The sequence below is a fragment of the Aythya ferina genome (genome assembly GCF_964211825.1).
Source record: "Aythya ferina genome assembly, chromosome: 15".
NCBI lineage: Eukaryota > Metazoa > Chordata > Aves > Anseriformes > Anatidae > Aythya > Aythya ferina.
This window is the reverse complement of record NC_140314.1, coordinates 605,155-742,484: the sequence shown is the minus strand read 5'-3', so window position 1 is coordinate 742,484 and position 137,330 is coordinate 605,155. Positions and strand designations below refer to the sequence as shown.

The 137,330-nt window shown below is 52.1% G+C and overlaps 5 protein-coding genes and 2 long non-coding RNA genes across 9 annotated transcripts in view; 5 read left to right on the top strand and 2 right to left on the bottom strand.

Moving 5' to 3' along the window:
- The window catches only part of GGA2 (golgi associated, gamma adaptin ear containing, ARF binding protein 2), a 13,156-nt gene extending 1,468 nt beyond the window's left edge, over window positions 1-11,688 (top strand). The window contains exons 4-17 of the mRNA XM_084537320.1: window positions 128-226; window positions 1,950-2,073; window positions 2,924-3,027; window positions 4,114-4,194; window positions 4,860-4,997; window positions 5,831-5,912; window positions 6,695-6,814; window positions 7,122-7,283; window positions 7,533-7,588; window positions 7,898-8,049; window positions 8,852-9,021; window positions 9,946-10,115; window positions 10,554-10,664; window positions 11,264-11,688. Coding sequence (XP_084393446.1) covers window positions 128-226; window positions 1,950-2,073; window positions 2,924-3,027; window positions 4,114-4,194; window positions 4,860-4,997; window positions 5,831-5,912; window positions 6,695-6,814; window positions 7,122-7,283; window positions 7,533-7,588; window positions 7,898-8,049; window positions 8,852-9,021; window positions 9,946-10,115; window positions 10,554-10,664; window positions 11,264-11,374 — 1,680 coding nt within the window. The 3' untranslated portion in view covers window positions 11,375-11,688. The remainder of the gene's footprint in view (window positions 1-127; window positions 227-1,949; window positions 2,074-2,923; window positions 3,028-4,113; window positions 4,195-4,859; window positions 4,998-5,830; window positions 5,913-6,694; window positions 6,815-7,121; window positions 7,284-7,532; window positions 7,589-7,897; window positions 8,050-8,851; window positions 9,022-9,945; window positions 10,116-10,553; window positions 10,665-11,263) is intronic.
- Window positions 11,689-11,979: 291 nt separating this feature from the next.
- Window positions 11,980-33,742, top strand: COG7 (component of oligomeric golgi complex 7). Of its 2 annotated transcripts, none has more exons than XM_084537244.1 (17): window positions 11,980-12,220; window positions 12,443-12,591; window positions 13,127-13,243; window positions 13,407-13,575; window positions 15,261-15,343; window positions 16,121-16,243; window positions 17,993-18,191; window positions 20,267-20,394; window positions 20,746-20,900; window positions 22,071-22,187; window positions 22,697-22,762; window positions 24,502-24,688; window positions 25,918-26,058; window positions 26,538-26,621; window positions 28,181-28,295; window positions 31,429-31,519; window positions 33,032-33,742. In XM_084537244.1, exons 1-17 carry the CDS (start codon window positions 12,058-12,060, stop codon window positions 33,222-33,224), a joined length of 2,280 nt encoding a protein of 759 aa, XP_084393370.1. In that variant the 5' UTR covers window positions 11,980-12,057; the 3' UTR covers window positions 33,225-33,742. The 2 variants fall into 2 exon arrangements, with proteins under 2 accessions (XP_084393370.1, XP_084393369.1); XM_084537243.1 differs by having other exon boundaries at window positions 11,982-12,220; window positions 31,429-31,572; window positions 32,930-33,742.
- A 3,317-nt stretch (window positions 33,743-37,059) lies between these two features.
- LOC311445124 lies at window positions 37,060-42,795 on the top strand. Its single transcript, XR_014698218.1, has 3 exons — window positions 37,060-37,356; window positions 41,803-41,974; window positions 42,665-42,795. It is a non-coding gene; the product is annotated as an uncharacterized lncRNA (long non-coding RNA).
- On the bottom strand, window positions 39,010-54,840 carry SCNN1B (sodium channel epithelial 1 subunit beta). The gene is made up of 13 exons (XM_084536869.1): window positions 54,773-54,840; window positions 50,050-50,368; window positions 48,681-49,164; window positions 47,807-48,000; window positions 46,887-46,990; window positions 46,248-46,411; window positions 45,643-45,750; window positions 42,747-42,864; window positions 42,490-42,565; window positions 42,260-42,317; window positions 40,910-40,971; window positions 39,710-39,785; window positions 39,010-39,592 (listed from the first exon to the last, which is right to left on the bottom strand). The coding sequence occupies exons 2-13, from the start codon at window positions 50,358-50,360 to the stop codon at window positions 39,221-39,223; spliced, it is 2,127 nt and encodes a 708-aa protein (XP_084392995.1). The 5' UTR covers window positions 50,361-50,368; window positions 54,773-54,840; the 3' UTR covers window positions 39,010-39,220.
- An 8,402-nt stretch (window positions 54,841-63,242) lies between these two features.
- Window positions 63,243-71,918, top strand: LOC311444920. Of its 2 annotated transcripts, XR_014698129.1 has the most exons (4): window positions 63,243-63,369; window positions 69,781-69,937; window positions 70,088-70,254; window positions 71,369-71,918. It is a non-coding gene; the product is annotated as an uncharacterized lncRNA (long non-coding RNA). The 2 variants fall into 2 exon arrangements; XR_014698130.1 differs by having other exon boundaries at window positions 70,088-71,918.
- A 4,693-nt stretch (window positions 71,919-76,611) lies between these two features.
- USP31 (ubiquitin specific peptidase 31) lies at window positions 76,612-103,449 on the top strand. The gene is made up of 16 exons (XM_084536403.1): window positions 76,612-77,298; window positions 85,426-85,563; window positions 86,021-86,109; window positions 87,222-87,314; window positions 88,464-88,599; window positions 89,129-89,273; window positions 90,056-90,239; window positions 90,394-90,505; window positions 90,962-91,056; window positions 91,348-91,425; window positions 91,860-91,989; window positions 93,295-93,414; window positions 93,566-93,791; window positions 94,641-94,799; window positions 95,528-95,680; window positions 96,244-103,449. The coding sequence occupies exons 1-16, from the start codon at window positions 76,693-76,695 to the stop codon at window positions 97,785-97,787; spliced, it is 4,008 nt and encodes a 1,335-aa protein (XP_084392529.1). The 5' UTR covers window positions 76,612-76,692; the 3' UTR covers window positions 97,788-103,449.
- A 25,730-nt stretch (window positions 103,450-129,179) lies between these two features.
- The window catches only part of HS3ST2 (heparan sulfate-glucosamine 3-sulfotransferase 2), a gene marked incomplete at its 5' end in the record, with an annotated part of 12,798 nt that continues 4,647 nt past the window's right edge, over window positions 129,180-137,330 (bottom strand). The window contains one exon of the mRNA XM_084537241.1: window positions 129,180-130,457. Coding sequence (XP_084393367.1) covers window positions 129,839-130,457 — 619 coding nt within the window. The 3' untranslated portion in view covers window positions 129,180-129,838. The remainder of the gene's footprint in view (window positions 130,458-137,330) is intronic.

Sequence of the window (137,330 nt, the reverse complement as noted above, 5' to 3'; positions counted from 1 at the left end):
AGTATCTTGTGTGTGTGCATGCAGTGCCAGAAAGTTCTTGGATATTGTATCTTAACAGCAAGTTTTTTAAAAATCCCACAAAGCTTTCGTGTTCAGTTTCTGTTTGGTACCAATTTGTTTTCTGCAGGTGCTGGAGATGTGTGTGAATAACTGCGGTGAGAAATTTCACAATGAAATAGCAAAATTCAGGTTTCTGAATGAGCTGATTAAAGTGCTTTCCCCAAAGGTAGGTGGTTGTGGTTACACTGCACGTAGCAAATGGGACACGTTTATTTCACCATGGATACAAAAACTTAATCTCTCATAGAAGCAGAACAGTTTCTGTTCTGTGCTTTAAAGCACAAGGATTAGAAGTGAATTTCCCTGTAAAAGATGTAATAATTTTAACTCTTCTTAGGGTTAGCAGGAGAAGGACATGGAATACAAAGGAAATGTAGAAAGCATCTTGCGCTCTCTGCGAAGCTGAATGGCAGAGGACAGATACCAGGAGCCTGTCCCGTGTTTTCTTATGTTCTGTCCTCAAACTCTTGTGCTCAGCCTGCTGTCCTTGTTGCTTTCTCATGTCAAAGCTTACGTTGAGTTTGGGTCCTGTTCATGAGGCAGGTTCAGCCTAAAAAGAGGACAAGGGGGGACTGGAGTTGAGCAGCACTTGTGCCGTGCTTGCTCCACCACCGTGTGGAGGTTGTGCATTTGTGCAGCCCCCTTTGGGGTCCTGCTGGCAGTGTCCTGAAAGCTGGGCAGGGGGCTCTGAGCCCCGGCTGTGCATGCCTGGCAGTTGAGGACGGAGCTGAGAGTGAGATTGGAAGGGATCATCTGTAGCTAACGTGCAGGCAAAGTCCCTTCCAGTTGCTCTGCTTCTCTGGCTTGGAGTGTGTTCATTGCTGCTCCCTGCTGTGGTGCACTTCTCTTCCGAGTGTCATCTCTGCCCCCTGAGAAGAGAAGCAACGATCAAAAATGGGAACTTCAGTTTTAAAAGCCAAGTAAGGAAGGTTCAGAGGGAATGCACTGTGGTGCACTGCCCGTGGCTCGCATGATGAAAATTAGAGATCTGTTTTATCAGAGACGGCGTGATCGTCACACGTTGGTCTTTGCATCAGATAGCAGGCCTGAGACATTCTTAAATACCCTTCTCAGCAGCCCAGTACTCGGTTCCCTCTGTTAGTGGGTACAGCACACATTTACCACTTGCAAGGGCTTCATTTTCCATTACATCAGCTTGACGGCAGGGATGCATCACCAGTTTCAGTGAAATGTTTAACAGAACAACAAAAACTCTTCTCTCAGTCACAGGTTTGGTAAAGGTATTTCAGTGAAACAACAGTTCAAAGAATAGATTACTTTGGAGAGGGAGTTTGCTGTTTTGACAAAAGAATTATTACATGAGTTTAAAACACCTTGTGCTTCAGAAGTTTGTATGTGGTTTTTATCATTCTTCCTGATGGTTTTCGTAGTACTTTAAAGTGAATGCTCATGGCAATAATAAGAGAAATCAGAGAAAATATCTAAGTGCTGAAAAAAGATAACTTCCCTTTCTAGTTTTGTTCAGTTTTCGTTTCTCCAGGTCTATTTGTATTGCAAACAGCTAAGGAAAGTATTTAAAGTTGAGTACAGAACTGTTTTCGCTGAAATTCAAAAAAGAAAAAAAATACTTTCGGTTTCAGATTCAGTAACTGATCAGAGAAGCTTTGAAATGGTTTCATTTCAGTTGTCATATAATATTTATGCAATTACCATACACATTCCTTTTATTCACACCCACAGCCGTGCACGCTGTTCCGTGTACTGCAGAATGCAGTTGACAGCACCGTGGATGTGTCACAGGAATCCATTTGCTCCTCGATCTTTGCATCCAAACAACTTGGGGCTAGACCCACGTGTCCTGGATGGCACAAACTCTGTGGTTTTGATTTCTTTTTCTTATTTTACTTTTTTCTTTTTCTTTTTCCAAGTACTATGGAACCTGGTCTTCAGAAAAAGTCAAGTCAAGAGTCACAGAAATAATATTCAGTTGGACAGTCTGGTTTCCTCAGGAAGTTAAAATCCGGGATGCTTATCAGATGCTGAAGAAACAAGGTTTATTTCTGTTATTGCAGCTTCCTTTTTAACTTCTGAAGTCCCGTGGCTTTAGATCACACGTATCTGTCCCCTCGGCTTTTGTGACTCAGCTTTTTTGTAAAATGTGTGCAAGGGAAAAGGGGACAAGGGCCACACTTACAAGGCTATTGGGGTACTCAAGGGTGCATGTGACTGTTTAAAGAGATTTACCAAAGAACAGCTTTGTTGAGTCAAAGATCAGCCTAACCTTGTGGCCTCCGTTCACACAGTGCTCATGCCTATTGTGTGTGGAAGAGGCTCAGGACAAATTCAGAGCGATCTTTGCCCTGGAATACTCTGCTGGGATTATGAAGTGATGGGTTCAGAGAGCTTTGAAGTCGGGGCTTGGATCCGTTCCTTACTTACAGTGCTGTGTGCCGAAGGGCCGGCTGCTGCCGGTGCTGCCCAGGAAGCCACAGGCCTGTGGGGCAGGGGCAGAACGGGGAGGGGGCTGTGGGGGGCTGCAGGGCTGCCCAGGGGCAGCACAGCATGGGCTCTGTGCGGCCGTAACCTGCCTGCGGAGTCGTGGCAGCCGGGTGCCTCAGCCGGTGGTGCCGGTGGCAGCAGAGCAGGGGCTGGGCGCTCGCTGATGCACCCGTGTCGTATTTCCCACCCGGGAAGTGTTGTGTGCCCTCTGGTTTGTTTAATGCAAGGGAGAGAGGGAAGTCTTTCTCTCTGAGGTGTGTGCGAAGGCAGCTCCTTGCTTCTGTCTCATTCTGCAAACTCGTGGGGATGGATGAAGGAGCCAGGCACAAAATCCAGCGTGCTATTGAGCACTGCTGTTGCAGCAGCTCAGGCATCACTGAACAAATATTGCTACCTGTTCCAGGCATTGTAAAAGAAGACCCCAAATTGCCAGAGGACAAAATTTTACCTCCTCCTTCTCCAAGACTGCAGAATTCTATTTTTGACACAGATGAAGAGAAATCCAAGGTAAGCCTGAAGGCTTTCCTCCCCATTCCCCCTCTGAGTTTCAGTGCTGAGCAGACATGCTGGGTCGTGTTTTGGCGGCTCCTGCTGTGTCTCAGAACATCAGGATACTGCTGATACTGCTGATACTTCTTGCTGTGCCAGGGCTAGAAGTAGAGAGTGAAAATTCTTTGAGACTTTGTCAGAAAACATTGCGTGGTCAAAAGTGAAACATTTTTACAGAAATAACTCAGTTGCTATTCACCTCTCCTGAGGGAAGGCTTCTGCAGGCCCTGCAGAGCCAGTTCCTATTCCCAAGCACCCTGTGAAGGAGAGCTCTCCTTTGCAGTGCCCAGGGCTTGGGTCATTTTCTCCCTTTTCCCATGCCCCTGGTAACAATAATCAGCCTTCGGGCTGTTCCAGAAAGTGTTTGTTCTAATCTGTCTGTGCTGAGCTGCTTTCTGTTGCATAAATAAACCCATGTTTGCTACAGGGGCTTGAGCTTGTATCTCCTGTATCCCGAGTGAGTGCCTGAACCACGGGGCTGTTGAGGGCTTCTGCCCCAGCCCAGTACAAGGGTTTTTGGTGGTGGAGGATGGGCTGGCAGAGATGGAGCAAAGCTGCAGCGTGAGCCTGTGTTCAGGGCACCCTTGGAAGTCCCCATGGTTCAAGCACTTCCTCAGTCTCCTACTGCTCAGCTGTTACTTTCAGTGTGGAACTTCAGATCTGTTCCATGTTTCAGTGGTAGGTGTTTGAAGTGTTACAAACTAATAATCAGCGTGAGCAAATGCCGGGGAAGCGGAGGGCTGTCATTAATCTGCTCTTAGACATGGAGAGAAGCAGGGGGCTAAGGAGCCCTGCCACAAAGACAGATGTGTCGGAGCCAGCTCTGTTTTTTTCTCAGCCTGACCTGTAGTTATTACCAGCTTTGCTCGTGCACTTTTGACTGCTGTTCCTCTGCCAGATTACAAGACGTAACCCCACGTATTTCCAGGGTTATGGAGACAATTATGTCAGTGGGTGTCTGTGATTCTGCTCTGTTGTGAGGTGTACCTGCAGCACAGTGCCCAGGGATGTTACTGACTGCTGTCCCATGGTCTCGCTCCACAGCTGCTAGCCAGGCTTTTGAAGAGCAGCCACTCTGAAGACTTGCAGGCTGCCAACCGTCTGATCAAGAGCATGATTAAAGAGGTAGGCATTCGCAGGAACTGGCAGTTCCTCTGGTCAGAAGCTGTTTGTGGCAGGAGAGGATGAGAAGTGACTCGACAGTTGGGTTTGTGGCAGAGGGCCCTCTGTACGTGACCTCCGGAATGCCTGCTGCCGTCCTGGTGTTAGAGGCAGGACCAGCAGGTGCTAGTGGGGACCCAGAGTTCAGCTTCAGGTGAACTGTTTCCGCTGCCCCAGAGGAGGGATGAGTTTTCAGTATTTGCTATTCTGAAGTTACAGTGCGAGATGTCTTACTTTGTTTCCCTAATGTATGCCAATTGCTATGAAGAGGGAATATTTATTCCCAGGAGCACGCGTGGCAGGATGCTCGCTCTTTAGTGGCATCCTGGCAGTAGTTCTGCATTAGTGATGGGAGGTTTCCAAAAATAAACTCATTTCCCAATGGGTGAAAAGCTACATCTGTACAGAACTGTCTCTTTCCTGCAGGCATTGTGTGTGTGTGTGCACGTGCACTGGAGCTCTTCGTGGAGTTGTTACACACACGGCTTTGTGCTGCCGTCTACCTTCAGTAACGTGTCAATAGGAAGCAGTCCTGCAACAAGAGTTATCTGGAGTGACCCTGACAAAAGCATGTGCACTGTGTTTATTAGTTAAATCATTGTCTATTTTTGTTTCATTTTTCATCAAAGGAACAAGAAAAGACAGCCAAGGTGTCCAAAAGAGTGAATACAATCAGTGAGGTTTCTGAGAACGTTAAACAAATGGATGAATTGCTGGAAAATTACAAGAGACAAGAATTAGCCAAATCTGACCATGAGACGCTCCAGGTAGATTCTATTTACTGCATGGGAGGTTCTTTTCGCTGGCTATGCCTGGGAGGGCTCAGGACAACAGGATTCAAAGGGCAGCAGGCTGCACCCAGTTTTTGCAAGGGAAAGTGCGTTACCACAGCAGGAATAGCTTCCAGCATACCTGATGAGCGATGTCCCTCTTGTCTGAGAATGGAAATTGGAATGGAATTGGCTTTGATGTGCCACTTTGAGTTTCTGTGCAGATTATCTGCTCTTCTTGTGGTATCTTATAGGGAAATGGTTCTTCCTCTAATAGTGGAGTAACACATGGGAATTCCCTTTAGTCCAGCCGTGGTTAGGTGGGTGTGTGGAGATCTGATCTGGGCAGCTTAAAGCTTTGGGTTCTTCAGCTTCCATTATGGTTCTGTGATTCCCCTTTTTTCTACCCAGAGTTCAGTAGTCTGCCTCACAAATCATTCATGTAATACTTCCTAAAACACTGTGAAGAGAGCCATAAAGGTATTTGCAGCTGATGGTCATAACACTTCCCTCTCACTCGTCTTACATCCATGGATGCTTTTTTATTTTAAATTGAAAGTTTTAACACTGCCTTACCTTACACCTGTATGCATAGATGAGATGTGACTGAGGAGGAGATGCTAGTAACACTTGTTCCAGTGGCTGTACTTCCAGGTCGCTGTGAATTTTAGGAGTGCAGCAACATGCAGCACTGATGTCCTTTGTCTGGACCTGGGCAGAATGCATCTTGCTGTTCTAGAGTAGCATTGCTTACAGATGGTTGGATGGAGAGAAGTGCTGAGAGTGCCCAGGATGTCCCAAGCAATGACACAAAACCTTTCCTTTCTTAGAACCTGTTTCAACGCTGTGAGAAGCTCAGGCCGCTGCTCTTCCGCCTTGCCAGTGAGACAGTTGATGATGATGATGCTCTCGGTAAGAGCCAATGCTGTCTTTGGAACTCATTGCATTTAAATTCCTCTAACATCCTTTCATAAGTGGGGTATTCCTTTCCTCAGAGGAGAAATGCTCAGGTACTTGTGAGCCGAGTTTTCTACTTGGACTTTTAAACCGTGTCCATGAGAAGTGGCATAAGGATTCTCTTATTTCTCTCGAAGGAAGCTATTAATTTTCCCTCAAAGTTAAATGATGAATCCAGTTTCTTCCATCCAAGGAGGTTTTCAGAATGTGTTGAGTTTTACTGTTCCGAGAATTGAAAGCTTTTGAGACTTTTCTCTAGAGAGATGGTAGCTTTCCCTGTCTATATCAGAGGGGAGAATGCTTTTTGAATTTTGTAAATAATAGAAAGGGGAGGGTTATATGAGCAGAATTCTTTGAATTCCACAGTTGTGAAATTTAGCCCTTCCCAGAGTATTGCATTTCACAGTCTTATCTATTTGTCTCGAAAACATGACTGAAATGATGCCTCGCTGAAAATGCAGACAACTTAAACAGCAAAGAGCTAATCTGTGCCTCAGACATTTTATGTGCATAAGAGATGCAGGGACTGTGAGTACTTTGGAGATCAGTGGTCTTGATAAGTTATAGATAAGACTGAAATCAATGAATGTGTGTGCAAAATGCTGTGCTTCAGAAAACAGAATGAAAAACTTGCAAAATGGGGATGCTGGGTGGAGAGCAGTGCAGAAGAAAAGGATCTGAAGGTGATAGTTCATCATGTTGGGTGCAAGTCTTCCTCTGCTTCTCTTCTTTCCCAGCCGAGATACTGCAGGCCAACGACAAGCTCACACAGGCGCTGGGACGGTGCAGGCAGGTTGTAGCCAGCCTTGAAGATGATGGTGGAGGAGGTTCAGTCACCGGCCTCTCTGATGCACCAGGTAAAGAGCATCCTGCAGTGTTCCACGACAGCTCGGCTTCCTGCTTCTTGTGTATGAATGGAGTTTGGAAGGGGAAACGCTTCTTGGAGAACAGATGTGGAGAAAATCCTCTAACATGGGAAAACTATGATGTAGTGATCATTGTGTTGTGTATTTTTTTGTTTGTTTGTTTGTTTGTTTTTTACATTTGGTTGACTGAAAATGTTCCTGGAGGTTTTCAACTGAGTCCTTTAGTACCTGCTTGTAGCCAGGCATACACTGCTCCTTTTAGGAGGCTTCTCTTTAATTCTTTCTGCTCTTTCCAAAGCATGTCGGCCAGCCCCAAGACGAATGAAGAGCTATACATTGATTGACTTCTCTGAGCTGGAGGCAACCTCCCAGTCTCCTACGGACCAATTTTCAGACGTAACCACTGCCTCCCGACACAGCAGCACCACCTCCAGTTGTCTGCTGGAGGAGGAGTTAATAGGTTTGTACGCACAGTTCAGTCCTGTGTCCTTGTTACCAGAGTTCCTGGTACTTAACAGGTGTAGAAGAACTTTGACTTCAGTGTTGGTCCTAACCAAGCGTAGACCCTTTTAGCTAGAGAGAGTTTTCAGGAATGTAGTTTCGTTAATGGTGTTAAACTGTAGTCAAACTGCTGTTAGACAACAAAGGAAGAACGTATGGAAAACAATTGCTTCCTGTAATTGATCTGTGCTCTTGGCATCTTTCTTAGGACTCAGCAACTCTCCTGGTTTACAGAAACCACCACCTGACTTTGGAGTGGCAGAGGTTAGTGATCCTCAGGTACTTTAGTCAGTAAAATACAAAGGACAAAACTCAGATAGCATTTTTGATCTCCTAGCCTTCTCTGGCAACCTTTATTTTTTTTTAAAGTCCCTCTATTCTGAATGGAAACTGGAATCTTCCTGCTCTGTAATGAGTTTATAAATTGCAGTTTGCAACAAGATTTCTCACATCTATTTCTACCTTAAGTAGTAGTATTAAAAAAAATAAAAAATAAAAAGAGTTATTTTCAATGTAACAGGTTTGATTTTTGCTACCAGTATATGGCGTGAACCAGAAGTACCTTTTTTTCAGACTGGTGTAAACAATGGATATAGTGAAATTGTAAGTGCCTTTGAAACGCTGGAACTGAAGGAGAGCTGGGAAGACAGGACTTCGTTGAAGAATGAATTTCAGGGCCTGGCTGATCAGTTCTCTCCATCTCCCAGGACCAAGACATTATCCTTGTAAGCAAGCCCTATGCAGCTCAGTCTGACTTTGGAGATGAGGAATATTGTATTACAGCAGTGAGGTTTGGGAAAACCTTTTAACTGCATCTGGTTAATGATGGCAGGCTATCCATCCACGCATCAGCTCTTAAGCAGCAATTGTGCACCTGTTTATTGTAATTCCACGCTCTGACTTTCAAAGGGTCAGAAATGTGGTAAAACAAATCCTATGGCTTAGTAACAAGGTATTCTTGAGCTAAAGGAACAAAACCTTGCAGACAGGTCTCTTTTAATAATCTGTGACTAAGAAAATACTTTCCCCAGCTTTTTTCAGGCTCTGAGAAGATTGTTTCCTGGCATTCATTAGAAACCTAATAGTTTATGAACCAAATTAATCTCCACAGATCTTCAGAGTAGGTGACCATTATGGTGAGCTTATCCAGTCTGTCAGAACATAGGCCGAGAAATTTTACTGGAAATTCCTCGCCATTTGCATTGTCTTTGAGCTAGAACTTACTTTAATCTCACAGACTAGAGCCCCAGAGAGCCTGCACAGCCCTCCAGAGCCCTGGACAAAGTTTCATGACAGTAACAGAAACCAAAGTATGCCTTAATGAATGCTGAAACAGCAGCTTCTTCTACACAAAATAGAGGCAATTTTCAAGCTTTTCTAGAACTCAGAGAGCGTAAGCTTGTACTTTATTTTATATACATAAAAGGGATGAGGGATTGGGAACACGAAAATGGACACAGCAGAAAATGGTATATACCATGTAGTCTTCCCAGTTAATAAAAGCTTTCTACATGCTTTTCTTTCCAGGGATTTGTCACCAATGAAATTGCCCTTTCCAGATCTTCCAAATAGCCCAGTGGCAGATCCTTCATTTTCCAGCCTAGGCTACGAGCAGAAGCCTGCTGCCTCTTTGAATCCAGCTTCCAATGATGTTTCTCTAGCAAACATTTTTGTCCCTTTAATTTCAATTACACCGAGTAAGTGCAATAATTTCTGTGCCCCGGCTCTGCTTAATAGAGCTCTCATTGTGATTTTTGCACAGGAACAAGAAAGCCGAAGTATCTTCATGTTGTGAGGGTCAGCTGGAGAAAAATAGAGTATTCTATGAAGGACTTAGTGTATCTGAGAATTTGAGAAAGTTCTAGCAGTTATTCCATGGAAATGTCCTTGTCCTCCCTGGTCAGTAGTCAGGAGTTTCCTGTCCTGGCTAATCTTAGTGTGCTTCTAAACTTTTTGGCCCTAGCATCTTTAATCAGACTTCAAGCAGTTCTTTTCCAGAGGCTTAAGAGATATCTACACATGGGAGTTATCCCATTTCCTAAGGCAGAGCTGTTCTTTCCACCTGTACTTTTTGATTTAACGCTGTCTGAAAGCGCTTCATGGAATGAGCGTTACCCAGGGTACGTGGCACCCCAGTGTCTCATTGTAGGGCACGTCCTGTTAGAGGAGGACTGCAGCGTCTGGGCTGTTGTTATTTTTGAAGAGTATGGGTGCAAAGACATACTGACTAGGTTGTCTTCTGACTTCAGTCTCAAGCTCAGGATTTGTCAGGTTTGGGAAAGGCTGGATGGTAATAGGTGTGGATGTACCCCAGCGATAAGTTATATTTTTACTCCCAACTTCCCTCTTGGATTCATACCTGATCTCTCTGACTGGTAACAACTGAGCTACTAGTTGTCCTGTACCTAATTCAGGCGTTCAGATTCCTTTCTGTGTCCTAGAGGTGAAATGTAAATCGTGGCCAAATGCTGTATGCTGCTTGGCCTGTGAGTTTGCTAGAGGAAGTACAAGTTTGTACGAGTGTCTCCTGCTGCTGTTCCTTATCCTGTTTTCACCGTTCTGCCCTCAGAAGGGAGGGGCAATCTATGCTTCTTTTCTTATTTTGCTTTTATCTCTGGCAGGCGATATCTGTCCCCTTACGGTGTATGACAGGAACGGTTTCAAGGCTATGCTCCACTTCTCCAGAGACCCAGCTCCCGGCCGACCAGATGTGCTGGTGATGGTTCTCTCCATGCTGAGCACATCGGCTCAGCCAATTAAGGACATAGTGTTCCAGGCTGCAGTCCCAAAGGTAAGGAGCCAATGATGAATAAAAGGGAGCGTGACTACTCAGAAATGTCCTGAGAAGGAGGTTTGGCATTTTGTGCTTAGAATTAGTCTTGTATATTGGAAATTGCACAGCTCGTTTTCTCTGAACTGTGAACCAGTTGTATGGTGGTGCCTGTGGCCCAGGTGCCGGTTTCAGTGTGGATCCTTAGCCTTGAGAGAAAGAAACGGGGCTCCAGACATGCTGCTTTAGCCTTCTGGTAAGGCACATATTCTGCCCGTATGCGCAGCAAAGAATTGTCTGTTTAAGAATATCTGCCTTTAGAGGTAGGCTGTGGATAGGCATGCGTTTCATTAAATGACAAAATCTGCCTGACATCTTTAACTAGCTCTGTGGCTTGGTAGTACTCCCAGCTCTTTTTCAGCATGGCCCCAAAGGCTTTAATTTTGTTTTGTCTTTCAGACCATGAAAATAAAGTTGCAACCAGCATCCGGATCTGAGCTTCCAGCCTTCAGCCCTCTTCTTCCCCCAGCAGTGGTGTCCCAGGTCCTGCTGCTGGCCAACCCACACAAAGTACGTGGCAGTGATCGTCTTGGCAGGTCACTCTGAATGTGACTGTAATGGGTAGGGTGTTAGCGTGAAAGGCAGGAACGATGTTATTAGATGGGAGATGGGTGGAAGAGACAAGCCTGGGTTGTGCTGGGAAGACATTTTTCCCATTGCCACAGCTTTTCAGATCAATAATCTGAAGGACTGAAGGGGTAGTTGCTGCAATGGCCTGCACAGTTCTGCCTGCTGCGATGGCACCTGGAGGACATCGTGCAGCTGTCTGCAACTAATGGAACGTGAGGCCACCCAGGGCACAAGTGAGAGGTGGCAGTTCTGTTGCTTTGATGAATAATTATGGGACAGAAGATGGGTGTAAGGGAGTCCTCTGCCTCTGAGAAGGTTGGCCTGGATCTCCAAGCATGCCCTTGCAGGGTGTGCGCAGGTCTCCTTCCCGGGAGCTCCTTACATATGGTATGAAGCTCTAGATGTTGCTCCATGCAGGGCTGAAGCATTAGTCTCCTCTTTGAGGGGGCAATTCACTGCAGCAAGGCTGTGAGGGCTGAGGGAAGGAGAACAGGAGCCTGCAGCCACGACTCCCCTCTCTCTGCCCCTTTCTCCCCTAGGTTCCCACCCGCCTGCGGTACAAGCTGAGCTTCACGCAGGGTGCGCAGCCCCTCAGCGAGGTGGGAGAGGTGACCGGCTTCCCAGAAGCAGAGCTGTGGGGCAAAAGCTGAACTTCGCCTGCCTCGGACATTGCCACGTTGCCTTGGGGGTGTGATGGCGAGGGTGGGAGCGGGGGGCGGTGTGCCAGGAGTGCCCCCTGGCCTGGGCAACGTTTCCTTTCCTCGGGATCTGTCGTCCCTTTCCTCCTGGTGTGTGGCAGGAGGGGTGCACCCGCCTGCTGCTGCCCTGCCCTCTGCGTCCTGCCCCGCGTGTGGGGCCCTGTGTGCTCTCAGGCTTCCTCCGTGCCGCCTTCCCTGCTCTTTTTTGGGCCCCTTTTCCCGTTATGTGCTTTTATTGGTTTAAAAAATACACGTTCCAGCCACCAGCCCGCGTGGGGTCGTGAATGCAGAGCCCCCCAGCCCGGTTTCGGTGGAGGGGCGGGTACGGGGCTGGGGGGGGCTCGGGGCGGCGGCAGGCGGGGGGAGCACAACCGGGGGGAGTCGGGGGGCGGCCACCGGCCCTGCGGGGACGATCGGCGCTGTGGGGGCACCGGGGGGCGGTGGGGGCAACGGCGGGGCTCCCCGTTATCCAGCCCCGGGCAGGCTCCGCCCGGCGGGGGCGGTGCGGGGCGGGCGGTGTCCGCCCGCTGCCCGCCCGGTGCCGTACGGCGGCCGGGAGGAGCCGGGGAGCGGTTCCGGGTCCGTGTCCGTGTCGGTCGGCGGGGCCGCGCGGCCCGGTGCCGGTGACCGTGACCATGGACATCTCGCGGTTCGCGGCTGCCGACTTCGATGTGAAGAGCTGGGTGAACGCCGCCTTCCGCGCCCAGCAGGACGGCCCCGCGCAGGCGGACGCTCACGCGGCCACGCTGGTGCTGAAGCTGCAGGTCCTGATCCAGGAGGTCAACAACGTGCTGCAGGGTACGGCACGGCACGGCCACCGGCACGGCACGGCCGGGGGTCTCAAGCCCTGAGGAAGCGCAGGCCTTGGTCTGCTAAACGAGCATCTTAAAGTTCACGTTTAAGTGTCACCTGTACTGAGTTCTGTTATTTGCTTTTTAAGTGTCGCGGCTACTGACATGCGCCCTCTGCCACACAGGGGCTGCTGTGGTCCCCTCACTGTCCCGCTCTGTGCCCCTGCAGAAACGAGCCACCAGGCCCTCCAGAACATGCCGCGGGTCCTCCGGGAGCTGGAGGTCCTGAAGCAGGAGGCAACCTTCCTGAAGGAGCAGATGGTCCTCGTTAAAGAAGATATCAAGAAATTCGAAGAAGACACGGCTCAGTCCATGCAGGCAGGTTCTCGCCTTCCTTAGCACTCATCGGTATCACGAAATGCTGACGTTGGTGGGCTTGGTCACGTTCAGCAGCCTGGTGAAGTAAGGATGCACAGCGACACTGTTAGCGTTAGGGCAGAAAGGGGCAGGACGTGGGCTGGTGCAGGCTGCACTCCCGCACAAAAGCTGGTCATGTTTAAGTAGCTGTGAGCGAAGGAACGAGCTCTGCAGTCAGAGGAGCTGTCACCTGGCTGGCAGTGCCGATTGTCAAGGTTTCTGCCTGTTGGTAACTGGGGTACGTAGTGTTATCCAGGCCAAGTGGATACCAAAAGTACAGCTCAAGTATTCAAACTAACCTTTTGTTGTTTGATTTTCAAAGTTGTTTTAACACCTCTAGCTCTTTCAGTCAGCTCCTTTCTCTTTGTAACAGACATACTCTTTTTACCCAGTTTTTAAAATCTAAACTAAAAATAACACCCATAATGTAAGTAACTATGGCAGTCCCTTTTTCGATGGGTAATGTTTTTTGTTTTGTTTGTTTGTTTTCCTTCAGGTCCTGGTAGAGATTGACCGAGTGAAATCTAGAATGCAGCTGGCTGCCGAGTCACTTCAGGAAGCAGACAAATGGAGCACGTTAAGTGCAGACATTGAAGAGACTCTTAAAACGCAAGTAGGTACCACGTTGTTCTGTTTGGTCTTTGGGCCTTCAGCTTCCCAGACAAACTGCATTTAAAAGCAGGTTCTGGAAGTGCCTTTGAAATGTCATTTTGAAACAGTTATTAATGCTTTCTAATGTCACAGTAAGTAAGCTCGTTACCTTTTCCTGGTGGCAGGATGTGTCTGCAATTTCGGCCAAGCTAACAAGTATGCAGAGCAGCCTGGCTATGCTTGTGGATACGCCGGATTACTCTGAGAAGTGCGTGCATCTTGAGGCTCTGAAGAACCGACTGGAGGCCATGGCCAGCCCTCAGATTGTTGCTGCTTTTAACTCTCAGTCTGTAGGTCAGTAAGGCTTGGTGTCATTTACTGTCGGTGCAGACTTTATCTGTTTTCAAAAAGCCCAATGTTATTTGGGTGTGCAACATGTGTCCTGAAGGCTTCTGTCTCTGTGTTACGTGCTTTCTCTGGTGGAGTTGGGTGCAATGAAATGGTACGTGCTCTGTACTTGCCTGTGTGTCCAGTGCACCTTTGCAGTCTGGATTAGTTTATCTGCTTATAAAGGTCATGCAGATGTGTGAAATGGAGGTGCTGAGGCAGGGCTACCCTGCTGACATAATTTAGTTATGCTGTGGATGCCCTCTAAATGGGAAATGCTGCTCAAATTGGCAGAAGGCCTCTGGTTTTGTGTCATCACAGTACTACTGGGCTTATTTGGGAGAATTGAGCGTTATAACCAAGATGGACACTTGTTTGGGAACATTCTGACTCCTTGCTGCCTCTTAAAAGTTGTTTTATAATATTTCTCCTTTATGTAGAGAATGATTTTATATTTTTTCTGAGAACAAAGACCGTTCTTTGTTCTCCTTTCCTCTCCTACTGTCACAGCACTTCTGAAAAATACTTGTTCTGGTTGCTGCCTCTCCTCTACGTCCACATGGAGGTGCTGCTGCAGGTCTGGGGCTGTGGTGTTCCACTGCACAGCACTGCCTGGCGTCCTCACCTGAGTAAAGGCAGGGTGCTGCAGTGTGTGGCTGCAGACAGCCAGAGGAAGAGGAGGAGGGAAAAGCAGTTAGTGTTCATAGCTCCACGTGCCACACTTCTAATGAATGAGACTTAATCCTTTGCAGAGATCTCCTCTCTCCCGTGCTGCTTCTGGCTTTTCCACCAAAGAAAGCGTTGGTGCAAGAAAGTGGCTGGCAGCAGGTGCACTGGTACAAGGGCCTTTTCTGGGGCATGCTATTCAGAACAATTCAGTTTCAGTGCTGTTTGTATTGTCTTTGTAAAGTCTCTTTGGGACATTTGGGGACATGCTTTTTTCACGTTGAAGAGAATTTCTCTCTTTTTTGTGAAGTCATGTTTGTTCCTGGAGTCCTGCTGCAATGAAGATAACACAGACACAGCCCCAGAGTTTGTAACCTGTGACTTCCGTAGCTGTAGAGCACTAAAGTAACAGCGTTCTAGTTGGTCTGCCCTCTGGGTCCTGTCTCATTACTAATTTCTCTAAGCCCAGATGTATTTTGTGGACAGAACTGAAGTCATTACCTGTATGGTACAAAGCAGGCTTCTGAGGAACATGAACTGAGAGGCTGTGTGTAAGAGCTAACCGCGTCATGAGTTGGTCTTGAGGCAGCTAATTTAGGGATCAGTTTGAGGAGTGGTGAAAGCAAAGCTGAAGACTTTGTAAGGTATTTTCTTGTTTTGTATATAGCAGCTTGTTTCTGGAAAATAATGTTTTCCTTCTAGAATGTGTTCTGGCTTTGTCTGTCTTAATCCTAGAAGCGTTAGCTGATTCAGAAGTTAAATCCGTTCATCATGTCTGCTGTGTGTTCTTGTCTGCGTATGGGTTTTAGACAATTCTGCTTCTATTTGAGAAGATGAGCAAATGGAAGATGAGAGTGTGTCTTTCAGCCATTGTGCATCTTCCCTTAGGAATTCCGTTGCTCAGTTGGGGATATATTCTTTAGTGTAACATCCCTCTCTCTGCTTTGAGACTGATTGTTAACTGACTATTATTTTGTTTTAATTAGATCAGGCAAAAATGTTTGTGAAAGTCTTCACTGAAATTGATCGGATGCCTCAGCTTCTTGCTTATTATTATAAATGTCACAAAGTAAGTATTTTGATAATATTTTAATGTGGAGGAGTGAACATTTGAATTCTTGCTTGGTTTAGGCCATAGGTGGCGCTACTACACCGCAGATGTGCTTCTGTTCCAAGAAGAACGGAACCTCTTCTTTGCCCGTCTCTGACTTTTCTTCCTGGCTCCTAACAGCTTTGGTTACTCCTCATGTTTTGAGAGTAATTCTCCATTGAGGGCTTTGTGTTCCTTTTCAAAATAGACATAGGATATGTGTGTTCTGCTTGAGTTATCTCTGTGCCTTGTAGTTGTTCTTGTTTTGCTTTTCTTGGATGTGGCTATGTCAGCAATAACTTTATTGCTGCAGTTTGCCAGCTGCTGACTTCTGTAAACTCTTTTCAGGTAAGATTAAAAGTTGGAATTCCAGACAGTTCTGTAGCCATAACCTGATCCTCAACAGTTCTCTCATGACTGTGACTTTTGAGGATTAAGTTCAAGGCTAGGGCTTGCCAAGTATTTCAACTATTATGTGGGGATATCAGTTACAGTCTCATTTTATGAGTCAAATACCAACGTTAATTAAAACTTTGAATCAACTAAGAATCCTCTAGCTTCATGCTGAAAGTTGTTTCCTTTTGGTGGTGCTGAATTATCGAAAAGTGTTACGTTGAAATCAGGAGAGGAGAGTCGGGGTGGGCATTGTATTTTAGCACAAGTGCATTGCGTGCGAAGTTCTTGGTTCAAAATAACAAGATGGAGCTGTGTGAGCTGTCAGTTCTCCTCTCAGGACGGTTCTCCTTACCCCTGCAGGTGCAGCTGGTGGCCGTGTGGCAGGATCTTTGCCAAAGTGACTTAAGCTTAAATCGCCAATTGACTGAACTGTATGACACACTCCTGGGGACCTGGCACGCGCAACTTCAGTGGGCAACACAGGTGCAGTCACTGCTTAGTATCGGTGCAGCGTGCGGGAGAGGACAAGAGTGAGCACGCTCCCAATTCTCATAAAGCTCAGAGCGGTTTCCTGGGGCTCGATCTGAGTTAACGCTCTGTGTCCTGTCAGTGCAAGGCAGGGCTTGCAGCTTTCAGTTTCTCGTCTAACTTGCAGACAAGATTTGATTTCTGGTGTTACACCGAGAGCAAGGTTGCCGTGTTATTGACGTTAAAGCTGTTCTATCACTTTCATCTATATCTTAAGTTAAATTGAATTTGCTGGTGTTGCAAATGTGTTCTGTTGCAAGACATTTGAAATGCCTGCATTGATTTATCGCTTGGCGTGGAGGAGGCCCTCAAGGTCATATTGGACTGACTCATGTCACTCAGCGTGGGGTATCTGGGGGCTTTCTGCTGTCACCCCTTGAAGTCTGTGTGCTTGTTTTTCCTGCGAAGAATGATGTGGGATCCAAAAAGTTACTGTCCTCCTTTAGTGAAATGAAGTAAGTTGGTATTGTTACGCCTGTAAGAGTTTTTCATCCATGAAGGGTATGAGATTGTTATCTTCGTGTAATGAAGCCTGGTCCAGGTGCTAGGCCTTGTCCTGCAAAGGAGCTCAGTGTTACTTTGAAGTGTATTTTTTCTGCCTAATGATTTGATGTGAATTACAGGTCAGATGTCACCTTGCATTTTAGCAGATATTTTTTAAACTAGGGATCGAAAGAGAGAAATGGCACATGGGAGAAAGTTGGTGTCCCTTACTCTGTGTTCGTTTCTGCTTTCTGAAGAACTGTTGGGCCTTTTTCACACTTCTCAGTACCTCCGGCAACCTTGCTGCAGCAGACTAGTGGTGATCCCAGCTTTCAGAGCAACTGAGAGAGAATAGCTGATGAGAGTCAAGATAAAAGGCTGTAATGCATGTTACACTTGTAGAGTTGAGGTTGGTGGATGTAAATAAATAAAGTTCCCAGCCGATTACAGTCTTTCTAGCCTTTCCAGTGCTGACTTCTTATCTGACCACTAAATTGGCTCATGATATAGTACTATTGCTTCATAGCTTACCCATGTGTGTATTTTTTTCCCCAAACACCTGTGTAAACCGAGTGCACTGTTTTCAAATACCATTTTCTGCCAGCTGGATATTCCAGTGACTGCAGTGCCTGTGTTCTGCTCAATTCAGTTTTTGACCTATCTTTAGTTTTTTCGGCTTCTGCATTCGAAGTGCGGTTTCAGTGCAGTATCTGTAGACCTAGGCTTTGGTAACAGGGCTGACCTACGTGCTAGATCAGCAAGGTTCTTGTAGCCTTGGCAGACCTTTTTTTTGTGCAGGGCATGGAGAAGTCCAGCTCGGCTGCTCCTGGCTTCTCTTTCGGCTCTTTACTCCCTGGTCGTGGCTGCCTCTCTGCTGACAGCATGTGCAAACCCATCTGTTCTGCCTCTTCTGTCCCTGTTTCAGGAGCCCAGGTCTTTGTGGCAAGGGCATAAATAAAGGAGACTACCTTGGCCGTGACTGCCATGGGAAGCAGAGTGCTGCTTGTGCAAAGGCTGCTTCTGCTGGGCGGGCAGCAGCACGTGTTGGGGGGGAAGGTGCCAGCCGCTCAGCTGTCAGAACCCACGCGGTTTGTCGGTGTCTGCTGAGACAGTGACGTGTGGTTTGTCCATCGTGGGGCTCTGTCTCGAAGCTATCTGCTGCTTCCTGCTGTGTTCCTGTGAGATAACGTGCTTTTGCTAATAGCTTTTCTGTTACCACAGGTTTTCAAGAAACCCCATGAAATTGTGACTGTGTTGTTGATTCAGACTCTGGGAGCATTGGTGCCTTCCATCCCTGTCTGCCTCGGCACTGCCATGGAAAGAACAGGCCAAGAAACCAAGCTCAATAAGCTGCTGGAGCTCTATGATGCCACCATCCACTTTGCAAAAGGGCTGGAAGTAGCCATGCTGCCAAACCTGAGTAGGTTCTTGCACCAAGTTAACGCCTGTTGACACCTCTGTACAGTTCCATTCTGAGATTTTGTTTAGTTTTATGTGGAAGGAGGCATTACCTCTTCTACAGCATTTACCCCTGAGGTGGCATTTGTATCTTTGTGTGTGTGTGTGTACACATCTGACACTGAACGTATTGACATGATACTGAATGAGTCTACTGTAGTAGACCTATTCTGAGCATGCTTGCTGCCTTGAATAAATAATTTAATGCTTTTCCTTTTACAAGCATCAGTATTTCATCTACCTAACAGATGAGGAAATGTCTGTAGGGAAGCTATCTGTGAAACATATTGTGAAAGATCACAAAGAATAAAAGTTGAGGAGTTTCCTGGAATTAAGTAACACCTTAATAAACAAGAGAGAACCTGTTAGAAAGCTACTTCCATTGGATTTTTAAATTTAATTTGCAGTTTTTATGTTGATACTGGATTATGGTTTAATTAATTGATAGTGGCGGACCAAATATTATTCTGAATGGTTTGTAGCTTATTCCTTAGCAGCATCCTTGGCATTTGATTCAAAATCTGACCTATGTTTTCCTTATCCTGTGATGTTTGTCATCTCGTTTTGGTCATGATTTGGTGAATAATTCCAATGAACCGCAAAGTGGTGAGGTGCTGTGTTTACATAGGTTTATACCTGACCTGAAGTGTAGGCTATTTATAGTCTTATATTAATCTGGTGGGGCTCCTTCAAAAACTAGGTATGGGAAAATCCTAAATTAAAGCTAATGGAGCATTTCTAATACTGTGTTTCCTGTTTTGCTTCATCGTAACATTGTCTTGAGCTACTTAAACCCAGATTCTTACTTGATCACGTAAATTACGATTACTGGGCAATTTCAGGGGACACGACTGTCATTCTGTCTGTTTTTATTGCTTTCATGATTGTGTACTCTTGTCAGTCATTTTCTATTTTTGGCTTGGCTTAATTTGTGGGTCATATTAGAAAAGATTAAAAAAATTGAAATAATGATGTCAGGGTCTAAAAGATGATGGAATGGGGAGACAACCGCCTAACTGTTTCACCTGAGTATTTACAAAAGAAAAAAAAAAAAAGGTTGTGTTCTGTATTTCCATCTCTTGTGCCGCAGGATGAGGTGTTTAGGACAGAAGTATCTCAAGAATGGAGAGGCCAGGTGACTCAGCAGAACAGGGTCAAACCAGTTCCTACTCGATGTGTGTGTGACGGGAGGGTTCAGTTATGAGTCATAGCACAATTCAGGTCGGAAGGGACCTCTGGAGAGGATCTAGTCCAATCTCCTGCTCAAATCAAGGTCCGCTAGCAGCTCAAACCATGTAACTCAGGTTACTGTCCAGACTGATCCTGAGAGTGGAGCGTGGATACTACTTTGGACAACCTGCTCCATGGATCGCCTGTCTGTAGGGTGTAACAGTTTTTGGTTATAACCAGGATTTAAAGTAGTTCTGGTTTGGTACTAGTTCGTGTTTGTTAAAGCTTCCAGTTAACACCTAGTGTCCTGATTTGAGAAACAATCTTTTTTGACCTGTTTTTTGTTGGAACAGGTAGCTGCACCAAACCCAACAGAATGTCACTGGGATGCTAAGTTCAGGGTTCCCATTCAGCTCTGGTTGGTGAACACCATGAAGTGGTAGTCTTAAGTGAATCAAGTTACTGTCAAATTATTTCAAGTATGAAACAGGCTTTCTGGTAAATGAGAATTGCCCCTGGTTTGAATTGTGGCAGCAATGTGTTTCACTTCTCAAACGGTTTCAATACTTAGCTTCTACTGCAAATTGAAATGTTTAATAGATTGTTGTCACACAGCCTGTTTTGGAGCAGTTAGTTATTTTCTTGAGGTACCCGTTGAGGTAGAATATCTTGGTTTTAAGAAGCAGGTAGAGATATTAACCTTTTTAAAAATAAATAAATCTATGTAGTTGAGACTTAGAGCTGTTGTGCAACATCGCAAGCCTACATAGAGCGTGCTCTAATTGAAGAACTCATGCATGTTGCTTGGAATAAAGTTTATAGTATCACATGCATTTACTTGTAGACTAAACATCTGATTCTTTGTAGAGGAGCAGAACCTGGTAAAAGTGATGGAACTAGCAGAAGCCGTGTATGATCCGTACAAACCCTATCAGCTCAAGTATGGAGACCTGGAAGAAGAGAATCTCCTCATTCAGATCAGTGCAGTGCCCTTGGTAATTCAGCAGCCTTTGTTCATCTATGCGGGGAGAGGCTTAAAACTTCTACTAAATACGAGGGTCTTTGTGAGGGTTACTGCTCTCTTTCCTCCTGTACAGTTTTGGTACTATTTTCTGTTTGCTGTATGTTTAGATACGGTTGAGTAAATTTTGCTCAAGAAATAAAGTTCAACATCCCTCTCAGGTCATAGATAACTCCTTTCTTCTGCTCTTTCACCCAGTAGCAGGCACTGTGTAGATCTGTGAAGAAAAACTTTACTAAATATTGTCAGCCAAGAGACAGCCGCAGGTTCCATAGAATTTATAGAGTTAGTTTCAACCTTTTTTTTTATTGTTATTGTTATTTAGGAGCATTGGGAAGTAATTGACTGTGTCCAGGAACTGAACCATTCAGTCAACAAACTCTTCATTCTGGCTTCTGGAGCCATCGACAACTGCGTTAAGCTCACCGATGGACTGGGAGTATGTGGGCTCCTTAAGGCCCTGAAAGCTCTCTTCACAAAGTAAGGTGCTTTTATTTGCACTACTGTGTATAACCTAAGGGAGTAGGAAGTATTCAGCTTGTGGCCAAGGACTTTGTAGTTTATGAAAAATGATTGAGCGCTGAAAGTATCTATAAACTTAATGTGAATCACCTGGCATCCCCTTCTACCACTTCTGTGATTCAGGCAGTCACTGTTTCTTAGTGGAAAAATGGAAGATTTTATAGCTAACGGGAAGACTTCCCTCAACCATTTCCCATTCTGGTTGGGCTGAATTTTCATTTTATTAAATACTTTTGGAAGGAGAAATGCTTCCACAAACAAAATATGACAAAAGCAGATCAGGCTGATGAAAGTAGAACTAGTGGGGAAATACATACTTACTGAGACAAGCAACCTCATATTCAGAATCTGCTTGTAAGTGCAAGATACCCTAATGAGTGAGGTCCGCTCTAAGTTCTTGCTTTAAAATGTCATTGACAGACTTAAATGGTATTCCAGTACTGTTAACTTCCTTATTCTTTCCTGATATTGAAAGCACTGTTCATGAGCTCTTACCTCACTGTCCTGTGAGGAAGAGGAAAGAGAAAAGCACCCTTCCCTGATCTCATCTTCTTTATGGGCAATTACATAGTGTGCGTGCCTCCAGCTTATGGGCATCGTTTAGAAAAGAAAATAAGACTGGGGGGGGACAAAACAAAATGTTCTCCTCTTAAACTCATTCTCATCTGGGGAGTAGCTGAGAAAACAAATTCATGAGATTGTTGTCACTGTGTTCCTGGAATAAGGGCCAAGTGATGGTGGAGTAGCAGTAGCTTTATAAGCTTTGTCTGGTCTCTCCTAGGAGACGTGATCAGTGCAATGCTAACAAAAATATCTTACTCATACCTTATCATAAGAGTGAAAAGTTCCTAGTAACCCATATGCAGCAAATTGAAGGAGCAAACACATGAGCTGAGTTTCTCCCTGACTTCTAGTGTAGGCCTGGGAGGACAGTGCCTGATCAGTTCTTCACATGCATGCGCTTGGGCTGGAACAACAGCGTCTCTTGTGAACTCTTCTTCTAATATTTTTAGTTCTTACTTGGCCATTGCAGAAGGCTTAATGAGCAGATCAGAGGACATGCAGTAAGTTGCTCTCCAGTCTGTTGTCTTACACTAGTGCTTGTCTTTTCTCCATTTGCCATTGCAGGTATACTTCTGACTTTACAAACACATTGCAGTCTATACGAAAGAAATGTAAACTGGATGATATCCCATCAGATTCCCTTTTCCAGGAAGACTGGACGGCATTCCAAAACTCTGTTCGGTAAAGGGCATTTTTTGCTTGGCCCAGCACTGATTTTTGTAACAAAGTTGGAAGGGAATTACTTGGGGTCATTTTACACCAGTTCTTAGCGCAGAACGCGGGGCTATGTCCTCTTTGCTGTAGTGTTGCTGGGAGTGTTAGTATTAGTGACAGGGTTTCAGATTGCTGCTGGCACAATAAGTGCAATGTGGCCCCCCACCCTGTCTGGAGCAAGACTACGTGTCATATCACTTGAAATAGCAGCAGCTCTTAGAATGGTTCCCAGTGACAATGAACCGGCATTAGCCATGGTGACAGCAAATATCATGCTGATGAGGGTGTTGGACAGGATGGTGTTAACAAATGGATGTAGAGTTAATAGCCATAGTACAAGATGTATGCGCTGTGGGCTGTGGTTTGGTTATTGCATTTTTTAACTTATTGACACCTGGCTGAGATGGGTTATCTGGGGATCTGGCATTATCTGCCTAAAATTTTGCAAAAATTGTTTTTATCCTGTTCTTTCCCAGAATAATTGCTACTTGTGGTGAGCTCCTTCGTCAGTGTGGAGACTTTGAGCAGCAGCTAGCCAACAGGTAAGCATTACTGGACTGAATACATAAGCTGTCAAGATAGGTACCCAGTCAAAAAAAAAACAAAAACAACTTTCCAAGGTGCTTTAACTTTGTAGACCACAGATGGAAGAGCAGGGCCACTGCAATTTTTTATCCCATCTTTTGAAACATCAGAGATGGATTGCACACTGTCTCACTCAGTCCTGTGCTCTCAGACAGCCATAAGAATCATTTTTTTTCTTGGACAGCTGGCTGGTGTGTCTTGTTCACCTGGCTGGGCATCAAATGGACTGCTACATTGTGGTAAGGAAGGAATTTTCCACCAGATCAAATTGGCAAGATTCTTACCCCCCTTGTGACATGGGACATGAATCATTTGCTGACATGCATTTAGGTGTGCCTTAACTGATCAATTTCTCGTAACTTGAGGAGCCCAAAGCATGGGCAGCATGTAGGTCTTTTGTTGCTTGTGAGCAGTGTAGTGTTCAGTATGTTGAAATTCTTTATTCTGACTCAAGTGGCTGTATTTGGTGTAAGACATAGTGGCCTGCAGTGCCCACGAGTCTGGGATTGTTCCACATTTTCCAGACTTACTGAGAGCCCAGTCAGCGTAGTATTTATGCAGTCTTCTACTTGCACAGTAGAAGTGAGAGCTGGCTGTAATTAGCATCTTCCACCAATGATACTCTATCCCAGCGTTGACACTCAAAAGCCGTTAGAAGTTATTGAACTGTTCAAAACTTGCATCTGGTTTTCAATTTCTTCTCTCTTCTGTGTCCCAGAAGAATTAGCCTTGTATTGAAAAATACATGTATAAAATATATATTACGCGTGTGTGTGAATATCTATTCATCCGTGTATATATATGTGTGTGTGTGTGTGAACAGAATGTGTGAATATATGCATGCGTACCTAACTGCCACAGGTAAGCCACGAGGCAGTCGGCAGTACCCCGGGTACAGTTTTACAGGTGCAGTAAGCTGATCTACAAGGTGAATTGGACCAGTTGCATGATACGACCAACAAGTAACCTTGTTCAAAGAGGAATGCTTTTCAGTTAGGCTGGCAGACAAGTGTGAGTCTGTTCTGTCAAACACCACAGTGCAAAGGGTAAAGGAACTTGGGGAAGAGTAGCATGGCCTCTGCTCTTCAGCTGTTCACAAACACACCCTAAACTACCTAGTGATCAGACCAGACAAAGATTTATGCCCCATATTTACTGTTTCTGAGACCCCAAGGGCAATGGTAACTAATTTGTAGCAGGTTTAATTGCTGTGACAAAGGGAGGGAGTGCACTCTTATAGCTCTACTCTTCCCTTCTGGAAACTGTGAGAACCTCATCTCAAAGCATTTCTACCAGTATCTAGAACTGTATGGTCTCTTTGCAGTGTTTTTGCTACCAGTTGGTTCTTAGAATTTGATGTGACTGCTTTGTCATAAAGATTTTTTTCTCTCTGGAGGGCTCGCTGGGCATTGTGGTTCCAGGTTGCTCAGTAGGAAGCTGCAGAGCGATCTGTGATGCTGCCCTCCAGCTCTGGGAGGGAAGGTGTGCAGCTGAACCAGCCATCGCCTCGCAGGGCAGAACAATAATCACAGGCTGTGCCAGCAGGGTGATGGAGCCAGAGGCCCCAGTAGCTCTGAGTGCTATTTTTTCTCTCACTTACCTTGAGATGCTGCCATGGGTTGTCTTTGGAGCAACAGGAGGACAACAGTACTGATTTTGGAGAATTTTGTTGGTGACTTTTTACACTTGTTTTCAGGATTTTGTCAACTGCTGGGAAGTATCTCTCGGACTCCTACAGCCCTTGTAGTTTTTCTGGCTTTCAGGATGCCAGTTCTACAGAAAAGAAGAGCTCTGTAAAGAATCCCTGGCAGGAATACAATTACCTTTTGAAGGAGAATCCATCCGAGTATGCCAGCCTTATGGAAACACTTTACACCCTAAAGGTAGCTTTGGAGCGTTGGAGAACCTGCCTTTATATCAGGCTGCTGTTAGGCCTGTATTTGGTAGATGAGGCCTGGATTCCCCCTGCAGTGCAATTACATTTCACCCCTTTTGAGGGGCTATGCTCTGACACCAGTCTGCTGAGAGAGAAAATGTCCAAACGTGAAGCCTGGGCTCATTTCATCTCTTTGCCAGGTCATGTCTGTTCTGTGAACATGCCCCTGTAAATTCACTTGGGGGAGATTCTGTCACAGAAAGCATTGGGGTGATAGTGCTGAAGCCATCTCAAATTTTGGGCTTCACATACTGGCTTCTCAAGACTTTATTTGCTAGTTATACTTCACTGCTATATCCATTTTGAAATGTAATTCTGCAAGATCATTCAAGCATGCATCTGTGAACAGGGTAGAATGACTCTAGTTATCTTCTTGTGGATCTAAGTTATGTTTGCCGTCATCAGTCACTTATAATAGTGAAGTCGAGGTTATGAATTCTGTCTCTTATTTCCTCAAAATGTTTTGATTTCTTTTGTACTTGATTTACCTGCAATGTATGCAGCTCTGCCATAAGTATGTTGACTTTAAATCTTTGCTAAACAGTCAAGTTTCATATGTACTCTTCATGTAAAACTCTTAGCTCAATTCCATGCAGGAAATTACTTGCACCGTTTGAGTAAATGGTCATACTCATAATTCTTTTATTGCAGACAATTAAATTATATTTTCTAAAGTTTCTTTTAGAGTTTACCTGGCAGAATATAATACACTTTCTGTGTTTCTGCCCTCTCTGCCCAAATAAGGTAGGAAAATTCAAGGGAACTGGATTGTAGTTTAGTTATTTTCATCTCTACTAGGGAAGGTGTAGAACAGACGTAGTGCAACGTGAAGCTTTGCACCTGTTCCAGAGGCATTCTGATCAGGTGCATATTATAATGACAGTTTTGCCATTTTCTCTGCAAATTTCTCACTATTTGGCCTCAACTAGTACCTCACATGGCCAGAACATGATGCTGATTCTTTGTTAAACATTTCAGGCAGCAGTGCTCAGTTTCTGTCTCAAAAAACTAGCTGGAATAGGGCGTCCCAAAGGAAGCAGGCTGTGCTATGGCAGAGGAAAGCTATTTTGTATTAGGATGGCCTAATAAAGACCTCTTTAAGAATGTTAACATAGCTTTTCTGTGGTCAGTTTAATGTCATCTGTATGTAAACATTTTCCTTTGTGTGTGCGTTAGGAAAAAGGTACAAGTAACCACAACCTGTTGTCCTCATCTCGATCTGCCCTGAGCCGCCTCAACCAGCTGGCACACCACCTGGCTTTTGATTCTGTTTTTCTTCGCATCAAACAACAACTCTTACTTGTTTCAAAGATGGAGGTGAGTAATGGGTACATTCATCTGATCTGAACCTGCAAGGTTTACCCGTGGGATACCTTAGGGTGGAGTACAGCTCAGTGTTGCTTACCTTTCTCCTTTTCGGAAAATTTCCCTATGGTATCACCTTTCTTCCTTGAATTGTGCTCAGTGGAAAAGTTTGCTTCCCTTCCTCCACAGCATTTGCAGCAGACAGCTATGTTTGGAAGCTGTGATGTTTGTTTGAGATGATGCTTTTCTAACCTGTGAGAGCAAGTATTTCCCATAGGGATCTATGTAAAAAGGATGTGTATATTTTGGGGATGAAAGAGGACAAGGGAAGCGGTTTTCTCACCATCTGTCCTCTGTATTCTAGAGAAGCCTTTGGTATTCTTAGCTTGTGTTGTCGGGTGACCCCTTCTCAGAATACTAATGGATGTCATGCTCCAGAAAGTCATAAATAAGATTTGCCTTTCTTTTTTTTTTTTTTTCCCCCCTTACAGGGTTGGAACTCTGGTGGCATTGGTGAGACCCTGACAGAGGACTTGCCAAACTTTAGCCTGACTCCTCTGGAATACATCAGCAATGTAAGAGCGTGCAAAGATAGTCACTAGAAGCTCAGTGCTGGAAACAGCCTGAGCTGTTATCCTTCTAATCCCCATTTGACTTGCTGTTTTCTCTTTCTAATGCAATAACAACGAAACCTTTCTGATATTGAGGTGTCCTGAATGGAAAGGCAGAGTGAGCTGTTCATTCCTCCTGACTGGGTACTCCTCAGTTCTGTGCTGCTGAACATCATTTAAATTCCTCTTCCATTCTCCTTGTTGGTGTTTCAAGTTGCTTTCTTAATACAAAATATAATTTAAGAAGCAATTTTTTTTAATGTTACTGTCATTCTGTACATCACACGGGGAACAGATTTTTCAAGGACAGGCTGCAACCGAAAGCTTTTAATATTTTGTTTTCACTGGTTTATGGCCTATAGAAGTGGGTAGTCAGACAACTTGTGGTATAATTTAATCGTGAGTAGTTCTGAATTTAGCTACCTGAGGTCTTTTATGAGGTTTAGAAAGTTCATGGGTAGTGTATCAGGTAAAATTTCAAGGGAAGGTTGCTTTTGAATTTCTAAATAGCTTTCTTATTAACACAGTTCAGCAAGAGGGACCTGCACATTGGTGAGAGGCTGCATATGCTCACATCACTTTAACTGAAAGTTAAAACTGAGGTGTTCATGGCTGTTACTTGATTCTGTGGGGAATCAAAGGACATTTCTGCCTGTCCAAGGCAAAGAGGAACTTCAGAAAGTTTCAGATAGATAGCATTTGTTTTCAGGTCTTTTCGGACATCTTTTGAGATCCACCCATTATCCAAGTGCTGAGCAATAGGTGGGTCAAGACTGAGTCAAGACTTAGTTTTGGTTAGTCTTGGAATTACTCTACGACATTATGCAGTAAAACTGAAAACTAAGAAGCTAAAATTACAGTTCAGAAACAAATTGATGTGGCATTTATGACGTGTAGAATAGGATGCAAAGTGCTGTGAGCTTGGGAAAATATCTATTAATGACTATGCTCCATAATGGGGATGCACAGTACTCTGAACTGTGCTTGCATCTAAGAATATTCTGTGTGGCTCAAGATCATCACTTTATATACAGTGCAGTATTTGTTGCATGTCTAAAGTTATGTAGCTCATGTGTGTGAGTTTGTGGGCATGCAGCCTGCCTGGGAGTGAGATGTTTCTGTAACTCATTGTTACGTTGTCACTTGAATCCATGTTTCCTCTTCTGTGCTTCTGTTTGGTTCAGTCTCTTAGATTCTGATCAAGAAAAAAAAAATTGCCAGGAACACTGCGGATTATCAAAAATGTGCATAGAGCAACAGTTCTCTGTGCAGTTTTTTCTTAATGTGGTTGTTTTAATGACTGGCTCAATTACTTCCTCAGAAAGTATGTCTTGTACAAAGCGTAACAATAAGCAGGAGACTTATCATAACAGAGATTTGTTTCTGAGCTACTGTGGGTTAGTGAGCCGTTGTCCAGCTCAGCTTTCTGCTTTCAGGTGTGGATAGCTGCGGTTGATAGTTCTTTAGCAAAGCACTTGCTTCGCATTTGTTCAGTGACTCAGCTTTTTGTGCTTTTATTCTAGATTGGGCAATATATTATGTCGCTTCCTCTCCACCTTGAACCATTTGTCACTCAAGAGGATTCTTCTTTGGAACTGGCGTTGCATGCTGGAAAACTGCCTTATCCCCCAGAACAAGGTAAGGTGAAAACAAAGACCTCATGTGTCTGGAGGAAAGCTTTTACATTTTGACATTACAAGGGCACGATGCATTATGGTAGCAGAGCTGTTTGAGATGCATTTCCTACTGCCTGTTCGTGCTCTTTCTTCCAAGAGTCTCTTGGTATTACCCAGAAGGAGACTCTAAATAATCAATAAAGCTACTTTTTAGTTTTGTTCAAACAAGAAGCTTTAGCAAAGTCTATTTAAATTCATTGTTCATTAGAACTGTGGATTGGATGCCAGGTGTGAATTTTTACTGTTTCATAGCTGGAGCAGTATCTAATTTCCTAGGTGCTTTCTCACAATCAGCATGAGTATCTGATATGCTTGCTCTTGTTCCTTGAGGATGTTGAGCTACCATTGTCATCGTTTTTGGGGTGCTCGTTCACAGCACAGTTCTGTGATAATGATACTGGATGTTCTACTATCTCTCATTAAGCTCAAAACTAGCGTTTAGAGTAGTTTATTGCATTTCATTTAGTCCTTAGGGGACCACCTTTGCTCTGAAAGTGGAGAGGACGAGGCACAGGTGTACCAAGTCCTTACATGCTACACACAGACCCAGTTATTTTCTGGAGTTACCTGTGTTTAGGCTCATATGAAAACAAGCCATTTTAAACCCACTTGGAGATTAAAAATAAATAAATAACAATTGAGCTCTTTGAGCCTCACATTAAGACCTGCTTTTTAGTGCCTGGTTATTTTTGTTGCCTGTTCTCTGTTTTGGGCATTTTCGTGTATTTCAAGAAATAGGGATGTCAGGATGTGACACCATTTTCGAACTTTGGGTTTACCACTATTGTGTAGAGGGATGAGATTATTGCCTAGCATGGTCTGTTAGTCATATTTTTATACATCACTAGATTGTAGTCTTTTTGCTACAGTCTTGTGCTAAGAACCTGTGTCAAAGTGAAAATCCCAGTGACAAAAGCTTCCCAGAGTCACTGCTTTTCAGAGCAAGAATCTCCTGGGTTTTTGGTGTCCGTCAGTATTGATTTCTATTTGATGACAGTATTACAATGTGCTTGGTTTGTGTTTAGCTGTATTTGTGCACTAGGAGGTGGCAGGGAGGAAATTCCTGTCGACTGATGATCATGTTTGAATAGCTTCTCAGCTGAGCTTTTATAGCTTCTGCTCCTTATCATGTCCACTGCCATCCGCTACGGTTCGTGGCGAGGCTTGGACTGCCTCGCAGCTTGCTGGATGGGGAGTCCTGCTCCAGCTTTGCACTCCTACCCTCTCGTTTGTGCTGCTTCCGTGGCAGGGCCAGTTCTAGTCTTCTACTCCACAGAAAAGGAATCACTTTTTAAATTTTATTTATTTATTGGGACAGTTTCTTTCAACAATACGTCAATGAAGAGATTTAAAGCAACTTCCTAAGAATGCTACAATGCATCAGAGCTGCGCAGGAGTGAGCAGCAAAGAACAGGCGAGGAGGAAGCTTGTGACTTTGTTTAGAAGCAGTGAGTTGTGAGGTTGGCTGACCATCTGTGACTGTGTCACCGCAGTCTTCTCATTGAGGCCCTGGAGCGTGTCCAGAGCAGGGCTACGAAGCTGGTGAGGGGCCTGGGACACAAGTGCTGTGAGGAGCAGCTTTGGGAACTGGTGGGTTCGGTCTGGAGAAGAGGAGGCTCAGGGGGGACCTCATGGCTCTCTGCAACTACCTGAAAGGAAGGTGTGGGGAGCTGGGGGTCAGCCTCTTCTTGCAGATAACTAGTGATAGGACCAGGGGGAATGGCCTCAAGTTGCACTGGGGAGGTTCAGGTTGGAAATGGGGAGACATTTCTTCCTGTTGCTAGAAAAAGGAAGCTGCTGAGCTCCTTTTCCTCAGGAATAAATTGTTTGGTCTTAAGCAAAGTAGTAATGCTGTTTACTTGTCAACAACTTTTTCCTCTGCCTCTGTTCTCTGTAAATCCAGGAAAAGCTACTGTTATACCCTCTGTGAAATGTTAACCTGTGCTTATCTGTTCCAAAGGTTAGGATCCCATGGTCAGCAACTGGTCTGCAGTCTGTCTTGTTTCAGGACAGGTTCTGCATCTTTGGGAATTGCTTTTCTTAAGGGTCCACCTATGTGTTCTGTCTCTACAGCCAGGATCTTGCTCATAAGAATGCAATTCTGAAATGCTGACCACTTCGTGTAATTTAACGGTTTTAACTCTAGCTGAAAAATCATTAGAGCTCCCCTGCCACTACCAGTGCCACCTGAGCCTTCAGCGATGAGATACTGGGCAGAATGGTTAAAACCCGTGTACTGAGGGAAATGCAGGTGGTGCAGGTGGCTGCGGACACAGCTATGGTGCAGTTGCCTATTCAAGACTTTCTCCTCAGAACCCACTTCAGAAGCCCTGAGGAGTTCTTTCTGGATGTCTTTCATTAATTTCTTGCAGCAAGCTGGGTTTTGGCTCATGTTTGTTCTTCAGATGGCTGTTCTTACCTGTTGTGTCGTTAATCCTCTTGCATTTAATAGTGGCTGCATAACACTTCCCAGCAGGTTGGCAGCACCCCAGCATTTGCTGTGGTTAATCTCTTTTCAGTGGTGGTTTCCACTGACAGTCAAGGAAGTGTAGACCTTGGTATTTATCATCTTCTCTAGACTTCTGAAAATATGCTCTTTGGTTTAGGTTTTAACATTAATTATTTTGTCATCTTAAAAAATTCACATGTTTAATAGTTTATTAATTTTCAAGATGAAGATGAGCACAGAATGACTCTAAGGCATTGAGGAAAAAAAACTGTGAATCCATGTAATTGCAGTAGTTTGTAAACCAGTCCTCAAAGATGATCCTATAGACCATGCCAGGCAGTGCCTCTGATTCCAGCCTGATCTCCCAGGCTGGTGATCAGGTGGTCAGGTCTTTAGAAATTGTTAATCTGCAGGATTTAGAGAGGGAACTGAAGTGTTTTGGGTCTTGAGCTAAATGTTATTTTACATCACAGAAGATATGTGGCTGCTTTGATTACTACAAAAACAGCTGACAAGATGAATCCTAATCAATACATTAACATCTTCTAGAAGAAACAGTTAACCATTTATGAATTATGTCTTGTTAGAAAACCAGCAAATGAAGGTGAGCGAGACTGCTGACAGCTAATGAGAATTTTTTGTTCAGGAGATGAATTACCTGAGCTGGACAACATGGCTGACTACTGGCTGGGCTCCATCGCCAGAGCTACGATGCAGACTTACTGTGAAGTCATCCTGCAGATACCAGAACTCACAGTACATTCAACAAAGCAGCTTGCCACAGACATTGGTAAGCTCAGTGTACACCTTGTCCTGAAAAGCGTCGCTGTAACACATGGGCTTTTTCATTGCGTTAGTTTTAAAGGAACTGCAACATGGGTTCCTCCTTTAGTCCTGAGCATGATTTTCTGGTAGGTACTCCCGCTTCTTAACTGCTTTGTGCTTCTGACTGTGAAAGTCGGGGCCATTCAGAACTGACAGGATTTCCTTACAAGCCAGTCTTAGCAAGGAAGACACTTGTACGTAATCTTTTCAGGTTTGGCACTGCCCTTTTCCTTCTTATTGGTGCTGTGTACTGCCAGCATATCATATGCGGGGTATGCAGCATGTTCTGAGTCTGCTGGGAAGTGCTCCAGTAGGTTACAAAGGCAGCACCTGGTTGATTTTCTCCATCCACATAATAGCTGGAATAGGGAAAATGGGCCAAAGGCTTTTAAAAAGTCATTGTGGATCACCTGACCATCATCCTGCATTACAAAACTTATCGTATCAGCTCCTCGGTGAAGGTTAACTTACTGCCCTGCTGCTCTGCATGTGTTAGATGACTAAAGATACTTTCAACATGGAGAAATTTTTGGGAACAAAGTGGAAGATAGTTGGCACGTGTTCACCTCTGCCTTATTCCATGTCATGCAGAGTGACTGAGGGAGGACTGATGGAAGGTGTTGGGAAAGGTGACATGTAGAATGTTGAGGAGATGAGTTTTTTCTTATCCTAAACTCATGAAAATGCCACCACCACACGACTGCTACAACTGGTGTTAATGCAAGTTAGCCCTTTTCCCTGCTGTAAGTCATGGGTGCTGATTTCCCCCTGGCCAAGCTTTAAAGTTAAAGATACAGACAACATCTCCTCAGCTGACATGAAAGTATGCTTGAATGCTTGTGAACTCAGCCTTCAATCTTATCTTTTGTGGTATTGCTTAAAAACAAACCACTGGAGTAGCAGCTGGTTGCTTGACGTTCTCCCTGGTTCATCCTTAACTTCCCCAACCAGCTTGGAGCCAGTGAGCTGGAATCCCCTCCCACCTAGCCATTCCCTTCCACCCAGCCGTTCACCTCTGCAGAAATTCCCATTTTTGCTGCAAGCTCTTCACATCTGAAAGTGCAGTTGTGATCTGTCGTGTGCGGATACTGAAATGTGGCACAATGTGTCTCAGTCCTCTGAACTCAACAGCTGTCTGAACTAGTGTACAGGAAGCCAAAGGTGTCCGCCAGTCAGCACAGTCCGCTTCCAAATGCACTGCAGTTCTTGGTTTTGAGCTAGCAGTGACAGTTCCGGCTGTCATGGAGAACAACTTGTATTTGGGTGCTGCTTGCACAGTGTCTGTTGTCTGTTCAAATACTTGTTTATCCTTAATCTTACAGATTATCTAATAAACGTGATGGATGCCCTTGGCCTTCAGCCGTCAAGAACACTGCAAAATATTGTAACTCTGTTGAAGGCAAAACCAGAGGACTACCGGCAAGCTGCAAAAAGTGTTCCTCGCAGAATGGCCAGCAGCATTGCTGCAATGAGAGGCCTGGAGTGTTAGCTGGAATGTCTCCACTGCTAGATTCAACTCAAGGGCTGAACTGCCTTTTTTTTTTTTTTTTTTTGATTCTGTACAAACTTTGCAAGGACTGGGGAAATGTTTCTGGAAATAAGAGGATTTGTATCTGAATAAGTTTAAACAATTGCCTAATTCTAGGAAAAACTGGTTCCATGGTTCCATTTTTCCATCTTTAGAAACGTGGAAAGATGTCCCACAACCAAATTTACCCAAAACTATCTGGATTATCTTGAACAGGCTGAGTGGCGCTGACTTCTAAGCAGAAATGTTCTGCTGCCAGCTGGAAGTTCATGCTTCACATCGGCAAGATGACCGGCTTTTTCATAAGAGTTTAATCAATTCTGAATCTAAAATTAGGGGGTAGGTGCAGCAAAGATCAACTGATTGGAAGCTCTCTTACCTGGTGGCAGTGGTCATTGCTCAAGTTTGTCATTATTCAAAGCCAAGAAGACAGCCTCATCAATTAGTAGAAGAGGCATGATCAAGCTCAGTTCTGAGAATGAAACCAGTCTTGTAGGTTGTTTCTTTTGAGATTAATATGTCCTACTGAAAGCTATGAAGATCGTAAATTTAATGAAAGTTTCATTTTCTTGTAAAACTCATTAAAGCTTGATGTATCTTTGTAAAATGTCTTGTCTAGCCTAAGTACACTTCCAGAACTTCCACAGCTTTTTGTTAATGAGAAAACTGGGCAAAACACAAAGAGGTCCTAAAACTGTAATGCCAGCTGTATAAACTGTGCTCTATAAAACCTTATGTGCAAGCTCTCCTGTTTTGGAGGAGAATAAAATCTTTCTTCCCTGTCTTTATATGCGTCTACCATTTTCTCCTCTTTTCAACACCAGATGCCTTGGGTAAGTAATTTTTTTCCCAGTACGCCTATTTTTGCCTCTTTCCTTAACTTGGTTCAGGTTGCTCTAATCAGTGTTTTGCTTGATCCACAAATCTCTTTGCTGTCTTTGCCAGGGAAAACAGTCCAAAACAGCCTCTGTTTTTTTAACAGCTATTGCTTGTTGTCCCAGCATTGCTACGTTTGTGGTGGCCCCTTTTGGGACTCTTCAGTCTGACACATCTCCCCTGGTGACTGTGTGCTTAGCTGCCGTGACTGCCAAATCTGCTGCTTTTTCTCATCAGTCCCCTGCCTGTTTTTGTCACACCAACACCTTTTTTTGTGTGTTCTATAGCACACATGTAACATGCAGATACAGGCTTATTTTTATCAGGTGTGTTTAGGGGGTAAAATCGGGTTCCTTTGCTGCTCTCGTCTGGACTTAGGTCATGTTTTGCTGCCAAAAATTTAGTCTGGGGAGGTGAGGAGAGGAAGGGTATTTTATAAACAGTTTTTAGACTTTGCAAATTTTGGAACCTAAAACATTTCAGAACAGAAAATTAAAATAGTTTTCTGCATTTATTTTCTTGGCACTGTTCTCAGTTAGATGGTTATTCTTTTTGTTTGTAAGTATGAAAAGACTATTAAAAAATCCACAAATGAATGGGAAATTTGGTGCTGTATTGAGCTGGGACTTCTCGGGTGCCTTGTTTTGCTGTGACTTGCTCTTGGACACCTCTGTGCCCAGTCCCGTGCAGGGCACAGCTGAGTCTTCCTGTGGCCACACTACTGCAACAGCAAAAAAATGCTGCATACATACGCTTATCTGTGTGTGGCAATCAGTACATTTGGGAAAGAGCTAAACTAGTAAAGAGACTAAGTCAAGTACCCGAGACACTTTCCACTTTTATTAGTTGTCAGACGCCCTCTATAAACCAGCAGTAACTGGAATAGTAAACTGTCCGTGTCCTGCCAAAGTACATGCTGTTCCGATTTACCATAGGTGTGAGAGGGGTGAATCTCATTGTTTGTGCCTCTCCCATCCTTTTCCTGGCTTGTAACTAGAAAGTGAGGATTTTTTGAAGCTGTTCTTGCCCGCTGTTACAGCAGTTCACAGGGCAAATAGCCCTGGGCAGGCACCCAGCTGGGGCTAAAGGTTTGAGGTGCTGGAGGCTGCCTGCGCTGCCAGCTCCTCGCTGAGACCTGCTGCTGCCTCTCCTGTCACTGCACGGGGTGCCCTGCGATGGGACCCGCGGGGGGCTGCACGGGAGGGCTGCCTGCCCGATGTGCCCCCACCTCCCTGTCCCTGCAGCACGTCTCGCTGCTGCTGCCAGCTCCTCCTGGGTCCCGTTACTTCAGGAGTGGGCTCAGGTGGTTCTCAGGGGTTCTGCCCTGCAGAAAAGCGCCTGGCATCCCTTTTGCAGCATCTTTCTGTATGGACAGCTGTTTGGGTTCCCCTGCGACTGGCTCTCTTGAAGTGATGCTGATAATGTCTGCTGGGGAGAGCACAGGGATACGTGCCCAGGCTCTTGCTGTCAGCTCTCCTGGTGGCTTCCTGCATGAGCCCGGGCACATTGCTGTATTGCCTTGGAGCGGGCAGTGTTTTTTCACTTGCAAAATCATTTGGAGGTCTTCCCCACGGAAAGTATGGGTTGGTCTGTGCCTGTGGGGTTGGTGGGGAAGGGCGTCAGTCGCTTGTTTCTGGGTCAGCTGTTGTGGGACGAAGCACTGCCACCGCACAGGGCTCTCCTTTTCCGTGAAGGAGCCAGGCCGTGGCTGGCAGCGTTGGGTAAGACAAACATTCCTTTCGGGAGAGGGGAAGCGAGGAGCTGAAAAGTCTAGGGCAACTCTTGTAAGAACTGGATTCCTCTGTCTGTAGCAAGTTTCCTAACCACCTTTCATCTGCCCTGTCACTGCGGTTGTTGTCACTTGCTGAGCTCTGGCTGTCCCCAGGATCCTTACGGTGCCCACTTGCACAATGCCTCTGGTGGCCTGGAGCGGCTGTGTCAGCAGGCTCTTGGTGGGGGAACCAACAAATACAGCCCTGGGGCAGCCAGCAGATGTTCTAAGAAGGGGCACCCTAAATCTGGATTCCTCGTATCCTTTATTTTAGGTATTCTTTGGCTGCAGGTGACTGCAAACTACCCCTACTTTTCCCCTCCTCACCCTAGTTGGAATCAGAGGCAGGTGAGGCTGCTTACCCGCGCCGGAGGCTGCAGCTGGGGGATGAGTTCTGCTTGCTGAGCTCTGACTTACTGCTCCAATTCACACGGAGTCTGGTGCTGGAGGATTGAAGTGTTTTTTGTTAAAGTTCTTTTTCTGATGTAGCATAGCAAATCTGTTCTCTGCTTCGTCTATGGAAGGTAATCGTGTGTTGTTACTATCTGAGGCAAAACTTCTGGAGGAATTGTTCCAGGTGCTATAAAAGGCCTTTTAAAAATACCAGCTGGTTCAAGTGGAATGGTTAGGAATGGAAATGCAACACCAGAAAAAACAAATGTACCAAGAACGTGATCGCTAAAGCAGAATGGCTTCAGCATACAGAAACCTGCCTGCCGGTGGCAGCTGCTGGCATCACAGTTGGTGTGTTTCCTTGTAATTCTGTCTCCTGGCATTGTTTTGTTATTTAAGAACTGGAATTTAACTTAAAGACAGTGGTTAAGTGTCCTGTTCTTGGAATCACCAAGTGAAACTGGAAAATGTCTGTAAAACTTGTAGGTATCAGAAGGAGTAGAAAATCAAAACTTCATTGTAAATTGCCATTGTTTTTTGGAGGTAATCATAAAGTTTAAAAAAATCATTAGTCAAGTCTTTTGAAAATGAAGGCTACAAATATTCCAGCACATTGTCTTGTAACGGCAACTGCAGCCTTAGACCAGCAATCCACCAGTCATTAAGGGTTTGACTTTTTCAAAGAATTTTGAACAGAGAAATTCCTCGCAGAGAAGGAGCGGGCAGTGACAGTGCAGCCTCACCAAAGCCATTGCCCCAGTTGACTGGGATAGCAGGAAGCAAAAGCTCATTCTCTCAGAATTGCAGGAGGCCTTTGGAGTAAATAGAATAACCCCAAATGCAGTTGATAGGTTTGATTCTCCTTTTCCTTCTGTGACATTGGCACTGGCAGCTGCAGCTTTCTGATGCAAGAAAGTTCAAAAATTCCTAAAATCTGGTGATGGTGTTTGGTTTTTATATACCTGCTCCCTTCAACTTTTCAGGTTCTTGCTTATTTCCTAACTTCAGGGAGGTTCCTGTGGTGGTGGCAGCGTGCAGCCCCCGTTCATTTACCACTGCAACCCCTGACCCTGGAGATGCATTGCTGCCTTATCCCTTAAGCAGCTGAAAGAAACTCCTGTTGTGGAAGTGATTTGTAATTTGAACACTTGAGGACTTCACGCTCCAGACAGTTTGTCAAGGTAAATCTGTCTCTCTGTATCTTACCTTGTTTGTTGATAGGCGCAGAAAAGGAAATGTAAGCAGAAAGACCGTGGGCAATGGTAACTGGTTCTAGCCTGTGCAAACGAGGTAACCTGTAACAGGCTCCTATTTTAGAAACAGATCATAATGAAAGGCTCCAGGAATTTAATAAACCAAATGAAAGGCTTTGCTTTTCTAACCCGTGCTTTCACCTGTGCGTGTGCAGGAACCTTCCGCCTGGCAGAGAGACAGAAATTGGGCAGTGCAAACAGCAGGAACAAAAACTGGGGGAAAGCAGAACGGGGGACCCTTAGAGAGATGATTGTGTCCAGGCCAGCATCTCCTCCCTACCCAGTCTGGCCCTGCGGTTGTCACGGTTTATGGCTCAGTGTGCTCAAGATGCGGTGCTTGGGGCCGGGTCCTTGTCTGAACGTGGGGATCAGCCATGGGGGCTGCTGCCAGCCGTGCTGCGGGGCACTCGGTGCTCTCTGTCCCCACGCAGGGGCAGCGCTGGAGGCACGCGGGCGCTGTCCTGGTGGTTTTGGGCAGCTGGGCGCCCTGCTGCCACCATGGGCGTTGGCAGCATCCACCCGTGAGCAGCACAAAGCCCTCGGCACGCTGCCACCAAGCACGGCGTGCTGCGAGAGCCCCCGGCACCCCCAGGGGCACAGCACCCACCTTCACACCCACCCGTGGGGAATGCGCCGGGGCCCACGAGGAAGGACAGTGCTGGGACCGGCTGCCCCGGGACCCGCAGCGGTCACGCCACGCTGGGAACCATGCCCAGGATATCAAGTTCCCAGTCCTGTGATTTAACCACACGATCATGTTTCCTCTTGAAGTTTTGCACAAGTACTTCAGCAACGCAGATCCTCAGCGTGGCTGCGATGGGCACGGAGCCCCCGGGAAGGCGCGGTGCCAGCAGCCCGGTGCCGGTGCCCTGGGCTCAGCGCCCTGTGCAGGCAGCAGCGAGGTCAGGCGAGTGCAGCCCCTCGCCCTCTGCCCCGAGAGATGCTGCTCAGCACCCTGCCAGGCTGAGCTCCACCCTCTGCCACCAGGAACCTCTCTAAAGGAGACTTTTCAATTAATTTGTTTATTTATTGCCAAGAATGGTACTGTAAATGGCTTGGCGCTTCCTCTCCACGCCTGAAGCTTTATCAAGTCTGGAGTACTTATCTCTGACACACATTAACCGGTGTGCTCACCTCAGGGCGAGCATTAACAACAACTGAGCAGCAAACAGACTGCAGAGCGTGCAAGCCTCCAAGCAGCAAAAGGATGTTCTTTTCACTCTGTTTACATCAGAGCCATTTAGACATGGAATTACGGTGATCTCTAGTCAAAAGCAGTCTGGGGCCCTGCAGATCTGGCTCAGCCCACGCTGCAGCACACACTTGCAGCACAAACTGCAGTCTCTGTCCAACAGGCCGTGACAGTTCCTGCTCCTGCACCTTGGAGGGCTCCTGGGTCTCCTCGCAGCGCTGCTTCCTCGTGCCTCTGGCAGCCTCTGGCACCGCAGCCCCTTGGGCAGACCCAGGAGCTCGGCATCCTCCAAGCTGCCCAGGAGGAAGAGCTCCACACATGCCCGTGCGCATGGCTGCTCATCGGAGAGAAACGGGGTTATTATATCACCAGTCGATTCATACAAGCTCTGTGTGCTAAAGCCAGAGCCTGACGCAGGCTCTGAGATTTATTGCAGGATTTATTAGAGCGCTTCTTCACAGTGAACATTTTAGGGGAGGGGAGGAGAGCGAGGGCTTTCGGCTCCTTCCTGATTTTGCCAAAGCGTCGGAGGCTGCTCAGCGAGCTGTGAACCGAGCACGGCAGCAGCAGCTCAGTCCGCGGGGGCAGCGGGCGCGCTGCTTACTCGGTCTCCGCGTCGCTGTCCGGGCCCAGGGCGTCCAGCGGCCGCACGCGCAGCGAGTCGTAGTTGGGTGGGGGGGTGCCGGGCTCGGGGGGCAGCGCCTCGGCCCCTGGGCTGGGGACAGGGCAGGCCTCCTCGTGCTGGAAGCCCAGGTTTGTGTGAGCCTCCACCAGCTCCGACACCGTGGGCGGTGCGTCCGGGTACCGCGCCTGCGCCCGCTTCTGCTTCAGGCCTTTGCACCAGCTGATGATGTTGATAACAGTGATCCACAGGGAGTCTATGATGATTTCCCCGAACTCTATGAGGCACAGCACGGAGCCGCCCATCCAGAACCCGAACTGGCCTCCCAGGTTCGACAGCAGCCAGACAATCTGCAGGTGGGAGAGCGGGACAGAGAGGTGACGTGGGGCTGCTGGTGCCGTGGGCTCTGGTGCTGAGCTCACAGGACCCTGCGGTAGCACCGCACGAAGCGAGCGCGGGGCACTCACCGTCGTGGCAGCAGACTCCGAGATGGTCCGGTAGTTGTACTCCTGGAAGTAGATGTTCAGCTTGATGATGCCAGTCCTGCAACACAGGACGGGAGCTCAGAGCAAGTCACGCTGCGGGCGTCCCACGGGCACGCACCGCCCGCTGCACAGGGGGAGGGCAGCTCCCAGCCCAACAGCAGGAACCTCTGCCCACTGCGGGGAAAAGCCCAGCAGCGTTCCCCACTGCACGACACGTGCTGGGGGAGGGATGTGGCTCTGCTCCTGCAAAAGCACTTGTGCACCTGGAACCTTCTCCAGGGCTGCCCGCTGTGTTTTTTTCCCAGCTGTCTTAGTTGGTCTGAAGCCTCCCCTGAGCACTGCACTGCTTGTGCTCCAGTGCTGCTTGTGCTCCAGCCGCAGGGACACAGCAGCCACATCGTGCAACAGCCCCAGGGCAGCGGGAGCCCAGGCCCTGGTTCTGCCCTCAGCAGCCAGTCAGGGCGCACACGGAGCTGCTGGCGAGGCTGGGTGGTGCTGGCGAGGTGTTTGCTCACCATGCAGAAGTTAAGCATCTTCTTTTTGTTTTGCTCTGATTTGTTTTTAGGGCCTGGCATTAGGGCAGGACCCGGTTGGAGCTTTGTACCAGCCCAGGCTGTGTTGCAATGCGTGGGTTAACGCAGGGCTCCTCAGCCTCCACAAGAACTGGCTTTTCAGGCATGCTGAGCAACGAACACCACGGGAGCTGCCTGTGCTTCCCCAGTCTGCCCATTCCTTTCTTCCCTGTAACTCAGGGCCTAGGTTATCGAGGGATAACTCATCAGCCACCCTGCTTTTGGTGTAACCCCCTCCTGCTGCTGCTGTTGGCAATTTGGAGGCATAAGTATAAAGGGACGAACGCAGCACTACAGGAGCTGAACCCTTGCAGAGCAGCACTTCAGAGCTTCCAGGCTGCTGTATGGGACCAGCTGGAAGCATAGCTCATGTTCATGTTAATTTAACTCCACGTTCACAGTTGTGTCTGACCCCGTTTGTTACTGTGGGGAGCAGACGATGTGCGTGAGGTGCGTTTCTTGCTTCATGTATTTTCCAGGCAAGCGTGTGCCGAATCTTGTTCTACTTTCTGCATTAGCAGTGTGCGCTCTGGCTGATGGCCAAGGCACGCATTCAACTAATGTAGGCAGGCTCGACAGAGAAGATACATTGGTTGTGCTTTTCGCTTACCTGTCCAGGGTCACATTTGTTGACATGTCCCTTTCGTAAGACAAAATATGGAAAATCCAGTCCTAGGGAAACAGAACTAATTCAGAACAGAGAAGCAGCATCCTGTCTAAGCACTTGCCAGGGCAGGAACCCAGGGCAGTAAGAAACCTGTCCTGAATAGTCCTGTTTTAATCCAGCTCTGTTGGATTAAAAACACTGAGTAACGTGTTGGTCGAGTGTCCTCTGTCCCACTCCCACTCGGTGGTTTGTGCAGCGGTTACAGCACGTCACCACGCTGCCTCCACTGACTCTGTGTCCACAGATGGTGTCTGGCTGCAGGGGTGTTCTGGTTTAACGCGGTGAGTTCATAAGGCACTCGTCCCATGTGCTTAGAAGGAGGCAAAGGCAATTAGCAGGAGCTTGTGGCAGAAGATGGTTTGTGTTTACCCATTCCTAACTCCTGCGCTTGGCAACTTGTAGATGCCTTTGCTCAAGCACAGTTGCTTTGGCTGCGTTTATGCAGTGGTAGCAGTTGTGCTGGCTGTCGTTTTATCAATTCAGGATTAGAGATTATTGTTAAGATACAGTTTTTCTGTAAGAGCTGTGTGTAAAGTCCTTGGTGGCCATGTGCCGGAATAAATTGAATCACAGTGCATGTCTGAAATCTCCTCTGAAATCAGTTCTAACCGACTCCGTGTCACGAGGCACACCGTACCGAGCAGGGTTTGCCTTGGGAGCCGTGCTGCCCGCCTGGAGGATGCGGGCACGGCGTGCTGTGAGGCGGGGAGCCAGCGGGGCAGCAAAGCCTCTGGTGCGTGGCGGTGGCAAGAGGCAGGGCTGCACACCTAGCATCGATGCCGGGTAATCCTGAGTGCTTAGTGCATGGTCCAAAAGAGTGTTTGTTCTCTCTTTAGGGAGCCCACGAGACCTGACTGCCCCTGCAGCCTCCACCACCCTCGTGCTGTGGGCAGGTGGCCCCGTTCCTGGCTGCTCTCTGCTCCCAATGGCATGAAGCCTCAAGGTGACAGCTCCCAGTGAGTGCACTGCAGACCCCGACTGGGCGGCGTGTGCGAGGCAGGGCTGAAGGTAAGCACCCGTGCCCTGTGCCATGCCAGCGATATTGGAGGAGGAAAGCCTGTGCCATGCCCTGCCTGCACCCGCCTGGCAGGGAGCGTGGGCACTCAGTTTTGCTCTGTTGTCACCCCTCGTGCCTCGTGCTCTGGGGTTAGGCTCTGTCTGCAAGCTGAAAATGTGTAATTTAGCAAAGAGGCCCTTGTTACCTGGGCATTAACTCTAAAAGTACTGAGTGATTCACATGGTTAAGAACGGGTAGTTATTAATGGCTGTTTCAAAACAAGAAATCAGTGTTACCTCTGAAGCTTCAGATGGCCAGTCTGCCATAGAGATGGTCATTTTATACTGCGTGTCGCTAGGAAGAAGGGGGAAAGAACATTAACACACAAGTCACTGGAACTTCAGTTCTCATTCAGATAAGCAACCCCACTCAGTTTTCTGCAATTTTAAGGAGGTCAGAATTGATGGGAGACAAAATGCAGGATTCTTTTACCTCTACAGCTGCCAGAAATAGTCGAAGTACTTACTTGCATGTTTCCTTACAAGAGTCAATGCAAATTTGTCTCTGTCTTATACTTGATCTCAGTGATGAATAGCAGTATGCTGTTTGGTGAAAACAAAAAATCGAAGCTTCTGTTTAGATAAGAACTGCACTTACTGGATTATATTCATTTCATAGATTCAATTCTAATTTCTCAGTAGTGATAAACGCGCGCCCAGGCCCTCCCTCCTGCGTGCCAGTGCCCTGGGAAGGCCGTACAGTCAGCTTTGTTCGTGCTCTTACCCCAGCCTGGGTTATCGTCGTTGTTGCAGTAAGTTACCCCTTCGGGTAAAGGAAACATGTAGTGACCGCATCCACAGATCTCAGCCATGTGATTTTGGAAACAGGAACGCAGGCAGGCCTGGAAAAAGGGAAGAGGGAGCTGCTTAGAAGTGGGGTATACTTCCCTGGTGATCTCTGTGTTGCTACTGTCCGTGTTTGCTATGTGAATTAGCCTGCTCCCAGGCACGTTCCTTCCAGGGGCTCTCTTGCACCGAGTAGAAGGTTTTGTAGCTCCATACAGAGAGAAAGCTGCCTCTGCCGTGGGAGCCATCCTACAGAGATGCTCCTCCAGCCTGTGCCAAGCGTCTCCGGGTGCTGCAGCACAGCGTGGCAGCCCCTCACAGCGGCACTGTGTTTGTGGTCTGTCATAGAGCAGTGATTCCAATGGAAAGAAGAGGTTGGTGAGTAAGCTGTCATGTTTATAGCTGCACTGCAATTACATTTCTTTTTATGTTGCATTTTTACTACTACTCTGTTTTTTAAGCTAAATTGTAGTGGCAAGTTAACGTGGGTAATTCACCTCGCAGGAGTAGAAGGGAGCTGCATGCCTGCTCCCAGCTGCACAGGGAACTGCTCAATTCTTAATTATTTTAGGGTTTTGTGGAAGCAATATAGAGTTTCCAAAAAGGAATAAAAATGTTCTATTTTATCCACAGACACAGCTGTTGTCTCCAGGTTTTATATCACATATTGACAAAGGGTTGGTTTCCACTTGAAAGCCAAGACTTTAAAAATACTTCAACAAAAAGAGCAGGCTTTAGAAATCTGAATTATCTTATCTGTGCATCTGTTTCTCTCCTTGAAGGGATTACAGCTGCGGCTCCGACAGCATGCGATCCAGGGCTGCAACACTGCCATTAGCTCAGCGAGGCATGAAGTTAATCATCAGAGATCGGAGTGGGATTTTTCATGAAACAATGCACAAAGCAATAACAAAGTCTATGAGAAGATAATTGAATTTAACAGTTTCAGGTAGGTAGGACAGTCAGAGAATGTCTATGTAACATGAAATGCTTACAGAATTCACTATAATCATGGAGTGATAAAAAAGGCTGGTGTTGCTGAGAGGTCTCTGAAGTGACACGAATTATGCGGACATAGTACCCTGGCCAGTGTTTAGCAACTTTTAAATAATAATGCAATCATTTCAAGTATTTGCTTAAACATTATACAAGCATCTTAAAAAGTAGGGTAAAGTGGTCCAATTGTTATAATTATATAAAGGCAGAAATGCAAAAAGCCTGCTAGACCAAACCCCTTCAACTTGTCTGAGATGTATTCTTCAGTCATTTGTAAATAACCACGAAAATGTTTTTGGTGGTTTCTTTATTGCCAGATCTCACCCCTAAGGACTGTTTCTCCCTTATGTTATAGCCTGTTACAAATTAACCAGTGTTTGATGTTTACACTATATTTTTATTACAGATTCAAGGTTTACAAACACTCAACTTTCTCATCCCAATTTTAAAGTGAAGAAAAGACAAAGGTCTGTCTTCGCTTCCTGTACAAACTAAGCAGCCCTTCTCAGTGTAAAAATTGACTTATTTCTCTCAGAAAGAGAAGGATTAAAAAAGAAGAGGTGTGTTCAGGAGAGGGATCCCTCCTGCGTGTTTATCCCTGTCAGGGCAGTAGCACCATTATGTGCCTACACAAAATACAAACTGCTTTGCACCTTAGGGCAGCAGAGCAGCAGCGTGGTTAAAGCCAGCAGCACGACAGTTACCCAGGTAGCTGTTATCCGCCCGGAGCAGCCGGAGCAGCAGGAGGCATCCTGCTTCGTGACAAGGTGCGATCTCAGCAAAGCCTCCTAGCACTGCAGTCACCTGGGCACAGCACTGGCACAGCGGCACGTGAGGGCGTGCTGACTGCTCAGCAACCCCGGGAGTTTAAAGAAGTTCGCGTGTTGAACACAGGTAATGATTGCACACCCGCCCCTTGTGGTTGATCTCCTTATAATTAAAAGATTTCAGCCAAGCATGGAAATTGTAGAAGAAGATATTCTCACAGCTGAAAAGAAATTAATTGCCTCAGTGATGGCAGGATCAGGTATTCTTTTAAAGGACCCCTGGAAGGAGAAAGCTGAAGTGGCAGGCGGCCGGCACGTGCAGCATTAGCGAGGCACTGACCCCTTCAGGAGCAACACCAAAGAACCAGGATGTGTTAATGGGAGCAGGGAAACCCGGCTCGCCTCCTCTCGCTTTGGTGTTTTCAGGTGAGAGGAACCTTTCGTGGGGGGAGCTGAGCTGAGGCAGCAGTGTGCAATGAGACCAGCTTTAAATCGTGGTCGTATGTCAAGGTAAAAATATTTTGCTTTTTGGTCTGCAAATCAGCGCTCTGCTGGTACATTGCCTGTACCAGGGTGCCTAACAACAGAGATGCTGGGGGATTTTCTGTGTTACGGCTTTTGAGAAAATTACAGCAATGCCCGTTTTCAACCCTCTCAAAATGAAACAAACTTCATGCCTAGATAAGGCAAAAATTACTAATACTGCTTCCTTGCTATGTGAGCTGCTTTGGAACAGGAATGAGGACTGTACGTTACACTAAACTGCGTTGTCTGCCAAAGCAATATTCCTAATAGTTTGATGTAACTTTGAATAATTACGTCATTAGGTTTTGATCCTGCAACACAGAGTGTAAATACAGTGACTTCACTGGATTGTTTCCAAACCCGGGGCTACTGCATGTTCAGACCTGAGTTCTGATTTATTACCAGAAAAGAAGGTTCCCGTGCTTAGGTTATGCTTCCTTCCTTATCACTGCTGAGCCTCCAGTAACCTGACAAGCCAGTCAAAATCTGCAACTGCTTTGAAGATTTCCCCTGAACATCTTTGTTTGATTTAAAATCATGTTTTACCTGTATGGAGTAGGAAGTATTGTATTCGCTGTAAAGGTTTTTTACAGGGACATCAGACCCATTCATGGTACAGTCACTGTAGGGGTAGCCCATCCGCTCTAGTTCATCCTGAAAGAAAACCAAGACAGCAAACGTGAGGTTATTGCTCCCCTGAGCACCTGGGGCTGCTTTTCCAGATATTCTGTAATTCCCATATGTAATTCCCTGCTGGCTTTGAAAAAAACCTCAGAGAATCGCTGTCATCTTGTGCTCTGGCACCTCTGCTCTAGGAGAACCAGAGGCCCAGAGCGGGTGCCCTGGCCAGAGTTGCCAGCCAGAACTTGGGCTCTGGAGTGACATGCCAACAGCATGTGTTAGCGAGGAACCTTCTGACATAGTGTGAGAGGAGGGAACAATGACCTGGGCTCAATATTTTGGCTTTAATAAAGCACTTTGCCAGGACAGTTACATAAAAGTCTCCATAAACTTTTCCAGCCCATAGCTAGAGCACGCCTTGACTCTTTTGGTTTGAGCCAGTTCAGCCAAGACTTAAAACAAACTTGGTTGCGCTCCCATCAGATAACATTATTCTCAGACAATCTGCTCTAGAGGAATGCCACACATACCACCAACACGCCAATGGAGGTTTCCGTCCCAGCCATCGCATAGATGCCCTGATCCTTGAGGAATGGGAAGCTCTTCTGTTGATGCAGCATCAGCCGTGCCCCAGCAGCAGATGACAGGTAGGGGATGTAGTCCTGCTGGCTGATGTCCAGAATCAGCTTCAGCCCTGTGGCACCGAACAAAATATTCTGAACAGGAATAGCATCAAAATTCAGGTCTTTATTAAAAAACAACAACAAAACACCTGAGCATCTTTTCCTCTCACTGTGCACAGAAATCTCCAGTCCTTGGGGGAAGAACCCAAGCCTGTCTGCCACAGCAGTGTTACACGTGCATAAATACACATGATGGCAAATGCACAGAATGGAAATATCTCACTGAGTGTTCAGCCATTCCCTCAGATACTTTGGCTATCCAGATGTTACACTTCTGCTAACTGTAGTCACGTTACTTCTCTCTATGCAACAGATTTCCATTCTGGGGACTTATACCCTCTGGAAAACAGTTATTCCCTGCTGTAGTGCTCTGTTGAAAAAGAAATTACAAATCTGTCACAGATAACAGAAATTGCCATTGAGAGACAGAATAATTCCCAGCGCTTCTGTTCCTTTAACTCTTTCTTTAGTGGAGCTTTCTCTTACCAAACTCGGCTCCAGGGTTGGAAGAATTCAAAGCCTCTTTGTCCATGCCCCAGTTAAAGATGTAGCAGTTACCGTGGTCTGGGTGATAGATTTGGGTGAAATTCCTGGAAGAATCATGCGCATAAAACTGTGACTCTCAGGGAGAACTGAAGGGTTATCAAATAACGGATGTGGTGAGACTGGCTTTTGGCAGCTAGCTCTGGGATTCACTTTAAATTGCTTCATTTGTTGAACACTTGAATAGAAATTTCAGCTGATGTAATTCCAATCAATCTGCTGTTGGAAACAAAGAAAAGCCAGGTACTGACATGTACCGAGGCACAGCTGTTGAGGATAATGCTCTGTCGTAATGGAAAAGAATAGCCTGCCATGCAGATGAGACCAAAAATACTGGCTTGATCTCAGCTATAGTAACAGGCTTTGGCTTGTGTCATATCTCATTCTTTGATACTAATTCTCTGTTGCCTTCTTTGCAGAAGTGGTATTGCTGGCAGGATTCCTTGAAGCCTGGGTTGCTCTGTGCACTTGAATTTCTCAAAACTGTATATATAAATTCGGCATTCACAAGAAACAGTGATGGATAAAATGCATTTTTCAGAGCCTTGCGTAAAAAGATAAGGTGTAACTGAGGGCTGTGTCTCTGTGCTGACTCAACACCTGAGCTGGCAGCGATTATTGCTAAATTCCTAGTGAAGGTCTCATCGGTGCTGCTAGCCTCAATACATCGTGAGCAAAATGGCCCATCCAAACTAAACACCAAGCCACTATCCAAAAATACCATTTCAGCCAGGATCGCATCCAGAAACCATCTGGGAAATGCTGTTATATATACTTTAAAAACTAGAAAATAAAAATGCTGTCCTGCCTTCAGCATCCTGCACCACTCCTGATGTGCCAGGAAGGGCTCAGTGTGTACCTACTTGTAGTTGCAGGGTTCAGCCCCGTAGAGACACGCCAGGATCATGTCCTCTGCCTGGTAGCCCATCCTGATTCTTTCTTGCAGTGGGACTTTGGAGAGGATGCTGGTGGACTGCAGGATGTACCACTCTGTCACCGCCTGCGCTGCGCTGGTGAAGTTCCTGTAGGTGCAGTTGTTGGAGCCCTGGTGGCTGCACTGGAGACACACACAGTCAGCTCCTGCCCCGGGCCAGCCCTGTCCACTGGTCCTGAGGGACCAAAGCTGCGGCCAGGCAGGAGCTGAGGGAACGGCGGCCACATCTGAACGTGCTCAACAGGTGGGTCAGAGAGTGATACCACATGGAGTGGGGGTTGGAAGGGGCCTTAAGGATCATCTAGTTCCAGCTAGATGCCACCCACTAGATTGGGGTCCCTTTCCCAGGGATGTTTCCCAACTGGACAGCTTCTCCATCAGTCCCAGAGGTTACCTCACCAGGCTTACAGAAAACATCATGTTTTGCTCAATTCTTGAAGGCTGCTGCAGTTGCCTCAGCTTCCAAGATCTCGGCCTGTAACACTGCCTGGCGGGACTGAGGCCATGGGAGAACAGGACAGGGGGAAGCAAGGCCACCACGTGCCCCCACTGTGCCCCTGCAGCGGACACTGGGCAGGGGATGTGGCCACAGCCTCTCCCCAGTGCTTTGGGTATGGGCACAGAGGAAGGGGTGGAGGTGGCAGGCAGAGCCCCTGCCTCTGCCCTGCCCTGGTGCAGCGGGCAGCCCCTGGCTGGGGGCTGCTGCGTGGCGCAGGGACAGGCAGAGCCCTGCCCGCACCCACTGAGGCTGCGCCCGGCCCTCCCCGTGGCGGAGATGCTGTCGCCACTGCACCCCCTCTTACCAGCTTCACTGCCAGCTTGTACTTCTTCTCTTCGGAGGTGGTGTTGGACGGGGCAGGAGGAGCAGCAGTGGTCCCGTTCCCTGGAGCAGTCTCATTCCCTGGAGCAGTCCCATTCCCTGGAGCGGTCCCATTCCCTGGAGCAGTCTCATTCCCTGGAGCAGTCTCATTCCCCAGAGAGATCCCGTTCTCTAGAGCAGTCCCATTCCCCGGAGAGGTCCCGTTCCCCATAGCAGTCCCATTCCCCGGAGCGGTCCTGCTGGTCTCAAAGATCTCCACGATGACAGGGTTGTCCTTGTCATGCTCATCAATGAGCACCAGTGGAATCTGGTTCCAGAGTGCCAGATCCAGCCCCTCGGAGGCATTGTCGCTGCCATTCAGCAGCAGGGGTGTGATGGTGTCCCCATGCGTGGGCTGCAGGATCCTCTCCAGAGCCGCCTCGATCAGCTTGTCCAGCTCTTTCAGCAAGTGCTTCACCTCCGAGTACCTGCGGGGCAACAGATGGGCACCAGCTAGTGTAAGGGCACTCGGGACGTGGCCGGGCTCTGTCACGCTGCTGTGCCAGGCCCGTGTGGGGCTGTGGCTGCGGGGAAATGCAGGAGGCGAGCTGCATGGCAGCACGAGGCTCTGTGCGCAGCCAGCAGGGCGCCGCGTCTCCCAGCAGCTGGGTGTAAAATCATCTGGAGATAAACAGAGTCCTTCACTGGCAAACCTCGCTCACAGCCTGTTGGCACAGGACTGCCTGTGTTGTATTTCAGCAATTCACTGCAGTTTACACAGAACAACTTTAGCAAGCAGAGAGAAAAAACAACAAATCCCTGTGCCTCAGTCGAGAGCATCTCACCTTGCGCTACGCTACTGCATGGATATAAATTTGAAGCAACCCTAGCAAAGATCAGTTGCTCCTTTGAAATTATAATTATGTTGCTGTAGCTCACAGCAGATATCACTGTTTAACTAGCTCTTAATGGCTGGAGTGTACGCGATAAGAGGTATGTTCATGGCGAGGAAAAAGAAAGGAATTGTGGGGAGAGATCACGAGACTGATTTTGATTGTGACAAGTTAGTTGAACTTCAAGTTTTCTCTGAGCCAGGGAAAGTTTACAGGGAGGCAATAACCATTATTAGATTAGCTGATACTGTAATGAGAAACAGACAAACTCGCAAGCACACAACCCCTTCTTTGGATCCGAGCCATTTGTTTTTACATTGTTCTCATTTGTTTGTTTTTTAGTGCCACTTGGTGAGTCAAAGGATAATTTTCACTGCTGCTCCTAATGTGATACCTGAGACAGGAACAGCCCCGTGTATCTTGTGCTGTAACTGCGTGTGTTCACATGCAACTGCATAAATCAGGCAAAGGAAAACTTACTTGAAGGGGTTGGCGTTGCAGACCGTGACTGCTGGGAACTTCATGGTCTTAAAGCCGATAGAGAGCGACGACGTGACGTTGTAGGAGAGGTACGTGTTAATGAGGATACCCCACTGCCAGAAGACCAGAGACGCGAAGAGCAGCGTTAAGAAAAACCAGATGACTTTCTTCTTCGGCCCCTCCTTGATGATGCGCTTGGGGCCGTGCGTGTTGGTGTTGTCGCAGTACCAGACCAGCAGCTCCTTGTAGGTGTAGCCGGGGCCCTTCTGGAGGCGGTGCAGGGCCCGGACAAAGTACTTCTTCACATTCATCCTGGTGTCTGCAAGCAGGAAAGAGAGATCAGAGCAGCTGCTTGGGGAAGCAGGGCTTCGCAGCAGGCCAAGCCCAGAGGTGCTGCCAGCGGGGCAGAACGGCAGTTGCGTGGTGACGGCCCCGGTTTGTAGCCCTGGAGAAACCTGGGGCTGGAGCTCCTCATGGCAGGCTGTGACAGTGAAACGGCCCCAAATTCTTGAGAGAGTGTAAGGGGGGACTTCTGCTTTGCAGTTCCAAAGTGGTGGATGTGGCTGTGTCCCTTTTTGTGGGGTCTCTCAGCCCCACGGGAGGGAAGCTGCTCGGGCCTGCATGAGGTTTATGTGCCCGGCGGTAGCGCACAGAGCCCTGGCTCCGTACACGTCTTTCCCATCCCTCGGAGGGTGGCCGTGCTGCACCCAGGTGGGCACACGGTGCCGGGGCAGCAGCAGGAGCTTCCTCCCAGCACCACCAGCAGCTGTCCTTGGAGGGCCCCTCGCAGCCTCCACCGCGCGGGGCTCCTCCGTTGGGGCGGACAGACGGACAGCCCTGTGCGAAAATGGCTTTGAATCGCCAGGCCTCTGACATTTCAAGTTAGCCTGTAATGGGTTTCCTTGGGAGGAGGGCGGTGTTTTGCCTCCAGTATCACCCAGGTCACTGTAAAAAGCCACAAGCTGTTGCTGCTGCAGCCCAGCAGCGTCTGAGGGCTTTGTCAGTGCTGGACGGACCGAGCGCTCACACGTGGAAACGCGCTGCTCTCACACCATCAGGATAACCCTGCGCAGTGTTCGGCTAACGCGGGGCTTACCAGAGGGGTTCTTAAAGTGGGTGAGGAAAAAGTATTGCAGTGGGCCAGAATACCAAGGGGGGACAGGACTTAGAAACTGCAGTGTCTTTCCCAGACCAAGAATGCTGTTAAGTACATGTTGCCCGCCAGAGGAAGAACAATAGATGTTTTTTTCCCACCAAATTCCTTTGTCTTTAAGATAGTATCGGTATGTTTCTATGGCTCATGTGAGAGATGCTGCATATTTTACATTCATATTGTGAGTAAATAGAACATTTTGTGCTGCTATTTTTAAGGCGAGAATTTGTGTTACTAAATCTTAATATCCTGAGGCAGGATTTCAAAACAAAACAGTCAGCTACTTAGAAAATTCTCCAGACTTCAATTGTATGGGAATAGAATTCAAGATAAATGCTGTGTGTATCACAGCATCCTAGAAGCAGTAGCACTGAACTAATACAGCAATATTTCAGTAACGAGCAGTCCTCAGTACTGGGCTCGAGTCACAGGCACCAAGACGGGTCTGATTTATAAACAGTACAGTCAAAATACACTTAAAGGCAGAGAGACCAGCAAAGCAAACTAGTAAATATTTTCCACCTTTTAAGAAATCCAATAAAAGATTTAGATTAGATTAAAATTTAAAACACACCTACACTTTGCTGGGCAAAATCCAGCCCTGCTGGACCTGACTGGCTGCATGCCCTGCAATCTGTTTGCTTTCCTGCTGACACACGGCGCTGCCTGTGCGTGGAGCCTGGGCTTCTGCTGCTCTCTGAAACCTGCTAGAGAGGATCCCAGGTGCTCGGTGCACGGCTCCATCAGCTGCACATCAAGCTGAGAACACCAGAAGAAGTTGTTATTTTTAATACTGTTCCCTAAGCCTGATTTTAACAATTTTTTCCTGATGACGATATTGAGATGTGTACATGCGGTTTGAGGAGTGCATGCAGAATAAAAGTTTTGTGTCTGACTGAAGTTGCTCAATGGCCAGTTTTGAACCTGCCTTTAGTCTTTGTTCAGTTCTGCAGGAGTCACTCACACATTTATTCTCCATCTTGAATTTATTTCCATTTAACCACTTTAAGAGTATCTTTTTCTTGCTAGCAATAGCAGTGGCAAAGTGCTGCCATAGGAAAAGATGACCACGTTCAAATCAGTTTTAAGTAAAGATTAGAAAACCTTGTGGTTTGCTTTATGTCTTCAGCTCAGCAATCATAAAAACACCGTGCTGAAGGGCAGCATTTTCTCATTTTTAAGTTACACTCAGGCCATACTGTGGAAAATGGAATTGAAATAGTTTTTAGATATGTTTTAAACTGATCCAAACCATTTTTTCCTCAATGTCAAAGCTGCTGGCCTGGTTCAGGTAATTGAGACCCCCTCACACAACCCCCTCCGAGGAAGGTGGCAGGGCTGCAGCAGGGCAGGGGCCGAGGAGGCTTCCCCCGAAGGTGTGGGTGGCACGCGGCAGTGCTGAGCTAATGCTCACAAAGCGCTGTCCCTGCTGCTGCCCCCAGCCCCCATTATTCATGCTGTGTGCAAGCTCAGGGATCCCAGAAACACGGCAGCTCGCGGCTGCTGCAGGGGTTCCCTCCCAGGAGAACTGTTCCGTTCCCAAGGTCAGGGCAGGGGAACACACACCCGTTGGGCTGCCCTGCTCCTTTTCCTCCTTTGTGTTTTTTATCATCGCACTGCTGATCTGCAGGCTCCCCCTCTAACACGCTGATGGGAGCAGACCTCGTGTTCCCCTCAGCCACCTGTAAATGTGCTGCTGCTGCTGCGCGGCTCCCCAGGGCTTGGCAGGGCTGCACCTCGCGGTGTGCAGTGAACGAAGCACCACGGCCCTGCCGCTGGCACCTGTCTGTAAGCTGGGCTCCCCTGGGAGCACTTCCAGGACCTGCTCCCAGGGCCACGAGCCCTCTGCGGTGCACGGCCGCCCCAAGCCCTTCTCCCGGCAGCACCGCAGCTGCATGCTGACCGAGGCCGTCCCGAAGGCAGCCTCTGTGCTGTGCGGGTGTCCTCACCTTCCCCCATGGGCCATGAGTCCGGCCTTACTCCTAGCATCATCCCAGGTGAAACTCCTCCACCTTACCGGTGAGATCAGACTTCCACATTACGAAATTACCGTGTTGACTGTGTTTAATCTCCTCCAGGGTTTTCCTGGGGCAGTTACCATTTACAGGAAATAAAGACATAAGCAAAACTCAGCATGCTCCAGGAGACTGCAGGTGATACCTGGGCTGTAAAACCACCCCAGCAGTACTAGCCCGATACTGCAATTATTCCCTACTTTCGCTACTGAGACACACAATAGTCATAGCTCTTTGATCATCAGCTGCTCGTATGCCATCTCCTCTAGAGCCAGATGAAAAGACTGCAGTAAAACAACCAGCCTTGTTTTCCTAGAGAAGATGGTTATGCTAGCTAATGGTACTTTTGCAGCTTAGAGGGAAGTTTTTTATCATACCATGAGTTTACGGGATGGCAGATAAAAGGAACAGCGGAGCAGCGAGGTGTGACTGTGCGATGAAAGCCCCCCAAGGCAGGGGGCACAGAGTGCCCAGCGGGTGCTTTTCTTTGCTGGCTCTGCGCGATGCCGCATGCAGCCGCCGGCTCAAATGCCTGCCGGTGCCGCCTGGTCCTTGCCAGGCACACACAGCACTGGGAGCTCAGAAAGCATTTGCCTGCCTTTCTGCACTGTAGGTCAGATGCTCCATCCCTTCTTTCCCTGCCGTGAAGCCTGGATTTCCCATAATGTTGCTGTCTCCCAGGGCAGTGAGAAGCCTCACCCCCCACTCGCCACTAAGGTCACGTTGCTGAGTTACACCTGCTGCTTGTGCAACGATCAGCACGGGTCCCTGAACGCGGAGGAGCAAAACCCCTCGGTGGCTCCTCCCCAAACGCAGCGCTCCGGTCCTGCAACAGGCAGAGCCCGGCCAGGGAGCATCCTCTGTCGGCACCCCGGGAGGCAGCAGCGCGGGGCGGGTGGCACCTTTCCCAGAACAAAGGAAATGGACAGTGAAACGTTCAGAAAGCTGCGGTCTGCTTCCATATCTCCTATCAGGGAGATTAAGGTATGAAGGCCCTGTGTAAACAGAGGTTAAATAAGAACAACTACACCTGACTGCACAGTAAGCGCGTCCAGGACACCCGGCTGGCACGATAACCCGCACGGATGCTGCCAAAGCCAGAAAAGGTCGGGCGGCCTCGGGGCTGTCCCAGCGGGTCCCTCACTGCGGGCACCACGGCCGTGGGAGCTCTGCATCCCCCAAAAACGCCGGCAAAGAACCGCACCGAGCTCTGTCCCTCTGCGCGCGATGCTGCGCCCGCAGGGACGGCAACCCAGGGCCCTCACCCGGGGCACGTCCCGGTCCTGCCGGGCACCGAGCGCCCCCTCCCCGCGCGGTGCCGTCGGGCTGGGCCGTCCCGGGGCGCCCCCGGACCCGGCGCCTCGCTGCCCCCGCGCTGCCCCCGCGCTGCCCCCGCGTCCTGCCCGGGCCCCGCGCCCCGACGGCGGCGTCGCCTCCCCGCGACAGCGCCCGCCGCGGCACCGCCACCGGCAGCCGTCGGGCCGGGTCGCCGCGTCCACGCTGGGCAGCGGCAGCCCCCAGCCCCCTGCCCCCTGCCCCCGAGCCCTGCCCGTACCTGCCCGTAGCTGCCGGTGCCCGCGCGGTCCGCGGGCGCTGCGCCCTGAGGCCGGCCCGGGCCGGGCCCTTCCGCCGCCGCCGCGCCCCGCCCCGGCCCCGCCCGCCCCGTCGGAGCCCTCCGGGGCCCCGCGGCCCCCCCCGGCCGCCTCGGGCCCGGCTCCATCCCCGTCCCCGTCCCCGTCCCTCCGCCGGCCCGGCCCGGGGCAGCCCCCCCCTGTCCCCGGCCCCGAGCGGGGCGGCTCCGGCTCTGCCCGCCCCGGGGGTGCCTCGCTCCGGGGCCGCCTTCCCCGCGCCCCTCCCGGGGCCGTGCAGCAGCCGGGGGGCGCCGCTGCCTTTGGCCCCCAAGCGCAGGCGGCTGCAGCGGCGTTTGGGCCGGGCTCATGCTCCGAAGGGAGCTCCCAGCCCCGTCCTGCCGGCACGGCAAACTCCCCGTTAGCAGCTGTGTTTACTATCAAGACCGCTGCTGGGCACGGTTCCCTGCAGGTGTTTTGTACACCGCCTGTCTTTCAAGCACAGACTGCACCGTGTTGATGCTTAAACAGAGCAGGAAGGCTGCCCCGGCCCCGGCAGGCTGCTCCCGAAAGGTGGTGATCTCTTGCTAGGATAAATGATCTCTGCTTCCACAAAATGACAAGAAAACCGAAGGACATCTCGCAAAGCCAGAATAAAAATCAGCAAATGGGTAAAAAGCTCTTTGGTTTACTTGAGGTGGAACACGAGTGCTGGGATGAGGCCGCGCACCCACGGCCAGGTTGTCGGCCCTTCTCAGACTTCAGCTGCACATTTGCATTTTATGTCTTAATCTCATCCTCACGTCTGTTACACGCCGGTTCCTGCTGATCACACAATTAGTCCTTTGGGGGTGTTACACTTGTAGCCTCAGATACGTGTGTTTTCTGTGTTTTCCCACACCAGGGCCAGTACACACTGTGCCAGCAAGGTGCAACCCCTGAACCCAACAGTCCCTCACAAACATGGTTTAGAGGTAAAACCCCGAGCATCTTGAGTGACTGTGGGAGTCGTTAACTCCTGACAGCAGAACAGTAAACGTGTATAAAACTCCTTGGAACCATAAATTGCTGCACAGTGGCTCAGCATTGTAAAACGTAACGATTGCTAGGAAAAGTAATCACAGATTCTTGTTCAATCAAGACTTGGTCAGACTTTCCCAAATGTCCCTGTGTTTTGTTGTTTGGGAACAAAAGGGATTTTTACTTTTAAATTGCACCAGAGTTCCTCCTACCATTATGTCAAAACTGGAATGTGGGATTGTGTTTAAACAGTATTTTCAAGTGAAGCTAGAATGAACAGGTTTCACGGTGAATACCGGGACTTACCCAGTTTCTAACCTCTGTCCTGTCAAAATAATTGCCCTTCTATTGCTACTTATTTCCCTGGAGAACAATGTCCATTAACAACACTGGCAGCTCTAATGCTGAAAATAGAGCAGGCTCCATTTGTTCAGTAGGTTGAAAAATCAGCTGTGAAGCCAATGAAGCCAAATGACCTTGGATTTTGCTTGACTTTGCGTTGTCTCTCTACTTGCTTCATGAGAAAGTTTATTTCATAAGCAAAAACCTCCTGCTAAAAATACAGCTGAAAAACACTGCGATCATCTCCTCTACACCCAGGGCATTGTGTGTTATGTTAGCGTGATGCACTACTGACAGTGGTTAAATACAGCTGAGAAATTAGGTACACGGGACAAACTGGCACAGAAAATGGCACCATCGATCTAATCTGTAATGTCTAAAACATCAGCTGGTCCTAAATTTACCTGGTAAAGTTAAATATTTTAATGGTGACTGAAGTTGATACAAAGAAGGTTGAAAAGGCTTCTGGGATAGCTGTAAGTGAAGATGTAAATATAGATTTAAAAAATAAGATAAATAAGTGGAGGTGTTTGTGCCAGAGCCCAACTCAGAGATCCTGGGACAGTTCCACAGGGAAGAAGTCACGCAGCAGTCACACTCAGGTCACTGGACAACCCGTACAGCTTTTCATAACTGGTTCCTTCATTTATGTAAACCCGCATTTCTTCTGGCCCAATGATGCCCCCCAGCAGGGGGGGTGGGCGCCATCCGGGGTGTCCAGCCCTGGTGCCGTGGTGCCACCGCTGCCGCCGGGGCCATCACACTGCTCAGGGAGCTGCCCTTCTGCGGCAGCATTTGGTGAGTGGAAAAGCTCTCTGAGACCCAGAAATGGAGAGGGAGAGGTGCTTTGTTTTTTATTATTATTTTTTTTTATTTTGTGTTTATCTACCCAGCCTCTGCTGGAGCCCCACACCGTGCTGCCCCCCTCCGGAGTTGTCCTGGCCCAAGGAGGCAGCACAGCACTGGCCGCAGTCCTAGCCAGGGCTCAACGTGTGCACCGCTCAGGACCTAATTAGGATGCCATTTAACTGCGAGATGTACGTGCTCAATACCAGTCACTTCTGCAGCGAGGCTTCCAGTTGGACAACTGGTGTATGCAGGCAGCCCTCCTGCTCACAGGAGAGGGAGCAGTGCACGGCTCCACGTCGCCTGGATTCACCCGCTGCTTGTGGTGAGGAGCTGCAGCCCGGGCAGCAGGAACACTGCTGTTCTGCACTGTCTAGTGAAATGGCATCACCTGTTCCTAACTAGGGTGCAACCAGGCTCATTCAGCACTTTAATTGCTTGGTTTATCAGAAACACGCCATTACTAAACAAAATAATATACTGAGTAATTTAGTTTTAACCGGTGAAGTCACAGTCAAAGGATACTGAACATAACCAGCCGAGTTACACGGGTAATCACCACGTATAAAACCTTTTAACTAATCTCTGTTTGCGTTACAAAGATCAGGCAGTAAAGTGAAGACTGGTGTGTTTTACAGCGGGAGGCAGGAGGGAAGCTGTCCCCACGGGCCGTTCCCACAGCCGCTGCGCTGGCGGCCGCTGCCTGGCGCCGAGGGGCTGGGAGCGGGGGGGTGATGGGGTGGTGGGGCAATGGGCGGTGGGGTGGCGGGGTGGTGGGGTCCCTGCAGGGACATGCACTGCCGGGGTATGGGCTCCATGCGCTCCCTCCAATTCAGGGAGCTCCAACTGCCCTGTTTGGCTCAGAACAGGAAAGAGGGGACAAAACCTATTTCAGGCCCAACTTACTTTAGCCCATCTATTAACGACTGATAGTTTAACCCTATGGCTGCACACCTCTGTGGCCTTAAAACTAGCAGGATGCACAGCACAAGGGCTCGGTGCTCAGGCAGGGATTTGCCACAGGTGAAGTTACTCCCAGATACACTCTGTGTTCAGTGACGTGACAGGGAAATAATTGCATTTGCTTTTTCTGCCATAAAGTTTAGTGGGAAAAATGACCACCCTGCCTTTGCTCCAGCTTCATGGGGTAGGCAATGGCCCAGGGTGCCTTCGGCATGCTGGGTCCTGGGAGCGCAGCACAGCTGATAAAGCATTGGCGGAGCTGGTGCAGACGAGGAAGCTCTGCAGAGGTCCCCGGCTGCTGCTTTATGGGCCCTTTCCCATGCTCTGGGGGAGAAATGTAAAATATTCTGTGACCAATGAACTTTTATAACAAGAACAAGACTAAGGGATGATTACTAGTCGTGTTTATCTCAAGGAACATGTTGTACCTTTCAGGATTGATTATGTAAACTTGAGTGAGAAGGTCTTAAAATGTAACAGAGAAGGAACTGTAGCAATATAGCATTATGAAAACACCGTGATTCATGGTGACTCTGACTAGCAACTAGATTTAGCCATGCTTCACGACAATCGCATCTTCTTTGGGGACTGTAGCGTGTTTTTAATTTCAAGTGAATAAATACGTATATAAACATATAAATGCATCTGCTTTTCCATCTCTAGAAGCATATCTGAGACAAAAAAAGAGCAGAAAGAGCCAGAGAAATGATCACGTATCATCATGCTGCATAGGGCCAGTCTCATTCAGCTGTTTGGAAATCCTGGAGTTCTGATTTCGGGTGAGCAGGAGGAAGGGAGGCCGGCAGTGACAAAGCCTCGCGCCTCCTCAGCTCTGCGTCAGCCAGCTCGGGCAGGGGCCTCGCTCGTGAGCTGCGTCCTTCTGCGCCCAGCGCTGCCGCTGCTTTGGAAGCGCTGCCCACAGCAGCCTTGGCAGAGTGGGAGCGGGGTCCTGGGCAGTGTAGGGCAGCGCCCCGAAACCACTGGGGAGTCAGCCCTGCTGAGGGACCTGAGCCCCCCGGCTGCTTCAGGAGGGATGTTGAGAGCCAGAGTGGGTATGGGAATCTGACAAGAATGCGCCAAAGCACGGGTGGTGATACAGGAGAGAAAAAAATGCCAAGAACATGTCGTCTGTGGTCCTGGAGCTGGATGTGTTTTTGTGTTTATAGATCGGGCTGTGTTGCAACCGGGCCAGGGAGCAGGAGCGACTCCCAGGTCAGCCCCGGAGCCCGAAGCGTGATCTCAGCGTGAGGCAGGGGAAGCGCCGCATTAGCAGCATTACAGCCTGCACTGCGGCCTGCTGCGAGGAACTCGCCGCACTGCATTCCGTGGTGCGCCGCGCACGGCACGGTGCCGGACAGCAAACCGTGCCCACGCCGCCCACGTGCCCACACCGCGGGTGCCCTGAGTGCCAGGCGGGACAGCCAGCCCTGCCCTGCCGTGGCAGGGGGCATGGACGTGCCCTGTGTCCCACGTCCCCTGTCCCATGTCCCCAGCTCAGCTGGGTGCTGCATTAGCATGGGCCCGGTGCGTCCAGGCGCGCTGCCCTGCCTCTGTGCTCAGCGCTCTGTTAGCCAGCGTCCCTGGTCTTCACCAAGGAGCTTTCTGGGGGCTCAGCTGTGGGCTGCCGTGGGGAGAGTGGGTTAACGAGGCCGTGCCCTTTATGGTTCGAAGCACTGTGTGGTGGCTGTTATCTACGCTGGCACCATTTAGTTGTACTTTTCATGGTCAGGATGAGTAATGCACATACTGAAAAAATGCAGATCTTACTGCTGTGTGAAGGACGTGTTCTGCATGGGAAAGGGAATTAGGGAGCTGTGCCACAGCAGGTACCGGCAGGAGAGAGAAACTCCTGATTCATCCTGAATTTCTCTTTCTCCCTCTTTTTTTCATTCATGACTTTGTGTTCTCTCTTAAATCCTGCGGGTCTGGTTTCTCACTGTGCCGAGTGCCTGCCTGGTGATTTCATTTAGAAGTGTGGAGGAAAAGCGCCCGTAAAATTAGGTCCCATGTTGCTGTGGTCTCTTTTGTGTTTTCTTTGTACTCACTGAACTAAAAAAGCAGTAAGACATAAAAAGGGAGATGAGATGCTTTTATAGCCAGAAACCAAGGGAGCCATGAGAACTGACGGGCTGGAGGCTTGCTTTGCTAACACACAGCAGTTCACGGAGCTCCCCACGCCAGGGAAAGGGACACAACCCTGATAATGAGGTGGCCCTTAAATGGGGCAGGCTGCTGCTTGTCCTAATTGCAAGGCAGCTCTTCAGAAATTCTGCATTTCCTCACAAACCTCTCCAAGTCTTGCACTTTAATGGGTCCTTACCAACATGCCTACAATCTCCACTCCGGGGCTGCCTCTGCACGTGGGTGAAGCCCAGCTCGTGGGGCTGGGGTGTCGCTCCCCCCCCCCTCCTCAGGCACCAGTTACACTCTGACAAACTCTCACTCTTCCCCAGTGCCTGTCAGTGATCAGCGCTCTCTGCCTTGGTGCTGGCAACAGCTTTGCCTGGTGAGGCTGGCGGAGGAGGGAGGACACGTCCGTGCCCGCACGCCTGCCCGGTCTGTCCTGTTCGCAGGGAGATGCCGGCGTCAGGATTAGTGCCAGAGCTGCCCTCAGAGCATCTCACTCCGGAGGCAGCTGTTGCAGTCACTGCGTAAGGTGACTTACTCACACCTGCCTGGCACCGCTCACACGCTGTCACCGCTTGGGGCTGCTTGCTTGGGATGCTCCAGCTCATCGTTGGGATGCTGGAGCTCAACCTGAAAGCAGTCCTGCCCCGAGTGGGTCTGGCTGATGGAGAAAGCTGGTGTTCGGCAGGGCTGGGAGTCACGGGGCATTGCCTGCCGCCCCCATTGCATTCGTTGTGGTGTCTGCTGCAACGGGCACTGACACCTTGGTGCTGCAGCAATGACTTCGTACAGCTGAACACCTGCCTGCCCCACGTCTCCATGTCGCATGCCCTGGCCCCTCGCAGCATCCAAGCAGTTTAAGCCTGGGTGCAGCTGAGGCCAGGGAGCCCCAGACCATGTCTGCAAGCAGAGGGGAGTCATTTCTGTGTGTCTAAAGCATCTCTTGCTTCAATACAGACTTCCTGGGAAGTAGTGGCAGCTGCTACCGGGGCTGGTGAGGCAGAACTGATTTTCTTACAGCCAGGGGCTTTGATTGCAACCTGGCTTCAGGGCACGAAGGAAAAGTACTCTTGAAAGCCCAGTTCTTTGTGCTAGAAATGCAAGAGAAGGGAATTTTCCTGCAGTGGCAGCTTGGCTGTGAGTACCGAGGCGCAGGAGCCAGGAGTTTGCCCTGTGGCAGTGCGGTTGTGAAGCCTGGGCCCTGCCTTGTGGAACCAGCGGCTGCTGGTGCGGCCCCGCTGGGCACAGGGGGCACCACAGCCCCCGCAGCAGAATGGCAGCCCTGCGTGCTCAGAGCCTGTGGCCTGCCCGGTGCTCCCTGGAGCACAACCTCAGAGCCCCACCAGCCCCTTCGCAGGTGCCTGGAGGACGGCCCCAGCACTGGCAGTCACGGGGCTGGCTCCCTGTTCTCTGCAATGAAGGGGTAAAGTCGCACACACCACTGCTCCTGCAACGTGTCCCAGCCTCCCCAGGATTCCTCTTTATCCCAAGGCACCAGTGGAGGCTGGAGCCTGAAAGGGTTTTCCATAGGCATGTGCTGGAGATGCCTTTCCCCAGCCCAGCCCCATTGACATTCATGAGGCATTCAGCTTCCAAACCTGTTGGCCTGCTGCCGGCGGCTCCCTGCTGCCTTGCAGCTCTGAGGCCGTGGATTTGGTCTTGGGGAGCCAGGACCCTCGTCCTCCCCCAGCAGGGGTGTGTGGGGATGTGTGGGGCTGGCAGGGCACCCTCCGTGCCTGTACCACGCTGGCCGGGCACCCCCAGGTCCCCTCGTGTGGGGAGATTGAGCCGCCAACCTCACTGCATGCTGTTCCCATGGAGCTCGAGCCAAGCTGCTCAATAGCTTTGAATTTATGATGTTCAGCAGGTGTCAGACCCAATTCTCCTACCATTCCACAGACCTTTCTGGTGTTTCAGATGACTCAGGAGTTCAATAAAGTTCAATATTTAATTCATGATGAAGTAATCCATTTCTGGAGCTGCTGCGAAGGCTGCCTGCCTCCTGAGGGCTCTTCCTATGAAGGACAAAACGCTGCTCCTGCCCCGAGGAGCAGGCACTGAAGTCACCCGCAGACAACCTGTGGTTCTGCAGCCCCCGGGGGCAGCTCAGCCTCCAGCTGCCCTCAGGGCTCACGGCAGGGTCAGCGGGGAGGCGACCCCTCAGCAGCTTTGCTCCCGGCCGGGTTGTGTTTTCCCCCAGAAGTACTGCAGTTACCAGGTGTGCTGTTCGCCCCCTTCCTACACCGGATTTCTTGTAGGATTGGTGCCACCCTGTTTTAGAAGGCTTTTGCTTAAAGAACTTTCTAGAGGTGTCACTGGTGGAAGTGCCATCTGTCGGGTTCTGCTATAACAAGAACTTCACGGCACTGCAGGGCTTTATTTATTTATTTTTTTCTTATGAATTCCCAAGTAGATATGAGAAAGATGTGGGAACCAGTCTGTGGCAGCACATGGAAGCAGCACGTGATGCCTGACTGCCAGCAATGTGAAGGGTGCCTGCGGAGCCGCACCAAGGGCACGGCTCCTGCCCCGGGCCGTGTCCCCCCAGCCGCGCCTTGTGGCCCACCCGTGGGGGCAGCAGCTGTGGCATGGCGGGGACACGGCTGTGGCCGTTGCATGCAGGTGCTGAGGGAGCAGCACATGGCCATGGCCCTGCTGTGTCCCGCAGGGTGCCAGGTGCTGGGCCGGCCCCACGGAGGGAGGTGGGCTGCAGGGACCCCCCAGCTGCAGAGCGGGACGTGGTGGCTCCCTGCTGGGCTGGGCTGCGACCTTCACTGGGACCTGAGCTCCTCATCAGGCAGGGCTGGGCTCTTTTGGCTGCGTAGTGCCAGCAACCTGAGAACAGCTCCTGTCTGCCCTTGATAAATGCCTCAACACCAAGTGATGATGCCCTTGCTCCTGACCAGGACACGTACGACACATCGTGCCCCATGGCTGCAGCCCCTGCTGCTCTGTCCCGTCCCCAGGTCCCAAGATGCCAGCGGGATGGCACAGGGTGGTGCAAGGGGCAGCAGGTACAGGGGATTTCCTTGGGGCAGCAGATTGCTTCATCAGTGCCAGCTGATTTAATTGAGCTCTGGGGGCTCAGCTGGGGGTGGTGGTTTGGGGGGCCTGGGGGCAGGAGTCTCTGTGTGAGTGGGCTCTGGGCAGAGCTGTGCTGTCACCTCCCCTGCTCGTTGCTGCTGTGTTGGTGTGAGCTGGGCAGGGAGCTGCTGCCTGCTGTGCGTGCACGTTCTGACGAAGAACCAAAGAACTGCGGTGTGTCCCGCTCTGAAGCGTTTCTCAGGTAGACTTTGTGTTGGTTTTGCTTTTTCTCAACTTTCAATCTTCATGAGGTTACAGCCTGTAAGAGCTAGAGTTAACACTGCTTCTAGGAGCTCTTTGCATGTGTAAGAAGTTGTCTCAGGTGCTCCTGAGCCAAACTGGCTCCCACATAAAGGAGAATCAGCCTGGAAGGAGGCTTTCTGTAAGATGCTGTCTGGCTTAGACCTGCTCTGCCTTCCTTGCTGCTGTAGTCACAGCAGCTCAGTGCCATTTCCCCTTGCGTTACAGACGTGGTGTGTGTTTGGCCCCTGCAGGCTGTCCCAGCTTTCCCCCCTGTCTGTTCCCTGCTGTCCCAAACAGCCAGTGTGGGGGTAAGGAGCACTACTGCTGGGGGGACCCAGCAAGTAAGGGTGGCTGGGGCAAGCAGCTGGCTGCTCTGAGTGCCTCATCCTCGCCCATTAGAGAAGGGGCTTTGGGGCAGGGTGAAATCCATTCTCTTCTCCCTGATGGCCTCCCAGGGCTGCCCAACAGCTTGTCTGAAGGGAAGCACCAGGCATGATGTGTGTGCCTGCAGGTCAAACCCGCAGCTCCTCTCTGCCTTGTGGGCTGCAGACAAGTACTGAAAGCACAGGTGGCACCGGGCACTTTGGCCTGGCCTTTCCTCGGGTTGTGCTGCCAAGGCAGCACTTAGATTTACAGAAACACGACTCTCTTTTAGGCTACATACTCCTGGGGAGTTTGCTGCACAGCAACCCTGGGGCAGGCATGGGAAAGTGCTGGCATCTCTTGGGCTGCCTGCAGGGAAACAACTCGCACATTGCTGCTTTAATAGGTGAGGTGGGGAAAAAATAGGAACAAGCACTTACTCAAAAATATATCTTTATTTTTTCAGTTTATCAGCTATTTAAATAATCCAATTAAAATATATTTTATTGCACATTAAAGAACCTTTCTGGATTCTCACTTTCCTATATAAAATAAGTTCATCTAGAGAGAGAAAGCAGGAGAGGGACTTTGCACATTGACACACACACGCACGTGTGCGTTCACTATGAAATCCCCAAGCAGCCAACCCAGTGCAGGATCTGCTGCTCAACATCTACACAGTGTGCTCTGGTCGGCTACAGAGAGGCTGCAGTAGGCAGGGCCGGGTGCAGGATCTGGGGCTGTGGGAAGGATGCTGTTGCTGCCGGGTATCCCTGGATGGCCCCTGCGGGGCCCAGAGCCAGCTCTGCCGGTGTTTGGGCAACAAGCTGCAGGGCGTGAGCCTGCTGGAAGACAGCTACAGGCTCGGGAAGGAAAGCCACAGCTCTGCTTCGTGCTCGGACAAAGCCAGTGTTGCTGTCGCCTGGCTGCCAGGTGCTCCTGCTCGCGGAGGTAAGGCGGGGACCTCTGTCGAGGAGGTCTCGCCTGCAGGACGGGCAGGGGCAGCAGAGGATGGGGAGGGGCAGCAGCCTTGAACAAATGGCGCAAAGCCTGGCACTGGCTCTGCCCAGCACGGTGGCAGTGCAGGGAGGGTCTGGTGCACGGGAGGCAGGGTGTGCGGTGTGTGTGGGGCTGGGGACACAGCAGGGGGGCAGAGGCGCCCTGTGCCCCCCTCCTGTCGGGGCGGTGCACAGAGCCTGGGCAGCAGCAGCCCTGCTGTGTCCCCTCCCTGGGCAGCACCACCGCGGGCAGCGTCGGGGCACTGAACCGGCGGCTGCGGGAAGAAAAAGTCCTTGCCTGGGGTTGGGCAGGAAGAGAAGCCGGCTCCCTTTGAGGCTGCTGGGAAGTAATCAGTGGCTGAGCTTAACGAGTTACTCCAAGGCTACGTTTAAAGGCAGCTCAAGCAGCATTAAATGAAACAAGCTTGCAGAATATGCGGTTCATTACTCTAAGCTGAATTAGGCTTCGTGCCCTTTCCGATGACTACTTTGGGATGACTTAGGTTCTCCGACTCAAGCTGTGAATAACTTGCTTTACAAGCACATCGGTGACTATACTAACTCTTCACCCCAGAATAACAAGCTCTTCAAGCCTTTGGAATCAGGCTCCTAATCAAAACTCAGCTTGAGAGCTTTCCTTGTATCCATTTTCTTTTCTTCCCAAGCCTCTGTCCTTACCCTTCCTGAAAATGTCATGCTGCGTTCCTGAAAGCCCCGTGTTTTTCCCACAAGTCAAGCCACACAGCAGAGAGCAATTAGTGTTGATAGTCAATGTGGCATCAATCTTCTGCTGTGGAGTAATTCCTGCCCACAAATAATGGGGTGCAGGTAGTTGGTTGCAAACACACGCCTCTGTTTGGCAAGACATCCCAGCTCAGTGCTACATCCTGCTCCAGCCATCTCCTGCAATAATTACCTTGGGAATTGATGTTGTTTGAAGTTCCTAATGTTTCTGAGCCCTTGGCTTTTGCGTCTGAGCTTTGCTCAGAGAATCTTAGGCTGCAAGTTCAATCCTTGAATAAGGGTCTGACCCAAGAGCCCTTCAGTGCTCGCTTGGGTGCGTGCCTTTCACCCCAGGCACGTGGGTCCAGCACCCACCTCTGACTTTGGCACCTGGATGAGCGGATAAATAAGTGTCAGTGTTGCCCAGCCTCCAGTGTGTCGGGCAGCTGCTCCGTGAAGGCGGTCTCTAGCCGCAAAGTGCTGTAGTTTGGGGGGGGAGTCCTGGGCAGGTGGCTCTCCTGGGGCAGCGGCAGGCGGAGGGCGGTGTTGAAGGTGGGCAGGTCCTCGTCGATGCAGACGGGGTTGTCGTGGCCCTGCCGCTCCACATCGCCGACCTGAGGCTTCCCCGACCCTTCCCTTTTCCGGTCGTTCCACCACTTCTTCGCCTTTTGCCACTGGCGCCGCATTACGATGGAAAGCGAGTCGATGAAGAAGACCTCGACGATCTCAATGACGCAGACGACCGAGCAGCTCATCCAAAGGCCCAGCTGGCCGCCGAAGTTGGAGAGAAGAATGACGATCTGGAAGAGAAGAGAGCACGAGGTCAGCAGCTCCTGTGGGTGCGTGCCTGCAGTGATGCTGCACCCAGGGTTTGGCGCAGAGTGCCGTGAGCCCTTCCCCTGCCACCTGCGTGGTCCCCTCCTGCCCGCTCTGCTGTGGCGGGAGGCTGGTGAGCTCTGTGCATGTTTGGGGTAGCCCATGGGGTTCAGGTGTCTTGAAAAGGTGCTGGGCAGAAGGGCTGTGAAAGGGCAGGACTCGGCACCCCTGGCTGCACCAGGTTTCCTGCCTCTGCCTGGACGGGACCCTCCTGTGGCTGGAGGAAAGCCTCCAGCCCGGCAGGAGAATGAGCTGTCCTCCTGCTGTGTGCTCACCGTGTTCGTGGGATTCTCCGAAATGAATCTCTCATTCAGGTCTTTGTAAAACACCATGAGGTTTGCGAGGTCCGTCCTGAGAGGAGAAACAGAAGGCGGCTGAGGGTTTAGTAAAACAATAACATGAAACATACTGAAAAACTATGCAAATAACCAGTTGGACCAGTAGGGCTGGGCTGCTCTAAGGGAGCTTTTTCCCCAATTGCCATCATTAGGGCTGCTAAGATTATATCTGAGCTTGAGGTGCAAGCTAGAAACATATAAATGGAAACTTACTTGTTCAACTTGTTGATTTTTTGCCCTTTGTCCCAAGAGAGAACTCGAAGCATCCAATCCTGGAAAAAATATAGAAAATAATACTATAGCTGTGTGCACTTATGTAGAAATACCCTAGAAAGGGAGCTCAGGCTCCGCAGCTCCTGGGACCAGCTTGGGCTCCCAGACCAAATGCGTGACAAGCCAGCTGTCCCCAAGAGGACACAACCCAAACTTAGTGTCATGGCTAACGAGTATCCCCTGGCCCCTCTGCCACTGCATTGAACTTTGGGGTTTGTTTAGCACCTCCTTCTGCAGTCATGGCTAAGCAGAACTGGGAACTGACCTCTGACACGATGGACGGCCACTGGGCGATGCTGGTGGTGAGCGCCCACTCCTTGAAGCTGCGGGGAAGGGCAGGTTGTTAGCTGTGAGCCCAACGCCCCCGCGCAGCCCTACCGCTGCCCTGGGGCAGGGCTTACCTGCAGGCATCTTTGCAGATTTGCTGGCAGCCCAGCTGCTCCTTCACGAACTTCTCGTGTAGTCTGTAGTAGCAGTACACTGCAAGAAGGGAACACAGGAGCTGTTTGAGAAGCTGGAGAGAAAAGCAGTGACCTTTTGCTGCCTATGCTGGAGTGAGGCGAAGGGGGTGTAGGTGGCCCCTGGGGCCATCGCCTCCATGATGGGGATAGCAAGATTTCCCCTACAAATATTGCAAAATACTGAGTAGTAGTTGTCACTTGCTGTAAGCATGCATGATTGCCTCACACAGTCAAGTCCTCCACTCGGCACTCCTGTGGTGTGTGTGAGTGACAAGCAATAAGGAAAACTGTCAGACACAATCCAAACGAGAGGCAGCTCCCGTGCTCTGCAGTGTGAGCGCTGTGTGGGCTACAGATCCCCTTTCCCACCCGCTGTGTGGGTGCCAGGCGCAGGCAGGGCCGTGTTGTGCTGAGGGCTTTGCGGCTGGCATGGGGTGGGGGTGTCCCAGCACTTACTCCAGTTGGGGTTCTTCTTGTAGTTGCAGTACTCTGCCCCGGCAGGTAACGGCTGCGTGTACTGGGCGCAGCCACAGGACTCCACCATGGCCTTCTGGAAGCAGGAGTGCAGGCAAATCTGGGGAGAGAAACCAAGACCTGGTGGGTCAGAAATGTGGGCTGCTGCCTTCTGCCCCATGCTTGTGCAGCACTTGCCCCTGGCTCCCCAAAACCTCCACTGCTCGTGGCAGCAGCAACAAAATGGGAACCCCAATGAACACAAAGATGGGCAGAAAGTGCTGCGGAGCGTTTAGGTGATAGTGCAAGGAATAGGAATATAATCCTTTATGAGGGGGAGGACTGTGTGCATGCTCCCCCTTTCCTCGCAGCCCTGTTGTTGCTTTTTCCATCAAAACCTCCACAGAGGCTTTTGGTCTGCAATGCCACCTGGTCCATGATTCAACAAGGTGGGGGAAGTGACTTGCTACTGAAAATGTTCACAGCTCTGACTGTTTTGTGTTGGTTCATGTCTGGAGATTGGAAATTGTAAGGATTAAAAGGGCAGTAGTCAGTATTTTCTACTAAAATGCTGAATCAGTTGGAGCAAGCAGGAACTGAGCTTTTCTTTCACAATTCCTAGTCATCTTTTTGTTCCCAGTCCCAGCCTTCCTGAGCCCTGAGTTTTCTTGAAGTACTGTTATTAAAGCCTCAGATAATGTCTGTGTGATCCTGCTAGGCAATACATCACAGCAGATTTTGGGTTTAATACCCATAAAATAAAAATCCAGCCGAGGAAAAGGATTTGCAGAAAGCAGCAGCTAATAATGTAATTGTGATTCTTCAAGTGGAGAGTATCAGAACAACTGACACTCTCCAAGAGGACCCAATTACAGAAACCAAGGAAAATTAGTGGAAACTTACTCTGTAAACAAACATCCTGCTATCTGGATACTGATTAGATGGTATCTGTTATTCTTGGAGTCCTAAAGGTCACAATTTCTGGCTTCAAGGGTTACTAAGCTGCAACATTTACTTGGCCAATATTTTCCAGTCTCACAGTGCTTGAAAATTGCCTAATGAGCTAATGTTCCTTCTTTATCTAACAGGGTGCCTAAGGGAACTTCAAACATCAACCACTTAGGAATAAAACTCTGATTCTAAAAAGTGCTGCGGTATCTTGCATCAGTGATTAAAAGCAGTGACCCTATGCCTGGGCTGTTAACAATCTCAGATCCTGAACTACAGAATATTGTAGAGCTTTTTATGAAGGTAGTTTTCAAGCAATTGATAAAAAACAAATGCAACGGTGATTTACCTGGAGGGAGTAGCTCTTGTTATAGAGGTTTTCTACTGGTATGTCAGCACCAGTCTCTGTACAGTCACTGTAGGGCTTGCTCAGCTTGCGGGACCGAGTCTGAGAACCAGAAAAGAGCAAATTTTGGTTTGGGAACATCAGAGAAACCAAAGAATCTCCTGGCAGCTCATTTGTGGTTGTAAAACTTTCAGTGATGGGGTGGTTTGAACAGCACGTTTACCTTCTGCCACCTCAAATGATTTGTCAAAATGAAGGTTTTCTGGTTTGTACAGTTCATTTCTCAAAGTGCTGTTCTAGCTTCATCTAGTGCCTCCGTATGCCACCTCTGCAGGAATACTGAGGTAGTATAACTGTAACAGTGAGGATTTTCCACAGCAGAGTCTTTCATCAGTGTAATTTCTCTCACTGCAGAGTCTTAGTGACCATGTACCACTTATCCTGAAGAGAAAGCACCTGGGGAGAGCTGCGCTGCCCCGAGCTGCTGCTGTGCTGGCTGCTCCTGCTCTGCGGGTAAAGCAGCACTTCGGGCTCCACTAGTGCTCAACAGCACCTCTCCAAAATCACTCCAAATGTTTGTATCTCCTTCAGGACCGTTTCCACGAACTGCTTTGACCCTTCCACTCTGTTGAATGCTAACAGCTTTTCCTGTTCTGCAATCTATGCCGAGAGAGAAGAGCTGTGAAATGCCAAGTGCTGTGCCTGCACGTGGAGTTGGGAGCCCTCAGCTTCACGAGACCTGCCTCAGGTTAGGCTGTCTGCTTCCTGCAGCTGTACCTCCCTCAGCCCCAAACTCGCTATCTTTTTGATATAATTATCTACTTATAGCAAAGAAAGTGGCCCAAATGCGACAAGAAATGTCACTTATTTAAGAATCTGTTCACTCATCTTTGTACAGAGTTTACATTAGCGGCTGGTCCTTCAAAGGCTGATAAATGCCTGCCTAGCTGTAAGGTACTGACTGTAGAGCAACAGGTTACTGAGATCAGGCCTGACAGCAAGCATCACCTTTCTGTTTGCACTACAGAAACGCCAAGTCTCCAATCATGAATTTGACAATAAAAGGTAGGACACATTGGCTCTTTTAGAAATATGCCCAAACCTCTCTTTGGGGAAACACGGAAATGTATGATTTCAGTATTACAGGTGGGCAACTTCTGAAAAAAACAAATGAAACCAGCTTTTGGTAGTTATTCTTTTAACTTCTGTAGACAATCTGATGCCAGGATACCTGCCTTGGCGAGCATACTCCCTGGCAGATGATCAATCTTTTTTATAGATTATTATTTTTTGTCACAGCTTATGCCCCTATGAAAGCAAACTTGTTTATTTAGGTACTGAAATAATTTCCAAACTAAATATTTAACTGAAGTACTGAAACTGCTACCAAACAATACCTTGTTTGCATTCCAAACATCTTGGAATATTTTTGGGGGTGGGGGTGTGTGGGAAGTCCTGGTATACAGCAGAAGTACATGAGTGATTAGGAACCTAGACGCTGACATTTGCATTTGGAAAACGTCCCTTGCCCTGCTCAGGCCTACAGAGTAGAGTGGTTGTGTGCAGCACATCCCTGTGTCCTCCTTCCCGTGTTTGGATGCAGGTACAGGGACTGATCCAGCCCCTCGGCTGCGCAGCCCTGTCCTGATAACCACAGCCCTGTCCTGATAACCACAGCCCCCTCAGCAGGCTCTCTGCAGTCTCGCTTCACTGGCAGTACAGCGATCACCAGATACAGGCTTTTGTTTTGGGTCCAGAAACTGTGTTGAGCTTCTGTTTCAGCTGATACATTAGGATGCAATCAGAACACTTTCTCATGCCAAATCTTAAACGCAGCCACCAGGATGTATTCACTCTTGTTTTTATACTATATGCAACGGTTCAAATCTACTGTGCCAAGGAACTCTTGCATTAAATATTGATATTCCTTCTGCAGTGGCTTTCTCCTGCATGGTGTAAGAGTTACAGAAGAAATACAACTTTCTGAGGGTCTGCCTCCTTCCCACCATTCTCATTCTGATGCCTTCTATTTGTTTTTTAGGCAGCATTTATCCCTGCTGGTTAGACCAAGCAGTTGGTGCCCCAGCTTTTCAGACAGCTGGAAGATAGTTAGCTATTTGCACATTTTAAAGCAGTCAGCCTTGTATTTAATGTCTTTTCTAATGCATGGACTATCTAGATCTGGCACACCCAGCCGGGACAGATAAGCAGGATCCCTGATGCATTTGAACCAGCCATCAGTGAAGAAAAGGCAGAACTAAAGCGCTCACTTAACAGCCCATCCAGATGAAAGGAAAGTCTGGCTTGCCTGATGGCACTGCTTTCACTTCTCCACCACAGAAAGAAGCCCCTTGGGTCAAACGCCTGGTTTGCACTACACTAATTGGGGGAAATTTGATAGCCGTTTGATGGCCATGCATTTGATAGCCCATCTCAGTGGCTGTGGATTTTGCTGTGAAAACAACACAGATACTGTAAAGCCAAGGGGCTGGAGAAAAGGGAGAAAAAACAAGGTCCCCAGTAGCTGCTTGGTTTATAAAGAACAGATTTTCCATCCTCAGAAAAGAAAACTGTTCAGAATAGTGCTATCACAGGGTTTTCCTAGGGGTGCTTCAGCTGTACAAATGAGGAATTAGCTGCCCTCCCAGCTGGCTGTGTTCAAACACCGCACTGGTTCACATTTACACCTGGTTCATAGAAATGATGCCGTGCACCTGCAAACAAGATTGCTGTCACTCACAAAGTGCATCCCTATGGAGGTGGCCGCTGCAGTTTCGATTTCTGTGCCGATGTCCTCAATAAAGGGATACTCGTCTTGGTCATGGACAATGATCTTGGCTCCTGTTGATGTCACCAGGAAAGGGTTGTAGTCTGCTTCGTCGATGTACAGAACAACCTGCAATCCTGAAGAACAGAGATGGGGTAGGAGCAGTGTTAAACCAGAAGCCAGAGCCAATTTTTTCTCTTCAGGGAGGGCACCAGAGTTTACTCAACACTACCTGGCCTTAAGTGGAATTATAACAGTCAGGCGATGCCTCTGCCATGCTAGACTGAGACACTTAGAGCAAGTGGTGTCCCTCTGCAGCCCCAAGTACAACAAACAAACAACGACTCCTTAGAAGGCAGCTGAAACTTACTTTAAGAAGTTATATAACTGGAAAGCAGTAATTTCAGATGGAAAACACTAGTGATGCAATGATATTATCTTTGTATTCTCTGGCAACAGTTTGCACTAGTTCAAACAGGCACTTCCCCAATCAGACTGCACATCTAGAGCCAACACATCAATCACTCTCCAGCAGGATCCAGTTCACTGAACCGCTCGTTATCTAATAGTTCCTCCGCAAGCAAAGTTTCCTTACCGTACTCGCTGCCTCCGGTGGAGGTGCTCAGGATCGTCCCATTTTCTCCACTGTTGAAGGTATAGCAGTTGCCGTGCAGGGGGTGATGGAAACGGGTGAAATGCCTGAAAGAAACCAAATATTGTTGCATTGCCCTCTGCAGTTTTAACTGGCTCTGGCAGAAACTCAGCAGGTTTGGACTTTTTTTTTTTTTTTTTGGCCAATAACATAGCAGGACTGGATTTGGATTTTTCTTTTTTTTTTTTTTTGTGTAAGCACTTCATTTTCCTGATTTTTTTTTCTTTTTCTTTTTTTCCCTTAATATCTTGAAACTACATGGAAATATGATCTGGTTTAACAGCACCAGGAAATGAAAGATTTCAGAGGTTTTAGTGTGGGAGTCGGGGCTGAGAGAGTGGGGGGGCAGATTTCTGAACTAGCAGGAAGGTGGCAGTGGAGGGGGCAGAGTCCTTTCTCATTCAACAGTCAAGTGTCCAAAGGAACATGAATCTTCATTTTTCAGAAAAGATGTCACAGCCACGGCCGTGTAGGAGAGGCTGAGGAAACACCCTTGCAGTTCAAGCACGTTCATGTCTTTCCTGAGAACCTCCCCTCCCAGTCAAGCAAATCTCTCTTAATTCCAATAAAATATTTTATGATTACAGACACAACCAAAATGCTTCCAGAAAAGCTTCAGCTCTACCTGCTAAGGTGAGAGTTACGATGCAGCTCACTTTGTACGTGGCAGTGGGAAAATTGCTAAAGCCATGTACAAGTGCAACTTCATCCCAAGGGCTGCACCTGGCAGCTCTGCCGTTATCCCGGCATTAAGGGATGACTCTCCCACTACCAAGACACACGGGAATTGCACTGCAGCAATCATAAGCAGGTAGATCCAATTCTGACAAAAAACATGAGTTTATCTGAAATGTGGAGAGCAGAACACTGAGGCAAATGAAATCAAAGAGCATAATTGAAGTTCATTAAGACACGAATGTTTGCTTTCATTTAAAAATAGAGCTGGTTCTTGCTGGAATTCAGCAAACTCCGAATATTAAATTCCTACGTATGACATACTTGGAAATAAACCGGTAAGCTGGCAGGTATTTTCTGTGCACTGACCTTTTGTCACAAGATAGGCCATCAAAGAAACATGTCAATAGAAGGTCGTCAGCAGAATAACTCAATTCTTCTTTAGTCTCCAAGGGAATTTGAGCCATGATGTTCATGTAATGCAGTTTGTACCACTCTTGGATAGCATTAACACCAGAACTGAACGTATAAAGTGCACACTCACTGCTGTTGTTTGCATCGCACTGATAATTACAAAGGAGAAAAAGCATTTCAGACGGAAAGAAATGATGTGTCCTATAAAGTCTGTGTGTATCATTTCTTTCCCACTGTAATAATCACATTTGAAGTTCTAGTGGCAGCAAGAGGACAAAGGGGCACCAAAAACCTTTCATTCAGGGCTAAATGATACAGTCAAATGCTTCAGGCCAAAAAGAAAGGTCACGGATGGCACTAAGTCTGTTTTGGCTAGACTTCAGGAAGGCGTTTCTCCTCCAGAGAGCGGGAGATGGATCTGCAGGCAGGTGCGGAGGCAGACTGGGCAGAGGGGTGGGCAGAGCTTCATTCACTATCGCGCCACTAAGCGAGCAATAAAACCCCCCAAAGAATACCCCCCCAAACACACCCTCAGTGCCCCCAGCAGGAGGTTGCTGCCCAAGGAAGGGTGCCACTCACCAGCTGGAAGCCGATGATATCGTTTGAATCCCCGGAGTTCACGATGGAGGAGTCCTTGTGAAAGACGCTGCCCTCAATTTTCCTCTTCCTCCCGCTGCGGAGGTCAGTGGCCGTCCTGGAGAAGTCCTCGAACTTCAGCAGAGGGATCTGATTGAAGAAGTGGCTCTCCGTCTCGTTCCAGTCACCCGCCGAACGGCGCACCTTGGACTTGCCCTCTGAGAACCCGTAGAAAGTCTCCAGTGCTTTTTTTGTCTCTTTGTCCAGTTCTGACAAGTAGTCTTTCATCGAACTGTACCTGTGTTAGAGAAAACGGGAGAACACTGTGTCGTTCACCGCACTCCCCACCTGACTGCAGCACGCTGCCCGCTGCGCGTCTCAGTGCTCAGTGGGTTCTTTGTCACAGACCCGCATCCACCGCTTCTGACCCCACTCATTTAAATCGGCGTGGGGAGAGGCTGAGAGGGCTCAGGGAAGGGACCGGGGAAGGGAGCATCGTAAGCAGAGCAGACTGAGCCGATTCCCGAGCTCCCGGGAGGTTTTGCCAGCAAGCCCGAGGAGGCAGCACGTGTGGAAATGTGACTTCTGCAGCTGTGCCAGGAGGCAGCTGGAGAGCTGGACGGCAGGGAGGGACTGGGGCAGATAGCTGGCAGCAGAACACACCTCAGCATAAAGCGTAATTTGGCAGGAAAAAGATATTGTTGATAGAAAAAGTCAAGGCATCCCCTAGGAAAAGAAAGGTAATGGAGTGACAGCTGCTCCCTCTCCCCTCTTCGGGAGATGTCACTGTTTGTAATCCTGGAACGGCCATCCTAGGGAGAAGGAAATTTGAAGAGTGCCACAGACCCGCCAGGGGCCGTCTCCAGCAGAAAGCTAAACCAAGAGCTGCGGCTCGGCAGGCAGTAAGTGGAGAGAGATTGTGATCCACAGGTGTCTGAGAGCAAGAGCACAGAGCGGGTGTGTTAGCTGATGAGCTGTGAGGGAAGGGAAGGGAAGGGAAGGGAAGGGAAGGGAAGGGAAGGGAAGGGAAGGGAAGGGAAGGGAAGGGAAGGGAAGGGAAGGGAAGGGAAGGGAAGGGAAGGGAAGGGAAGGGAAGGGAAGGGAAGGTGCTGAGGAGCAGCAGGGCCGTTCTGCCCGAAGTGCCTGCAGCCAGGGCAGCGCGGGGCCGGGACTGCCAGCCCGGCGGCCAGCACAACCTTACTTGTAGGGGTTGATGTTGCAGATGGTGACGGCAGGGAAGGGCAGCTTCTGGAACTGGACCGTGACGGACACCGAGGCGCTGTAGTAGTTCAAGAGCAGCTCCGCGCACTGCCAGAGGATGAGCCCCACGGCGCTCAGCGTCAGCAGGATCCAGATGAACCTGCGCAGCCGTCCCCGGGACACGACGATGCGGCGGCAGCCGTGCGTGTTGGTGTTGAGGCAGTACCAGCGCATCAGCTCGCTCAGCGTGGGCGCCTGCGGGCCCCGCACCGGCAGCGTCCTCTTGATCCTGGCCGTGATCTTCTTCCCGGGGGCCATGGCGCTGCCTGCGGGGGCACCGCGGGGCTGAGTCCGGCCCCGACGTGCCCCGGAGCCCCGCTGCCGCCCGCAGGGGCTGGGAGGGGGCCGGGGCCCGCTCCTCGCCCCCGCCCGCGCCGCTTGTGCCGGTTCGTGCCCTCGGACGGGACGGGACAGGACGGGACGGGTCGGGACGGGAAGGGTCGGGGCAGCCCCGTTCCCCCCGCCCGGTCGCGGCAGACCCGTGGGGGCGGCCGGACCCAGCCCCAGCCCCAGCCCCAGCCCCAGCCCCAGCCCCAGCCCCCCTGCACCCCCCGTGCCCCCCTCACCTCGGCCGCCGTCCGGGCCCGTCGGGGCCATGCTGCCGCTGCGCTCCCGGCCCCGGCGCCGCCGCTGCTGGCTCTGCGGCCGCCCGGCCCGGCACCTACCCCCCGCCCGCCCCCGCGGGGCCCGCCCCGGCCCTGCCCTGCCCGGCCCTGCCCGCCCCGCCGCGCCCTGTGCGGGCACACAGCGCCGCCAGCCGGCAGGGACGGGAAGGGACGGGGCGGGCACGGACGGCACCGGGCGGCCGTCGGGGGGCTGCGTCCCGGGGGGCGGCGGGGGGCGGCTCGCGCGGCCCCCGGGATGAGGCCGGCCCCGGCCACCCGCCCCGTGTCCCCGTGGGGTGTCCCCGTGGTGTCCCCGCTCCCCCCCCGCCGGCAGTGGCGGTGTGACGGGGGGGGAGGGTTGGGGGGGGTCCGCCCGTCGGGGGGCGGCCGTGCCCTCAGCCAAGATGGCGGCGGGGCCGGCTTCTGCCCGGCGCGGCCATGGCGGCGCGGTCACGTGGGGCGCGGCCCGCCCCGCCCGCGGCATGGCGGCGCCGTGAGGCGGCTGCGGCCCGGGGCTGAGCGCGGCGGGGGGATGCGCGCTGCGCCGCGCCGCCATGCAGCGGGTGGGCGGCCCCGGGCCGGCGGGCAGCGCCAAGGAGAAGCGCTCCTTCAGCAAGCGGCTGTTCCGCGGCCGGGCGGCGGCGGGCGGCGGCGGCGCGGCCCCGGCCCCGGCCCCGGCCGCGGCCCCGGCCCCGTCCCCGGCCGCGGCGCCCGCCTCCGCCGCCCCGGCCGCGGCTCCGGGGCGCTCGCTGGGCGGCTTCATGAGCCGCGTGCTGAAGACCCTCTCCACGCTGTCGCACTACGGCGGCGAGCCCGAGCCCCGCGGCCCGCAGGCCCCGCGCCCGGCCCCGCCGCGGGCGGCCGGCGGCCTGGGCAGCTGCCTCCCGCCGGGGCCCCCCCGCAGCCCCGAGCCGCCCCCGCCGCCCGCCGCCGGCCCCGAGGCGGTGCCCGGCGTGGCGGGGCTGCGCAACCACGGCAACACCTGCTTCATGAACGCCGTGCTGCAGTGCCTCAGCAACACCGAGCTCTTCGCCGAGTTCCTGGCGCTCGAGCAGTTCCGCGGCCCCGCCGAGCCCGGCGAGGTGACGGAGCAGCTGGCGCAGCTGGTGCGGGCGCTCTGGACGCTGGAGTACACCCCGCAGCACAGCCGCGACTTCAAGGTGAGCCCCGCGCCTCACGCACGGGCCCGGCCCCGAGAGCTGCTCCCAGGGCCTCGCCGGGCGGCACCGCGTGGCTGCGGGGTGTGAAGGCGGCGCCTCTCGGTGCCCTGCCCGCGGGGTGCCAGCCCGCACCGTGCCCCTCACTGCAGGGCAGCCCGGCTGGGTTCTGCTCCATCGCCACGTTTGGGGCCCCATGGGCCTTTCCCGCGGTCAGCAGGTCGCTGTCCCCCGTGTCGGTGCCGTGGGACGTTTCCCACGCGCTGCTCGGGGTGCTGCAGCCCAGCTGGGTGTGGGGTGTGTGCAGGCACCTTGAGGAGCAGCAGACAGCCCGGACCCGTGTGTGGGTGCCAGGTAAGTGGCAGCACCTTGTGTCCCCGCGGCCGCTCGGGGTGGCCGCTGCCCAGCTCCTCATCCCCAGCGGGAGCCCCAGGCAGGTGCCAGCGCACTCACTGCTGACAGCACTGGAAGCCAGCTAACAGCTCTGCTGCTAATTGCCTGGCGGAGGTGCCCGTTTTGCTGTTTCATACCTCCGTTTTGCCGCCCTAGAAGTTGCAGTGAACTTGTGGCAGGGCCGGGAGCAGCGGCTGTGCAGAACAGGGCGGCCGCTGCAGGAGCTGGTGCTGCTGCCAGCGGGGCTGAGGCCCTGACCCCAGCACTCCCCCCTCTTGCCCTGCACACCAGAACCACGCAGTGCCCGGCATGGGCAGAGCGGGGTCCCCTCCTGCAGCAGGGTCCGTGTGCCTGTGGTTTAACCGCACCCTGGAGCGCCTTTGGGAGAAACGAGACCCAGCTGCTGTGAAAATGCTCCAGGCCTGCCGTGCTTCTGGAAGCCGTGCAGGGTTGTTGAGCTTTAACGTGAGGGCTCCCTGGCACGGCCGTTGGCTGCGGGGAGGAGCAGGCACAGGGGCAAGGGCCACGAGCAGACCCTGGCAGCCAGCACTGCTCGCTCGCAGGGCAGCTGGAGAGCAGCCGCCAGCCTCCAGGCTGCTGGGGGCCTGCCCTGCTATGATATTCCTGCCCCGGAGCCTTCCTGACACCGGCAGAAATCGTGGGCTCCTCCTGAGTAATGAGAATCAAAAAGCTCGAAGGCGAAGCTGTCTTTTGGCAGCACAGCTGATAAAGGGGAAAGCAGAGCAGCTCTTAGGCCGAGAAGCGCTCTTTGTGCGAGCCCAAGGTAGAGGTGCTCAGATAAGAGAGGCAGAAAGAGGAAGGGAAACAGATACGGGGATTAAATTAAGGCCATGTTCCAGGCTTTGTTTTTTTCCTAGTGGAACTTTCTTTGGCTGGTGGCCGCCGTCACTACCGGTAAGTGAGTGCTGCTCTGCTCCTTGGTGGTGTCGCTGGAGCACATCAATCTCCTACCTGCCAGGCCCTGGGAGGCTTTAAAAAGCCTCTTGCTGGGGGGGATCTTGTGCAAGCAGGTCCTGCTCAGAGCCGTGCGGTATCAACAGGCCTGGGTCCTATCCAGGGGACTTTGTTGTCGTGTCAAGTGCTCGGCTGTTTCTGCACAGGGGTCAATTACTTTCACTAGTACATTAATGCCTCTGAAGACAGTCAGGTAGCCTGAACCTGCTATTAAATGCGGTTTTCTTAATTAAAAATTTCTTCAGCAGCAGACTTGCACGGTTAATTTAAACGTATAAACAAGAGGCTTGTATTTGAGAAAGGTGAAGATTGGTGTTTGCACTCTGGAAACTTGTTTGTTTGTTTGTTTTTAAATGGTGAAAAGTGTTTTCAGGACAGTTGTTTCGTACTTCCAGTCCAAAAGTAGCAGTTATTGACAGTAACATTTATTTGGTACTTGAGCAGCTCTTTATCCAACGTGCTAAGAAGTGTTCCTGTTTGTGGGGTTTCTTTTTTCTTTCTTTTTGTTTTCCTCTTTTGGTGCCGTGTATAATCGCGTAAAGGCAGTCAGTCCTTGATTCCTAAATCCTTACCTGCAGGTGCTGAGCATATTTTGGGGTGCAGGATAGCACTTATCCTCTAGCTCATCCTTACAGCCGTAGGCTTTTTTTCTTGGGGCACTTTTCCAAGAGAAGGCCTCTCAGTGTCCTTGTGGACAGGGCCCTTGGAGGGGGTGAGTCTCTGGATGCTCGTTACCCTTGGCTGTTTTTTTTCTTGGTAGTATTCAAAGCGTTTCTCCTTGTTTAGGTTGGTCTTTGAGAAAATACCCATCCTACGGACTCGTGAATCACAAAGTCCTGCTGCTAGAAACGAGCACAATGCGACTGAAACAAGTGGTTGTGTAGCTGCGGGCCATGGGGTCGCTGTGTGGGTGATGTGCAGGGCTGTGCCCTACGGGGCAGGGAGGGAGCCCCTGGAAGTGGCCTGCCCGTGCTCCTGCTGCGGGGCACTGGGGCTGCCCCGGGGGCTCTCCTCGTCCCCAGCAGGTCCTGGGAGGGGGCAGAGGGTCTGAGGGCTGCGGGGTGGAGGCAGGAGAGGGAAGGAGCCGGTGGGTGCAGGCACTGGCACCGCACACCTCCCCTCGGGTGGCACAGCAGAGCCGGGCGCTGCTTTGGCTCCCCGATGGCCCCCTGCTCTCGTGCAGTTTGTTAGCAATCCTTCCCCCGACAGCTCTGTCCTTTTTATTTTCCTGCCTAAGCAGAGCTGCTGCTTTCATAACTAGTGCCAATATTGCAGCTCGTGCTTCCTCTCTCCCCTTTGTGATGGGGTGACAATAGCAGCAAACATCCATTGTGTCAGCAGGAGCTGTGCTTCGGGCTTGTTTTTTTTTGCAGGAGCTGTCCCTGTGTCCCCGCAAAGTTCCCGGGAGCTCAGCTGTGCGGACACAGTGCCCTTTGTGATGGGAGCCAGCCTGCGGCGCTCGGAGGTGCTGGTGGGGTCTTCACTGGGGAGGAGTTTTATTTAAACTACTTGGGTTTTAAAAATCCTATACTCTTACCCAAATCCTCTCCCTTTGTCCTTCTCGGAGTTCTGATCTGTGGATAGTGAAGTTATTTTTTGTTTGGAGGCTTTCTTCCTAGCTCAGTGTTGTGGTCTAACCCAGCTGGCAGCTGAACACCACACGGCCGTTTGCTCACCCTCCTGCCTCCCTCTATGGGATGGGGGAGAGAAACGGGAAAGTGCAGCCCGTGAGTTGAGATAAAGACAGGAAAATAATAAGAACAACAATAATAATGACAATAATGATGAAAATAGTACTACTACCAATAATGTGCACAAACAAGTGATGCACAGTGCAATTGCTAAGCACCCGCTGACCGATGCCCAGCCTAACCCCGAGCAGCCGCCCCCCATCCCAGCCAGTCACCCTAGATATAGCTCAGCATGGCCCCATAAGGTATGGAACACCCCTTTGGGCAGTTGGGGTCAGCTGTCCCGGGTCTGTCCCCTCCAGCTCCTGCTGCACCCCCAGCCTGCCCGCCGGCAGGACGGGGCGAGGAGCTGCAAAGTCCTTGGCTTGGTGTGAGCGCTGCTCTGCAGCAAGTGCAGCATCGGGGGGTTATCAGCGCTCTGCTCATCCCGAGCCAAAACACAGCACCCTGCCAGCTGCTAGGAGGAAAATTAACTGTCCTAGCTGAAAGCAGGGCGCTAGGCTGGCTGCACGCCGGAGTGTCTCGGTGTTTAACGAGGCCCTTTGGGTGCTCGAGCTGTACCAGCTCGGTTTTGTCCCGTGGGACGCAGACTGCCTTGTTTTTGGGAGCTGTGTGCTCAGCAAATGCTGTAAAGTCATAAGGGCTTGGTTGGGTTGGGTTATCAGAGTTAGATGTGGACCCCAAACGGATCCCTGTTACTGGAGCAGAGGTTGCTGTGTTGCTAATGTTGCTGTTTCAAGTTTTTGTTTTTTTCTCCAGTCCGCACTCCTGGCAGTATCCCACAGCCGCGTGTGGCTGAGTTTCACGGTGCTCGTGTTTCAGAAGAGCTCTTGGTGTAAAGGCTGAAGTTGGGACAAGCAGCCATCAGCTGTGGTGATCGCTTCTTTGTGAATTAATTAAACAAACAAACAACCCAACAAACTCCTGAATTGTGAAGCATCGGGGTGCCTGGTGTGCCTGGCTGGGGGCTGCAGGCGGGCACGGAGCTGGCTCGCTGGGCGTGCTGTCTTCTCCACGCTTTGGCCTCATCCAGCTGAGGTATTTAAAGGAGGCAGTGTCCTTCCCGAGTGTGCCTGCTCTTCTCTGTATCAGGAAAAGCCAGACGGGTCTGACACCCAGCTCTGAAAGCTCGCTGTCGGAGCGTTTCCTGAGGCTTGACCTGCGTGCACTTGGCTGTCCTGGCAAATTGCCTCCTCCCCGGTTGTTTGCCTCGTCCCGTCGGGCTCAGCACAGCTTTCAGTACGGCTCAGGAACTGAGCACAAAGGCCCGGTGCTGTGCCAGTTAGCAGGGTGCTAACTGCACGTGCTGCGGTGCTCTTGCCTTTTGTTTTCCATTGTGTTTTTATTGCTCTTCCTCCTGATGTTTCCTCCCCTTTCCTCTCTCCCGGCCGTGCCCTGTTCTGCAGGCATCGCCCATCGGTCCCTCCACCCACGGCCCCTTTGCTCCTGCTCCGTGCCCATTGCCGTGTCCCCGGGTTTCTCCCCCTGTGCTGCGGGGTGCTGCTGGCTCAGCCCCGTCCCTGGGGCTGGGATGGCTGCGAGCCCTGTGCTGTGCTGTCTGCCGGGTTTGCTGCCCGCAGAGCGGGTGTCTCGTCTCGCCTTGGAGAGGGGAAGTCGCCGTGTGAGAGTGCAGGGACTCAGGTGAACACTTCATGAGGTGTCTGCTGTAGAAGCTGCCCAAGCACAAAGCTGACTGTGGGATTAAACAGAAAAACACCACCAAATCTCTGCCCGAGCCTGACTTTACGATGTTCAATGAAAGGTAAATAACAGGCTCTCTTTCCTGCTCACGTGTGTCATTGTTTCAGGGCCATAACGAGCTGGTTCCATCCGTTCGTGCACAAAATCCTTTCCACAGCTGCTTCCTAGCAGGAGCACTGGCAAACAGCAGGCTGACATCTTTCCTGTGGTTGTCTGTGTTAGCTGGGAGAACAACAGCAGCAAAGGGGAGGCCAGGAGTTCAGCTATGTTTGGCTTTATTTATTGCATCTATTTAGAGCAATAGATGATTAAACTTTCAGTGGGCTGATAAAAATGATAATGCATCTTTGCCGTAAATCTGCTTTATGGATGGACAGGGACTGGGTTGGTTGTAGGGTGCTTGCATTAGGGGGTCAGGTACGTGCGTGTGATCAATAGGAAATTATGATTTTTTCCTCCACTTATCTCTTCCAGCAGTGTATCCATTCAGGATGTCTGTGCTGGTGTGCCTGTGGGGAGGGGAGGGGAGGGGAGGGGAGGGAAGGGAAGGCCTCGTCCCCTGCCCTGCCCTGGGGCTGTGCTGAGGTGTGCCCGGTGGGCAGGCAGCCCTGACACCTCGTCCTGCAGCCCCCAGGGTGTGGGGCAGAGCGGGCTGCACGTGGCCCCCAGATCACTGGGGACTCGCTGGTGGCTTGCTCAGACTGTTCAGTTTGGGTCTGCTCCTTCCTCCCAGCCCCCGTGCGTTCTGTGGCACCGCTGTTCGCTGTGCTGTGTCTGTGTCTGTCTGCACCGCGCTCTCTCTGCCGGCTTTGCTGCCGCAGCGCCGTGTGGTGCGCTGGGAGGGAGGCGCGTAGAGCTCCGCAGCAGCGGTGACAGCAATGACAATAATGACAATAATGACAATAATAATAACAGGCCACTTGTCACGGTGACGGCAGGAAGCGTGCGTAACGCTGGAACACGCTGCTGATGCCGGAGTGTTTGTGCAGCACAGCCTCTTGTGAGGAAATCGCATCTGATACCTTGTAGTGCTTCCTGAACCGCTTCCAGCGCCGTGCCGTCCGTCTCCACAGGCAGCTCCGTGTCCCTGGCACACGCAGGCTGCGAGGAGCAGACCCGGAGCTGCTGGGACAGGAGCGGTGCCAGCACAGCCCCAGCCCCGCGCTCGCTGTGGGACCGGGCGTCAGCAGCACCCCACGGGGTCTGTGCGGGTGGCGTGCTGGTGGCACCGGGAGGAGGGCGATGAGAAATTGAGCCGGGATTCCCCAGCTCCGTGGTTACGCCTGCTTCTACAGAGAAAGCCCCTGCACGCCTCCCTTCGGACTTGAAATACCAGATTCGCTTCCTCCTGGCAACGCCGAGGACCCTTTTATCTTCAGCTCTGTCTAGACGAGGGCGCAGTGGGAGCACCCGGTAGCTGGCTTCCCTCAAACAAACCGGCCCAGGTACGGCCGCCGGCTCCTGGCATGTCAGGTGGGGGCCTCCCCTCCGGCCTGGTGGCGCTCTGGAAGGGGCAAGAGCAGCAGCTGTGCTGGCTGGTGTGCTCCTGCACCTCGTCGTCATCCCCCTGTGCTCACCTCACCCTGGGCAGCATGATCCATGGAGCCCGACGTGGGGCTTGGCAGATTTTGGCTGATTGGCTGACTTTTGGTTCAGACCCTTACGTGGGTTTTCAAAGGTAAATTCAATTTTCAGAAGTTTTACATTGAACAAGGATGATGCTTGCCAAGGAAGTTTGTGCAGTTGTCCTGAATTCTTCCCTGTACCCTGGGGTGCCATGAACTGATCAGCTTGCCTTCCTCACAAAGCAGATCTTGGACATTGTAGGTGCCGAGAGCACCCACGGGACAGGCTGGTGGCCAGCAGGGCCACGAGGCTGCATCTGCGGTGTCACTTCAGTAGGGTGGTAACCAGGTACTCCTCGTGCAGCTGAGCCACATGTAGGTTCCTCTAGGTCACTGCAATCTTGTCCTGGTGTTTTTTTTGGTGGGTGAGTGTCGGGTGTTCAGGCATCGGACCAGGATTTACAGGGATGTTAACTGTATTTTCGTGGTTTAGTGTTTGATGTTATAAACTGGTGCAACACAAATAAATCACCAAGCTTTCCGCTGATGGACAGCGAGAGGTATAAATAAGGCCAGCACATGAAGAGGATTAAGGTCCTTTCTTTTAGATTATGTTTTGTCCTCCCCCCATAGATCTTGTTTTGCTTGATTGGAACTTGGGGTGGGGAAGGCTTTGCTCTCCTTTAACCTCTGAGTCCCCGCAGACTCCTTTACCCCTCGGGACTGGCTCGCGGCAGCACCCGAGCTCCTGTTGGTCGAGCACCGAGCGGGGCTGCTGGGCTGCGGCTGTGTGTGGCAGAGGTGGGCACCCAGCGTGCACGGCTTGCTTGTCTCAGGCTGTGTTTGCATGGTTTGGCTGGAGGGTGCTGGTCCCTGTGCCCGCGAGGGTGGAAAATCTGCTGCCAGAAGGCTCGCGCATCTGTAACGCGAGCAGATTATTTCTGTTTTCTGTAATTTTGCTGCCTCGAGGCAGGTGGGCAGATTAGAGGACAGACAATGTGTGTCTATCGGTCCTTTCCCATCTTTCCCATTGCCCCTCCCTTCTGGTGACCCCATTTTTACAGGGATAAAGCCAGCAGCCCGGCCTCGTTTCTGCGATCTGTTGCCGAGTCAGACTGGAGAAGCAGCAGAGGTCTGGTACCGCGGGCATACAGCGGGGCTCAGGTCTGTGGCTGCCTCCTCGCCCTGCTGCTGCCCCTCTCTGCGGCCCCATCCCGCTGAGGCTCTGCCTTGCCCAGCCGTGCCGTGCCTGTGGCAGCACTGCCTGACACCATGGCAGTAGGTTGCTGCTTGGCTGGGAACACACCAAGCATGGCGTTACTCCAGAGAGCGTTTGTGCCAGGGTGCTGAACGCAGGCGTCGGTGCCTGGTTCCCGTCCTGCAGGGCTGTGCAGAGCTGGCTGCCCCAGCGCCGTGGGAGGGGTGGAAGCGAGATCAGGGAGCTGGGGCAGAGACACCAAACAGCTCCTGGTGTTGGTCGCTTCTGGGGAAAGATGCGGCAGGCACCGTCCTGAGGAGGGTGGCACGTGTGGCCCAGCTGGGGGCTCGGTGCAGATGTCCCCAGAGCTGCAGGGCAAGGGAAGCCTGTGGAGGTGCAGGTCTGTGTTGCTGGTGAACTTGAAGACCCTCCCATTCGTGTCCAGAAGAAAAACAGGTTGGATCAAATCCCTTGGGTGTGCTGGTGTCCTCCTGAGATGGCTTTTCTGGAAATTCAAGTGTAAATTACACGCATTCCCCAGGCTCTTCAAGCGTACCCAGAGCAGTAGGAGTTGCCTTTACCACGTGCCACCTCTGTGTCTCCACAGAACATCGTGTCCAAGAACGCCATGCAGTACCGTGGGAACGCCCAGCACGATGCGCAGGAGTTCCTGCTCTGGCTGCTCGACAGAGTCCACGAAGATCTGAACAACGCGGTGAAGTACGGTGGCGTGCCTCCCCTCAAGGTGAGGAGTCTGCTGTGCGCCAGCGTGGGACAGCAGCTATCGCTTTGCATACGATCTTTCTTTTTAAAATAAATCTGCCTATTGGCTCCTTAACTCCGGTATGCAAACGGGACAAAAGCTTGGGTTAGAATCGTTTGTTTCTGGCCTGTGAATGTAACTAGATGTTTTGTGAGGCCCTGGCACGGGCTCCCTGCTGCAGCCCTTTGTGAAGGCTGGGAAGCCTGGCAGGGGAGCTGCCAGGAGCCTCATCTGGGGCGAGATCCCTGCCTGTCCTCGGCTGTGCCGCGTTCCTGTGTAACCACCTGCATGCCAGGGAGCACTCGTTGCTTAAAATCTGTGTGGTGCTGTCCTGCTGTTCCTGGTCAAGGAGCGCACAAATTCGGCTGGGAGTACTGGAGCTGTCTGGTGCCCACCTACACGCTTGGCTATGCTTCTGGGCTTTATTCTTTTCTTTTAGCCACCGCTGGAGGATGATGTGCTGCTTGAGGGACCAGCCTTTCCCATCAGTAGTACTTTCGTGCAGGAACTCTTTCAAGCCCAGTACAGGTATGATGTGTTGTACCTTTTGAGGCGTTACTGCATGTACTGGTGACCCCAGTGTACTCTACCCTGACCCTAGCTCACGGTACAGTTGAGGCTGGTGTCATGTTAACTGCTACTTCTGAATTTTTCTGAATAAATTTTAAACTAAGATCTCTCACCAGAGGAGAGAGAGAGTTTGACTGCCTCAGATTCAGTATATTGTTTGAAAATCTACAGCATGTGCCACCTCTTCCACTGCCCTGACCCTTCCTGAAAGCAAGTCAGTGCTTAAGGGAGCAAAGGCCCAGGGCAGCTCGGTGCTGCGAGGCTCACCCTGCCTGCTCGGGGTTGGAGCCTGTAGCAAGACCTGGAGGTGCCTGCAGGCAGCTGGGGAGCTGTAGGTCCCAGGCTTCTTGCAGAGTTCTCGTTATCTGGTGCTTGGGAACCCGGAGTCGAATCCTTCCTCGTCCCCTCAGGGTATTTCCTCTGAGTTTCTCAGACTTCTGGGAAGTGAGCTTTGTAACTTCAGAACTACTGCAGGAAAACAACCTCATTGTGAGTTCCTCGATAGCTTGTATCTGTGCTGTGATGGGCACTTGAATTACCGGGCGTTCCCCCCAATGTTTGCCAGGTTTTCCTTTGCAAAGGAGACACCTTAAGCCCTGGTGCAAAGCCAGCATAAGGTGGAGGTGAATCTGAATGAGAGACGTGTTGTTTGGGGTTTTTGCCTCCTGAATAAGAGATCTGTGTTCCTGCAGTGCTCACTGTCCCCGTCTCTTCCCCTCTCTTCAAAGAGAAAACCCTTTCAGGTCTTGCACATCGGAGCTGCGATTGGTGAATTATTAATCTTGCAGTGATGCTTATTAAAAGCCAAATTCAGTGTCTCAAGCAAAGTCTTTTCCTGGCATGCCGTGTAATGAACTTGAGACTAATTACTCTGAAAGGATTCAGACATCCTGAGCCCCTCACTTACCGCGGCTGTGCCTGGTGCACCGCTGTGCAGAGCCGCTTCGTAGGGAGGAAGAAGAGTGCGAGAGCAGCCGAGCTGACACGCAGAGGCAGTGATTTGTGATGTGATCATTTATCCATTCCTGATGACACGATGTGTAACTGTCCTCTTATTGGTGTTGTAACAGGTCCTCTCTGACGTGCCCTCATTGCCAGAAGCAGAGCAACACCTTTGACCCTTTTCTCTGCATCTCTCTGCCAATTCCCTTGCCTCACACACGGTATGTAGTTATCTGTTGGTTGTTTTCAGTGTAGTCAGAGTTGTGCAATTTGGTATAGAAGCAAAAGAGATGACAGCAAAATCTCTGTTTTAAAAGTCTCTTAAAAAAATACAAGGACCTATATGGTACTGAAATCTTCGATTTGCAGGTAAATTGGAAAATTGAGCCTTTTACTCATTTCAGAATGTTTCAGAGAAAGAAGCCTTTTACTTGTTTCTTCACCCCTACCCTTCCAAAAGCTTCCTAGAGAATTACTTTGTGGAGAGAAGTTATACTTGATTCAGGGAACCAAAATATTTTTGCTTTATTTATAGAATGTTGAAATTAAAAATGGGAGAAGGATGAAACTTTTTTTTCTTAATTTTTCATGGGAAAAGTCTCTGATCACTTTAATTTTAAAAAGCAAAGTTAAAAGCTTTCCTGCAAAATGTTTTGCTTTTGAAATACAGCTGTTGCCAATAAAGAAAAAGGGAAAAAATGTTTAGGTAAAAAGTTCAGAGCAAACATCATGAGATGCTTATTTATGTAGTGGGTAGTAGGGCTGTGCAGCTCCTTCACCTGATGCTGTGTGTGCAGAAACTTTGTGTGGGTTCAAGAAGCAAAGGAACAAAGTAATGAAAGTACTCAATGTGAAGGTGTCAGGTTTGGTTCGAAGCTCCTGCTGCACCACTAAGTGGAGGCTGAGGGGGATTTCCAGGGAGAGCGTTTCCTGTAGGGTCGCTGCCCCGCTGTGCTCCTCTGAAGGCATTGCTGTTACTGCTGGGGGAGGCAGCACCTCATTTAGAGAGACAGCCCGGAGATCTGTCCTGGTGGTCACAGCAGCTCTCTTTGAATGTTCCAAGCTACTGCTTTGGGCTGACCCACATCACAGCACGCTGCCTGGAAAATCGGATTGTCTTGCAGTGGAGAGTTTTATTTTTAACTCTGGGATTTTTTCCCAAGAACACTTTCTGCTTGTAGGAACAAGCAACAGCAGCCCATGTAGTAAGAAAAGTTTAGAAATCCCACACGTGTGTCTGGCTGAGGCTGAGCACAGCTCTGGGTCGTCAGCAGGGCCCCGTAGCTGGCAGCAGCCTGGGTGCCCGGGTTCGGGTGGGTGCCCCTGCAGAGGCAGGAGCTCCCCCCAGGCAGCGCCTCTGCTCCCCGCAGGCCGCTCTACATCACCGTGGTGTACCAGGGCAAGTGCTCCCACTGCATGCGCATCGGCGTGGCCGTGCCCATCGCCGGGACCGTGGCCAGGCTGCGGGAGGCGGTCTCGTCGGAGACCAAGATACCCACGGAGCAGGTAAGGGCTCGCCTTGCCGGGACCCCTCGTGCTGAAGGAGGGCAGTGCTGAGGCTTCCAGCCCGTGGGAGCGGTGCTGGCCGTGTAGGAGCTGCAGTTGGCTGTCCCTGTCTGGATGGGGGAGCGGGGTGGTGGTGACCTGAGTCACTCTTTTCCCTGTGCCTTGACCCCGTGACTGCTAGCGGTGCGAGGGCAGCCGCCTGTGCTGTCTGCACTGTCCTGCCCCATGCCCTGCGATTCCCACGCGTGGGCATCGAGAGAACTGTGGGGCAGCTGTGGAACAGGCTCAGCAATTCCTCTGCAGGAGGAGTTCCAAGAAAGCTGTCAGATCCACCAGCACCCCCTCTCGTGCTGCTGTCACCCCAGCTCCAGGGTCACGGCCGCCCTTTTCCCAGCTCCTCGTGCTGGCTGGCAGCAGGGTGCTTTGGGGGATGCCATCCCGTGGCGGGTAGCCCCAGTCGAGGCATGGGGCAGCTCAGCAGGGCCAGGACTGGTGATCAGGGGTTCTGCTTTGCTTCTGCTGGCTCTAGATCGTGCTGACGGAGATGTACTACGACGGGTTTCATCGCTCCTTCTGCGACACTGACGATCTGGACACGATTCACGAAAGTGACTGCATTTTTGCCTTTGAGACCCCAGAGATATTTAGGCCCGAGGGTATCCTTAGTCAGAGAGGTAAGTGGATAACTGCGTGGTGCCCACCCGGGTGTTTAGATGAGGAGGGCTTGGTTTTGTAAGCAGATGTACTTGATAATGAAAGTGCCACAAGTAGACGATGCCCTGGTGTATTGATTTCAGCTCTGACTTTGTCCAGACTCATTCCAGCAGACTCAATTCCCTCGCTCCCTCAGCTGGGAGGCTGTCAAGAAGTGATGTACGTGACTTTCTTCCTCTTCCTGGCTCTCATTCTTCGGGCCAGGCTGGCTTCTTCTGAGATCTGTTGTTAGGCTTGCTTTAAAGGCATGATGGGGCCAGACCAAGCCACCGAAATTGTGTTATTTAAAATCAGATTGCCAGTGATGAACAAACAGTCTGAGGAATGAGGAAACACTTTCTCTGTTAAAGCTCAAGAAATTCAGCTTTTCTGTGCCTCCCTCTCAGAGGAAGGGAGTAATTGCATCCTGGGTAGACAGAGGGTAGTCAAAGGCAAATTTCATTATTGGAAGTAACAAGGAGGGTGTCTGCCACTTCAGCTTCTCATGCAGTCAGACAAGATATGAGTATTTGCACAAATTACTGTGAAAAATCGGTTAGTTGAGCATTACATAACATTTATTTCTGTAAAGAAGTAGGCACCATGGAAAGTAATTGCTCACTGAAGTCTTTGTGCGAGGCTAATAAAAATGGTCAGTCTCACTTCCACGCTGGCCTGCTCCTCGAGGCCCAAGGAAGGCTTCCTGAGGGGGGCGTGTATTGCAAATAATGGAACGAAGTATCCCGTTCTCCTAATTTTTCAGGATTACATGTGAACAATAACCTGAATAACTTGAAATATGGCACTGAGCACTCCCGAACAATATCCTACTCTCAAGGAACAGTGAAGTCTGGAAAACTGGAACAGCCTTCTCCTAGACAAACAGCAAACGACAAGATTGTCTTGCTGGTGTGTAACAGAGCGTGCACTGGACAGCAGAGCAAAAGGTGACTGGCAGCTTCCCGGCCAGGCTTACGGCTCTGGCTGCTTCCTTGGTGGCCTGGGCTTTACTCACCGTGTGGGGCAAATGCAAGGTGTGGGAGGGACGGCTTGTGTGCACGCTCTTTTGATCTCTTCCTCAAATGCTACTCCTTTCTCTAGGTTTGGCTTGCCCTTTGTGTTGCACCTGGAAAAAACAATTGCTTGGGATATTCTGCAGAAGGAAATTCTGGAGAAGATGCAGTATTTCCTGCGGCCTGCAGCCTGCTTGCAGGTGAGCCAAACGGTGTGGCTGCTTTGAGACTAAGTGGGAAGGGAGGTTACTGGGAGCAATGGACGTGCTGTGCTGGTGCCTTCCCATGTTTCTTAGTGCAGTAGTGTCCGAGTCTGATGTGATTTTGTCTGCTGTTTGCTGAACGTTACAGGTAAGAGTAGACTGATCAGGTGAAGGAATGACGTGCTTCTCTTCCTTCCTTATCCCCAAAAGCTACTCGAGAAGTCAGTGCTGCTGTGTGCACTGGAAGTGGTGCTTGCCTTAAGGAAGGCTGCAGTTTGCCTGGTGACTGCTGGGTGTGTGTCTGATGGGAGTTCCCTCTGAGCAGCACCTTGTCTGGTTGCTGCAGAGGAGGTTTTGTCTTCTGTAAAACACATTCTGGGATAAACTGTTTGCCTGTGCTGTGAGGTGACGTGTGTTTGAGTCATTCAGATGGCTTCTGCTGTCTTTCTGCAGGTTTGCCCATTCAGCTTGCGAGTGGTCAGTGTTGTGGGCATAACGTACCTGCTACCTCAGGAGGAGCGGCCCCTCTGCCACCCAACAGTGGAAAGGTAGGGGCAGGGACCGGCCACCTGGGGCTGAGGGGCAGTCCTGGCACGGCTGCGTGCAGTGGGCTTCCTGGGCCTGGGAGCTGGGAATGACTGAGAGTCCTCCAGAAGCTGTCAGGATTGCTCGGTCATGTGTCATGCTGTCTGGAACCTACTTTTTTCTACTTTCCAAACTTGATCTGGGTGGCAGTGGGGGAAGGTGAAGGGCTAAAGAAAATAAGCCACATGCATATGAAAGACAACATAGCCCAACTTGGAATCTGAAGCCTAACTTCTGTCTGCTCCTTTCTCCAGGGCATTGAAGTCGTGTGGACAGGGGGGAACTGCTCACGTGAAGTTAGTCGTAGAATGGGACAAAGAAACGAAAGATTAGTAAGTATGGAGTAGGAAGCCTTAAAGTGAATTCACCTTGACAGCCTTGCTTGCAGCCAGCTCGGCACTGTGCTGCCTGTGGGACCCGGCGGGGACCGTGCACACTGAACGTGCTCTGACCCAGAACCCTTTGCCCTGCAGCTGGCATTCTGCATTACAGAGCAGGTGTCTCACCTGTAGCTGCTTCCCTCACCAACTGCATTCATGTGAGACATCCTGTGGGCAGTGAGCTGCTGCCGAGATGCTGCTGAAGCTGCTCACGTCTGTGTTCTGTTGTGTTGCTCTGGTGGGGTCTTGCCAGGCAGCTCTCGCTCGTGGATAATGAGACAAATGCAGGAAGGAGCTGCTGGTTCTGCTTCTATCCTTGTGTTGGCTCAGCAGCAGCGTGGGGAGCAGGTGGCTGTGCTGGTAAATGTGTCGTGTCTCTGGTGCAGCTTGTTCGTGAACACGGAAGATGAGTATATTCCAGACTCTGAAAGCGTCCGCCAGCAGAGAGAGCTTCATCACCAACCTCAGACCTGCACTTTATCTCAGTGTTTCCAACTGTACACCAAAGAGGAACAGGTAGGGGCACGCCTGCATAGCAGCCATGACTCAAGGCCTGGTAGGTCTGTGTGCTGCTTGAATCCCATGCTCAGCTGCGTTCTGCAGACACTGATGTGTTGAGGCAGGAGAATAAATTTGTTAACACAGCACTAGGCACCAGTCCTGCTAGCAGAGCTTTTCTGTGGTAGGAAGAAAGCTGTGGGCAGTACTGCTCCCCCTCCAGTCCCCGATGTTAAGACTGCAGATCACAGGAGCAAATTCCCGTGCTTCCCTCTGTGAAACAGCAGTGCCTTTCTGGCATTCAGGATGAAGGATCAGATCAGCGTGGCATCTCTGGGAGTGTGCTGCTGTCGTGGAGCAGTTGGGTGCTCCCAGGCCTGAGCTGGGCAGCTCCCAAGCTGAGTGGGCTCGAGGCAGCCTGTGCTGAGCAGGGACCTGCTGGGCACTCACACAGGGACAAGGGGCTCCAGAAGTGTGGCTGCACTTCTCCAGCTTGGTGTGAGGAGGTGGAAGGGGCAGGAGCGGTGATGTGCCACAGCGCAGGCTAGAGCCGGGTCTCATCTGGCACTCACCTGGAACATCATGCGAGTGATCTGTGTGTCTTTGCCAGTGGTGTCTAATCCCCTGTAAAAAGGGATGGTCCCAGATGTGGACTGTGGACCTGCAATTGAGCTTTAATAATTTTGGAGCCTCTCTTGTCGCTTCTTTCAGAGGTGAGAGAAAAGTTGTCTGACAGCTTACAGCTCTGGCTTCTCAATTTTCTGAGCATGGGGCTCTGGATGGAAGTGCTTGTCATGCTTGTGGCTTTTAAAAGATACCATCTCCCTGGTGGAGAGTGAAAAGCTCCATCGTCTGTAACTTTGTGCTACTGGGACATGGGGAGACATGGAGAGGGCTCTTACAGGTGTCAGAGACAAAACTTGGAGTATATCTGTAATCCTTCTGGTCAGGTTCCTTCTTTGCTGCTGGTGTTCCTGTAAGGATACTGCTACTCAGGCTGCCAAGCCTGCTGGCTTTCTCCTTTTTTTTCTTAATTTCTAAGGGACGGGGGGTTTGAAGGATGGAAATAGTTTCTCCGCACAGCAGCACCAGCTGAATTCTGTCTTGCAGTGGGAGGTGCCTGTGCCGCGAGGCACCCCTCTCTTGCCTCGTTTGCTGTTTTGAAAGGCATCATTGGGAGCCCTGTGTTTCTAATGAGCTTGATGAATGCTGGAGGTAGCTGAGGTGCGTGTGTCAGTGCCTGCACTGCGCCTTGGGCAGCGGGGCAGTGGTGAAGAGCTGCCTTGGAACCAGGAAACTAATTCCTGCTCCTGCCTCTTGTAGCTTGCCCCAGATGATGCATGGCGATGCCCACACTGCAAGCAGCTGCAGCAGGGCAGCATCACACTGAGCCTCTGGACCTTACCTGATGTTCTCATCATACACCTCAAAAGGTTTAGGCAGGTAAGAGTGTCTGGGGGGTGCTGGATGGGGAGCGACCTGATGAGAGCATCTCAGCAGCAGCTGCTCTGTCTGACACATCTCTTCAGGGTTTTGTTAGTTCTGCCAAGTGCAGTGGCCTCGCTGCAGCTCATGCTGTCCTCCACTTACGCAGGAAGGAGACCGAAGGATGAAACTCCAAAACATGGTGAAATTCCCCCTGAGTGGCTTGGACATGACTCCTCACGTGGTAAAGCGCAGTCAGAGCAGCTGGAGCCTGCCGTCTCACTGGTCACCCTGGAGGCGACCTTACGGCCTCGGAAGGGATCCTGAGGACTACATCTACGACCTGTACGCAGTCTGCAATCATCATGGCACCATGCAAGGGGGACACTATACAGGCAAGTGCTCTGCAATGTTATGTCCGTTAGCTCCTTTCAGAAAGAAAACAGTTCTGTTCTCTATCCTGTCTGTAGTTTTTTACTTCTCTCTTGACAAAAGGACCTAACCCAGTTCAGAAGGGCTGGCTATGTGATATTGGATGGGGAACTTTTATGACCCTGGGAAATGAAACAATGCCTGTTGACCCCCAAATGACCTACTGTATGTTCCTTTCTCCATTTTTTTTTTTTTACCTTGTGTGTAATGTCACCAGCCTTTTGTGTCTCAAAAATGTTCTTTCCCGCCACTGTAGTTGCCAGAGTCTTTTATATATGAGAAATATTTGCACATTGCCTGTGCGTACAGCACAGGTTTTGAATTCCTCTTTGCATGTTTTGGCAGCTCCCAGAGCCAGCCAGAGGTAGGCTAAGTTGTTTGGTGGTTCTTAGTATCTGTTCATTTTCACTCAGCCCAAAAAACATGCATCAGGCATTGCCCTCTGCTGCACACCTCTGGGCTTCATCCTCCTGTAACCTCCCTTCTGGGACTCCATCAGGAGGAGAGTCACTGGTGGGGGCAGACCCTCCACAAATAACAATGTGGAGTGAATGGGGCCACCCCAAATAGTGTTCTGTTCTGAGCAGCAATGCTGAACAAAGACAATCCTGAGCTGTGAGCTGTTCATTTTACTCTGGTCGTCTCAGGCTTCCTTCTTGCTAGTCAGACTGGAAAAGGATGTGTTGCATGAATGAATCTGTTCCTTTCATTCTCCTCCGAGTTTATCGTAGCAGATAAAGTCATGTTCAAGTTATCATACGGGAATCCTGATAGTAGGAGTGAGGAAAGTCTAATGGTAACGTTTCTCTCAGCATATTGCAAAAACTCGGTTGATGGCCAGTGGTACTGCTTTGATGACAGCGATGTTCAGCAGCTTTCTGAAAATGAAGTCTGCAAGCAGACAGCGTATATTCTTTTCTACCAGAGACGCACAGCAATCCCATCGTGGTCTGCTAACAGCTCTGTGGCAGGTAAGCCCTGTTACCTTTGTTAGGGAGTGGATGTAGTTCTTGTCCTGCACGGAACAGAGGAATTTTCTGCCCGCCTCTGCTTACACCCCAGCTCTCTGTCCCAGAACTCACAGTGAGCTTGTCTCAGAGTCCTCTGCTACACCGAGGAGACTGTGGGAAACTTCCCACTTGTTCTGCTGCCCAGCCTTATGTACCCCACGCTAGTTATGGCAAAGAGGTTGTGGAGATGGGGGAGCCCCCTCCAGTGCCACGTGTTCAGAGCTGCCCTTCTGAGCCAGGACGTAGCCGTGTGGCTGGTTCATTCCCCCTGCCAGTGCAGTTGGTCTCGGGTAAGTGGCCAGCAGCTGGACATGTTGGTTGTGAATCTGGGCTGAGCTGTGGGCAGGTACAGGCTTGATTATTTGCCTTCATAAATAAAAGGGTTTGCAGGGTGCATTTGTGGCAGCTCGAGGACTGTCCTCCACCTCTGTGCTGTTGCACTGAGGCACTGATTCTTTTGATTCATATTGGGACAAGTGTGATGGTCTCTGTTGCTTATGACACTGACTGCATATGAGTAGAGGTTTATCTCTGCATTATCTGGATGCTGTGGCTTTGTGAGACAGCCCCAGACTTGGTGTCTGTTGAAGCTGGTGCAGTACTGACCTGGCTCTGTGGCCTTCTCAGAGGTTTCACATGTTGTGCAGCTCTGTGCTGCTGGTCTGATGTCTCTGCCTGATGCCTTGCAGGCTCCACGAGCTCCTCGCTCTGTGAGCACTGGGTCAGCCGCCTTCCTGGTAGCAAGCAGCCCAGCATCGCTTCAGCAGCATCGTCACGGCGCACGTCTCTGGCTTCGCTCTCTGAATCGGTGGAGCTGACCGGGGAGAGGAGTGAAGATGATGGTGTGTATTAACGATGCAGTGCCTGGGGGAACTGGGTCAAAAATATTTTCTCAGGCACTAACTTGTCAGTTACGAGATCCCTACCAGGACAGCTGCAGGTGAAGTGGTTAGGATGGATGGTTTCTCTAGCAGCTGGGGGAGGCAGGCACAGTGTCAGTAGGAGCACAGGTGGGCTTTTCTATGGTGTGAAATGATGGGCAGGAACCTTAAGGAGCCTTTCAAAGAAAGAAAATATTGTCAACTAAACCTCTCAATCAAGTATTTTGTGTTTTTATTTTCTCTGGGTTTCACTGCAGCACCTTTGCAGGGAGGCTGACGCACTCCTGCTGCTTGGTATAGGCACTAATTGTCTGCTGCCCTGCTGTACCTCTTCCCATGTGACTCCCACCATGGGGTTGAGAAGACAGGCACACTTTTTATTGAATTCCTTGTTCAGCTTTTATGCAAGGAATGGTGCCTGTGGTGCAGGTGAACTGTCTGACTTGTAGGGAAACAGCATCTGTGGATGGGTGGGATAAAATGTGGGCTTGGCTCTCATACTGATGATGTTGCTTCCTCTCTAGGAGGATTTTCAACTCGTCCCTTTGTGAGAAGTGTCCAGCGTCAGAGCTTGTCGTCTCGATCCTCTGTCACCAGCCCACTGGCAGTGAGTGAGAACGGCGTCAGGCCCTCGTGGTCGCTCTCTGCAAAGCTGCAGTTACGCTCCAACTCCCCGTCACGCTTCTCTGGAGATTCCCCAGTACACACCTCTGCTTCCACCCTGGAGAAGATCGGGGAGGCTGCTGATGATAAAGTCTCCACCTCTTGCTTTGGCAGCTTGAGGAACCTTTCCAGCAGCTACTTGGAACCCTGCGATGGCAGCCGCCGAGAGCACAGGACGGCTCGCAGAGCCCCCCTGGCTGTCATGGAAGGGGCGTTCAGGGAAGAGTCTGTTGTAAGGACATCTAGCTCAGACCTTTCAGATGGGCTTGGCAAAAGCTCTGTGCAGCCAGACAAGAATCACCCTGCTTTGGACCCTTTTGATAACAACAATCAAATTGCCTTTGTTGATCAGAGTGATTCTGTGGATAGCTCTCCGGTCAAGGAGGTGAAAGCCCCCAGTGGGACGGGACTGGCTCCAGAGAAGGCAGAGGGAACCCCTAAGAAGGCTCACAGCTCCAAGGGAGCTTCCGAAACAGACAAAAGCTTGAGGAAGGGAAGGACAGTCTTATCTACCCATGAGACCAAAGTCTCTCGCTCTTCTCCTCCTCCCCAGAAGGGTTCCCAGAAGGTTTCCCGGTCTAGGAGTAAGACTGACTCCTCCAGGGCCAGCGGGCGACATGGGTCTCCTGCTCCCACTCAGGCTAGGAAGGACCACAGCACCAAGCCCGTTGAGGTGGCTGTCCCAGCAGCTCAGCAGAAGCAAAAGTCAGGTTCTTCTCCCTCTTCCACAGCTGCCAAGAAAGCCACATCAGGCTCATTGACTAAGGGCTCTTCTGCTGGGAAGAGCCGGACTTCAGAGCGAAGCCTCAGCAGGGAGGGCTCTAAGATAAGCCTGGGCTCGGACAAAACGAGCGTTACCAGCAGCTCAAGAACGAGCTCCCCACGGATAAGCCACTCCAGGAGTGACAGCAGGGCAGTAGACAGCAAGCACGTGAGGAGCTCCTCCATGGCCAACCTGCGGTCTCCCAACGTTGGTATGCGCTCTGGGCTGAAGAGGGACAGCAAGTCAGAAGAGAAGGGGTTGTCCTTCTTCAAGTCGGCCTTACGGCAGAAGGAGACCCGGAGGTCGGCAGACCTGGGAAAGACCACGATGCTCTCCAAAAAGGCAGCGGGTGGCAGTTCCAAGTCAGTCAGCAAAAACGTGCTGGAGGACAAGTCTGAGAAAGGTGGTGTCCCACCAGCCTCTCAAACCAATGCCAATGTTACTGCAAAAGAAAAGCTCGTCCCAAAAGATGCCGCACCCAACAAACACTCGCTGCTCTCCAGTCGCAAGTCCAAGTCTTCCCAGCTAGATCCCGGAGCCCAGTCTCCTCCTTCCAGTGGCAAGCAGTCCGCTGACAAGCCGCTGAAGAAGTTACCTTCCAGCATGCAGGTGTCCGTACGGCCTTCTCTGGAACCTCAGTGAAATGCTGCAATCCAGGTGTCTTTTCTGCTGAGAAGCTAATTTATTCTGAGCTCTTGTTTTTTGTTCATGTGCCTAATGTATGTTTTGAGGAGAAGTTAACTGCGAGTTGTTAAAGCGCCTTTTGATTCTGCCATCAAACCAAATAGCCACAGGCAGGCAGCACCGATGCAAGTAGTCTATCTGGAGTCGTTGTTGAACCCGAACGCAGCTGTCCCATAGCACTTGTGCAGGAGTCTCTTCGTAGAAAATGCAACAACTTCCTTCAGACTCAAGGTCTGAAATCGGAAACCCAGTTGTACTGACACTGGTGTGCTTCGTAGAGCTGTGAGCTGATGTTCCTTTGGTCTCGTTCTGAGCAGGCTGTGTCTGCACTGGCCTTGTTCTGCGCTGTGGAGGATGCGAAGGAAGCTGGACAGGAGAGCCTCCCGCTGCTTACGCGCTCTCTCGACCCGCTCTCCCTACTCCCTTCCATTTTCTAGCTTTCTTAAGGGCAATATCTCAACACTAATGTTGTTTCTCAGGTATATACTCAGCCAGTATAGGAGGGACTAGCATTAGTGGATGGACAGAAAGGTACCCGTGTGTCTGTGCGTACGCGTGTCTTTGTAACAGATCCCACATTTGCATTCCGACAGCGGAAAGATTTTTCCATAAAATGTTATCTGCGTTTTTTGTTGCTCTGTCTGTGAAGAGTTTTACTCTGTCCACACCTAAGGCGACCTCTAGCCTGTTTTCTTTAATTGCTTTCTCTCTTTGAAGCACTATACTCAGCAACAGAAGTCACTGAGCAGCAGCTGGCTCCAGCCCGTTCCTGTGAGTGGCTTGTTGGTGCGGTGCCCCGGGAGGTGGCTGTCCCCGTGCATCTGGTGGGCAGTGCTGCTGGGACCCCTGCCCAAACTCCTGAGCAGCGGCGTTTCCTGATGTGCTCAGATGCTTACCTGGCGTGGTGCGGAGGGAGCACCTTTACGTCCAGCTGTGGTACTTGGCCAAGGCAAGTGTCGTCCTGTCCCTCTGCCTTCTCTGAGTGAGGGTCGGAGGGGCTGTGCCCCGGAGCCGTGCCGGGGTTGCTGCCCTGCTCCTCCCCGGCGCGCTCCTCGCGTTCCCCATGGTCTGCCCCCTGCGTGTCTCTTACGGCCGCGGTCCCGTCCCCCTCTGGGTGCTGTTCTGTCAGGGCCGAAGCACTACATCTAGCGACATCCTTGTTTACATGCCCTTCTCCAAGGGGAGATTCCTCAAGCTCTTTAGGATTCCTCTCTGAAGGTGGATTCCTCAAGCCCTTTTGTATACTCATGGTGTAATTTTTTTTAATTTCATGAGGTTTTATTACTGCTCTGCATATCCTTTCTGTACGGCAGCAGCCTGTCGTGTGGCTCGTGGCATGCAGCCGCTGGCAGTGTGCTGTGCACGCTTGTCTTTTGGTGAGGTCTTTGCCTGCTGCCCAGTCTCGTCCAGTGAAGCTCCCGGGCTCAGCCTGCAGACCCCTGCTCGTTCGTCTCCCATCACCGTGGCAGTGCCCTCAGACGAGCAGTTGCTTGCAGCTGGGCTGTCCCAGCTCCACTCCTAGCCGCCGTGCTGGTGACCCTGCAAGAAGCCTTGCCCCAGGCTGCTCGGGCGCGTTGCTGCTCCTTGGGTTTGTTCTCTGCTCACCACTTACTGCTTTGGAGAGAAGTGTGCCTCGGGGCAGCTGCTGCCTGGTGCAAAGCTGGGGCGCGGAGCTGAGCCGGGGAGCTGCAGGGCTCTGTGGCTGCAGCACAGCCCTCGGCCTGTCCTGGCTGAGCCCTTAGGACCTGCCTCCTGCATCCCAGAGGCAATGCCAGTGGCCTGCCTGTTTTTACGGTCTGTTGGACTCTGTGCTGTGCCCTGGACTATATTTTTAAGCCTGAACGTGACCATCTTCCTGATCCGTTTCTTCTCCCGTGTATTGTCACCTTCTCGTTTAATGCAGCAACAAGAAGCGAAGGTGGTATCGCTTGCTTCTTAAATGTGTAACTTGGGTTCTTCTCGGATTATTTTTTGTTATACCCAGCAGAGCAGAGGAGACTTGCTTCACATTTTGGTACTTAAATTTCTCCCTGAAATGCCGATATTGAAGTACTTGTTTAAGATTTGATCTGCATTAGGATCTTGCACCGTGTTGGCTCTTCTCTTGTAACAACTCTTCTAGCAAGAATGTAATTCCGGTAGCTGTTGCTAACTTGGTTTGACATCCTTTTAATAGACAGAACCTAGTTCTCTGTGCGTTTCACCATGGGACGTTTGTGAAAGGCTATTTTTATCAAATGACACTTTCTTTTCATGTCATCCATCATTCACTGGAAAAGTTCCAACTGGAAGATGGTGTATGGTTTCTGAGGTGTTTTTTGCTAATGTATTGCATGTCTGTACTGAAGGAAACTTGAAGCCATGTCCAAGCTGGCATTTCAGCCGAATGCCAGTTCAGAATGTTTGTATTTGGGGCACGAGAGTGGTCATTAGAGCTGCCGTTAGGATACAACGGGAACGAGAGGTCTTGGTGCCGAGCGTTCCCGTAGCTGAGGTTAAAAGCAGTCAAAGCTCTGCATTCCCAAGATAAGTTACGTAGCCCTTCCTCTTTGTGCTTACTGTAATTTCTGATGGAAACTGCTGCCAGCTCCAGCACTGTCCGCTCTGTGTATGCTGCCAATTTGGTTTTCTGCTGGTCCCTCTGAAAAACAGAAGCTCTGGTGCTCAGACGCCTCGCCCCATGGATAAGCGTGGGGTGGGCTGAGGAGCTGGCCCTGCCAGCGCCCTTTTCTTCCCATTAAGCTGGTGTCAGAGTGACTGAGGGGTGCTGCTCTTCTCCGGGGGGCTGCCAGCACGTGGCGTGTCCTCTGGCTCAGGAGGGCTTGCCTTCGGGTGTCCTCAAGCAAAACGCTTTGACTTGCAAGGGTGCACTGTTGTTGTTGAGTGTAAGACACCTCGGGCAAAATGTGGCAGGCATGTCTGTAGGGACCTGCAGAGTGCGGTCCCTGCTCCCGTGGCTGTGTCGATTCTGTAACAAAGCAGTTTGGAAAGTAGCTGCTTGCTGCCTCTCTGCGTCCTCTGCTTTCTGGTCTCAGATTTCCAGCAGTCTGTGAATTTCTTTGCATAGGAGAGGGCTAAAGGATGCAGGCCCAGGAACAGCAGTGTCCGTGATGGGTATAAATCCAGGTCTGATCACCGTTAAAACCCTGGCTTCACCAGTGCTGTGGAGTAAATCTTTCTAAAACTGATCGTGGGCTCCTGCAGGCCTTACTTAAAGTGACTTGAGGAAAACCATCAGTCTCCTTCCTTTAAGCAGACCTGTTTCTTAGCCCTTTCCTGCAGAGGAAGCCCGGTCTGTGTGCACCACGCTGTCCCGATGTGGTTGTGGCCCAGCTCGAGGGGTGCTCCAGGGAGGGACCTTCCCAGCACAGGCTTGGCTTTGCCTGGGGGCTGTAGGACGGCGGGGGCTTGTGCCTGCTCTGCGGCAGCCGCTAGTGCCGGGCCACCCCTTTCCTGAAAGTTCGGGCCCTGGAAGGCTTTGTGATGTGCTTCTAGCCGAGGTCGGATGGAATTCACCTGGAATTCGCCTGCTGGGGTCTGCCCGTGCCCCTCATCACGCCCCTGGTCCGAGGCTTGTGCCGGGGGCCAGCCCTCAGGGCCCGGGAGAGCAGCGCCCTCATTCCAGTGCTAGGTTCCTGCTGGGGTCACCTACAGAAATTATTTTTACCCTTTTTGGGCTTTGTCTTTTGGATAGTGTTTAGTAGTGTACAACTTATAAGCACATTTTCAACGATGTGTATTAAAGAGGCACCTCTTATTTGTATTAATCACATTTGATAGAAGATTTGGTGCCTGCAGTTCTCAGTAACTCGTGTCTCACTTTGGATGTATAAATTGTAACCCTTTCCAACTACCAGATATGGCTAAAAAAAAATAAAAAATAAAAACGCTTAGGATAGAAAATTAGCAGCTTAATTACAGTACACTTACTGCAAGTGCCCTCATCCTTCTTAGCTGCAGAGTTGTTTGCTTTCCAAAGCTGAAACTTGAGCATGATCAACCATTTTTTCTACGTAATAAAGGCAGTTTTGCATGGCAGTTCTCTTGCTGTACTCAAATGCATGCACTTATTAACTATGCAAGCATCTAATACAAACCATAGACCGTGCTTTCAGTATCCAGAGCTGCTCCCTCGGTGCCGGAGCACTGCTTTGACTCTGTACTTCTGTTTCTTGGTGCAGCTATGTGTCAGCACACAGGAGCATGTACCTGGTTTCCTGCTTTATTTGCACATCTTTGATTCTTTTCTTTGCAGAATTTGGGATTACTGACAAGGCTGGAGCGTAGCATAACGTCAAAGGAATTTGAAATGTTGAAATGAGAACAAACTGGTTTTCTGTATTGTATTGTTTTCTCTCTTTTTTTCTTTTTTTAAAAAAAACAAACAAGAAAAACCCGATCAGTGTTCGTATGTAGCCTGCCACGTTGTGTACCTGTACTGACACACTCAGCGCTGTGGGAAGAGGCTGTGCCCGTGGCGGTGCTCGGGGGGCAGCCCCCAGCAGCCGCCCCCCGGCCAGCCCCAGTGCCACGGCTGGGGGCTGCCCTGAGCCGTGCCCGGGGCTCAGCTGCCTGGGGAGGGTGGGGAGCGACATTCCGAGTGGTTTTGCTGTCATCTTTCTTTCTATCTTCGTCATTGCCTTCTGATCCAAAATAATTTGGCGGCATCTGATGTTATCTGTGGAGGGAACTGAAATTTAGTTTTAATCTGTGGTGAGATGAAAGTACTATGCGGTTTCCTTAATAAAAGCACCATGAAGCATTTCCTATTAGGAGCTTTATTTTGTAAAAATAAGGGTATGTGAAGACTTGTATGTTATCTATATTAGGTTTAAAGGTTTAGGAAGTCTTCTATTTTTTTTAAAGGCGATAGCACTCAATTTACCTGCAAATAGTGTTTTTTAAAAGACACAGATTAAAACTAAGTGTAAACACAAATTGTTTTGCTCTAGGCCCTGCAGCACAAACGCGCTGCAAGAAAGTTAGCGTTAGGGTTGTATGGCATTTGTGCAGTGCAATAAGAAAACATTTTTAGGTGCTACATTGCCTTGGGTAGGGTGACACAAGGGAATACAGGCTACAAGTGGCTACATTATTTTCTTGTGGCCTTCCAAGTATTAATTTGTACAGATTTGCTCACCAACTGTGCCTCACCATTGGTTAAAATTGAATTTTAAGTCCTGTTACAAATGTAGTTTCTCTTCTGGACACAATGTCAGATTTTACACTGGAATATCTACAGTTCTGAAAACTGCATGTCACATCACTGTACGCCGATACTGGGACGTGGGGCTTGCCCACACCTTTGATATTCTCTTCTGTATTTTAATGTTTTTGAACTGTACAGTAATCTGGAGAGCAGGCTGTCTTTACTTGGGATTGAACATTGTACCATAAATTTTAAATTATTTGAGGACAAGTGCATGAGACTGTGTCAATGCCTTTTATTATTTATTTGTATGTTTTATTATTCAAGGTGTATGCACTTTTAATACGCAGAATTTATATTTTTATGTTAAAAATCATTTTCTTTCAGAAAGAAGAGTTTGAATATGAGGAATTGGGATTCAGTGGAAAAAGGGGAATATGTAATAAAATACAATAAATTTATTACTAGGCATCCTGGCTGCGTGAGCCTTCTTTCAGGTCAGCATTGCTGCCCAGCTCCCTGCAGTGACAGACGGGTGCGAGGGCCTCCTCTGCCTTCCTCCTGGCTGCAGAGCTGCTGCCAGTGGTTGCGGGGGTCTTCTAGCTAGAGCCAGCCGCAGGGCCCTGTCTGGGGGGTCCTGGGGCTGTGGGGTCCCGGGGTGCCACCAGCCCCCCGTGGGCAGCAGGAGGGGACGGCGGGCAGGGTGCCGTCACTGACGTCTTTGCTGTAGGTGGGTGAAACGTGCTCTGGCTGCAGCCTCGGCTGGTGTGGGTCACCCCTGAGCTCTCCGTTGTGCCCGAGCAGGGTCATGCCATCAGCCCTGTCCCAGCCCTGATCACAGAACCGTCACCACGAGCCGGCTGCAGCGGCGTGGGTCTGGCCGAGGCAGAGCCCTGCACCCCGTGGCCCCTGCAGGTGTCGCGTGGAGGAACCTCGCCTTACGCTGGGCAGTCACAGGGCACGAGGAGACCTGGGCTTTTATTAGTTATTGGAGAGCATAATTGCTTCGTATCTTGTATGGAAATGGGGATGACAGATGTCATATTAAATCATAGGGTCATCACTTATTTATAGGTGATTACATTAAAGAGAGATTAATATAGCCAAAGGCTCTGCAGAATTAGAGTTAATATATTTTTGTTTATTATATTTGCCAATATTTCTCCAATCCAGATGGGTTTTTATGGCCACTTATTAAATAGCGAGCCCACTGCGGTTCCCTTAATCTAGCTGGGAGGGTGGTGAGAGGACAATTGGAAAACACTTGAGAACTTTGATCTTGGAATGATTAAATTTTATTGCCTCCTTGTTTATGAGGCATCCAATGGCAGGTGCTTTGTGCACTGAGATGAAGCGAGGGCAGGTTAGGACTCGGGCCGTTATTAAATCCAGGTCAGCAGGGGAGGCTCAGTCCTGGTGCGGGGTTATGGCTGTGCTCAACCAGCTCTGGGGCCCTGCGGAGGGAGGTGAAGGTTTTGGGTGCCCGGGGGTGCCTGGGGCTTGGTGCCCATCCCACAGAGCTCTCAGCTCTCCCTGCAGCCTTCCCTGCTGTCCCTGTGCAAACTGCAGGGGCCGAAAAACACTTGCTGGGTGCAGAGCCCCTGATGGCTGGGCTGTGCCGAGCTGTGCCTCGGCTGTGGGGCACTGGGGCACAGCGCAGGGTGGGCAGGCGGCTGCCCCTGCTGTGGGACGGGGGCCTGGGGCTTGCCGTGTTTCATTAACACCCAGCTGCCGCTGAGAGCCAGAACAAAACCTGATCTTTGGAGGCCGTCAATAAATTATAACATATTAGGCACTGTCATCAGTACCTCTGGACTCCTAAATTTTGTTCTAATTGGAGTATTGCTTTTCCTTTCTCAGCACTTTTTCCCCTCTGCTGGGTATCGATCCTTTCTCTGTGGGGATCTGACCAACTGTTGACAATTTATGGTAACATAAACCCGGTGCCTCTTACAGCAAAAACACAGCTTTTAATAAAAACCGCTGACACCAGCCTCTCGCTGGCAGCCTAACCTGATTACCGCATGGATTTAGCAGTTAAGGCCGTGCTGATACCCCGGTCGTTTTGCACATAGGGATTTTTACTGTAACACTTAAAAGGCTTTCAATTGTCATAATATTTCATAAATACACATGTACCTAATTGAAAGCTGGGAGGCTGATAGGAAGCATCGAGAGAGCTGCTGAGACCTTGGCTGGCTCCTGGATGCTCGTGGCTTGTTATTGATGGTTAACTGGGGCATCCGTAGGGCTCGTAGAACTGCACTGCTGACAAAACCATTCCTTCTTCTGCCAGGGAGAAGTCCATACGCAGGTTTTTGTCGTACGCAGAGATGGGACCGATAAGGTTTGGGAGCTGCAGGGCCCTCCTGCTCGCCTGTGCCCGCGGTGTGGTGCCGTGCCGTGCTCCTGGCTGGTGTGGGGCCGTGGCTCCAGGCCCTGCTGCACCTCTGGGGGCCGATGCAGCGGTGGCCCCGTCCCGCTGCCTGTGCATGAGGCCCCTGCTGCTGGGCCCTGCAGCAGCCTTGGCGTGAGGCTGGCCGGGAGCCTGCCACCGGTGACCGGGGCCTCGTCCCACCTGCACCACATCCCCACAGCCACCAGCTGCCGGCGTCCTGCCCCACACTGGGCACAGCCCTGCAGCACCGCGTGCTGCCAGAGCCCGAGGCCGCCCACCGCGTTTCCTCGCAGCGCCCCACGGCCTGTGGGGGTCTCGGGCCTCCCGGCTCCAGCCTGGGAGCTTTGGAGAGCGGTGACGGCCGCTGCCACGGGGCAAATCCTTCTGCTGTTATCGGGGTGCGTGTGCTAACTGGAGGCTGCCGCAGCCCACCCAGCCGCGCTGAACCTGGCCCTGCCTCGATGTCCTGGAGACGTTTAAATGGGCCTGGAACACGTCGCTGGCTGCCGGAGCAATTTATCGCCTCACCGCACGGTCCCTTTTCCACGTTAGATTCATCCAGTGAAAAAAAAAAAATAAGAAACCGCATGTCTAACATAATGACATGAATTTCTTAATAAACGAATGCAATGTGGATGGCTGTGTGTTTCCACTCAGCCTGAGCCAAACTGTGATGAATTGATCCTTCCTAAAGGTATTGAATATTTCTCAAACTATTTATCAGCCCCACGACAAATGCCTCTGTCAGCCCCAGCTGACATCCTATTTTAAATACCTCTTCCAGGGCACCAGCATGGAGCAGTGGCTGCTCGAGAAGCAGGGACCTTATCATTTTTTAATGCACTGCAGTTCTTGGGCTTATAGAATATTTATAACAACACTGGTATTTACCAAACAAGCCGGTGCGTTTGCAGGAACCCCTGGTGCGTGTCTCCTGTGCACGTTCCCATGGGTGGCTAACAGCCCACGGGGTGGGTGGCCCCAGTGGGGCAGTCCCAGCCCCAGCCCCAGCCCCATGGGACCTGGGTTCCTGCCGTGCCCCTGGCTGTGCCCTGCCTGGAGCCCAGTCCCACTGCCCACGGTGTGCTCGTGCCTCTGTGCTGCCCACCCGGCTCCTGGCCGGCTCTGCCCAGCACATCCCATCCCCTCATCCCACCTAAGTCCCCTCATCCCAGCCCTTCCCGTTCCTTCCCTCCCAGCACAAGTCTGAGGGCTGAAAGCGCCGTCCCCGTGTAATACAGCGCTATCAGCTTGTTCTTCTGGGTGTCACAAATACCGTAACATCTGCTCTCCCTGCCATTTGCTTCAATCTAATTCTTTTTTTATTGAAATGAGTCTAAATTGTCTGAGAATATATTAGATTACTCTTTCCCTGAGGTTAGCACACTTGTATAGACGTGAATAAAGTGCACAGTTAGCAGCACTCGCATGCTCTTTCGCTCCCTTTTTTAATCTACAAGAAGCTGGCTCCCTGGAGAACTGGTGTGTTTCCTAACGACCTTAATGAGTTTCCATAGCTGAGGTCAGATTATCTAGAAAGGCTGGTAATGGCAGGGCAGGAAGGTGGCTCTTTCTCCACTGCTGTGAGTCTCTGATAGCTTTGTACTCCAGACTGTAAATAAAGCAGAATTTGATAGCTCTGCCTGGATCCACGATGAATACATTTTCCCCTTTAATAGGCAGAAGTGTGTGTGTTGCAAAGCAATTCATGAAGACCATATGACAGTCTTTAAGCATTTTAATATTTTGCAACTGATTTATCATTGGTAATGAGCAGATGATATACTCCACTTCAAGGGTATGGATTATCTATTAAAGTCCACACGTAAAAGGCATCTGCCGATGACATATTGCTAACAGAAAATGGAAAGTACAACTTATCTTTTGTTTAACAGGAGGGGTCAACAGCTTCTGCCACAGTTCAGGAGATAACCTGCATTTTCATTCTCTCCTGTAATGACGTCGGTAAATATCTCCCGCGTTTGGGCATTATGTCGGGCCGGCACCGATCCTGCCCCTTCTCCTCGTGCTGCCTTTGGAGGCACCGGCACATCGAACCGGAGCTTATTTAGTGCTTGGTTAAGAGCTGAGGGCGGTGCTGATTCACTGGCTGCTGCTAGATTAGTTTATGGTCTCTGATATCATCTCTCCAGGGCTGTTTGTGCTCCAAGTAGTTTGGGAGAAGTCTGCTTGCTTATTTATTTATGAAGCAATTCATACGACGGGGCTGTTTGTGCCGCGGGGGCGGCCGGGTGCCAGTGAGCCCTGGGGGGGAGATGCCTGGCCGGGGGGTGGTGGTGGGCAGGCACTGGGGGTCCCCAGGCTGAGGCACCCTGCTCCCGAGGGGCAGCACAGGGCCCATGCTGCTGCTGCTGCCGCCCACTGACTGTGCCCCACGAAAAGCTGGTGGACGAGCGGTGGTTTCCACATCTCAGCAGTGCTGGCAGCACCTCGTGTCCACCCCCCAGCACCTCGTGTCCCCCCTGCTCGGCCACCCGTTGGCAGGGCCGTGGCTGAGGAGCTGGCGTTGCTGCCGCCTCTCTTTGGAAGACAGCAGGCAGGGGCTTCTGGGCTGGAAATTCAGTTTTGGTGCCCAGTTAAAAGCCGAGCTGAGAGCAAGCGGCTGATGCTGCCTGTTGTGCATCGGCCCCATGCCCAGGCTGGGGCTCCCAGCAGCTCATCACAGCCCGTGGGTGTCCCCATGGTCCTGAGAGCTGCAGCAGCCCACGGTGCCGGTGCCGCGCCGCCCGGCTCTGCTCAGGCATGCTGCGCCCTCCCAGCCCCACAGCACGCCTGGTGCAGGATGCGCAGCTCTTTGCACAGCCCAGCACGGGCTGTTGTGCTCTCTCCCACACTCCTGAAAATGCGACACCCCAGCCTGGCTCCTGTGGCAGGCACAGCGTGTCCCAAGGGTCTGGTGCTGCTCTGGGGGGGCTCTGAGCACCGGGACAGGCCAGGCGAGAGGGGCCTGGTGGGCTCGGGGTGACGGTGGCAGCGGGATGTCCCCGTGCTGCACAGCCCCACATGTGCCCCTTGCCCTGCAGCCCCTGCCCGCCGAACAGCGGTGCCGAGTCCCCAGGCAGGGCCCTCGCTGCCCAGCACCGACGCTCACACGGGCGGGATGGGGGCTCACACATTGTTCTGGGGCTTTGTTAGGGTGAGGTTAGTGCTGGTTACTGGCTGGGAGTTTTATCCCTGAGTGCTTCCCCTTAGCTCCTGAGACCGACTTCGGTGCAGATTTATCACCCAGCAAATAAATAAAAGTGCAGGTTTATTTTGCCTCCTTGTTCATCAGAAAGGAATGAAAATGTAAGCAAAATATTAAAAATAAAATAGTCTCGGTTTTACTTTAATTGACCTTTGATTTTTAGCTTAATACCTTCCCTGTGTTGCTGCCTCAACCTTTAATTTCTCTTGGTGAAGTGGCTGTGTTCAATGATTCATTCTGTCCCGAGGCAAAGCACACACTGTAATTGGTTTTTAACTTCCTGGAATGTCAAAGCCAGGATTGAAATTTTACGTATCACACCACCAATTCAATACTGGCTTTAATAATAATGTTGCAGAAAGGAAGGCAGATTTACAGCTGTAGAAAAATGTAATCAAATTTTAAGCCAGAATGCAATAAGTCCAAATGCTAGTTTTCATTTGGAAGCTTGTTAGATAAATGTGGCATCACCTGAGCCGCTCCAGAAGCATTTCTGCCGTTCCCTGCCCGATGGAGCACGGCCAGGGGATGGGGGAGAGGTGCCACACGCTGCCCTGCGGCCGTGCTCTGCGCTGGGGCACAGCCGGCACCTACAGCCCCCAGCCTCTCCCGGCTGGCATGCTCCCCGTGGCGGTGGTGCCCTCACGCCCTGAAACCAGGACACCTCGCTGGGCCACTGGGCTTGGTGGGCTCCTGCCGTGCCTGGGGCTCCCCGGATCCTGCAGAGGCACGGCAGCATGGACAGGGCTGCCCCACAGCCCGGGACAGGAGAGCTGCTGTGGGAGCTGCCGTGCAGGTGCCGGTCCTGGCAGTGCCGACTGCCCTGCTCTGCCTGCCGGGGCTCCTGGGGGGGAAGCACCCCTAATACACTGCAAATGCCAAATAACTAATCGATTCTAGCCAATTAATGTCTGATAGAAACTAATAACCCTTCTCTTCCTTTCTTATTACTAAATGACCTCCAGCAATCCATTAGTTTAACAAATGATATGCAAGTCTTCAGCATGGCTAATGACTCTGGATTAAAGCCGGTGACACCTCATCCGTCAGCGCACTCCTGTACCGCAGTGCCCATTAAGCCTCGGCGTCGTCCATCACGGCGGCTCTTACGCCCGGCACAGCCACGTGGCAGCGCTCCGGGCACTCCTGGGGGAGGCGGCCCCGGGGATGCCATGCACCCTGTGCCATGTCCCCTCATCCACTGCTGGCTGTGGCTGGAGCGGCTGCAGCCTGTGCCGGGCGCCCTGCGCTGCCCGGGGGCCGCACCAGCCCCAGCGCCTTGCCCTCGCCCCACAGCCCCCGGTGCCCAGGGTGAGCTCCCTGCTGCTCACAGCTCAGCTCCCTGCTCCCTCCTCACACTGCCCTAAAAAGCTAACTAAGCTGAAATTATTTTCCTTCCTTAGAAGCCTTTAAATAATGTATTGCCCTCACTTGCTGTTAGCGAATGTTTTAAAAATCCAGGGGACTTTTCCTCCTCGCTCATGAATTTGCATGTGTTTGCTGCGGGGCCGTGAATTGCTGTTGGCAGGTGCAATTAGCAGGCGATGCCCTGCCCACTGCGCCACAAGCCTGCAAGAGGCAGCGCGGGGCGGGCGGGAGGCACCCGCAGACATTGCCCCAGCGCTGGGTGCTGGCTATGAGGGTGAGCCCAGCGTGGGGCTGCGCTGTGTCACTGCATGGCAGCCCTGTGCTGTGCATCCCCCTGCAGCCGTACCTGGAGCCCCTCGCTGCCCCGAGCGCTGCGGGTCTGCCCCCAGGTTTGCAGCCCCCAAAGGGTTGGCAGCCCCCCAGGGGTTGGCAGCCCAGCCCTGGCACCGCAGAGGAGACGTGGCCCAGAGGGGCTGAGCCCTGCCCAGGCGGGCTGAGCCCTGCTCGTGTTCCCAGCCAGCGGGGCAGCTACCCCATCCTGCATTCAAGTGGCAGCAAATCAGAATTAAATTGGAGGCACCTAAAACAGAGCCCCTACAAACATCTTCCAAAGAAGCTTACCTCCTGAGAAATGGCGATAAGAACTTGCTGAAAGGATGATAATTAAATCAGGGGAGCTGTCAGCAAAGCAAACACCTCCTGTCCTGAGCAGCTCGTAAATGTTTTCCTTTCCGCGCTGGTTTTGTGCGGATACTTGTGTACTCTGCAAGGTTTTTAATATTTTAATCAGAATTAACCCAAGCATTTACCAGACCATCAGGGCCTCAGTGCTTGATGTTCCTAGCAGGCTGGCATTCTTGATCAATTGGAATGAAATCACTTATTTGAGCCACTTTCCTGGTTGGCTGAACAGCCAAACTCATTTGCAACCTGAATTTCACAGGAAATTAAGCTCTCCCAATAGGGCTAAAGAAAATATGAAACTGGGTAAATGTTAAACCTGTTAGAAATTTGTCCCATAAAGTTTCTTCCAGATATATCTCCCTTTTCCCTGAAGTGATAGTATTTTTGAATCATGTTTCCATAAAGCGCAGGGCACTCCTGGGAGAAGCCTCCCTAACTGCACCGTCTGTCTCTGTAATATAACAGGGCTCCCTGGAGGAGCCGTAAATTCTCAGCCGAGGCTCGGCCCGGCTTTCAGGCACTGCGCGAGCAGAGGCAGGGGAGCGGAGGGAGCTGCCAGGGCTCTGGGGACTGCGGCACCCCAGGGCTGGGCCGGGGGTGCCATGGGGCCGGGGGTGCCCGCTGTTAGGGTGCATGAAGGGCAATCACCAGAGGCTGTGCGGGGCTGCTGTCGGCTGCTTGCAAGTGACAAAACCTCCCTGCTGCTGCCGTAGGCTGCTGAGCGTTTTGTGAGCGACGGGAGCTGCCAGCTTGTGGCCCAGCTGCCCGTCCCCTGCGTGTGGGTTCGGCAGGGTCCCGCTGCAAGGCGAGGTGCCGCTGCCCGGGCCTGATGCCAGGGTGAGGGACACCCGGAGCCAGCTGCCGGGTGGTTTGCACAGCTCGGCATGCTCTGCGCTGGCACGGGCTGCCCTCTGCAGCCGCATGGTGCAGCGCCAGGCACAGATCCCAGCTGTGCCTGGCCCTGGGGGAGCGGCTGCTGCCAGAGGAGGGGGCTGAGAGGGGCCGAGAGGGACATGGGGAAGTAAATGCAACCAGGACGGGGTGAACCGGTGCACAGCTTTTATGTGGCAGCAGGGCCAGGGATGTGGGGTGGCTGCAGGGGGATTTTTCCCTCTCCTCTGAGGCTCTGGGCTCTGTGGCACCTCCCCTGCTTGCCAGGGCTCAGCCGCCAGCTCTGCCAGCCCTGTGCTGGCTGCAGCTGCCCCTGACATTCAGAGTAAGGACGGGAGTAGAGTGTAATATATGGAAATGAATCTCCAAACTCATACTGTGTCTGTTTTGCATGATTGATTTCTATTAAATTACTGCTGTGCAAACACTGGTGGAGCCCAGTGGGTTTGTGCTTTCTAGAGAATGGGAGTTTCCACGATCACTGCTCCGAGCCACAGCTCCTGTGACGAGCGACTCTCCCAGCTGTCCTTTCATTCCCTTCACAGCACATTATTTTCTGTGACGATTCAGCTCTTGGCCTCAGGTTTTCTTTAAGGTGTTTTTTAATACTTAAATACTTGTTAACAGCATCTGGGGCTCTGCACACAGTCAGCTGGGGCTCTCCTCATCCTGTACCCCTCTGCCAGGGATGGAGCTGAGTGTGGGCATCAGAGCCCCAGACCCCAGCTGGCCCTCGGACAGCAGCAAGAGCCGCGCTCCTCACTACAGAAAGCCCATTTCCAGTTCCATTTCTTTTCTTACTTCGTCTTTTAATCCCAATTACCAATAATTTTAATCCCAATCACCTCACGGGTGGTGGCACTGACACATGTGAGGGCTGTAAGAGCCCCCAGCCCAGCCTGCAGCAAAGAAAGCTGAGCTGTTACTGGGAGCAGGGCAATGAAGGATTGCTGCTGGGGCTCCTGCTCGCCCTGCCCTGCCCTGCCCTGGTGCGATGTGGGTGCACGAGGTCCCCGTGGGGCTGTGGCGTGTTCCTGTGCCCCACGGCAAGCAGTGGAGGGGCTGCAACAACTCCTCTGCTGTCAGCCGAGCCCTTCCCCTGTGAGTCTGTGAAACGGGGCCCGAGCCTAGCTGCTGCTACTGCCGGCTCTGTGGCTAATTCTGTTGTTTTACAGCAAGAGGACCGTGTTTGCTATTGATTGCATAGGTTGCTAATGGTCTTTTTCGTACAATAAGAGGCTTTTGTGGGGACTACTTAATCCAGTCATATCGCAGGGTGAAATTGCACAGCTTACTGCGTAGGTTTCCAGGACGTGATCTGCTTTAATAGCAGAAGCAGTTTTATCTAATACATTTAATGTTCCAGTGTTTTTACAGCACGAGGGGCTCTAATTGAGCTGCATTTCTGTATCGGGAGGGCAGAAGGCAAGAGGCCATTTCCGTACCAGCCCGGGGAGGGGTAGAAGCTGACATGGCACTTGGTGGCCTGCAGGGACCTCTGCTGCGTGACCGTCACCTTCACCAGCTGCTGTGCAGAGCCTGCTGCTGCCAGGAATGCTCGTTACTGAAGCAATCATCACAGAGATGGCGAGGCTTCTTGCTGGAGACCGCAGATCTGTGCACACTGGGACTTTCTGTTTCCCCCAGGGATTAATTCCACCCCCACCTCTCCCAGGTGTTGCTGCTCCTGCTGCTCCATGGTGAGAGCCTTGCTGGAGAGGCAGAGCCCCGTGCTGCAGGGCCTGGTTTGCAGGACGTGCTTGCGCTCACCTGTGGTGCTGGATGTGCTCATGACCTTTGGTGATGTGGCTGCACCTTCCCCACCCCGCAGGCAGCTGTGTGCTGACCCAGACCTGTTTCGGCATCGTTTGAGGAGACAAGGGAGCAGCTGGCACCATCTTCTGGGCTCACCGTGGCTGAGAGTGGGGCTCTGGGAGAAGCATGCACCGAGGGAATGGGGTTTGTGCTTCTGCCTTTGAATTAAGCATACAGGAGGTATCTAAATGGATTGTGACTGCCAGGATTAAAGGTTAGGAAATTTTTCTGTGTATCTTATGTAAATGAGAACTAATGAGGTTTTCATGATTACCTTTAATTAGCTTTCCCAAAAGTAGTGGTGATTTATATGGTGTGAGCCTGGACAGATGACACACGCAGATACGCACACAGCCACACACCTTCATTAAAACTGTTTTTAAAAATGAATCTGCAACATGCAAATTACCTATTAAACACTCAAGAAAAAGACTATAAGAGGGAAAAAGGCACAAACACAGCACGGGTTCTGCAAGGCCTCTGGGGCTGCGCTGTGTTAGGGTGGCGGGCTGGGCTGTCCCGTGCCTGCTGGTCACGCTGGGGGATCCCTGCTGTGGGCACCACGCAGCCCACGCTGCTCCCAGCACAGCCCAGCTCCTTCCCAGTGCCAGCCCCAGCTCCGGGGAGCGCCCAGCGCCGCAGCTGAGCACCTGGCAGACACTTCATGGTCATCGGTGCCCTCCTGCAGCTTCGGGCCGAGCAGGTGCTGCTGCCTCTTATCAGAAATGGGGAACGGGGACTGACTTCTGTCAGGAAGCAGCGTGACCTCCTCCTTCTCAAATCTGAACAAAATAGGGAAATGCCCATTCTCATTAAAAGACAACAATCCTTGTTTCTTGTGGATGCAGAGAGAAATGGGTAAATGAGGCCTCCAAAAGCTCAAACCCTGTAAATTAGATGATGCAAATGGAAGGGAATCGGCCAGCCGGTGTGCGGAGGCCCAGGTGAGCAGCAGAGGTGGGATCGGTGGGGAGCAGGCACACAGCATGATGCTGGCGGGTCCTGTGGCAGCCTGGTCCTCAGCCCTGCCGCAGGGTCTGTGCGGATGGGACGGCTTAAATTAAAGTCAGAGCAGGGAAATGGAGCTGGGTGGGAGGAGAAGGTGCTGTGCTGAGACACAGAAGTGAGTGAAATGGCTGGGATGACTACAGCCAATTAGCTTGACATCAGTCCTGGGCAAATCAGTGGAAAAACTACTGCAAGAGTCAATTAATGGGAGAATTAGAGCCCGAGAATATAAATTCATGCCTGTCAACATGGTTGAAAAGAAGTAGGTCTTGTCAAACAAACCTGATTTCATTCTCTGATGCGATTACAAGTTTGGCTGGTGAAGGCAGTGGCACAGAAATAACAGGCTTTGGGCAGCGTTTCGCCCGGCGCTGATGCTCTCATTCACCAGCTCGGTGCGGCGCGGAGATGTGGGCAGGGGGCGCGTGCCGGGGGGCTTGGTGGCACGGGGATGGCCACGGGCTGGGGGCAGCAGCTGGGCGCTGCAGCACGGCCCTGGCCTTGCGCAGGGGCAGAGGGAGGCGCCTGGGGCCGGGAGCTGCCGGTGGCTGGCGCGCTTTGCAGAGCAGCGTGAGCGGGGAGAGCAATGAGGGATCCTCGAGCTGCGCCTGGAAAGCAAATTGCCGGGTTCTCTCCGGTGCCTGCGTGCTGCCTGCCATGAAATTACGCACAGGCTCTCCGGGGAAAACGTGCGTTTTTCTGAAAATGTCAAGTTTGCTTTATTTTCCTGAACCTTTATGTGAAGATGATTCTGAGTGTAACTAAAGCAGCAGAAACTGTGCCCAAAGAAAGGCCAAAATCCATCTGATTATGAATGGATTTAATTAACCAAGATATTCCCTTTTATCAGGGTTTCAGCAATTGACAGATTTATGCAGCTCTTGTCTCATCCCTCCTCAACACTTCAGTGCGTATTTCAAGGTGAAAGAAGAGGTCCCCAGTTAATTGAGCATCTAGCTCCAATCATGCCCTGCCCAACGGCCGTTGTCTCAGGCGTACGTGCAGGGTGCTGCTCCCCTCAGGGCATCCTCTGGGCACGGTGGCTGAGGCAGATGAGACCCCGCAGCCCTGGACACGGCCCCGTGCCCGCAGCCCCTTCCCGCACAGGGCACGGGCAGCTCACCCACCCAGCTGCAGAGCCCTGAGCCGCTTGTGGTGCCAAAGAGAGGGCACTGCGGGGCTCTCCTGCACTCAGAGCGGTGCGAAGGCAGCTGCCTCCTGCCCCACTCACGGCTTCTGATCTCCAGACTCAGCTCTTCACCCAGCAGCTTTCAGGCATTAATGGGATTTGTGCACGTGGCCACAGCACAGCGCTCCCCTGCCCTGCAGCCCCTGAACGGGCACTATGGCCCTGGCAGCTCTCTGCCTGTGAGAACAGACTACCTGCTAAAGGCTTTTATTGCTGCCTTTTAAATACTATTTTTTTCTCAAAATACAACAATTGCACAGCAGTTGTAGCCGTAATTGTAGACAGGTACAAATTACATCCTGCACTAAAGCTCCCGAGGGGAGCTGGAGCAGCCAAGCCCGGGGAAGCAGTGGGGATACCTGCGTGTGCTGCGCTCAGAGCCCCCTCCCTGCGCCCCCTGGCACGGATGTGCTCACCAGGGCGCACAGCGTGGGGGCTGCCCGTGGGGGGGGACTGCCCGTGGGGGGGCTCCCCGTGGGGGGGCTCACTCTGAGAATCCAGCGGGTACAAGGTCCTGCCCCAGGCTTTGCTGCTCCTCTGCGGGCTGGTACCCGGGGGGCTCGTGTGCGGTCGGGGGCAGCACGCGGCTCCCACAGCCGCTGTCCCGTGGTGCTGTGCCTGGCGCTGCTGTGTTATGGCACGGGCTGGGAGGGGAGCACAGAGCTGCTTCGCTGCCGCCCCATCCTGCGTGTGCCACTGCCGGGTGCTGCTCTGCCCACAGAACACGTTACAGAGCCCACGTGTCCTTTGCCTGCAAAGAGCCCCATTACAGTGCATTAATAAACCATGACAGATTACCTTTCTTCTCTAAAATAGTACAACAGCTTTTCAAACACACAAGTAATGAAAATTTTATTGCAGCTGACTTGATCTCCTGCCGGCCTGTTGTTTCAGAGCAGGTCGGAGTCCACCCGGAGCCCACGCAAGCTGCCACAAGACTGAGCTGCTGCTGAGTGGTGGGGCACAGGCTCTCTGGCTCACTTGTGGGGATGTTTGAGCCCAATTTCTTTCTGTTTTTCAGTCTTTTGATGCCGGATGCACACTCAGTTCCCTTGCACTGTCCTGGCCTCCTACATCTGGAGACAGTGGATCCCCTGGTGATCGCTCCTGATGCTTTTGGGAGGCTGCAGCTGAGCAGAGCAGAGCAGACGGTGTGCACGCTGCTGCAGGATGCTCTCTGCTGGCATGGGGCCACACGGTGTAGCATAGCAGGGGGGCGATGCATGCCATGGGGCTGTGATCAGGTCCTGTGCAGTGGCCTGGGGCAGCGGTGCCCACAGGCCTCCCGTGTCAGCACAGGATGGTGCAGGGAGCCTGGCGCGGTGCTCAGGCATGCGGTGAATAATGGCCCGATTGCTCTTTCCCTGGGATGGCTTAAATAAAGTGCAATGAAGCAGCACAGAGTGTGCCTTTTACTAACTCCATCCAAGCAGTATTAAGATGTGAAGATAAAGAACATGTAATGCAGTGTACCAACGTTATCTATGTAGAGGAGGTGGTTAAGTGAGGCGTGAAGTCTTCCTGGCCCAGCCCTGACTGAAGCAGGAGCTGCCCCGGCCCCACAGTGCCTGGTGCTGCCTGGGGCACCCAGCGCCATCCGTTGGGGCTGGGGAGCTGCTGCTGGGCAGGGCTGGGTGCTGGGTGCGGCAGGGACAGGGGATGTTTTTTCCCTTGGTCTTCACTTGGCCTGGTAATGAGGTCACTTTCTCCCTTCCCGTTGTTTCTGTGCCCTCCACTAAGGGCAGGCTATTTTCCTGAAGCACTGCATCAGGCTTGCAGTGAATTCACTCACAGCACACGGGCGGGCTGCTGGCACAGCGCAGTGCCTGCTGCACAGGGTCCAGCTCTGCGCCCTCCGCCCGCGTCCCACGGCTGCAGCCCCCCCGTGACCCTGGGGTCCCCCCGTGACCCTGGGGTCCTGCCCTCCCCTCCTGGCAGCCTGGCCAGGTGTACAAGGCGTCTGTGTGCCCATCAGCACATGTGGGCACAGCCGCACAGAAATGCACCTCCCGTGCTGCCAGCGGCTTGGCAGGGCTCAGGGAGCCGCGAGCCCTCCTGCCCTGCGCTGCCTGTGCTGGCCGGGGCTGCCCAACCTCGGAGGTGGCGGGCATCGGGCCGGGGGCTGGCTGCCCAGCAGGAGCCTGCTGGCTCCGGCATCACCACCAACTCTTCCAATTTCCCCCTGGAAATTGCTTCTGTCAATATTTTAATTTCATTTGGGCTGCGCAGGCAGAGGCGGAGGCGGCACATCCCAAGCAGATCGTTTGTCACCCGCCTGGCTCTCGGTGGAGGCCCGGCACAGGGATGATGTCTGTGGCACAGGGATGATGTCCGTGGCACGGGGCAGCGTGGTGGGGACCCCACAAAGCCCCCAGCAGCGAAACATCTCCCCTGGCTCCGTGCAGCAGCTCTGCTTCGCCTGCAGAGGATCGGCCAGGCCACGTGCGGGGCCGGGCCAGGCCCTGGCTGTCTCTCCCACTTTTTCACATTTCCTGCAGATGCCGTTTCTGTCAATGAGGTACGTTTAACTGGGGGAATGAAATGAAGTCTTAACCAGATGGCAGGGCTAATAAATTGCTCAGGAAAAGCAAGCTAGTACTTGCAGCATGCACCTCCTCTGCGTATCTATTGCAAAGTGCCAAAAGAAATCTGTCTCAGGAATTATTTCAGAGAGGGTAATTTCTGTTTCCCAGTTGCTTTCATACATTAGAAATATCTGAAATGCCTCCAGTTGGTTACCAGCGGTGAGGAGCAGCCAGGGGCTGCCATGTCTGAGCAGCACTAAAAGAAAATAAATTAGCCTATTGCACTCAGCCCTTCCTTAGCTGCTGAGCCACAAGTGACGAGCGGCTGTTGCTTAAGTAACGACCAGAATAATGAGGAGCAGAAGATCCGCAAGGGAATATTAACTCGGAGCAGCAGCGTTTTCTCCCCCTTTTGAAGTCTGCTCCCGGCAGCCCCGGTCCTGCTGCACTGGGCCACGTGTCCCGCGCTGCCCCTCAGCGCCGGGTGCCGTCGGGTCCCTTCCCTCCCCTTCTGCCCGATCCCGTGCGGGTGCTGCTCCTCCCGGCTCACCCAGGTGTAAATCCCCGTGTGTCCCCTGTCCTGCCAGCACAGCCTCCTGCAGCCAGAGCCGGCTGTGTTGAAAACTGCCTGTTTTCATGGACAAACTACTGGGAGCCCCGGCTGGAGCCGCCTGGAGCTCGTCAGTGGCTGTGTCTGAGACCTCGCTTCCCGGCGGGGGGGACAGGGGCAGCCCTCCCTGCTAACAAGTGGTGAGAGCAGGAGCTGCAGCCTGACAGACCGGCCCACTGCTGGCTGCAGTGGCTTTCCAGGAATGGTTAATAACTTAGCAAACCAACCGGCTGCTTGTGGGCACCTTGAAGGAGAAAAAGAAATGAGAAAAGGATTTTGTCAGGAACAAACTGCATCACTTCAATCTAATTTCTGCCTATGACAGGGCAAGAGGCCGTGCAGGTAGGGGACAATATTGGCTCGAATCAGGATGCCGAGGCTGCCTCCCACGCCGTGCTCACAAGCAGGCATCTGGGTATGGATCAGCCCCAGCCTGCCCAGAGGCAGCCGCTGGCTGGCTCCAGGTGCAGGAGAAGGGAAATCCCGACCAAGGTGCTGGCAGAGGTGGGCACGGCTCTAGGCAGGGTGCCTTCCCCTCTCTGTTTTCCATGCACTGGGGAGCTCTTGCTCCCCGGCGGGCTGGGGCTGCCCTGCAGCATGTGCTGGGTGTGTGCTGGCACCGAGAGCTGCAGCAGCACCGGCACTGGCAGTGCTTCTGTGCCCCAGCTGCAGGGCGCTGTGCACGCACCCGTGTGGTGCAGAGCTGTGAGATGCCTTAATCACAGGCTCAGTAGCATGATGCGAGCATTGGCAAGCTGTCCTCTCTTATTTCTCCGCGTGCAGCTCACGTTGCTCTAACTGCTGGTTTGACTAACTCCGCTGAATGAGCGGCTGCGAGGCGCCCGTCGTGGCTCGGTGCCGAGCAGTTGCAGACAGTGGCGGGGCTGGGGCGGCGCTAAGCAGCAGGCGGCAGAGCAGGGATGTTCCCACTACTTCCATCCTGGTTTATTCACAAGAGAGAGTGCTCAGGTGCTGCGGGGCCCTTGCAAAGAACCGTATTGTTCTGCCAGCACCTCAGGCCCCTGGGGAGCCCTACCTGTGCGGTCCTGTCCCACACGGCTCGCCCAGACTGTCCGCTGTCGCCTGCCCCGGCCTCCTCGGGGCTCCACTCGGGCTTCCTAAGCTCTGCCTCTCTGCAGAGAGCTCTCTGAAATGAGGTCCCTTGGAAAGTGCTCAAAGCTGAGAACTCGTAGCTGCTAAATGGCTCTTGAAACATGGGCACGCTGTGCCAGCTGGCTGGGGAATAACCGAACTCTGCTCACTTGTTGTCACTGCCTCATTATAAATAACAATAATTATCATGCGAGACATTCTGCTCTCGGTTTCTCTAAGCATCTGAGCTGTGATGGCTGGAAATGCTCTCGGGTGCCTGGCCCCAGAGCGACCCAGCTGCAAGGAGCCCCCTGATGGGCTGCCCCCGTGGGGCTCTGCCGGTGCTGCAGGACACAGGGTCCTGCAGGATGCTCCGCCAGCATCGCCCCACACAGCTCATCTCCGTGTCCTCTGTAAGCTGCAGAAGGGGACTGGAAGCCTGTGGGGAGCAAGGAAGGCTCTGGGCAGCTGCAGCTGGCGTGGCCGCGGGGCTGCATCGTGCAGGGCTTTCCCAAACGGCACAGACAATTCCCTCCCCGTGGCTGTGCCCTGCCACTGTCCCCTGGCCCCGGGCTCCTGCAGCAGGAGGCGAGGGGCTGCCCCGGGCACTGCACAGAGTGTTTGAGGCACCCACCTGGCCAGGGGCGGGCGGTGCTTTGTGTTGCTGTTGTCATGAAATGTTGTCATGCTGTTCATGAAATGAAGGAGCTGGTTGTGAGCCCTGCTCCTGGTCTAATGAGCATCTTAGGGAAGGTTGTCCCTATGACAATGTAAAACAGAAGCACTCACGATGTTCAATTCCTTTATTTCCTCTCTGATTCCTTTATCTCTTCTGGCTGTCTGAGTCATCTGGGGAACATTACCCTGACTTACTGCTGGTTGTTTGGATCCACTAACAATTATATGGGGGGGCAATTTTGAGAACTACCTCATTTCACAGTGCCTGATTAATGATGGAAATTTTCTTTCCCATTTAGCAGTTTGTTAGGTACCTGTTGCAGCTGCAGCTATCCCCAGGAGGACGTGTGTTCACTTAATGTGTCCTCTCAGGGAAAACAAGGCATTCTTCTGCTAAAAAAAGGCAACAAAGCAAACCTAAATGGGGCCATAACTTTTCTCAGTGTTATTTCTCTCCAACACCCTTTTCCATCCATTCCAATGTGTGAGCAGTGGGTAAGAAGTCATTGCACTGCGTGCTCTCCCCAAGGAAGTACCAGGCTACCTTCCCCTCAAATGTCCCCGTGCCGCCAATTAACCCGTTTGACACTCGGTGTTGTCTGGGCCGTGCTGCGAACGCTGCAGCTCGTACGGCAGCCTCAGCCTTGGCTTTGGGGTACTGTAGGCGTCTCTGCAGCGGTTGTTTCCAGCACCTACAAAACTAAAAGGGCACAGTGATACCCAACAAGCCCGGCCCTGACCCTGCAATGTCTGCACCCTGTGCAGCGAGCCAGGCCCCTGCCCTGCCGGGACGACACGCTGCAGCCGCTCGCTGCTCAATGCCGGGCTTGGCCTGAGCTGGGCTTGAACCCAGGGCTCAAAACGCTGGGGCAGCTCCACCGCTGTGCTGGAGGAGGGAGGGCTCTGAGCCGTGCCCGTGGAAGGGGAGAGGAGCGGCTGCTGCAGCGCTGCCCGGGCAGAGGAGCGAGGCCATCACGCTGTCGGAGAGCTGGGCTCTTGGCCTCCGTGACAGCCGTCACCTCCTGGCCCTGGGCTTTGCAGGGCTCGGCAGGAGGGATGTGAGCCACTGTGCGCTGCACGGCCGTGCTGCCCGCTGCAGCAAGGTGTGCGGCACGTTATTAACGTGAACCTGCTGGGGAGCTGCGGGCAGCGTGGGCACGGGCTGCACGGTGGGCACCGGCTGCTCCTGGGGCACGACATGGGCTGCAGCACTGCAGTGACGGCCTGGGAACACCCCTGCTGCTCTGGCAGAGGCAGCTCTGGGACAGCAAGGCGATATTTTGCTGGGGAAAAGGAAGATGAGAATAGTCTCTATCAAAATTATTGTAGCGCTGTTCCTTAGTCAACAGCCCAGAGCTGTAAGGGAGGTTTTCTTCCTTTTTTTCTTCCTTTTTTTTTTTTTTTTTTTTAATTTTTTAATTTTTTTTTTTCTTACAAGGCGTTTTAATGCCACTTAGCGCAGCTCTGGCCACAAGGCACCTAGCACTGAGCTATCTGCCATGCAGGCAGCTCATGCTAATTACACCACGGTACATGGCAGTTCCAAAATTACATTAGCAGACTGGGGGCTGGGGGACGGCCCTGGCATTAAGAACCCTCTGTGCTCCGATTATTTCTACAGAGATACACATTTGAACGAGCTTGTCAAGTGAAATTTTCTGTCTGGTTAGAAATGGATTTTTGAGCTTCTTGCTCACATGTAAACATTTTTAGTGGTCCCCAGATAAAGCAGGAACAGCGAAAGCAAACATCAGACTGAGCAAACCCAATCCCTTTAGGGAAATCATCGGCCACAGAAGGAAACAAAATGCATGATGGCTTCAAAAGACATCCATTAAACTGTGTGCTGAAGTGATTCATAGCGCTGGTAGTTAGAGTTTAATTAGATCTTAATCACGTAATTTTATCTTTGTTTTAGAAATTAGAGCTTAATGACCGTATTGCTCTCACAACAGTGCTGTAGCTAAACACAGCGATATCACATGGCAGCGCTGCAGCGCGCAGCGATGGGACAGAGATTATCTGCTGGTCTCAGATCATTGTTCCTTAAATACAGAGCTATATTCACAATATTCGAATCCAGCAGGACCTGCCAGGCAGGGAAGGTGGGAGAAGCTGAGAGCTGCCTTAAGACGAGGGGCAGGTGCCCATGGCCCCGTCCCAAGCTCCAGCGATGCCCAGAGCTGCGGGAGTTGCTGGGCAGCCCCCAGACCCCCAGGCCCTGGCTCTGGGGACATGGCTCTCACCACCGGCCTGGGCACAGCAAGGCCTGACACCGCTCACCTGCCCGGCTGCCGAGAGCACGGTGTGCCAGCGAGGGGAAAATGCTGTGTGTGATAAGGAGAGATGGACCGCGGGTGCTCACTTCAGCTGGCAGGTCAGATCCTTCGCAGGATTAGCACCAGAGTGATTCATCTCCGGCACTCCTGGGCACTTCTTCTGTTGTGTTGCCTCTTAGGGCATCGCCGTGCTTGCAGACTCCCACCCTGCGGCCCCGTGGTGTGCGTGGCTGGGCATGCTCCAGTGGCAATAGCAGCACGGACTGTGCACCTGGCAAGCGCACACAGAGCCCGGACACCTCTCCCAGAGGGGATTTTCTCCCTTGCTGTGGTTTGGGATGAGTCAATACCTGCAGCAGCAGGACGATGAGCTCAGCCTCACAGCCTGCTGTTTAATTATTTTATCTTGTTTGAGTCAGATGAAGTCAACTGAAGATGTGCAGTGAGTCTGTAAGCTGGGCAGGACTGGGCTGCACGGAGGCATGGAGCCAGAGCCTGGGTGCCCTGCGGGAGCTGCAGCACTCCGTCCTGCAGCGCATCCCATGCACAACACCAGTGCTGGGAAGCCCTGTTCTCCCCCACATTTCAGCTTCTGTTTTCCTTTCTGAGCTCAGTCAGCCCTCCCTGCACCGTGCCCGATGCTCACCTTGCCCTGCTGTTGGTGGGCAGAGCAGGAGCCCTGCGTCCCAGCGCCGCGGTGCTGCCGCAGCCTCAGGCCGATGACTCTGCTGTCCTTGAGCCCTGCCCTGCCCCTGCTGCGGATGGCAGCCGTACCCTTCCCACCTCCCCTCTCCTGTTTATTATGCCACTTGAGCCACTTGAACTCATTACTGTGGCAGATTATAGGTCCCCAGGTAATAACGCATATTCAGATAATTACTAACAGATCCTCTAATAGGAATGAACTCAGCTGAATCCATTCAATCTCTAGGTAAATATTTATACCGAAGCCATCCTTATTGCCAGCCAGCGGAGCGTGCACGAGCCGTTGCTGTCCTCACTGCCGTGCCTGCCTCAAGAGCAGGCTGCAGCGAAGGAGCTGCTGGCACCCAATGTGCTGCTGTCTGGACCTGCCCCGCTGCCACGGCTCAGGACCGGCCAGGGACCCAGTGCCACCCAGTGCCGGCCCCACACTGGTGTCCCTGTGCCCCCAGGACCAGCACCGTGGGCTGGGGACTGCCCAGCAGCCAAGCGCTGCCAGCACGGCCCTGGTGAAGGTCCCTGCCCCACACCACTGCTGCCTTTGGGGCTGCTGCTGGAGTTGGTTTCCTCGCAGGGGTGTGAGCAGCAGCACCTCGCCGTCGGTGCTGAAATGCTCTTGACGAGGTGTTTGCAGCCATCCCCGTACACAGTGCCCGCTCCCGTCTGTTGGCAGCAGCTTTGTGTCACAGCTGACATCCTCACCGGGCCCCGTGGCCCCCAGCGGGCGCCTGCTTGTGGGGAGCACCAGGGCCCCGCTCCCTCCATGCCCTGAGCCCTGGCTGCAGGAGTCACCCTAATTGGACCAGCTGGTTAATTAGCTGTCAGGTAATGAATTATGCAGTGATGCCCAGACTTCAGTGCAGTATTGTTACCATCAGATCTTCTCCTTTTCACACGCTCTTGTTCTCTGGAGCGCTGCACAGAGCTTGTGGAAGAAGTTGGAAAACTTTCAAAGCAAATTGACCACGTTAATCAGTTGTGCAGGACGTGAGCTGCTGGGAAAGCAGGCGGGCAGGCTGACACCCAGCCACGCTGACACCCTCATGGGCAGCCAGCAGTTTCTCCTCATTGCCCATTCCCTCCATGCAGTGGGACCAGAGCAGGGCCAGCCTCAGGGCACTCAGTACCCACCCTGCACGGGGGGCTGCGGAGCAGGATGGGACCCCCGAGGGGGCTGTGGCTGGGCAGGAGAGCACCCCGAGTGTGCCAACTGAGAGCCCGTGGCCGTCACAGGGGGCAGCAGCCAAAGGCATCAGAGAAGGGGACGTGGGGCTGGGCGGGCTTGGTTTCCTAAGTGAATGAAGCCCTGCAGAAGATCTGAGCTTCAGAGGAGTTTGATTAATTTATACACTGTGCCTCAGCGGCTCACATAAAAGAGAAATTACATTTACTTTTGGAAAAGGAGCCTGGGCTCTGGGGAGGGGGCTTGGAGCCTGCCAGATGCAGTCGGGCTCCCAGGGGGGCGGGAGGCAGGGAGCTCGGGTCTGTCTGGGGGTCTGTCCAGGGGTCTGTCCAGGGGTCTGTCCCCCCCGTCCAGGAGCAGCAGCCTGTTGGCACAGCACACTCAGAGGTGTCAGGATGGGGACGGGGCTCCCCCAGCACAGAGCTGTCCACAGCCCCCGGCTCCAAGCACCCCGCTTGGTTCCTGGTCCCCGCTGTGGGCAGTAAGCGTGGAGCCAGAAGCGAAAGTGAATTATATTAATTAAGAAGAAGTTAATCAAATTTCCTCAGCGCTTACAGCACTGTGTTCCCACCTCAGTTTGAGAGACGAATGATGCTTCTTGAGCAACCAAAAATACTTGGCCTTAATTTAACGTGCAGTGCAGAGCCACAGCCGGGGCTGGCTGGTGTGGTGCTGGTGCTGAGCTGGCCCGGTGAGCCCGAAGGGTGGCTGCGTGCCCGTCACTGCCTCTGCCAGGGATGGGAGGTGGCAGCGGGGCAGGAGCAGTGCCGCGGCTCCCAGGGACGTGCTGGCAGCTCCGCTCCACGCGGGCAGGGCAGAGCACTTGCCAGCGATGTAAATTCGGGCCCAGAAAGGTTTCCTTTGACCCAGCATGTCTCAAGAGCTCTTCAGCGTAAACAGGATCAGGGACCACTTAAGTCGCATTCATTATGTTTAAGTATTTATGAGCTGATAAATATTAAACAGCTGCCCTCGGGGGTTCAAGCCTGAGCGAGCGGATCACAACACGCTGCACGCAAGGGCTGTGGAGTGGCCGCACCAGGGAGCTCCGCACGCGGCGCCCCGTGCCCCTGCAGCTGGGCAGGCCCATGGGCAGCACCCCCACAGCCCTCGGGGAGCCCCTCTTGGTGTGGGTCCTGCCTGCATGTCGAGCAGTTCTCTCATCACCCCGCACCCTGAGGCTGTGGCTCCCCAGCACCCCTCACCTCTGCGAACGGAGCAAGGAGCACGCCAGGGGCTTGCAAGGAGCCTGCCAGGGTGCATGTGCCACAGGCAGCGGGCACGTGCTGGGGCTGGGCCGGTTCTGCAGCACCTCTGCTTGCCCAGAGCCGCGCAGGGTTGTTGAAGGTTCACATCATTCGCGGCCAGCTCCATCCCGCGGGGAGAGCCTGGCTGGCCGAGCTGCAGCCGCAGGGGCAGCGCTATGGCACCGCGCTGCACTGCAGTGCTGACATCCACGGCTGCAGCCACAGCCCTCCTCGACCGGCAAGCTGCATTCAGCACTTTGAACTCGGCACGCACATTAATCAAGTCAACAAAAGGTCTGCCTTGTTGGCCTGTCTTTGGACATTTTCATCAAGTCTTCGAAGCACTCTGGTGAGGCTCCATCGCCCTTAGCTGAGAAATAGTGGGCTTAAAGTGCAGCCCAGTAAAAATTAAACAGTGGTCGTTACAATTTACATGCTAGCTTATAAAGTTCACTCTTAAAGCATTTTCCTCCCAACTATTACAGCCAAGTAATGGCACGGAGGCTGCTCAGGACCGCAGCTACACGGCACAGCAAACACTTTTTACAAAGCCAATTGGTTTGGTTGCCCAGGAGGTCTCCCTCTCGCACAGGGGGGCTCCGAGGGCTCTGTGAGTGGATGCCATCGGCACTGACAGCACAACAGGAGTGCCCACGACACACCCCTGCAGTCCCCACTTTTCCTTCTGGGGAATGTGGGCGCAGCAATCCTAGCACACAGCACAGCTGAAGCGGCAGGGGTCCTGCTCGGGGTGTCCCCCAGCAGCTTGCCAGGGCTGTGGTGGATGCGGTGAGTGTCCCCTGATGTCCCCTGGCAGCCCCCGGCAGTGCCAGGCACTGTGCCCAGGCAGAGCCTCCCCCCGCAGCTGCCTGGGGACCGTCCCTGGGTCAGGCATTGCCGAGCACAGCCCGGCCGGACCGGGAGCCAGCACCAGCCGTAACTCCAGCTCTTCTCCTTCCTGACTGTGACCCTGCGTGCCTTTGCAGGAGCTCACAGAGCTTGCTAAGCCAGAGCTTTGAGCTGATTTAGCCACTGGGAGGGGATTAGTCACTCTAATCCGGTCTGCTTGAAATCTTGCTGCTGTGCCCGGATGGCTCTGCGCCGTGCCGGCGGGACCCGCCAACGTGCCGGGCTCCTGGGGAAGGACGGCTGGGGACTCGGTGCCGGCACAGCAGAGCTCTGTGCTGGCTCGTGGGTCTGAGCGGAGGCTCTGGCACCCACGTCCCTGGACGGGCACGGTCAGGGGGCAGCGGGGAGGACCCCAGCCCGGCCGAGGGGGAGCTGCCCTTTGACAGCCCCTCTGCTCAGCGCTGGCATCTCCAAGGCAGCGTTGCTCGACGTTAATGAACCTCCCGTCCTGCTGCTGCCTCATGCAGATTGCCTCCTCGAGCGCTTTTTAAGCCACGTTTTAAGAGCTCCTAATGTGATCAGCATTTTCAGTACAGCCCTTCCTGAGCCCTCATTTGCTTACCCTTTGTAAATCTAATACTTGATTTAAGCCCTTTCCTGCTCCCTCCATTTGTACGGACAAATGTAAAGTAGTTGTTTGATATTGCAGCGGTTTCTTCAGCCTCCAGCTCTAATTTCCCACTAATACAGTATTGTCAGGGGGATCAATCTAGCCCAGCACCTTCTGCCTCCTTGGACTGGATTGGAAATGGCTTTTCTACCGCGAGTCTGGGATTTGTGAATCTTGCTGTGAATATGTTTGTCCTTTAAAGGAAAATTCATATAAGAAATATCCCATCCTCCTGCAGCAGCTGGTAATCCCCTGCTTGGCCGCCTGCCTGCAGCTGTCTCTGGGACCCTCGCTGCTGGCCTCTCGGAGCTCCTGCAGCTCCTGCAGCTGCTGCTGGATGCTAGTGGAAGGGGAGGCAGGGTGGGCTGTGTGAGATGTCTGTTAATTACCTCCACCTTTTTCCAATTAGAGCTCTCCAGACAGGCCTTACTTCCAGTGAGGTCCCTTGGACTGAGCGTGGTCGTGCTGCTCCCCTGCCTGTCCGCCCCTGTGCCATGCACAACGCTCTGCAGCAGGCACACTGGGATGGGGAAGGTTTTTTGTTCCTTTTGTCCCTGCCCTGCTGCACACCGGGGGCGAATGGCCGGCACCCCGAGCAGCAGCCCTGCGGCAGCACCCGCGCTGCTCTGCCCCATGGGGGGAGAGGCTCGGCCGCCCCGCTGCTCCCAGCCCCAGGGACAGCCTCTGCTCATGCTGGCAGCCAGGAGAGGCTGAAGGCTCAGGCTCTCGCTGAGATTTAGATGCTAGTGGTAAATTGCAACCTTTGACAGAAATGCCTGAGATTTACTACGAAAATCAATAGATGATTCAAACAGTCCAGCACTCGGAAAGGCAAATAACACCGCTCCGACAAGAGCAGTTATTGATATTCACGAACGGAGGTGCTCATTACAGCGCCTGCTAACAGGGTGGTGAAATGGATTGCTGCAGGATGGGACGGGGCCAGACCCGTGTGTGTGACCTCGGTGTGGGCTCTGCCGTGGCAGGACAGGACCCCGCTCAATGCTCAGCGCTCAGTGCAGCCTGAGCCAGGGTGCTGGTGGCTGACCCCCCGGCTGAGCCCTGTGGGAGCAGTTTGGGCCCCCAGCTCCCCCAGGGCTGGGCGTGCTGCAGAGTGCCCGTCTCCACCACCCAAGGATGTGGCCCCTCACGCTGCTCTGGGCAGGATCCAAGGGTGTGCTCAGGACAGCTGTGCTGGGTGCTGCGGGGAGGCTCCGCTCGCACACCCTCAGCACCACGGCTCCGTGCCTGGGCAAAGCGCGCGGTGACACCCCCAGGACCCTGGCCGTGGGGGCTGCTGCTGGCAGGGGCTGCTGGGGGGCTGCCGGGGCTGTGTATGGCTGGTGGCAGAGCCTGGGCATGGGGCTGCAGCTCCAGCTGCCCAGCTGCGGCTGGTGAGGAGTCAGAGGGGACGGCAGCCAGGGGAAGTGGAGGTGAGCTCAGCCCGGGGGCCATCTCGCAAGGCTGCACTTGACATTTAGGTGTAACTGTGGGCTCCTACAGAACAGCCCATTAAATTCCACCATAAATTCCCGTCCCTTGCACGTAACACAGCCTGCTCCCAGAGCCTGCCAGGAGGTGGTACTGATGCTGGGGTGTCTCTGGTGCTCCTGAGCGATGTGGTCGGGCCCCCTGCTCGCCGTGCGAGGCTGAGCCTCCCTCCCTCCCTCTGGTCCTGTCCCCGGGGTCACTGCCCCACACTGCTGCCCGCTTCTCCGCCAGCCCCAGCGGCACAGCGAGGGGAGCAGGGCAGCACAGGGCTGCCCCAGCCCACGGACAGGCTTGCCCTAAGAAAAGCCCATGCATAAGGACCGGTGGTAGCCGCTTTTATTTACACACGAGATCACATGCTGAACAAGGATGCTAGTGCCACTAAAGTACCCGTAACAGCAGGATTCTGTGCTTTATTCACAGGACAAAATATCGGTACAACATTTTTCAAAGACAGTTTTTCTTCAAGCAGATACATCTCACCACCCTCGTGGCTGCACGCCGTGCTGCAGTGCTGGGAGGCGAAGCAGGGCGGCTGGGGCCCTGCCTGCCCTGACCCCACAGGCAGCGATGCCTCCTCCGCTCCCTGGGGCTGGGACTACCCGGGGGCCCTGGTTCACTCTGGGGTGCCAAGGAGGGGTGCGCCCCGGAGGAGCCTGTGCACGGGCTGCGAGGTGGGGCCATCGCCATGGCCCAGGACCGCAGGGCTGTGCAAGTGAGCAGGACCCCCCAGCACGAGCCACCGCACCGCCGACCCGCGGGGACCCATCCTGCAGGGGCTGCAGCAGGGCTCTGCGCCTCCCCAGCTGGGCTCCCCCAGCCCCGCTCACCCTGCAGCACCCCGGCTGCTGCCCCGCCTGTGCCTGGGGCTTGCAGGAGGGCCGGGCTGGCTGCAGGGCCTGGCCACGGCCCCCACAGGCCAACCTCGTGGAAGACTGCAGCGTCACGTCACCACAGCTCTGCTCCCGGGTGCTCATTCCCACCTGAAGTCCTGCCCGACTGTTTCATAGAACTTGATATTGTAAGGTCTGTAAAAGTCCCGGAGCTGCTCTATCACCTCGGGGTCTATCTGCACGTGAGTCCTCCCTTTGGACTTGCCCAGGCAGCGTGGCGAGCTGCTGCTCTCCGTTTTTTTCAGGCAAGGAAAGCCTTTTGTCTTGTTGAAGTAGAAGTGCTTGTCTGTGATAACCCGTTTGATGCCCAGGAAGTCCTGGACTTTGCCCATCTCCCCGGCCGGGTCTGTGATCAGCTTCTCCCCGCTGACGAAGTGGATCTGGGAGAGGGGGAAGTACTGGAGCCAGCTCTCCAGGTGCACGGCGTACATCCCGATGCGGATGGCATTCCAGGAGGTGTCCACCAGCCCCAGGCTGCGGTTGCGGAAGGACAGCCCCTCAAAGGTGGGGATGTCTGGCTTCTTGGAGAGCGTCTGCGTGTAGTCCGAGATGGCGCGGGTGACCGGGTTCCTCACCACCACAATCAGCTTGGTGTCCCGCGACATGTTGAAGATCCGCCGCGGCGCCTCCTTGGTGACAAAGTAGCTGGGGGTCTTCTCCACCGTGATCTGGCTGTCGAGCGTTCGTGGCATCAGGCTCCTGCAGGCAAAGAGGAAATTAGGGTGAGGAAGGAGCTGTGCCGCTCACAGTGGCTGCCCACGCTGCGCTGGGTGGTGTGCGCGGCACGAGGCTGGCAGGGTGCCCGGTCCTGGCAGGGCAGGAGGACACCGCTCCCTCCCGCAGCACTGCGGGGTCTGCCCCGGCTGTGTCTCCCTGTGTCCCGTCTGAGAGCCCCGGCAGAGGGCAGGGGTGTGCCCCAGTGCCCCCACACGCTCCAGCCAGAGGAGACGCACTGCTCCCGGGGCGCTGGAGCCAGGCAGGATGGCACAGAAGGGCACTGCTGAGCTGCCAGGGAGCTGGTGCTGTGCAGCATCCAGGGCTGCTCCATCACCACCACTGGCAGCTTCATCATCAGTTTAAGGCAAGCGTATGGCTTCATTCCACAGCCATGCAGCCGAGCGGTCCTGCCATCCGCCCGGATCGCTGCCATGGGCGCATTAACCAGGAGACAGCCTCTGCCAGCCTTCGCCCAGTCTTTTATCACGTATTACTGCACTGGTTGCCATTTGCACAAGAAATTACAGTGGCTCCTTCCGGAATTACTGCAATTACCTGGCTCCTCCCCTCCCTGATAGCATTAAAGTGCAGCCAGGCTCCCGCACTCCCTGAGCCGTGGGCACCACAGGCACACACCAGGTGCCAGCCAGAGCCGTGCCAGCTCCAGCCCCCGTGGGGACACAGCCGCCCCTCCTCTGTGTCCCCTCAGCCTGGCAACCAGCACTGTCTGCGTGCAGCCCTTGTGCCCCAGCTGTGTGTGAAGTGGAGCTGCAGGGCCAGGCAGTGGATGTGTGCGGGGCGGGCGGCGTGGAGAGCTGGGGGCAGCCTGGGGGTGCTGCACCACGAGGGGCTGGGGCCCAGCTTAGGGCTAATTGAATCACTTGCTTTGACAAGTGAACATCCAAATCAAATAAAGACTAATGGGATAGAAAGATTTGTAAGTTGGTTTTGTATTACTAGAGTGAACTCCTGGATCCATCACAGCCAGATGTGGGGCACAGCAGGAAGCACTGGGTGCCCGGGGCCTTGCTGCCCCTATGCCAGCAGTGGGCACGCAGGGGCCTTGCTGTCACACACTGCCAGGGAGGGAGGAGCTCACCTGGCTTCCAGGTGCTCAGCCTGGCTCAGGGCTCCCCAACCCTGCAAACCGTGCTGCCAGCCATACCCAGACCCATGTCTGCTGCCCTGCCCGAACACCACAGCCTGCTCCTGTGCCAGCTCAGGCAATGCCACAGAGCATCTCTAAGGCGTCCTCCGTGGGCCAGGGGCAGGGGCATCACTGCTCTCCTCCCCACCCACAGGGCTTTGGAAGGAGCCAGGGGACAGCCGTGCCAAACGCAGGTGACCAGCCCCCCAGGCACATGCAGGGGAGCGCATGCCACAGGCACCCACAGGGTCTCCTGCACTCGCAGGCACCTTATATTTCAGCTGTGTTTACTGCTCAAAAGCATCTGCTACAATTTCCACTTTGCAGTACAAGTTAGTGGCTCAGCGACTGCAATTTAATCGTGCAGCAGAACGCAAGCTATAAGGCACAAGCAGGCGCTGCCTGGGGAGAGCTTTATGGTGAGCTGAGAAATGTGTCTCTGGGAAGGGTTTATTCGGAGCAGTCCACCACACGTTCAACGCTCCGCAGCCACCTGTGCCCTGCTCGGAGCCTGCTGCCAGCTGCCCGAGGCCCCAGGCACAGCCCCTGCCCGTGAACCCTGGGTGCAGCCAGTGCCCCCCGCTGCAACCGCTGGTGTGCAGGGGGCTTGGGCCCCCCCCAGCTCTTCTGGGAGGACAGGCAGAGCTCATGTGGCACAGGGGAACGCCTGCAGCCTGGCAGGTCTGTGTCCCCTCCACGAGGGAAGGAGTGAGGCAGAGGAAGAGCTGGTGCAGCAGGCATCTTACCAGACCTGGATCTATTGAGGGCTGGCCCAGTGCAGCCTCAGGACAGAAGCAGTCACGGAAAGCAAACATCAGCAACCCCGCCTGCAGCAATGCGGCCGGCGGAGCGAGGCACTGATTTATTCATGGGATAACCCTGCACAGACCCCAGGCCTTCCTGGCCTGCTGCAGCACAGCTGTTTGGGAGCACTGCAGCCGTGACCCCAACCAGAGACCACCAGGGAAGCATCCTTCAGCCCTCTGGAAATCCACGTGGTCCCTGCAGGGTCCCTAGAACAAGATCCACAGCCACTGCTTTTGGGCTTGGTCTGCAGAACGAACCCTGATGGAAAACAGCTGGGAGGAGACGCAGCAGTGGCAGCGGGGGCAGCACCCACCTGGTCCCAGTCCCGCTGGCCTTGCAGCCCTCACTTGCTCTTGACCAGCTTTCTCATTTGAAAGAGAACTAATTAACTAGCATAAATTAACGGGGATGTTTTACATAGGTACCTGAGCACAGCCGTGGCTTAATTGGCCTTTCCCACTGCTCTGCTCCAAACCCCATAAATCCAGATTATGATTCCCATTGTTTAATGACTGTCAGGAAATGCTAATTTAGTGCCAGGCCCCACTGCTGGTATCTCCATATCACAAACAAGTTTCATCATAAATCAGTGCAGGACAGCTTTATAAGCGAATCACTATTACAATATATTGGTGGAGAATCATAAAACTGCTGTTTCATTAATGGCTCATCTTCAGGCTTGTTAGACTTTCATTACGTGAGCTATTAGGTCCATGTATTTAAAAAATGAAATTACAGGTTCTAATCAATTATGAAAAAACAAAAATCTCTGCATAGTAAATTACAGAAATGAGACAAGAGCTGTTTGTTTTTTTTTTTTAAATGGACTCCCAGTGTTTGCTGCTCCTGAACAACAGAGACTGCTGAGACAACAAAACACAGCCCGAATAGATAAATAAATCACCAGTGAAACCATGCAAGGGGGAGAAATGTCATCCACACATTCATCTTTATGTTAACGGCGGGATCCCCAGAGCTGCAAGAGCTGGGAAATGCATTGCAAACTTAATTACAGTTGACTTTAAAATGATATTTTTGGACTTCTGCATTCACAAAGTTATTTGCATACAAATAGCATGTCACAGAGTTTTAAGCCTTGGGCTTGTGTCTTCAGGTTTGAAGGCTCTCAGCACCTGGCCCGCGGCGCTGCGCACCCCGGTGCAGCAGGAACAGCTCCGCGGCGCTGGGTCCCCCCCAGCCGTGCCACCCTGGGTGCCCCGTGCTGCCTGGACCCGCCGTGCCCCCCGATTTTAGGGTTGCTGCTGCCTCTCCTGCACGGTGCCAACCAGGGCCGAGGACGGTGCCCCAGGGCGGGGAGGTGCAGCCCGCTCACAGCCCTGCCAGGTACCGCTCTCGCACGCAGGCGGACAGATGCAGACCTTCGCCACCACTGCTGGGGGCTGCAGCGCCAGCCCGCTGCTGAGACAACAAACTGGGCTGCGCTTGTCCCCGGGGCCACAGCAAAACCCCGCGGCTGTGCTGCTGGGTGGGCAGCCCTGGCCAGAGACGTGCCAGTCCCACCGACACCTTGGGAACAAGGCGCCCTTGTGTCGGTGCCCCAGGACAGACGGGCGGTGGTTTTGGTGCTGCCTTCCCCTGCCCCAGGACGCCCCACCAAGGGGCTCAGCTCCCCCTGCCGTGTGCCAGCACCGCTCATGCTCCTGTCACACACACCAGGCTCTCCCCGTGCTCGTCCCATTGGCACTGCCCGGCTGGGGAAAACACACGGGAGCTTTCTCCATCTGGCAGCGAGTGCACGAGCCGTCCGCGCTTTGTCCTGGTGAGGGGAATCTGCAACGCAGCAGAAATGGAGGAGGTTAAAAAAGCTGATGCTGAGTGAGCAGCAGGGCAGCTCTGCGCAGAAATCATTAGGGAGGTAGTGGAGTGAACTCCTCTCCAGCCTCACAGGAGTGTGGGCTGCAGGAACGCCTCTCCCCTCGCCTGCACAGGGACCAGCCCAGGGAGCAGAGCCACCTCCTGGGGGGCAGCCACTGGGATCCCCTCCGAGGAGAAGGGGTGGGAGGCACTTCCCAGCAGCAGTGCCGGGGTGCAGCTCCCTCGTCATTCCAGCACACGCCTTTCAGCAGCCACGGGCTTTCCACTTCATTTGCTTTTCACTGTGCTTGCCAAGAAGGCTAGCCCTCTGACCACCAGAGGGATTTAATTATCGGGGCATCGCAGCTCTCCCCGCCTGCCAGGCGTGGGCTGCAGACACATCTGCTCGCGGTGCCCATGCACACAGCTCCCACACAGCTCCCCCCAGCCCTCCCCAGCCTTCCCTCCCTCCAGCCGTGCTCTGCTCGGCGGATGAAGCGGGCAGGCCCACAGCCCCTTCCCTACAGCACGGCGGGCTCCCCGAGGAGGTCGGCATCGCTGCTGCTGTGCTGGGGAGAGGGCAGGTGCCCCCAGCCCACCGTGCCCCCAGCCCACCGTGTCCCCACAGAGCGGCTGCCCTGGCCCCACTGCCATTCTGCGAGCCCAGGATGCGCCCCAGGGACATGCAGCAATCCCTCTGGGCTTCCCAGCACCAGCCAAATCCCCTGCTCAATGCATTAATCTGGCTGGAGATACAGCACTAATTCCTCTTGAATTAGAGATTATTTTCATTGTAGTTACTAAGTTCTTAAAGCCCTTTAGTGACATTTTCTGTGAGCGCTAACACTCGCTTCCTACCCTCAGATTCAGGGCTGTATTTGCCCCCTTACTGGAGCGAGGGGATGGGTGCACCCAGGGGGGTGGCAGGAGCTGCAGGAGGACGCTTCCCAGGTGCCGGCAGCAGCACCGGGGCAGAAGCCATGTCCCTGCCCTGAGCTGGCGGCCGTCCCCTGCAGCGCCCGAAGCCGGCACATCCCTGCCCGGCCCTGCTTGTGGCTGCCCCGGCTGCACGCTGCGAAGGCAGCGCCTGCCCTGAAGGAGTTAACTTCTTGCCAGCACCTTTCCCAGGCCTGAATTATTAATTTTCTCATAATCTGCCTTTGGGCACCCTGCGGCCCCTACAACGCTCCCACATTAAAGAAACATACGCTCCCTTGCTGCCTACGTTGCTTTGATGTCGAACATGCGTGAAACACTCTCCCAGGGATAAATTTGTACAAAAATTCATCAGATGATTGAGATATTGCAGATAAGCGTGCGGGGGGGAGCACACACTCGATAATCCCGTTACGGCCCAGGTCTGCATCCAGCCCGTGCAGCACGCAGCAGAGCTGCCAGCTCCTGGGTAAATATTTGCCTGTTGCCGCTCGCTGTGTGCAGAGGATTTGGCGAGCACATCCAGGGCTCTCCTCAGAGGCCGCAGACTGAAGTGTGTGTAATCCTGGACTTCATCCACTCATCGGCATAAAAACAAACTGTTTAATTTGGCAAAAAAATCCCAAGTGCTGGCTCTCGTGATGAGGGCCGAGCACTTTCCCTCAGCCACCCGATGTCATGGGCTCAGCGCCTGCTGCCTGGGCACGGGGAGAGGGGAGCCTGGGTGGGCAGCGAAATCCTGCAGCACACCCAGCACCCGCTGGGCTCCCCTCGGACCCGCTCCCATGCAGCCAGCCCGGCTGGGGTGCACAGGGTGCCTGGGCAGGCACCGGTGATGTGGGGACCCAAAACGCTGCTGCTCTGAGCCTGCCTGCAGCAGGCAAACAGCCCCCAGCTGACTCTGAGCCCTGCGCCCCGCTGCAGAGGGGCCATGGCATGCTGTGCTGTGCTGTGCCATGGCATGCTGTGCCGTGCTGTGCTGTGCTGTGCCATGCTGTGCCGTGCTGTGCTGTGCCGTGCTGTGACACAGGTGCACGTGGGGCCAGTGCTGGGCTCGGCAGGACTTCAGATGCTGTCAGTAGATGAAAGCTCAAGCAAAGCTCCACGAAGGTTTAAGCAAAACTGGGTCAAGCATGCGAGAAACTGAGGTGTGAGGAAGATAAAATAGCTCTTCTGGTGGAGTGACATTGCAGCAGACTCTCAGGACACAGCAGTACAACAGCCGATGCCTAACAGCTGGCAGTCATGCCGTTACAGAGCACCATGAGGAGGCCACAGGGCGCTGAGCACCAGCACCAGTCCCCAGCCCCAGTCCCCAGGTCCCCCAGGCCTCCCCACAGCAGTGTCCCCTGCTGAGGATGGCCACGCTGCAAGGGCCGCGGGTGCTGGCCCCAGGAGCAGGGCTCTCAGCTGAGCAGGATGGACTCGGCTGCGTCCCCCTAAAGCCTGCACAATTCAGGGATCACACTGTCACCCACACTGGGAAAATGATGACCTGAGGGACGACCCAGGGAAAGCCCGTCCCAGCCCCGTGTCCCTCCTGCCACACCGTGAGAACACCTGGGCCCTGCGCCGAGGCAGTCCGGAGCTTTAACGATGGATCAGCTCCCTTTAATAAATGTTTATGTTCAAAGATTTTACACCAGTGCTCACAGACAGATAATGAGGGACATTTCAATGCATAAAAGCAGTGTGAGCACAGTAATTAACTTTGTTGCTGATTCATTTTTAATCATTCAAATGCTCCAGAGATTTGCTGTGTCCTTTAAGTCAACAAAATCTTTTCCAAAGGGCACACTGCCGATGCCCTTCACACACGCAAGCCTGGGTGTAACTCCCATCCCTGTAAATAGCCACCCAGCACCGACTCCCAGCGCCCAGCAGCCACAGGCCAGGCAGGGAACAACCCGCAGGGGAGCACATCCCAGCCCCGTGCAGACCAGCCTCCCGGGGAGGCCACAGCGCACGGAGAAGGGCTGGGGTTGCCCCTTGGCCATTCCCACAGCAACTGTTTTCAGAGGTGAAACTTCCAAAATGAACACTCATTAAAAATCACGTAATGTGCCTAACGGAAAGCTCAAGCCGGAGACGCGCTGCCCACGTGGTGATATTCCAGTGCTTGGAACGTGCAAAGGAACAGGGCGGCGTGC

Excerpts from the sequence above, each read along its gene's own strand:
- SCNN1B (XM_084536869.1), bottom strand. The coding sequence starts at position 50,360 with ATGAATGTGAAGAAGTACTTTGTCCGGGCCCTGCACCGCCTCCAGAAG. Across the intron at positions 49,165-50,049 it reads TGCAACGCCAACCCCTTCAA|GTACTCGGAGGTGAAGCACT; the intron begins GTAAGTTTTCCT and ends GTTGCCCCGCAG. Across the intron at positions 42,865-45,642 it reads ATACTTCCTACTCCATACAG|GCCTGCCTGCGTTCCTGTTT; the intron begins GTAAAACATGAT and ends CCCTTTTTCCAG.
- COG7 (XM_084537243.1), top strand. The coding sequence starts at position 12,058 with ATGGACATCTCGCGGTTCGCGGCTGCCGACTTCGATGTGAAGAGCTGG. Across the intron at positions 20,395-20,745 it reads AGATCAGTGCAGTGCCCTTG|GAGCATTGGGAAGTAATTGA; the intron begins GTAATTCAGCAG and ends ATTGTTATTTAG. Across the intron at positions 28,296-31,428 it reads GCCTTATCCCCCAGAACAAG|GAGATGAATTACCTGAGCTG; the intron begins GTAAGGTGAAAA and ends TTTTTTGTTCAG.
- USP31 (XM_084536403.1), top strand. The coding sequence starts at position 76,693 with ATGCAGCGGGTGGGCGGCCCCGGGCCGGCGGGCAGCGCCAAGGAGAAG. Across the intron at positions 86,110-87,221 it reads CTCTTTCAAGCCCAGTACAG|GTCCTCTCTGACGTGCCCTC; the intron begins GTATGATGTGTT and ends GTGTTGTAACAG. Across the intron at positions 90,240-90,393 it reads ACTGGACAGCAGAGCAAAAG|GTTTGGCTTGCCCTTTGTGT; the intron begins GTGACTGGCAGC and ends TCCTTTCTCTAG.